This window comes from Eretmochelys imbricata, chromosome 3 (assembly GCF_965152235.1).
Source record: "Eretmochelys imbricata isolate rEreImb1 chromosome 3, rEreImb1.hap1, whole genome shotgun sequence".
NCBI classification, from domain to species: domain Eukaryota; kingdom Metazoa; phylum Chordata; order Testudines; family Cheloniidae; genus Eretmochelys; species Eretmochelys imbricata.
In genome coordinates this window covers 204286210-204430388 of record NC_135574.1, presented here as the reverse complement: position 1 = coordinate 204430388, position 144179 = coordinate 204286210, and the positions used below count along the sequence as shown (strand labels likewise).

The following is a 144179-nucleotide window of genomic DNA, read 5'->3' as shown; positions in this document are numbered from 1 at the left end:
TGTGAGTAAGGGATGTCCGCTTTTGGCCATCAGTGAAAACAACCTAAAAGCACTGTTGTTCTCCCAGTTAAGCCCCTGGTCTCTGCTCCATATCTCCCTGGTGCATAAGAAGGTGAATATCTGATTAAGGAAGCCATTTTAAACTTCAACAAGTTTCCCCAAAGGCCCAGAATCTGCCAGCCTTGCTTATGAGGAGTAGTATCTCACTGTGTGAGTTGTCCCGTTGATTTCAGTGGGACAGCCAGAGTAAAATACTACTTTGCATGAGTAAGGTTGGCAGAACTTGGCCCTAAGAACAATCCAAATAGATGATGGATACATTGTTTAAAACAATGTCAGGCCAGATTCTCATCTGATGTAAACTGGCATCGCTTCCTGGAGGTCAGTGGAGTTAGGCCAGTCTACCCCAGCTGAGGATTTGGTGTCTAACCCTTTAACTTGCCATCCAATCCTGCAAGACCGTCTCACACACAACTCCATTGAGTGTTCTGCGAGTGAAAGGGCTTTTCAGGACTGCCCTGCCTTACGAAACCTGCATATTGCTTTGCTTCATGGGGTCAGAGATTCCTCCCCACCAAGGCTTGCCTCAAGGACTTTGTGTCTCACTTGTACGTTGGAGAACTGTATTCTTTCCATGCACTGTATAGTGCTCAATGTACCTTAGTGAAACAGAAAGCAATGTATGGGTGAACGATGAAATTCGCCCACAGAACAAGTCATAGGTGAGTGCCCTCCTTGAGCTGGCATGTGGCATTACCGAAAGCCCTGAGTATGGGTTTGCACATAGATACATTACCCTGGGAGCAACACAGGGAAAGAACTGTGACAGTTCCCTTCCTGCTTCCTCACTGACCTTTCTTGGCTAGCCCAGCAGCAAATTATGACACTTCCCATCCAGACTCAGGTGTGCCGGCTGGCCAACTGGGAGGAAGATTCAGGGCTTTGCATCATCCCCACCCACTCCATCTGACTGGATAAGACTAATGGGCAGGCAGTGCCTGGTTATTCCTACACACAAGTAGTCCATGCAAGGGCATATGGAGGGGTGGGGGGCTTATTCCACATTCTCCTGCATGGTGCAGTCCAGGGTATAATCTAGCCTTTCATATTCACTGGTAGAAGTTTACAGCCCCTGGTGGGGAAAAGGCTTAAATTGCCATTTGGCTGGCTGGCTGGCTGCTCTCCACTGAACAGTGAAAAGCGCTCAGGAAGGATCTGACCCAAAAACCCACTGAAGTCAAGGAAAAGATTCCCACTGACTTTTTAATGGGTTCTGGATCAGGCCTGAATGGGTTTTGGTTGGCCTCTGTGCTGACCTTCCAAAAGTGAGAAATGGAAAATGAGGACTCGGGGATTTAGAACAAAGGGATCATATCTGTTTGAGTGCACTACTTGCTTGCTTCTCCCAGGGCAGACTCCTCTTCTATGCTATGATAGACATGTCTTGTAGGCATCCATTGTTTGATCCACTGACCGCGGGACTAGCTGACTACAGGATTCCTGAGCTGAGGTCAGTGGTATTTTCGCTCTGTTGAGACTATATCCTCAGAACTCTGGCACCAACTGACTAATATAAACACTGTCTGAAGAGGAACAAGTATGCTGTACTTGAGTAATGTTGTAGCTAGATTGTTTTGATTGTTTCTACTAAGTCACCTGTTTGTTGAACTTCTTCTTTTAAAGGATTCAGATGTTGTTTATAAGGGCCAGAATTACTTGACTACTATTTTGTCAATGGATCTGTTTATAGTCAGTCTCTTTTTATTTTTTAAATACATGGGGCAAATGCTCAGCAGGTTGATGTTAATGGAATGATGCATATTTATACCAAATGAGGTTCTAGCCCTAGATGGCTGAGTATGATATCATTGTCCAGCCATGTGTTTACTGCAGAGTACAGTAAGCTGTATTTAGCCAGAAACATTGCTCCTCAATTCCACTGGCTGCATCCACACAAAGTTCTGGTCTTATCCAGCTCCTGCAAACTGCCCTCTTCCTGGAGGAAAAGTTACAGATTGAGGGTCACCACTACAAAAGGTTTTTTTTTCTCTCCTACTGGTAATAGCTCACCTTAAGTGATCACTCTCGTTACAGTGTGTATGGTAAAACCCATTGTTTCATGTTCTCTGTGTATAGAAATCTCCCCACTGTATTTTCCACTGAATGCATCCGATGAAGTGAGCTGTAGCTCATGAAAGCTTATGTTCAAATAAATTGGTTAGTCTCTAAGGTGCCACAAGTACTCCTTTTCTTTTTGCAGATACAGACTAACACAGCTGCGACTCTGAAACCTTCTAAGGAAGGATGGCCCCAGTGCTTGGGCAAGTAGCTTCAGATTTGGGAGAGCCAGATTCAATTCCTTGCTCTGCCACAGATTTCTCATGTGGCACTGGGAAAATCACCTTGGGCTTGTCTACATCCAGGAAAATTAATCTGAATTAATTGAAGGGATAAATTTGAAGTGGATTATTTAATCCACATCGAATGGTGTTCACACAGTGATTTCCACCAGCTGGCCTTGAGAACTGGAATTGCACAAGGAACAAACTGGCCACAGTGACTGGGGTGGAGCAAGAGGAGTTGTGGGAGAAGCTCCTCACAACAGTATGGGCATGCTGTTGTCAGTGACTGGAAGCAAAGCCCCATCTTTGTGCACCACCCATCTAACTACTTAGCTGTCTTTGGAGACATGCTGATTCCCTTCACCTCTTCCCTCCAGCTGTGTGGGTTTCCCTACCCCACAGCTGCATTAGCGCTCAGGAGAGAACCAGGGCGGGAATGTCTGAGTCACATGACCTCCTGCAGCTACTCCTGGATTGGTGTCGTTTACACATTACCCTGTGCTCAAAGCTGTTCCTAAAAGACACACTCTAGCCCTAAATTTGTTGACTAACTGGTGTGCATTACTCACTCAGCCTGCCATTCTACTGCTGGACCTGAGCCTCCGATTGCCCTGAATCAGTGACGCCCTGCTCACAACCATGGGCAAATGCACTGATAGCTCGTGCCTTGTTTCCAGCCCTGCTCCTCCCTTGCCTCATTCCAGATCACCCAGTTCTGACCCGTGGCTCTGACTTTCTGGCTACCAGCTCCTGCTCTAACTACTAAGCCTGCCTCCTGCTCTAACCAGTAGGCCTGACCATCCACATCCCAGTCACAACACGCTGCTCTTCCCAGAAGTACAGGACAAGGAAGTCTCTGGAGCTTGGCCTCCTTCTGGTCTTCAAGCTTTTTCCATGTGACCACAGCAACCTGACCACCCTATCTGCAGGCCACTTCCTCTATTTGTCTCTCATTGGTGGAACAGCTCCTGGGGAGCAGAGCTTTGAGTGTGGTTTATCTGGTTATCTGTTGTCTTTGGCTTCTGGAATTCTCTCTCCCCCTGGTCTCTAATAGACTGAATTGTTAAACTTCAGGGTGCACTGCAAAGCCTACCTTTTCCTCCTTGCTGGAGGGAAGGTGGATGAGTAGGAGGGGAGAGGGAGGTGGTTTGCAAACATGGTACATATTTTGAGGGGGGTTGATTTGATCTTGGGGTCAATATCACATCTGTTTATTTAATGTACTTTTAAAACACTTCATGAGTTTGGAGGGAGCTCTCTTATTGGAGAGCACTAAATAAATAGGCTAGTTACAGTAAAGCCCTAGGGCCAGGTTCTCATTTATACTAAGACTCCCTTACACTTGGGGCCTTGCAGTGTGTGTCATATTCATATCTTCAAGCTCCATTATACTGCCAGAGGCACCTTGGGCCTGGTCTAGACGCAGTTTCGGTACTAATTTAGCTATTTCAACTAGAGATGTGACCATCTACCAAAAGTTAGATCAGTGCAACCTGTAATGTGAATGCAGTTATATTGGTATAAAGGGGTCTTATACTGACAGAATGTATTTCCCTTCACTTACCAGGTTAAGCTTGCCAGGTACAAGCAACAAATATACTGTTATAACTGAGTCCAAGCTAAGTGGATTGGGCTGATTTAGCTGTCTCATAAGTAAAGTGGTTCAAGTGTTGTGTGTAAACAAGCCATTAGTGTAAATGAGAATTAGGCCTCTGATGTTTATAATGGAGTCTTAAGCCCTTTGAAAACAGGTTTAAAGCAGAGATGCTGACAGATCCTTGAGACCTCAGTGGTGCTGAGTGCTGATGCCTTACAAAGGACCTGGATAGAAATCATATTTCAGGATGTCTCCAGTAACTCAGGGTTTTTCAAAAACAAAAACAAAAAACCCACCCTCAATAAGTGCACAGGATGCTTCTGAGAATCCAAATGGATTTAAATGACAATGGGGCACAGCAGGGACAAGGCAGCGACCCCTGCTAGCATGCTTCACAAGATGATTTCAAAGATATCAGGGCAGCTGCCAACCCTGGTTGCTGGAAGAACTCCCCAGATAAGCATCTGGATCCTGCAATTGTTATCCAAAGAGGAGAAACAGGAGGAGTAACATGGGGAAGAATAAAAGCCACTCCCATGACCGATTCTCCCAGAATAATGACACTAGAAAGGCTTTAAATTCATTTTAACAAACCATCTGACAGAGGGGGAAAAATACTTAGTACTGCTAATGCATTTGTTGTTATTGATCTTTTAGCAATCTCCTGACCACTTAACAGTACTGCCAACTCTTGTGATTTGATCATGCATTTTGTTATAATTGGTGGCTTTTTTTTTCTTAAAGCTGCAGAAGCTGAAAGCCAAGAGACTGCAGGAGAATCTCCACTTGTTTTTTGTTTTTGTTTGCTTGCTTTTTAAAAGTAAGGTTCTCTGCTTGTCCTTCCAGAGACACTTGAAAATGTGAAGTGAGTGTACCCTAAAGGCACAAAACCCTGAAGGCAAATAACAAGAACCCCAAGTTTATTACGTAAAAAAAAAACCCTCATGATTTTTGGAACCTGTCCCAAGATTGTTCGAATGTGTTGGGTTGGCCATGCTGTCACTAACAGCCTTCCATCATTATAATGATTAAAGATCAATCAAAAGTGTTGAGTGGGGGAGTGTAATGAGATCCTCTCTGAAGTTGGGAATGGGTGACAAGATGGATCACTTGATGATTACCTGTTCTGTTCATTCCCTCTGGGGCACCTGACATTGGCCACTGTCGGAAGACAGGGTACTGGGCTAGATGGACCTTTGGTCTGACCCAGTGTGGCCGTTCTTATGTTCTTAAGTGCACGGGGTTGCAGAGGTCACTGGCGTGGCAGCTGGGCCTAGGACATCCCACCTAAGCTCCTCCGCTAGAGTGGCCTTGCATGGGTCCTTTATATTGAGCATGGAATTCATCCCTGTTGAGAGAACCAGAGTACTGCCTAAGAATTGTTGAAGTCTTGCTTATGATCTCAGAAATAAGGCTTAAGTATGATGTCAGCCATGTATAAGCCTTGTTCTGGCTTTCTGCACAGGAATGAATTTCATTCATAGGGCCAGATTCTCATATGCCTACCCATGTCCAGGAGCACCTTACTCATGTCCAGGATCCAAGAATGGTCCCACTGACTTCACAGGGATGGCTTGGGTAGCAGGGACATGTTCAGTGAAGTTGGGTATCAGAATTTTGCCTTTTGTTAATTAAAGTTAGCTCTCTGAGGGTATGACTATGCTGCAGAGATGACCTAGGCCTGTCAATAGTGGGGGACAAGCAGCAGAGTGAGGGAAGCCAGCTTCAGAAGTTTCAGAGTAACAGCAGTGTTAGTCTGTATTCGCAAAAAGAAAAGGAGTACTTGTGGCACCTTAGAGACTAACCAATTTATTTGAGCATGAGCTTTCGTGAGCTACAGCTCACTTCATCAGCTGCATACCGTGGAAACTGCAGCAGACTTTATATATACACAGAGAATATGAAACAATACCTCCTCCCACCCCACTGTCCTGCTGGTAATAGCTTATCTAAAGTAATCATCAGGTTAGGCCATTTCCAGCACAAATCCAGGTTTTCTCACCCTCCACCCCCCCACACAAATTCAGAAGTGTTACTGAGCATGTTCAGTACAAGTCAAGCAGCAAATCTGGAGGGGCAAATGACCACACATGCCCCACCCATTGCCTCTGGCATGGCTTCTCATGGCCCAGCTCAATTGACTCGGGCTTGCAGAGCTCAGGCTGTGAGGCTAAATATTGCAGTGTAGCCAGTCTGTGGCAGAGACCTTTTAACATTGGTCTCCCAAGTCCTAGGTTAACATGCTAACCCTGCTGGGTCACACCTTCTCTAGCTAATTTAACCGGAGATGTAACAGAACGTGAATTTGAGAAGTACATAGCTGACTTTTTTTTTTTTTTTTCTTCCCAAATGTGCCACTAAAGACTCATTCTTCTTCTCTTAGGCCTGGTCTGTCGTTTTGTGTGCAAAACAGCGCTCCAGAGTGAAATGAAACTGCTAAGAATAGACAAAGCTGGCAGCACATTGAGTTAGGGTTTAACGCTGTGTTTTGACATCTCGCATTGTTCTGCAGCGAGGAAAATGTTGTACCTGCTAATGCGTTTTGCTCTTTTGTAGGGAGTAGCGGTGGCAACGTGTTTCCTTTTTGGATTCCAGAATGACCGTATCCTGCACATTCATGATGGTGCAACTTGTGATAGCAAGTCTGCCCCGGGATATTTCTTTAAAAGCCCAAGTGATTCACAGCCTTCTTGAGGACAAATGTTAGTGATAGCTCAACCCCACTAGCTCTTCCCAACTGCCCACTTTCTTCCTCCTGGCCCCCTTCACTAGCCAAAGCCCTTTGAAGGCAATTGGAGTCTCTGGGGACTTCAGCTGCTGAGTGTTATTTCCCCCCCATTTTATAGATTGAGGAATGGAGAGATTAAATAACTTGCCAAAAATTGTCACAAAGCAGGTGTTAGAACCAGAAATAGACACCAAGGATTATTAAGTACTGTAAATTCAATCAGAATCTAGGGGTGAATGGGTAGCATTCATTTTAGTGGGCTTAAGTTTTGCATGGGTCTGTATAACAAACTGTTGTTAGTTATCAGAGGGGTAGCCGTGTTAGTCTGGATTTGTAAAAGCGGCAAAGAGTCCCGTGGCACCTTATAGACTAACAGACGTATTGGAGCATGAGCTTTCGTGGGTGAATACCCACTTCGTCGGATGCATGTAGTGGAAGTTTCCAGAGGCAGGTGTAAATATGCAAGCAAGAATCAGGCTAGGGATAACGAGGTTAGTTCAATCAGGGAGGATGAGGCCCTCTTCTAGCAGCTGAGTTGTGAACACCAAGGGAGGAGAAACTGCTTTTGTAGTTGGCGAGCCACTCACAGTCTTTGTTTAATCCTGAGTTGTTAGTTGTATTACAGAGCTCCATCTTGATTGGCAGAGAGGGGGACCTATGACACACACTTCCCAGCAGGTTACATACTAAGACCATCCCAGCCCCAACGAGCTTCCGGTTTAAATAGACAACTCAAAGGAAGCATTATCCTGATTTTATAGATGGGGACCTGAGCCACCGAGCATTTAAGTGACTTACCCAAGGTAATACTGCAAGTCTGTGGCAGAGCTGGGAATGAAATCGCATCCCCCAAGTCTCAATCCAGTGCCTTCATTACAAGACAGCCTTTTTCTTCTCCATTTACAAAGAAGAATGCTGCTGTGTTTGCCAGCTACAGGACAGACACTAGATCAATCTTAAGCAGATAGCAGAGTCCCCTTCAGCAGGTAGCTGGGGATTTTTGGGATGAACTAAACCGTCCTGTGAATGGACACGCCTACAATGATTTTGGTGGTGTTAGTCCTCGTTATGGGCATGATTCAAAGCCCATTTAAGTCAATGGGTCTCTCTCCACTGATGTCAGTAGGCAGTGGATCTAGTCCTATGCCAGCAGTGGTTATTTTGCCCTGTGTTTGCCCTGTTCATTATCGCACCCCAGACCTGAGCCTTAGGGTCCTTGTGGTTATTAGGTAGCCAGATGAGCTGCACTTTAGCTGGAAGATATTGTTGGAGTAATTTAGAGCATCCAATGGGAGAGGTGCTGTTAGCACTAAGAAGAAATGCTACTTGATAACAGCAATGCTGACCCCAGTATAATAGCCGAATACTAATCCATGAGCCAAACAGCAAGAAAACGCTATTTTTTTATGATAATAAATTTAGTCAGATGAAACTATAACTCCTTTCGGGTGTGAGCCATGTGTTTAAAAATAAGAAGATTGATTGTATATCAGTATTTCTTTATTTATTCTCTGCAAATTCCTGTCTTGGCTCGGAGAAATGGATTCCCATCCTATTAAAAATGGATATTCCAGCTGTTTTACATACAAAAGGCCATAAATCATGTGGTTTGGCAATGTTATATTCTCCAAGTATTTATCTCCCCATGGAGCAGTGAGCTATATCATTGGATAGCTGGCATTCCTCAATTGCATCCTGCCCCTGTGTGTAGTGTATAGATAGAGAGAGATGAACCCTAACGTCTGGTGGTCGCTCATCTTCCTGGTCTGTGTATCTGTTCTTATTCACGCGTCCGTTGCTTGACTCAGTGGCGTTCCTTGACGCGAGCAAATTGGATGAAACCGCTCCATTTGAAGGCCACTTGGACGTCGCAGCTGGACTAGAGCTGCCTTTTAACGTGCTTTTGGGGCGCTCAGCAATGCAACTGCGCTTTCGCACATGTTCATGTGGACCCAAAGCCAGGGAAACCCTTAAGCACATGGGAACGTTTAAGCACACGAGCAGCCTCATTGCCTGTGGCCCAGGTATAGATTGTGAAAGCAAAAGAGGGTTGGTTTACTTCTTCCCCATACTGTGCAGCTGCCATCCAGCCCTACAACATACATTGCTCAGATACCCTCTATCCTCTGTACAGCCATGGGGAAACAGACTCCTAGTAGAGCAGTGTTAATGCACTGTACCCTGGCCAGGGCCAAGAACCATGAGAATTCAGAGCTCCGGGCCAGACGCTCAAGTGATCAGCACCCCCAAGGGCCAGATTTTCAAGCAAGCTTAGCAGCCAGCTTTGCTGGCTATGAACATCCCAAGGGGGGCTGCTAGGGGCTGAGCGCTTTTCAAAATCTAGCCCCTTGTTTAGGTGCCTGAATGGGAGCTGAGCTCTTCTGTAAACCTGGTTAAAGATTCTCCTTTTTTGGTGTACCTCTAACAATAGATCTGTGTTACATGGGGATGCATGGGTTGGCAAGTTCTAGCAAACTGGTATATTGATGGTGAGGAGGCTCTCTGGACCTAGATCAGATAAGAACCCAGTCTAGGATACAGCCAAATTTCATTTGGGAATTAAGCATTTTTATTCTTTACTGGTATTATGGTAGCTCCTACTGGTGCCTCTCAAGGATCAGGGCTCCATGGTGGTAGGTGGTAAACACACACAATGACAAGACACTTCTTATCCCAAATAATTTACGATCTAAACACCAAGCAGCTGCTAAAATCTGAAATCCTTATTCTTAGAAACAGTCCAGACTAGGTGGTCTCTACGCAAAGGTAACCTTCGGCCCCATCAGACAAGGTAGAAAGGTTGGTCACCACTTGTATGTTTCGTAGAAAGCAACTGTCGCACTTTCAACTGTTGTCTACTATCCAATCAGCAATAGCTATAGCCAGCAAAACATGACTGGGTTTTACTTCACTGGCTTTACAGTGCAGTAGTGTTCCTGGAAGATGCTAGATTGGCAGCCACGAAGCCAGAAGCCCTCTGCTAATCCACAGAACAGGTTCAGCACAGGTGGCAGGATACCAGACTTCCCCAAACTGCTTCACCGCAGTGTGCCTGAACCGTTTCCTAGTGGGAGCTCCTCCAGGACTGGGGGTGCAGGTCAGGCTCTACATTTTTCCTTACATTACCCATGAGCATCAGCAGTGTGGGGTAGCTTTTGTGAGCTGAACATCTGTTCACAAGCGATTGACGGGGACCATTGGCTCCTTTGCACAGAACACTCGAGAGCCATCCAACGGTAACAGCTTTTGATCACTGCTAATGCCAAAGGATAGTACGTCAACAACCCTCTGAGCCATTCAGGTCCACACTGGGTCAGCTTATTGCAGACTTCAGTACAAGAGGGCTTCCCCTCACCTGTAATGTCAGCTCTGTAGCTGAGGAAGCAGCCAACAAAAGTTCTGCAAAAATTGCCGTTTCGGAGCTATTCAAGTGCGATGGGAACGGAGAGTTTTCAAGAAGAACCCCAGCTCTTACATAGCAGCTTTTGTCCACTGGTCACAAAGCTCTTTGCAAAGGAGGCACAGGTGGTGGCATTCTCATTTCATGGGTGGGAAAACTGCAGTAAAGCAAGGTGAATGACTTGCCCAAGGTGTCCCAGCGGGCCACCGTAGGTCCAGTGTCCTAACCACTAAGCCCCACTGTCTCTCTCATCACCTGCACTCCTGTGGCCCAGTATTTGTGCCCATGACCAAAGAAGGCCCCTACACTCTTCCTATGAGAGTTCTTTTACTAATTAGGGTGAGTTTCACTATGAAAGGAGGGTGGCTTTGAGGGTCCTTGATAACTGGTTTGTTCGTCCAGCTGCAGTGCTGAAGCTGTTTTTGTTCTGAAGAGTTCAGTCACAAGCAGCATTGGGGGACCATATAATATATTCCCGGAAAAAGGAATTCTGGCAATTTCCCCTCTTTGTTGATGTTCAGGTTGTATACTCTCCTCATGAGCAGAACAGATGCAGTCACTGCGCAGGTTGTTTTGTTTTAAACACGTTAAAACTTGGGTCAGTAAACACTCTAGTTCAAACATTTTATTGGGCTGCCTGCAGGAATTAATGGGTGAAATCCCTGGCCTGTGTTATTCAGGAAGTCACATCAGAGCACACAGGCCAGGGATTTCACCCATTGATTCCTGCAGCCAGCCCAATAAAATGTTTGAACTAGAGGGTACCTTCTAGAAAGACATTCAGTCTTGACTTGAAGGTTTTAAGCAATCCTTGGTCAGCTGCTCCAACGACTAAACAACAATGGTTCCAATAAACAGGAGAAGAAGAAGGCTTATTTTGTTCGTGGACGGCGGATCCAGTGCACAGCGGATCCTCCCTCGGTCGCTGTTCCCAGGTGTTCCAGGTACAGCGCTGTATTCAGAACGCCAGCTCACACATCATGCTGGGATTTTCAGTGCTATGCAACAATCTGAATCCCACCCAAGTCTCTCATTACTGGCACAACACGCACTCTCATTTCACGGCGTGTGTCCAGCGGAAAGGGAGGAAGCGAAGTGGAAATAATTTTGTTATTCTGCACACATTACGTTTCTGGCCAAACAGAAAGGAACATGGACAATCCCTTGTGTTATTCCTGGAGAATCAAAACATTTCAGTGACTTTGAGACAATCAGTTTCCAGGAGAAAGACTGGAGGAAAGTACCCTATAGAGACATGGTCATGAGGAAACTGAGGCATCCTGATTCCTGGGGTCCAGTTCTCTGTTCCTGGTATTACACTACCGCAGGCTGGTTTGGAAGTAACACGCTTTTGTGATGTCTAGTTTAGATCTACATAGCTACAGATGGCAGGATTAGGCGTGCATTGTCAGTGCTAAATAACCACTCCTAATTGCCAGCCTCGTGTGCTGATTCCTGGGAGTGTGCTGTAGCACACAGCACCCTGGAGGTGAGAGCTGTTATTCAGGGAGCTCCAGTGACCCCTGAGCCTTTCCATTAATGGGAATGCAACTTTTGGGAGTTTCTCATTTTTTTCTTTTTCTGCTTTGCATTGTTCAGCAGAGGCACATCCTCCCCCACCGTCACTCGCTCCATCAAACAGAAACACGGCATCTGTCGGAGACTTCCACCTGGATTCGTCAGCAGTCTAGGCTTTCCCCCTGTGGCCTCCCAAGAGGAATGACCAGACCAAGACACTTTTGGAGAAAGCAGATTCCCTCTCCAAAGGTCCCACTAACGTTCTGTCTCCACTACAGAGTTAGTGCGAGTTACCCACACTTGAGTGAACTCCCCTCAGGTGAGCCTAACACGAGGGGGAGTGGTCACAGGGCGAAATGACACTGGAGATGTCCAGAGTGATTGGATGAGTAGCAGAGCGTGGCTGCATCCCCACTGAGTTCCTGACTTAAGGGGCAACAGCACTCAGGCTTCAACCCACCCCCCATTCAAAGCACCACGGAACTCGAGCTAGAGATTTTTGTGTATGGACAGGAATCAAGTTGTAGCTTGAACTAACACAGCAGTGAAGACAAGCCCTAAGCTCTAGATGCGGAGGGAAAAGGTAGCCTTCAAACTGCCCTATTCAGTTCCAAGGGACAGGTGCTGTCCCTTGCAGGATCAGCCATATGAAAAGACTACGGGCAGATCCCTTTGGGCTAGATTGTACATAGCTGCACCTCCCCCGGTGCGGCCCTGAGAATGTGAAGTCCCCATCCCTCTCCTGCTCCCCCTTGATCTGGGGGAGGAATAAGGTATTTCACCCCTTTCTATTTGTATACACCATGTACCTGAATAGCCTGGGCTTCTCCTGCTCCTCAACCCCTCCCTGCCCCTATTCCTCTCCCCTGGCAGGAGTCACAATCTGAGCAGGGGAGTGGGGACAGGGGTACTTCCCTGTAGTGCCTTGGGCTGTTAAAGGATTGTAACAATCTAGCCCTTAGAAGTCAAGGACCAGGCTATTTGTGTAATTGTAATGGCCATGGGTTTTCCTCCAATTTGTTTTGTTTCTGGAGAGGAATATTAGAAAACTAGAGCTAGAGAATGAGAAGGAATCCCAGGGAGAGAGAAGAGAAAGCTAGCTCTGTAATGATTTGGGAGACTATTTATGGTAAAAAGGTCTAGTAGTTGTTCACACAGGTTAAGCACATCACAGCCTTTGTTGGGGTACAGTGCAAGGATCAGCTGTACCACTTGGGAGCTGCATAATTGCTTTAAATGTTCTTTGGAGTCTAAAGTCTGCGCTTAATACCTTAACAGCAAGTGGGGGCGTAGGTCTTTCCCCAAGAATCTCTCCTTCCCTTTTTACTATAACTTTGGCATGACTGGCATGTCTCCTCTTATACAACACAAGGGAGGTGGAGGAAACATAGCTTTTCCCTGACAGAACTTTACTTTTGGAAATTTGTTTTTCATTGCTCAAAATTCTGCCAAACCAGACTGAAATAGTTCACAGAACTAATCCTGTGAATAGGGTTCTAGGGAAACTATGATAGCAGCTTATAAATTCATGTCAGGATAAAAAGTAGCATTTTTTAAAATAAATTTAGGGTCGTAAAAGAATTTCATAGCGATCTGTAACACATGCAGTAATTTAAATCTATACGTCTTTTATCTACAGTCCCCACGATGATCAATTGCATTTGTCAAATGCTGAGAGGCTGTATGTTCTCTTTCCCCATATAAATCATTCTGTATCTTTGTAAAATCAAATAGAATTAATATTTAAAGTTTCATTGCTTCATATTTCAAGTTGCAGATCATTTGTCTGAATCACAAAGGGCATACGTGGCATTAAGTAATCAGCATATGAACTTTTTAATGTTCAACAGAAAAGCAAATGTATCATTATTAGGAGTGATGTGGGAAAGTTATATTTTCTGTGTGCTTCTACTGCCCACCCCAGAGTGGGTCCTAGATCCATGAACAATTTCCATGGAATTTAGAGAGAGCAATCACTTGCTAAGGGCTTGTCCACGTAGGGAAATTAACCAGCATAGCTATTCTGGAATAAGTATTCCACTGTTGCTATTCCAGAATAACTTTCTCGAGATAAATGTCCAGAGTAACTAACCCAGAATAAAACTAGTTTAAGTCACTCCTGTATTTTTAGTGCACTACTCAGTGCTGTTCGTTGCCCTCGTTAGCAGTCATCATTCAGTTTAAGGGTGCTAGAAGGAGGGGGGCCAAAGTGCCCCCTCCCGCTATGTGGCTGGCTGCTCTGGCAGTGAGCCAGCTGCCCTCTCTTCTGGTGCCACAGCAGCCCCTGGTGGGCAAAAGGTGTAATTGCAATGCATCCCTGGCAGAATCTATTATTCTGAGGGGGGAGGAGGGTGTGTGGAATCTGCGGAGGACATGAATTCTGTGCTTATGTTTCTTTTGCTAAAAAGCGGGGGGAGGCATGGCCCCTGGCCCCCCCAGTTTTGGCATCGGTGCCATGAGTGCATCAGCAGGGTGCTCCTGGGCGAGCTTTAGAAACAGGGCCAGATCCTTGGATCTGTACTCAAAGGATCCTTGGGTCTCTACTGAGAAGGGAGCCCTGGGGAGAAGACGTGAGAGGAGGGGAGTCAGAATGTCACAGGAGTGGGGGAGGAGTAAGAAAAGAGGACATTGCAAAGGGACAGCAACACCCACAAGATACCAGAGCGGGAGCAGGCCTGCCATGCCAATCCACTCCCCCAAAGATGCTTGAGGGGAGAGCATGCCTGTCCCCTCGTTCCCTGCTGACAGATAACTGGCCACCACCAAAGCAATGATAGGGGGGATTAGTGTCTGTTGGAGGGAGGTGGAGGGGTTTGGTGGAGGCCTCTCTAGGGCAGGAGAAGATTCAGAGACACAGCCATGCCTCTGGATGCCAGGTCAACCCAGTGCTGAACTCCAGACCTTTTCAGTTGCCACCTTTGCTGGTTCGGGGACGTACCTTTGCTATGTCGAGGCCGGTTTTACGTAGGGTTAACATCCTGTACCCCCAGATTCCCCTTCCTCTCCCTTCCCCCCGGCAGTGTCCTCTTTTGGGGAACCTGAAATATGGTAAACCCTAGTTTTATGGAGGCTTCCATAACATTCCCTCATTGTGACGTAACATCCTCCCACACCAGCGCACTGGTACTGCACCCCACACATGCTGCTGACTTCTTCGTGTTTTAATATTAAATCATTCTCTCCTTGCCCCTCCCCCCCATCTAACAGCGAGGAGGAGGAGGGGAAGAACCCTTCACTTTTTTTTTTAAAGTGGAATGGGCAAGTGAAGGGTTAAAAGTTCTCCAAACCATGCTCAGCCTCAATCTTCAGCCCCTGACTGGAACTTGGCAGCTCTGCTTTGGAGCCACGAAGAAAGCAGCCATCTGCTCAAAAACACCATGGGGGTGAGGTGGGACTCTCAGCCCAATGCTATTTTATGTTCTGGGTTTCTCAATTTTTCTGCTAGGAAAAGTAAACTTAGAAACAGTGGGTGGTTTCCTCCTTCAAATCTGCACACATCATTAGCAGCTGTCAATCCACACCCTATATGTCCATCCAGCCTTACTCCAGATGTCATCTGTTCAAACGATTTAATTTTAAAGAGCCAAATTCCCAACTGGTGTGAATCGATTTTGCTGCATTGGAATCCAACTATTTTGATGCAGTCTTAGCTTCCTCTAAGAAGACAAAAGTACAATCGAATCATTTTGACTGAGGGTCTGATCCGGCTCCCACTAAACTCAGAGAGGGAGCCAAGGAAGGAGGATAGGAAGAAAGTTATACAACAGCGGATGTTTTGCTGCTTTGTGATATTTCACAATTGCAACACAGACAAGAAGCTTGTTGCAATGTTCAGTTGATAGCTCTGATCCAGGAAGGTGCTTAAGCATGTGCATAATTTTAAACACGTGATTAACCACTAATGTCTGCGGAACCACTTGCATGCTTAAATGTATGCATGTGCTTAGGTGCCTTGCTGGATATAGCAATAAACTATACAAACAGCTTTACCTTTAAACAGGGCCCGATCCAAACCACTGAACTCACTGGGAGTCTTCCACTGACTTCAGTGGGCTTTGAAGCACGTCCATCTAAGGAGCTTTACAAACCTAAGAGACAAGGTTGCCCCTTTCACGGGGAGGAGCATATCAAACCCACCTCGGAAGGAACATGCAAGCTGAACTATTGCTTTGGATGATGCAGACTGACCCTGCTGGCTGGGGCAGGCCAGTTCCATTGGCTGGGGCAGGGGCCTGGTTTCTGCATCTATTATTCTGTCCCTCCCAGCTTCTTTGGAGGTGGCTTGCCCCTTCTTTGGTGCCAGAAGGGATCAGTCCACGTTCACCACTGTGTGCAGGCATTGCAGCACAGGACTGGATTTGGAAGGGCTCCTTGGCCTTCCCCCACCACAAACCCATTTAGGGCCAGAGGAAGTCAAAAGTTAGGACATGGAGGATTTAAAGAGTCCCATGCAACCTTAACTCTGCCCCCTTGTGCAGATGCATGGTACAGTCTTTAATCGCATGGTAGCATACTCTCTCTGTCCCTCTGTGAGCAAAGATGGAAATGATATATAACAACTTAGGAAGAGGCTTAGCCTGGGAGAAGAGAAACATGCTATTTTCCAGAGTGATCACACTACTCATCTAGCAAGAATGGCTTTTGTCAGTTCATTTGGGTGAGCGCTCTTTTCTTTAAACATGATATTCTTGACTAGTTTAGGTAAGTGAGTGGCATTTTTACTCCTGCTGGAATTCTGCGCCAAAAAAAAAAAAATTCTGCCCACAATATTTTAAAATGCTGCATATTTTTTGTGAAAATAATGCAATATAATCAAGCTGCTTTCAATTATTTTGGTAATTTATTTAAACTACAATACAATGGATGGAGAACGGGAGTGGGGAGCATTGGAGGAATTCCCCTAACCCCCTCTGTCTAATGTAGCTAGTATTGACCTTTTACTTCTAGTTATTAGTCAACAAATATATGCAGCCATATGCTCAGTGCTACATCATAGGAAACTGAAGAGCAAGTGAGGGCTGTAGACTCAAACTCACAATTTGTACTGGCTACTGACCATCTCCAGAAAGGTCAGTAGCAAACAGTTCATGGAGCACATTTTGATAGGAAATTTTTTCAGTCCAAAAATGTATACTAGTTCTAATCACTAAAGCACCATGAGCATTTATAAGACTATATTATCCTTTACAATAAGGGTCCTTTACACCATTCTGGCAATGTAAAGGAGCCTTAAAAATTTTACACCTGTTTTATGCTCCTGGGGAATTCACTAAGAACAATGGGAACAATTCACTAAGCAGGCAGGCTACTACATTCTGCTCTGCCTGAGGGAACAAAGCTTGCCCCACACCTACCTCTTGAGAAACACCCCAAAGCCCTGCCCCTTCACGCTGAGCATGCTGCAAGGACCGAGTGTCTCTCTCTCTCTCTCTCACACACACTCATGACTGTCCAAACACACACACACACACCCTGCGGTGATTTATCTCTCTACCGGCTGCTCTGGGTGCCCAAATCAAACTGCCTGCACTGTTGGGGAGGGGGGTACATGACCACTCTTGTGGCTTCCCTTTGCTTCCCCACCAGAAGTCATTTTTGTGCAGGGAAGCAAATAAATCTGCGGGGGCCATGAATTCTGCACAAGCACAGTGACACAGAATTCCCGCAGGAGTAAATCACTTTACAGTGCAATTCTTCCAGGCAGTAACTTTTCACCAGAAAAGCATGAAAGAATAGTTTTTTCATGGTCACATTTTGGAAGAGCCAGGACGTAATTAACAACAACAAAAATCAGTGTCAATGATCTAAGTAATTTCTGTGGCATGGCCTTGTTTTTGTTGTATTTTCTGAGCAAAAGCCAAAAGCTCCACATTTGCATAGCTTTTACCGCAGTTAAAAAAAATGGATTTCTACGTGCTTATTGTATGCAGTGATGGCAATTAAACGTTATGGCTTGCTCTTGCACAAATACATGTCCTCTGCACGGTCTGTGGGAAGGAGCTAATGTGTATTGCATGCCTAGACCTTCATGTTTTAGTCGTTGCTGGAAATGCAAGTTTTCCAAGAACATTCCCTGTCGGATGACAGAACCCACACAGCAAATGATCTAACGCTTCATCTGCAGGAAGCACAATCACAAGATGTACGAGCAGGCTCCAGTTCAGTCTCAGAATTTGTGGCAGTGGGGTGAAATTTTGGAAAAGCTGTTGCCAAGGTTAGCATTGAACTGTTTGGTACACAGGGGCAGGGGCTTTTCCTGTCGTTTCAAAGGCAATGTCGACATCAAATAGCTGAGAATGGGGATGTGACTAAGAGGGTGACCACAGACAAGATCTTGAGGGTTTAAACACCAAGGAGAAAGGGACGGAACTAGGAACAGTCAGAGGAAACTGAGCAACCAAAAACTTAGACTGAATGTCTGGAAAAACGTGTGGCTTAAATCAGTCTATTAGTAGTAGCATGGTAATATTTCGACACCTCAGTTGAGCTCTGGGCCCTATTGTGCAAGGCGCTGCACAGACACAGTAACAGCCAGTCCCTGCCCTGAAGGGATTACAATCTAAATAGACAAAACAGGTGGAAGGGGAAACGAAGGCACCAAGAGGGAAGTGACTCGTCCAAGGCCATGTAGCAGAGCTGCAACTAGAACCCAGCTCTTCTGAGTCCTCGTTCAGTGCCTTATTTATTGGACCCTGTTGTCTCTACTGGTCCATGCTGATTTACACCAGCCGGGGATCTGGCCCTACAAGTGACTTTTAACACTGCCTGAGCCTCCCGAGTTTCATCTGGGGATGGTAATTGTGTTTCAGTCCCTTTCCCCAATTTCTGTATTGACTGTATTCTCCTATTTCTTTTTTGTGCTTGTGTCTCCCATTCTCTTGGTCTGTTCTTGTACCCTGCATTCTCCCATCTCTTGGACTCTCTCTGCGCCTTTCCCCACCTCCCCAGGCTTGTGTTTCCCCTTCCCATTTCTCTCCTCACTTCCAGCCCTAGTCCCCCCACTTGCCTTTGTGGGGCTAGCCTATGAATGGGACTGCAGGCCTTACAGGAGAGAAAGAGGACATAAGAACTATCCGCCTCCCACACAAGCATGACCTACCCCTGGTCTGGATATCCAGCGGCTCTCTGGACAGAGCAGGGAGGAATAGGAAACGGCCTGTGCTGGCCTGCACAGTTGGTGGAGGCTGGCAGCAAAGTACTACACCCACGGAGCAGGGGGAAACTGAAGGGCACTGTGCTTCAGAGGTGGGTCTCTGGGGCATAAGGCCTCCTGAGGCTATTTTTGCAACACTGCTGCCCTTATTCAGGGCTGTGCCCAGAGATGCAAACTAGTGCTTAGAGGAGAAGCGTGGTCCAGTGGTTAAAGCAGAGGATGAGGAATCATCATGGTTTCCCCATGATCCTGAGCATGTTTTCTGCTCTATGCCGTATTTGCCCCAGCTGTAAAATACTAAACACCTCCCAGGGGGGTTGTGAGGTTTACTTCATAAGCGTTTTGAGATCCCTGGGTAAGACGTGCAATAAAAATACAAAGTATTGTTATTCATCCTTTTCGGTTTTTTATTCCCACTATCCTGCACCCTGCATTTCACTGTGAATGACATGGCCACTGCCATCCCAGTGGCATTTGCATGGAGAGGCAGACTTCGACACCCAACTGGCATTCTGATCTGATCCACTTTAGCAGGATCTCTGATTTAAAAGCCTTGCTACTGAAGTGGGTCGTTTTCTGCCCCTCCTTAGACAGGAGCCAACACTTCAAAGATCACGCCACAGAAATAATGTTATTTTGCAGATTTTGGGGAGCTGTATAAACTGACAAACCAGCTAGAAAAATGATGACATGAGGGCCCGCTCCTGCATTGCTTCAGAGGGTCATAATCACAGCACTCGTCTAGGGAAGACACTTCAGTATCTTTACTACTGGTAAGAAAAATCAAATATGTCCACCATCATCTTTTGCCATGGATTTAAATATTCCAGGTCACCAGTCCGCAGCATGACTATTGATTAGTACAATTTCAAAAACAATAATAACTCTTGGCTTCTTGTTAACAAAAAGCAGAAGGCTGGTCCAGTGGTTAGGGTGCTAGCCAGAGATCTGGGTTCAAATCCTTGCTCTCCCACAGACTTTCCTGTGTGATCTTGGCCAAGTCACTTAGGCCCAGATTTAGGCTCCTAAATCAGTTAGGCATTGCTAAGCTGAAATATGTCCTAGTGACAGTGCTATGGATCCATTCACAGACCAGGTGTCAGTCTGTATCTCACAGGGGCCCATCCCTCGGTGTTAGCCAAAATGGAAGGGATTAAAAATGCAGCCAACATCCTTCAGGGAAAGCATATGAGCACATGAACTCAGAACTCCTGCGAACACTTCAAATTCGAGACAGCTTGAAAGGATTATAGAAAATCAGCATGACGTTGAATATGAGTCCTCCGTGAGAGCACTTGGAACAGCAGGATTTCCTTGTTCTGTCAGAATCCATACGGTATGTTGGTCCTCCCCACTGGATTGATTTGCAAGTTACTAATGGATTAAACATGGCATGCACACACACACACACGTTGTATGAGTCCACATTTGTCATTGAGATGAGCCACCCTGCATGAATCTGTCATAAAGCTGTTTCTAAGTTGCTTACTTGAGCTCCATGGCACATCAGCTTCTACTTTCAAGACCTGAAGAAGAGCTCTGTAGCTCGGAAGCTTGTCTCTCTCACCAACAGTAGCTGGTCCAATAAAAGACATCACTCCCCCCATCTTCTCTCTCTCTCTCTCTCTCTAATACCCTGGGGCCGACACAGCTACAGCAAACTGCAAAGATCTGTCAAGAGTGGCGCTTCAGAATGGCAAAAGAGATCTGGGATCAAATTGGAAATGGGCCCAATCCAGATTGTTCTGTTCCAGAGCCCAAGGTTCAAGGGTATTTGGCTCAAAAGTTCAGCTTCTGGCCCCTCTCTCTCGTTCGATAAAGAACATATCGACATGTATTTGACAACGGTGGCCTCAAGGGAATGAGGCCGACCATTTTCAAGATGACTTCCCAGAATCAGTGCTTGGCATGGTCTGAATTGCTGTATAGAATTAACGATTAGTAGAACGGTAGAGCAGAGCTCCGGGGCATCACAATTCTGGGCTCCCATAAGGTCCCTGAAGTCACTGCACAAGTCAGCCCCCAAAATGAGCATCAGCTATGTGCACCTCTGGCATCTCTTTCCAGTCTAAAGTGTAGATAGGCTAAATTAGCAGAGGACAAGATGGCCATTGGCTGTCGTTACGTTACAATAAGAGCAGCAGCCTGGAAACAGCTATCAGCCCTGCGTGCGGTGTCTCTGGATCTTCTTGTAGGTCTAAACATTCCAAATTCAGATGTTTAACATGGACCCTCTCACTGCGTCTTAATAAATCTTAGTGTAATTTGGCTGCACCCACAGGATGGAGCTGTGTTGCAATCAGACGACTCCTGAGACTCCTTATGAGCCTGATATTTCTGTCCAGAGATGAGGTACCAAGAAGCTAAACAGGGAGAATGACAGCACCAGAAAGCTGACAAAAGAGTCTATTGAACAGATTTTGTCCCCTGCATTGCTGTGCAAAGAGCCAGCCACAAGTAGATGCCCAGGAGGTCTTGGCTTCAAGAAGAAACATGTGTTGTCTGCTGATAAATTAGGTGCAAGTTATTATGGTTGTGATGACTGTTCATGAGAGTGGAAGCAGCAAGGTCCCGATTCAGCAATGCATTTAACTTGATTCCTGTGGCAGTTCCATTGAGAAGTTTCAGTTAATTATCTTGCTGAACCCAAGAAAGGGGTTCCCTGGTGCATGAGGCAGGGGGTTCCAGAGGTGTCCACATTGAGCTTTTCCTGAAAATCTCCCACTGTTGTAGCACCCATGGAGCAGAAACAGGGCTAGGAACCATTGGGAGTGCTTGCACAGACCGCGTGCCAGCATTTTTACCAGTGAGCTGCCTAGCCCTGATCTGAGCAGGGTGGTATAAACTCCCCTGTGAGCCTTAGCTAGCACCGATGGAGATGCAGTGGTGCCACGGGGGGGTGGGAGGTTTCCAGAAGCTCCGTGTAGAATCAGCCTTAATTGCTCAGGAGCAGGAGCTAAACTTTTCCAAGGTCTTGAGGGGCAGAATCAGGAAGCTAATGAATTTCTAAGGAAGAGACCATTTTTTTAAACAATCAAATATGAAGGAGGGGAAAAAATATGCAGCAAATGATACATGAGCAGAACTAATTTTGTATTTATGGTTACATTTTCAAACGAGAGAGGTACACAAGGATGTGTGCGATTGCACACCTAGGACATTCAGTGACTGCCATTGTGCATGCAAAATGGGCAAATGAAAGCACAAATAACCAGAATTGCATGTGAAGTTAGCCAATATGCGCAGTACTTGAGCCGGGGCGCTGTACCATGTTATGACTGCGGGGAATGTGTGCATGCTACACGTGCATTTGCACACCGAATTGGTTTGAAAATCAGGACCCTGGTTCCCTAAATGTTCAGTGAAGCAAGAGCAGTTCTCTAGAGCATGTTGTGACCTTACTCGTGATCTAAGCTATAGGGTGGAAGCGAACTTCCTTTTTAGGGTCACATGTATCCAAATGAAAAAGAGGAAATTCGGGTAGCGCTAAATGAAACTGTCTAGCAGATGTACTTATCTGGTCCCCATTGCCATAGTATCTAAGCACCTATCTATCTTTAATGCATTTACACTTGCACAGCCCTGTGAGGTGGCAAAGTGATATTATTCCCATTTTGCAGATAGGGAACTGAGACACAGAGATACTAAGTGATTTGCGCAAGGTAAGGGACTTGAAGGGTGGGGCATGGATCAGTGTCCACATCCCACTCCCCATCAGTACCCAGTCTGGCCCACGGAAGCTAATGATCCAACCAGTGGACCAAATTTGGTGATGAATCCTGGTCACGTACCACCTGAGGCACGTTGCACATATGCTGAGAAGGAGGAACTTGAAGCGGGATATCAGACTGGCACTTTAACCACAGCGTCACCCTTCCTCTCTCCAGTTTTGTCCAAAGTAATGCCATCATTTTTCCTCTGCATTGTTCTGGCCACCCTGAAATAACACTAGTGTCCCTGATCAAGCAAGACCATCTGATGTATGAACAAAACTCGCCGTGGCCAGTGAAACAATGGAGGAAGTTCAAAAGGAGAGTCATCCAGCAACATTCCTATTTCCTTCATTATACACCCTGCCTCACCTGTCTGGGCAGGAGAATCATCTCCACTCCCATTTCAATAAAGAAGTCCCCACAACTTATGATTTGCAGAGAACCTCTGCTGAATCAGCAGGAAGAGAGTGATAGGGAAAAGATTCTGGCTAGCTTTAATGTGTTTGTCTATGGTCATATCACCCTAACTAGCCCTAATTTTGGAAGCTAATCAGGGTCAGGTCTGATTAGTACCTGGATAGGAGACTACCTGCTGGCATACCAGGTGCGACCATCTGCCGAGGCTCTCCAACTTCTTCAGTGTTACTTTGCTTAAACCATGTATAAGAATTTGAAAAGTTCAGACATTGCACAGAGTTACATTAGTTCCCAAGACACTTCATCATAGACCATTTATTCCCAGTTAGTTTTGACATACTATTATTTTCTCGTGTGTAACACAATAACACTTAAAAAGAAAAGGAGGACTTGTGGCACCTTAGAGACTAACACATTTATTAGAGCATAAGTTTTCGTGGGCTACAGCATCGGATGAAGTGAGCTGTAGCTCACGAAAGCTTATGCTCTAATAAATGTGTTAGTCTCTAAGGTGCCACAAGTCCTCCTTTTCTTTTTACAGATACAGGCTAACACGGCTGCTACTCTGAAACAATAATACTTTCCACTGATGTAGTATCTTTCTTATGAGAACCCAGCAATTAATAATAACAGTACCTACCTCTTATGTAGTGCTTTTCATCTGGAGAGCTCAAAGGCACTTTACAAAGGAGGGAAATATCATTATCTCCATTGTACAAATGCAGGAACGGAGGCACAAGGAAGTGAAGTGGCTTCCCCAAGGTTATCCAGGAGCAGAGCTAGGCAGAGAAGCCATGTCTCCATGTCTCAGTTCAGTGCTTAATCCACTAGACCATAAGCACTTTGCAAATACTAATTAAACCTCCCACTGCTGTATGAATGCAGTATAATCCCACCCATTTCATGGATGGGTAAATGGATGTAATTTGCCCAAGAACACAGCACGTGAGAGCCAGAACTGAGAACAGAACCAGGTTTTGACTCCACCTCCCTTGTTTTATTATTAAACCACATGGCCTCCTGGCTATTCAGTAACTGGAAAAAGTCAGCAGCCTATTGGTTGTTTTGCCCCTCATGGTAGTAAATAAGAGTGATCCAGTTAGAGACACCAGGGTCTGAGTAGAAGCACTGTGATGTATTTAAATGGAAGATTGCCCGTTAAAAGCAGTGCCTTATCCTCAACAAGCAAAATGTGATCGGGCTTGTCATTATTAGTTATCTCATTTAAGCAAACGGAGAAAGAGAGAAAACATGGCAGCTAAACACACAGTGAAAGTGTAATCGGCTTACTCATCTCTCGGTAACTTACAAACCATACGACATCTGTCTTTGAGATAGTATAACTCACTGCTAAAGGGCGGTATGTGTTATTTCAACCGGTAACAGCCCATAATTGCTTTAGTTACATGGAAAACTAGTGCTACGACAGCATTTTTGCAATTCAGTCACACAGGAAGGTGACTAAACTTCCTTTCTGTTCCGAGCAGTCAGGATTTTGAAAGGAATATCCCAGTTTGCCAAGGGGTGGGTTCTCCCCACCCCTTCCAAAGAAGAAGCACTGCATCAGGCTGAAAAATTGTGGTTCAAAGCAGATACAGGTATCTTTCTGTCTGTAAAGGAGCGATTTTTCCTCTCTACTGCCTGAAAGAGTAATTGTTGCAAAACTGTATTTATAAATAAATTAGTCATGGATGTGAACATTGCTAAAACATGGTCTGTTATACTATATATACTTAGACACTTACATGGCCGCTGTCAGAGTCTTGGCTGAGTGAGCTCTGCTTTGTGTATGCTCACCAGGCAGCTGTGTTTCGACCCTCAAGCTGGATCCATGTGCTTCTAAGCTCCCTGGGTCTGTGCAGGCTCCAGACGCAGTCTCTGGTCTTGCAGATACACTTCCCAAGAACGGTGTGTTCGTCTGGTACCAATTCTAGGAAATAGGAGCCAGCAGCCCTGGGCCCCCAAGACATGTGCTGATTCCCCCTCCCCCCGACTCCCAGGTTGCTCAAGCACACCGTCCGGGGAGCTTCACCTTTGTGAGTACTCCAGTTTATAGTTTAACCCTTCAGGGCATGTGTGATAGTTGAAAAAAGTAACTCACAGACTTTGTAGAGGACTTTCTAAACCAATCACACTTTACTCATAGACAAAGCACAAGAAAGGCACAAATCTAGGCAAAATAACAAACACTTGTGTGCCATATTCTCCCTTAGAGTTCTCACCACTCTTGAGTGCTCTTTGGGTTTGGGACAGTGGCCTCAGGGTCTCAGGTCCCCCATTCTGCACCCCATTCCTCCATTTCAGTCTTCTCTTCCTGGTTATGGACTCTTCTCTCCTGCAACAATCTTCCCTCTGTTTGTTCAAGTCCAACAGTACAACGTTTCCCCCCCTTAGCGAGCATGTCCTTTCTTAACAGCAGCTTCTACCTTTTGTCTTTGTTCCTTCTTTTCTGATGGTGATTTTCCATTGCTCCAGTCCCACCCACTGCAGACAATCTGGGGACATCTTGTTTCCCCTAGATTGCAGCTTTCTTATTGTTCAGGTTAGGGACTCTTCATTGTTCCTGTCGCACCTCCCTAGCCCACATCTGCAAGGTACATGACACAAGCCCTGATAGCAAATGGCTGACTCGCTATACACTGAGGCATTCAAAGATACAGTAGTTGCATAAAATTAACCAGAATTCATAAGCTTTACATACGCACGTTCCCCAAACCATCACATCTCCCATTATAATAGTATCAAAGCACCACACAGTCTGTAATGTATTTGTCCAGCCAGCACCTCTATGAAGTATTATCATCACCCCCATTTTACAGGTGGAGAACTGAGACACAGACCATAAGTGACTCACCTGAGGTCTCACAAGAGGTGTGTGGCAGAGCAGGGAATTAATCCTAGACTAGCACCCAACCACTGGAGCACCCTTCCTCCAAAAGTAGCTCTAGCTCAATGATTCGCAACTCGTGGGCTCCTTGCAGCCCAATCAGCAGACAGCTGTGGCCCACGTGACATCCTCAGGGCCATACAGATAGTATATCTATCATGCGGGTGCATCCCACATAACACATAGAGAGATGCATATGCGGCCCACAATGTTAAATAGGTTGAGAACCACTGTTCTAGATTAACAAAGGTATCAGGTGTCGCACGTTGAGCTTCCCCTTTTTCATCAGGACGGAGCCTACGACAATGAGTACCAAGAAGGAATGCAAGGGATTGTTGGGTAACATGGAGCCTTTCAACGGTTTCAGTTTGGTTTGATGCTCAGGTCAGTAGAGGCTGCAAGCCATCGCCATCTGATGCCCGATGTGGCTGGACGTACGACTGACCCCAAATCTGGCAATCAGACCTTGAGCATGTGAGCAACACATACTAGCTAAGTATGTAGCTGGGGCTTCACAGTACTACTGTCATATAAATAAGCACCCTTATATCTTTCAGGCAGATTTTTGCTTACTCTTCTCATTTTCAGATTAGATTATTTGACTCATCTTTGGTCTCTTCTCCTATGGAAAGACTTGTACCGCCTGACAGCTCTTTGGGCAGTCAGCACAGTGGGACAAAGGGCTCCCTTGTACCATTACAATGTACAGCCACGGTGCTTCTGTCTGCCTGGGTGAGAAACGGAGAGCCCCCGTACTAGTCCCAAGAATTTCTGCAGGGACACTGCAGGAAGCCTGCGAGGCAATGGTACTTTCACCTTCCATTTTATCCTGATTTTGGATTTTCAGTAGCCCCTATTGCTGTTTTAGCTAAGACCAACATTTCCAGACTCAAGTTTGGGCACCTAAATCCACATTTAGGTACCTAAATAAAGGGGGCTGATTTTCAGAGGTGCTGAGCTCTGGGAGGTCCCACTGAGCACCTCTAAAAATCAGGCCCCTTTTCTTAGGGTGGGGGATTTAGGTGCCTCATTGAGGCACCAACACTGGAAGAGTTTAGTCTATGCATATACAGAGATCTGAAACCCAGTTAGGCCCATCCATCACTACGGACCAATGAAATGAAGCCTTCCCCCAGTGGGAGCTAAAGTGAGCCATAACCTAAAGGATGCCATGGTCTGACCACAATATAGGTGTTATCTTCACACACACACCCCCAGCCTTGTGTGTACAGCTAAAAATCTCCTGGCACAGGCCCATAGTTGGCATGGCAGACAAGAGATCTCAACCCATCATGCCAGAGCTTTGTCAGAGTGTGGATATGGAAGAGACTCAAGATGATTAGCCAACGTATGGAATCCACATGTTAGGGGTTGTCCCATGTAGTCTTCCAACACTCTTAGTGCAGCCAGCACTCTTGTGTTGCTGGAGAAACCCATAGGGGAACCCTACAAATATCAGATCTTTCACACCAGACCAGATGCCACAGCGATGGGCATCCTATATGACTGAAGGGACGAGAAGAGTGCAACTGCCTGCTGTAATTCGTTCCTGGTGTTGGCATCAGTCAGTCGGAAGAGAGGTTGATCCCAACACAGAGTGGAGAATAATAGAAAATCCTGTGTCAAAATGGAATGAGGGAGAAGAACTATTGTAAAACAAACAGGCATGCAAGCAAGAGCACCGGTCACCAAAGGCCGCGTGATATGTCAGTTTGGCAGAACAGCGGTTCTGGAACAATAGCCCTGTGTATCAGAAACTGCTGATCTGTGCCCTGAAACTGAGGCATAACCTGTTACCCTAACTCATGGCATGTGACTGGGCCCAGGCAACAAAGATGGGCCTCGTCCCAGCACCCACGAGTTTCACCCCTTTAAATAACAAATAATAACAGTACACAAAGGGGAGGGTTTTCAAAGGTACAATTGGGGAGTACATGCCCAACTTCCTTTGATTTTCCATGTGAGGTGGGGGCCTTTGACAATCTCCCCCTAAAGTCCTAAGCACAAGTGAATTTGGAAGGTTTCTCTCATTTGTAATAAATATAATCATAGTTACAATAAGCGGTGATGTTAGTGACATAAACTGCAACCACTGTTATATATTTGCCTCAAATGTTGTACATAGGGTGTCGTGTGAGGTGTCTATGGAAAGGTTATGATTTGCTGGTTATGATTATGCTATCTGTATGTGTGTATCATTTCTGTAGTTGAAGTTATGAATATTGGCTAGGTACTTGTGTCTCAATGTGTTTGATTCTAAGAAGCATTAGTGAAGCATTTGGTCAGCTTCTCGAGAAAGGAATTTGCAGATTAAGTGCCCAATCAAGAAACACTTAACTGACAATGGACTTTGGGAGACTCCAACCCACATGAGAAGTCTTCCTGGGAACGTTCAAGGTAGCATGTGAGCAATGGCTGCTCTCCCTGTAAAGAACGGAATCATGCATGCACATGTGACTTGCCCACGTGACTCCAAACTCCATCTTGCTGCTGTGATTTTCCACAGTAAGAACAAAGGGGCGTCCCTCCACATGGCAGAGAATATAAAAGGCCCCGGAAACCCCTCCATTTTGTCTTCAATCCTGCTTCTAACTTCTGGAGGAACTTTGCTACGCTGAAGCTCTGAACAAAGGACTGAATGACCCTTCAAGCTGTGGATGTACCCCAGAGACTTGATTTGAGCCTGCAGTTTATTCCTTTACTGCTACAAGCCTGAACCAAGAACTTTGCCATTACTGTATGTCATTGATTCCATTTAACCAGTTTTAGCTCTCATCTATATTTCTTCCTTTTTATGAATAAACCTTCAGATTTTAGATTCTAAAGGATTGGCAACAGCGTGATTTGTGGGTAAGATCTGACTTGTATATTGACCTGGGTCTGGGGCTTGGTACTTTGGGATCAGGAGAACCTTTTTTCTTTTACTGGGGTATTGGTTTTCATAACCAGTCGTCCGCATAAGAAGTGGCTGCTGGTGGTGATACTGGGAAACTGGAGTGTCTAAGGGAATTCCTTGTATGACTTCTGGTTAGCCAGTGGGGTAAAACTGAAATCCTCTCTGTTTGGCTGGTTTGGTGCCTTAATAGTAAAGGAACTCCAGCTTTGGGCTGTGACGGCCCTGCTCTAAGCAATTTGTCCTGAATTGATACTCTCAGTAGTGTCCCACCAAAGGCAGCATCGTTACATAAGCACTTACAAACATTATCTAATTAGTCCTTACTATGCCTCAGTGTGGCTGGGCAGAATTTTCCTACTCTTGGGTCCTCAACTTAAAAGTTTCTTGATCTGATTAAATATAGGCTATCCTAAAATAACAACCACTCAGCCACGAATGGAGGCTGATCTTCTGTTATATAAAGATGATGGCGGCATTGTTTTCTACCCCTCCATTTTCCTCATGACAGCAGCTTAACGTTTCAGGCATACAGAGCCAGATCCTCTGCTGCTCAGTGGAGCTATACCATTTTCTACCAGCTGAGGATATGGTCAACAATTTCTGGACAGGAAAAAATCTACATTTCAACCAACCTTCATCTCACCTTTTATCGCTGTTGTCCAAGGATTACTTTCCAGATGAAGAACTAACCTTTTGCCCCCCATTTACAAGTGTCTTCTATCAGACATGTGTTCTGCAGAAAGCCAGTGTAAAGCATCCTCCTTTTCTATCCGCAGCCATTTTACTATATCATCCAACTTCTTTAGCGGTTCAAATTCTTGCATTTCTTACCGCTATGAAACAGTGAGATATTTACCCGCCCTGAGGCTGTGTGACAATGAAAGAAGCAGCATTTTAAAAGATGACCGGATTGTTTACAAAGCCAACCATTAATGTCATCTTAATGGTTGATTGCTTATATGGCCATACCATTAGCTCAAGGTTAGTTGTTTTAAAAACAAACACCTTCTTCAGAATCATCTGTACTTTCCCCAGCACTAAATGAACTAACAGCAGGAAGCCTAAAGACTCCATGTGACTATGCACAGCTGGTTCTGTTCAGGTATAAACAGTATATCTCAAGAATGACATACCTGGTCAGTGGTAGAACCAGTGCTTAATTTGTAATGAAAGAGGTGCTGTCTTTCAAGCACTTTTTTTGCATTCATAACTGATGCAGCAAGACCAGAGGTGCCCGGGGCTATGAACTGCTAAGTGTAGAGTCAGGGCGGGGTCTGACTCTACAGACTGGGGGTCAGCCCTGGCAAGCCCTGGCGCAAATTAAGCACTGGGTGTAACATAAAGCGTGATTGCTGTATGGATTGGGTCAGATATACATGTTATAAATCCAAACATACTTTATGGGCTTGCTCCTCATCATGCTGAAGTCAATTGTTTTGCCATCGTTTTCAGTGGGAGCAGGACTGGCTCCTTTATGGGCACAGGATTGATCTGCTTTAAAAACCGGCTTCTCTACAACTTGACACCTAATCATACAGGGACCCTGAACATTTCAGGCCAGGTTCTCTGCTGCGGAGAAAATACAGACAGAGTGAAATACAAATTGAGAGGTGGCGTGGCACAAAGGAGCCAGTTGCAGCTCTTGAATTTGGGGCCCACTCTATTCTGCCCCAGTCCTCAGCATCTTTTAGAGCAGCATTGGGGAAGCAGACTATGGTAGGTAGTAGGGACCATTTGCCAGCTGGGAATTGCAAATTCTCAGTACAATTTGGCTCCATTCCCTCTCCTTCCTGCCACTCCCCTTGAGCCCTGGCTGGTTGAGGGGTGACGTAGAAGCTAGCTGCGATGGCTCCAGACCAGTTGGGGACTACTCCACACCTGGCTGAGGGGGAATACTCAGCTGGGGAGATCCATCCAGTCGACAGCCCATTTGCCTCAGCAGAGCAGCAGAAACGGGCCATGGTGCAAGGACAGAAACTGGTTCATTCATTTTCTTGTAGTATTTCATGCAGCTCTATGTATACACACATTCAGTGTAATTTCAGTGCCACCCGGCATCCCTTTGGTCAGCACTTTCCGTCCATGCAGAAGACTCAAGTTCAACATCCCTAGATCTGCTACTGAATGTGCAGCTCAGTGCAATCTTGAAAGCAAGGTCTTCTGACTTGCATAATCCCCTCCACTCTTCTCTGGTTTATATGGAATGATTTTTAAAGAAAAAAACTGAATTAAACGTATTTATATTTTTTCTAATGGAAGTGAAACCACCTGACACATAAAATAAATAAAATAGAAGGGAAGGCAATTGTAACATCCAAGATTTTTTCTCTTGTATATTAAGAAAATAAGCAGTGCCATGTGATCATGAACTGAGTGCAGAACACAGGGGAAATAAAAGAAATAGCTTGTTGAAGCATATTTTAATTATTGGTTGATTGCAGATCGGATACAGCTTTTCATTTTCATTGACTGAGCCAGATCCTCAGCTGGTGTGAATTGGTGTCGCTCCATTGGAGCTCAGAATTAGCCTAGATGAGCCAAATTCCTTGCTCATTTAGGCCTGTGTAAATCCAGAGTAATCCCCTTATAGTCCATCAATTTTCAGTGCTGTCAAATTGGTATGAGATCAGAATCAAGGGCCAGATTTTCAGCTGGTGTCAATCACTGAGGCTCCATAGGTTTGAATGGAGCTATGCCAGTCTATACAAGGTGAGGATCTGGCCTCAGGTCTTTGAATTTTCAAGCACTTTCTTAAGATTCCCTATGAGCATATGTAGCATGTTAGTTAAAGAAGGCAGATACCAAAATGAGAGGACAAATCCCCATGGTTTTAGATAGTAAATGAGGGTGTTAGATTCATTATATAGCTTAGTTTCTGGCAAGTTTTTTTCTTCTTCTTAATTTGTAGAAGCAATATAGAGAAATGGAGTAATACACAGCCACGAACATGCATAAAATGACTTTGCCTTTCAAAAAAGGGAATTCTTCCACCATGCCTGTTATTATATAAGGAATCTCCCCCAGTAAAATCCATCATCTTTGTGGGAATAGTTCCATTCCAATGTTTTCTGTGTATCTAACATGAACCACACATTCTCTCTCTGCCTTTACACTAATGTTTTGAAACAAGTTGTCCTGATGCATCAACACACCCAGAAAGTGTGATCTGTATTTTGGGTTGAAGTTACAGCATGTTTCCCCAGCACCATTTCCCAACATTTAGAATAGGCTGCAGTGCTAACAAGTATCCCTGGCTCATACACAGCCATCACATTCTGGTACCCGACAGGTAACCTCAGGCTGCTGCTGTCAATTTATTCTGAACGTGATCTTTTCATGTCATTCCAAGGAGAAGCTTCCACGGAAGGAGAAACATCCCTGGCTGTCATCATTCGCAGGGTTACAGGAACCCGGGCTTCTCATTCTTGCCCTGTTTACGAACATTTCCTCAAAGGTCAGCAGCTCAGTGCAAGCGAAACAAAACAGTCTTCCAAAGAATTGTTTGATATTTATTAGAGCAACTTGTTTGCCAGCCACAAACCGCAAGATGGAAACAACCCACCCGAAAACACTCGCATAAACTTACAGTTTCCTTCTAGAGTCTAGATCATTATTCAGATGAGGTCACTGACGAACGAATGCTGTGATCACAAATTATTTCATTTTGCATTAGTCATCTTGGGTTCTGTTCCATTTTCCAGCTTTATGGACAATAAATATGCTACTGGCTGGCTTTTAAAAAAAAATATAAATGAATGAGCTCTGGTACCTTACAGCGATCAGAGCCAGCTCCTCAACTGGTGTGCATCAGCTTAGCTCCATTGAGTTGATTTACACCAACTGAAGAGGTGGCCCACCAGTGTTTTGCTTTTAACTCTTGAAAAGCCATTGGATCCCAGTTCAGTGATGGGGGTAGGCACAGAGCATTTTTAGGCCTGAATGGGTGGCTGGGAGGTGTTCATACTCTCTGCGATGTGACCTCGTATTTTCAAATACATGTGGTTCTACCAGATGCAGCATGCACTGTAAGTGGGTGTGTGCACCATGCAGAATGCTAGCGGCAGAGACGGAGACAGATTGTGATCTAAAGGGCAAAGCCTGCCCAAATTGAGGGATTCTGTGATCTGGGGCTTTTGGCTCTGCCCCTTATAGGAATACAGGCCAACAGTAAAACTGAAGTGCAGATCGAGGTTCAGATTCCATCTCTCCCATCACTAAAGCTGTGAGGATTCAGTTCAGGCCCATCTTTGGCCAACAGAGTTTGCTAGTTGGCTGAGTCAAGGCAGGTAATACAACATGCAGTGCCAAAGGAATAGCAAGATGAAGAATGCATTATAAGGTATCAGAGTAGCAGCCGTGTTAGTCTGTATCCGCAAAAAGAAAAGGAGGACTTGTGGCACCTTAGAGACTAACCCATTTATTTGAGCATAAGCTTTGGTGAGCTACAGCTCACTTCATCGGATGCATTCAGCTGTAGCTCACAAAAGCTTATGCTCAAATAAATGGGTTAGTCTCTAAGTCCTCCTTTTCTTTTTATTATAAGGTACGCGTTATTAGTGGCATAATTACGCCATAAATATTGTCCTGGAACTATCTGTAGAGCAATTTGAAAGGTTTTCTATATTGAAAAGGTAAATGTTTCTTACAGGAATAACTGGTTTCCACTTATCACTGTGGCTGCTGCCCTTCTTTGATCAGTCAACAGCACGCATATACACACAAACACACACATGCACACACAGGAAAAAGTTATTAGCTTCATTCACTTAATAAAAATTCAACTGGCACTAGGGTGACCAGATGTCCTGATATTAGGGGCTTTGTCTTATATACACAACTATTAACCCCCACCCCACACACAGACACACACAAAAAAAAGTGTTGTAATTTTTCACACTTGCTATCTGGTCACCCTAACTATAGGGTTTTTAAGAGCCAACAACTGTTTTTGTTCTTCAGCTTTTTTCTTTTAAAGTGGTGGCAAAAGTAATTTTGTAGGCATTTATGTACTTGGGGATCTTGTAGGGAGACCCTCAATGGACCCAAACAATATAGAACGTGGGCAGGGCTGGTTGGTGAAGGAGGTGGCCAGGGCACCAAGGAGATGTGCCAATCTGGGGACAGAGTCCAATATACTTACTCACCTTGAACAGTCTCTTACTTAGTCAGGGGTACAAAGTCAATGGCACCATTTGTAGAGAAAGACGCTACTCTTTGGCAGATGTGGTATCAGATTCTGGCCAGGAGTCTATCTCCTGAGATTTGCCAGCAGTGCACATGTCCAGTCACAATTCAAGGGCCAGACTGTGACTTTACACAATGCCTTGAACAAAAGGTGGTGTACAAGCTGGCCTGTCCCAGCAGTAGCTCTGGGAGGTAATGTACTTCCAGGCCACCCTGATGAGTCACAATTCCTCCCTGCTCCCTCTTTGCTCCAAGGAAGTAGTCATTTGTTGCTACCCTATAATAGCAGCAAACTACAACGCTTCCCGTGCCAGCTCAGCTATTCTGCCCACCATGTAGGGGAATGGAGCCAAAGTTCTATCCATTCCCTACTCACTTCCCTACCACCTGCTCCAGGATCCAAAGCTCTCAGCCCCCTCTTACTCCTGCACATGCAGACCCAATGTCCAATGTCATTCTGGGGTTCAGAAGGTCTTGCATGGGTGTCTAGCCCAACACCCAATCTAGCGCTATGGTTGCTGTCTCCTGGTGAAACACGTAGGGAAGTCAAGTTGTGAGAATGCCATCCTCTCCAAGGCTAAATCCTCCCAACAGCAATGCTGTCTTGGGTAGGGTATGCAATCTTCACCTCTCCTTCAGCAGTGGAAATCAAACCCACAGCCTTCAGACTTGGCTTGATTTTTAAGTTTCAATGAGATTTAAATAACAAGCCAAGTTTGATGAAAATGGGTTCAAGAAAATACTCTTATGTTCAGAGTGTAGCTCTGAAGCACCTTAACATATTAGGCCTTCAGACTCATCTGCAGACCATTCGCTAATCCATTATCAACCAGAAACATCAACGTCTTCCTACTTACTCTCCTTATACATCAACTACCCACTATTGTCAAGAGGCCATATTATTCTTCATATGCAATCCAGAGACATCTTTTCTCCCAACTATTATTCAATCACAAGGCAGAAAACCCAATCCACCTCACCAGCCTACTTTATATAGACTGAAAACCCCACTACAGCTTCCCTACCCCTACTCACCCTCCCATGGTGGATCAGAAACCATAGCTTCTAGCTATAGACTCATATTGACCTTCATGCAATCCACTATACACCTATAGGCCAAGATTTCTGAAAGTCACTAGCAATTTTGGGTGCTTACACTGAGACACCTTAAAGTGGCCTGATTTTCAGAGAGTGCTGAACATCTGCCCTTTGAAAATCAGGTACTTTTAAGATGTCTCATGCTGCTGAGACACCCAAAATCACAAGTCACTTTTGAAGATCTTGGCTGTAGCCCTCAGAACTCAGAGAACCCAGTGCATCAAACCAAACTAGTACATAGTAGGCCAGATCCTCAGCATGAAGCGATATGGATTTACGCCAGCTAAGAATCTGGCTTCTACCTTTATTGTTGGGGAGTCTACACATCTGTTGAATGTTTTGTATTTTCCTTTTTCAATCCTTGATTTCAACATTTCTGAAGTTGTTGTTATGACATAAGCATATCCTTGTTAATGGATGATGGGCAGCTACACAAGGGCAAAGTTAATATAAAGCAAGTTCTTGGCAAAACTAGTGCCATTTGCCGAGTTGTAAGATAAGCTATTTTCCAGCCAAGGATACGAGCTGCAACAACAATGGGAAAAGTGGCAAAATAAAAGCAGAACTTTGGTAACATACTCTTTTAACCCTGGAGTGGACCTAATTTTTTCTGGGATACAAAGAGATGTATCATTTGCAAGTTACAGATGGAAAATGCTGGTCAAAATTGTTATTCTTACCTTGTTAACAGGTGTTTCAGTAGTATAACTGTATCAGAGTTCAGGCTCTGGCAACAAGTAGCTGCTTGACTGGTTACTGAAAAGTGCGTATAAGTGATGTGCTATCAAATTTGTAAAAAGGTCACCAGGCAGCTGGTTTTTGGCCAAAAATGCAGCTTGGTTTGGTTTTTTTAAAGTGTGTAAGATCTGTTGGTTGCAATTTTCAAAGCTGACACAGGGACTTACACCACTCCTATTAATTTCAGTGGTTTAGTGCTCAAATCTCCTAGCTGGCTTGGAATATCTCAACCAATATAAACAGAAATGTTCTCTTGATTATTGGTATTATTTTATATGAAAGTAGTTCTTTACTGGATCTAAACATTTTCCCACTCCTAGGAGGTGCTGAGCATTCTCAGTTCCTGCCCTGAGAATGGTCACACCTTGAAGGAACTGTCATGTTATTCGGAGTAGTCAGATAGGGTTGTTATAAAATGTTGCTTGTTCTGTGTATCCGAATGTACACGAGTTAGATCTTGGGGAAATGCATATTGACAGCTGCAGTATGATTCTTTTCAGTTGGTGATCATATCGTTGGTAAAGTCCATTCTGCCTCAACGTATGTTTGATTCATCTACTGGTTACACATAACACTGCTGCCCACATATTATATCCACAAAAGCAAACAAAAATGTTGTAGAGTGCCAAACCATTACAGAACTGAGCCCAGACACTGCAGCATTCGACTTAGGCAGAAAAGCTGGAAAATTAAACTGGCTAGAAAGAGACCATTCTATCATCACCATGTTGATGGGCTCCCTGCCTGAACTGCATTTCCCATGAGGCACTGTGGTCTCCTCTGTGGCTGAAGCAAAGCAGTGTGTCATGAGGTGCGGGTGTCATGTAACCATAGTGCATCATGGCTGGTCTGGTCTGTCTGGTGAGCCTGGCTGGGCGCATGGAGGCAAGAGGCACTCAAATGACAAATCCCATGAGGCACTGTGACATATCAGGGGGATACAGATTAATGTCTATCCAAGCTGAAACAATTTCCGAATGAAAAATTTTAAAAAACTTTCCATTCTGTGAAAGAATTCTAATACTTTCACTTTTTGTTCTGATTCAGAACAAAATCAAAATTCAAATGATTGGAATTTCCCATGAGAAGAAAATTCCAATTTGCAACCGTATCTAATACTTAACCACATCTGTAAAGGGTCTGATTTTCACTCTTAGCTCCCACAGGAGGGCAAGACTCAATCCACTTCAAAGTTATACCATTCATTGTGCAAACAGCGAAACTGAACATTTACTCTTACACAGAATAGCTAGATCTGCCTCACCCCGTGTGTGTGAGTATTCTAATGTTCTTGTTTATTTTCTTTATTTCTCTTTGACTTTACTAAGCAAGTTCATTCACTTAGTAAGAATTCATTATTTGCTATCCAAATGTGGAGTCTTGAGAGTACATTTTCTAAAAGAAAACGATAGAAACATCATTCCAAGAATACACAATTTGCTGATTTTTAGCAGAAAACTCATTTCCTTAATTTCTAGATTTAATACATGGGCACACTAGAAACAAATCTTGATTGTTAAAAAGGATGAATCCTGTCTTTAATGAGCTTGCACATTCCAAGTGCACAAGATCAAATGCAAGCTTTGCACTAAACAGAGATTAGACTGATCTTGCACATTGCCCCTTAGCTATTACAAATATACATTCCCCTGTAATGATTTGTGATAGTTGAACAGCACAGCTGGATTGGAGCGATTGCCAAGAGCAATTGAATTTCCGCTCACTCCTGAGGAAAGTTAGCAGAGCTCGATCAAATTCATAGAGTGGAATCAACTGGCGAAGAACCTAAATGTCACTGTATTTATGGTGGTGAAAGGAAAAATTAGTTTGAAACAGGAAAAATAAATAAAGCAAAGACCCATTTTTAAAAATTGCTGGAGAAAATAATCACAGAGAGGAAGAATTGTCTTGCAGTTAAGGTACCTCAGAAGACCTTGGTTCAGTTTTTGGCTCTCTCATGGACTCCCTGTTTGACTTGAGGTAACATCCCTCAAAAGGGAGTTGTACCATTGACTTCAGTGGGAGCAGAGTTAAGGTAACACTAAGCACTTCTGAAAGTCCCGCTGCTGTCAACTATTTTAAATGGGCCATCCTGATTATCACCACAAAAGTTTTTTTTCTCCTGCTGATAATAGTCCACCTTAATCGATTAGTCTCATTAGAGTTGGTATGGCAACCCCCATTTTTTCATGTTCTCCGTATATATATTTTCCTACTGTATTTTCCACTGCATGCATCTGATGAAGTGGGCTTTAGCCCATGAAAGCTTATGCTCAAATAAATTTGTTAGTCTCTAAGGTGCCACAAGGACTCCTCGTTCTTTTTGCTGATACAGACTAACACGGCTACCACTCTGAAATCCAAAAACAATGACACCTTTAGAAAGGTAATTTAAAGTTCAGTTCAAGAGCTGCATAAATTGTGGCTGAGGATCACACAGCACAACCAATCAACAGGGGCCGAGGCTTTGATATTTATCTCACGTTTGCTGGTGAAATTCCATTGACTTCAGAGATACACACTGAGTGGGGGATCCAGAATTCTGCATGACTGAAGTCAATGGGAGTTTTGCCATCAGCTTCAGTGGGAGCAGGTCCTGGCCTATAGCAGTTCCCTGATCTCTTCACAGCATGATTCAAATATTTGTCAGCCTTGAGGGCTCAGTCCTGCCCGGTGCTGGATGCCCTGGCTTGATTCAGCAAAGTGTTTAAGCATATGCTTAACTTTAAGCACATGAGAAGGCACATTGAAGCCAAAGGGACTAGTTACCTATTTAATATTAAGCACGTGCTTGAGTGCTTTGCTGGATCAAGCCAGTGTGCTCAGCACCTTACAGGATTGAGCCCTAAAGCGTTCAACAGCTGAGTGTGCTGCAAGCCATAGAAAACATTTTCATACGTGTGTGTTCAAACTGATGTAGTCATTCTATCAGATCTAACCAGGGTACATCCTATCCTGAGTTGTCCTCCGAGGCTTTGGCCACATGACACAACCAAGGGGTTTGATTAAGCCAAACTCCATACATGGGAAAAATAAAGGCACATTAGTAAATAAGAATTGTTGAATAAAGATATAGCTCCAGAAATATTCTCCATAATAATAATTAAGCAGCTGGGATGTGACTCTCACAAAACACACAGACCTTGATTGATTAATGTCCAAGTTCCGAAAATATTTTGCCAGGTGCTTACGTCTAGAGGCAGCTGCTTTTGTATATTTATTCATGTCACATACAAGACTGTCTCGTAATACATTAAATCTGTGCAAGTGCTGCTGGAGTCAAAGATGAGCCCAAGACACAAAGTTTGGATCCAGATCCCAATTTACCTACAGCTCAAGGGTTTTTGAATCCAGGATTTAGGGTCCACCCATTATATAGAGAGAGACTAGCTACAGATTCTGGATCCAGATCTGGATTCTGATCCATATTTCCCCAAACTCCATATATTCAGATCTAGTGGTTTGGAAAATTTTCCAGCCCAAAACTGAAAGATTTCAATTCTGAAAGGCCACTGTGGTGCCTTATGAGAGTTGTGTTTGGGTGCCTCATTCTCCCATTCTCTTCAATGGGGCAGGCTCACCTGTTGGACTTCAGCTCTCATGAAGCACCACCTCCCCTCATCAACAGTGAGGGGAGGCTGTGCATCATGGGAGATTGTAGCAGCCTGCATGGAATTTAGGCCTGGTCTACACTAGAAAATTAGGTCGGCTTAACTATGTTCTTCAGAGATATGAAAAATCCACACTCCTGTGCGGCATAGTAAAGCTGACCTCAGTCCCCATGTAGACAGCTCTACGTCAACAGAAGAATTCTTCCATTGACCTAGTTACCTGCCTCTTGGGGAGGTGGATTCCCTACACCCAAGGGAGAATCCCTTCTGTCAGCATAGGTAATGTTTACGCTACAGTCACTGTAGCATTTTAAGTGGAGACAAACCCTTAGAGGGAGGACCACTGGTTGCAGGAAGGAAGAGTTTGGAGGAGCACTATGAAGTCAGTCTGTTTGCACATGGCTGGAATGCTAACTGCAATTGCAGCATCAGATTAGGTTTAGAAACCTGGAGCAATCTCATGTTACTGTCCATGAAATAGAAATGAACTAGAATTTCCCTGAGACACTGTGGTGGCGTTTCTGAGTTGAACTATTTCGGTCCACAATATTTTGGCTTTTGTGCCAAAAACTTGAAAAAAACGTGTTTTCAGCTCTAGTTAACATGTTTACCAATACAAAGTGCTAGAGAGACAGCAGTTGGGAGAAACAAAGTGGCTCTTTTCAACCCAGATAATTTAAAGAAGAGATCTTCTACCACATTGCCCCGGCACTTATTCAGAGCTGCTGCAATGACCAAAGTCTCCCTAGCCAAGTCCTCAACATTATAATTTATTTAAGGGAGTGGTGTCTGTAGCTGGAATTAGGTTTAATGAACGGTGGGGAATAGCCAGGGCTTACAGTTTCCAGCTAAAGAATTCAGGTCCGGAGTATCCTTGTATCCCAATAGGAGGATCAGAAATACCAATGGTAATTAAAATCTTAATTAAAGTATATATTTCACCCTGTGCTGTTTCACCTGGGAACTTTCAGTTTGTTGGACTGATCCAGTTGGAGATGCAGCTGTCCTTTAATGTATATTATATATTGCCACCAAACAGCAAAGGAAGCAGCAGTGTCTCCTCACCCTGGAAATAGACATCCTCCTTTTGCTCTAGAGAGAAGCTACTACTAACCTTTGCCAAGTTACTGGGATCGCAGTAATGAGTTGTATACTCGGATCGGCTCTAAAGCCAAATCTTGGCCTGGATCATGGCTCTGAGATCTATGCATGGAGAGGTCCCTGTGGTTGTTTATTACCCCTCCTTATGTGTGGAAGGTGCTCCCCAGGCCAAGGGTCCATGAATGGAGAGAATGGTGAAGGCACGGTGGGACTGGGGAAAGCACACTGTCCCCCATACATCTGGCCCTGTGAAGATTCCCTAGAGTCGATTGTATAGCCCCAGACTGCATTAGCTTTTCCACAGTGCCTTCCACTAGAGGTTCTGGGAGCTGTTGCAGCCGTGAGAAGCCAATGGTAACAGGGGTCGTATGAAAGCACGCTGCCACAGCCCTGGGGATTTTGGCAGCGAGGTCTCTATGGAGGCACAGGGTCTTCGTGTGGTTGGTCTTGTCCTCCCACAAAGATCCACACAAATCCCTGGAGATGTGCATCTGTCTCCCCAGGAAAGCCAGCCCAGTCCCTGCAATGGGACTGTGGCAGAAGGATCTCCATGAGGAGACGGTACAGGCCCACTGTAAGTGCTGACTTCTCATTCAGTTTCCATCCAAAACCCACTGAACTCCACAGGAGATTTTCCTTGAATTTCAATGGGTTTTGAATTATGTAGTACAATGCCCCCTTCTGGGTATCCACAGAAAGTTCAGCCATCCCTGTAAACACAGTCTGCAATCTAATACATTTAGAGCTAGAGGGCATATCTGCACTGCAATTGGAAACCCGCAGCTGGCCCGTGCCAGCTGACTCAGGCTCACAGGGTTCAGCTAAGGGCCTGTTGAATTGCACTCGGACTTGGGCCGCAGCCAGGGCTCTGGTACCCTTTTACCTTGCAGGGTCCTCGAGCCCGGGCACCAGCCTGAGTCCTCATGTCTACACTGCAGTTAAGCAGTCTGTTAGCGCAAGCCCTGCAAGCCCAAGTCAGCTGGCACGGGCCAGCCAGTGGTGGTTTTTAGTTGCAGCGTAGACATAGCGAGAGACTCGTGCGAGCAATCCTTCCTCGTATGGGCAGTCCCAGTGAAGCCAATGGTACTCGTCCATTAAAGGGGTACCCAAGTGAGTAATGGTTTCCAGGGTCTGGGCCTAAATCACAAAATGCCCTAATGATTTAGCTTGTCTCTTTAAATCTGTTTCCTTTGGTCAACAGTTGGGCTCAGGTACAGCAGGTCTGGCACCACTGTCCCCAAATGATTGGTTGCTTTAACAAATCTCTTACCCAAAACTGAAGAATCCCTATCACTGGCGGTTCAGAACAGGTTAGACATCTACCTGTCAGGGATGGATTAGGTAGACTTGGTCTTGCCTCAGCACAGGGGAGATGGATTTAGACGACCTCTCAAGATCCCTTCCCGCCCTACGTAGCTGTGATTCTTAGTAGTAAAATAGGTCAGAGCTGTACGATTGGCAGGCTTTAGATTTCCACTTTCGTTAAGAATAGCTATGATTTTTGTCTTAATTCTTTTGGCTGAGATGATGTGCTAACGTTAATTTGCGCTTTTCATCTGATTTGGCTTTATATATACAAGAAAGGAGAAAAAACCCACCAACTTTTTCACTCCTGATTGCACTACATTTATTTTAGCAAGTGTAAATGAGCAGGAAAGGCATCACTTCCTACAAGGAACACGTGCCTGCCATGATGATAAATGGAGACCTTCGGTTTCAGTGCTATCCGGCTGTCAAACACTAAATAACCCTTCCCTCCCCGCAAAACGTGTAAAACAGAAACAAAGACCTCTCCATCCCTCACCAATGCCCTGATCCAGCAAAGCATGTAAGCATGGGCTTAAATGTAACCACCAGGTGCCCCAGGGCATTCTGTGGGTTTGCTCATATGCTTAAAGTTAAGAACATGTTCAAGTGCTTTGCTGGATCAAGGCCTAACTGAACATATAAATGACAAATAGCTTGCTCCATTATACTACATAAAGTGGGGACACCAACCCTTGAGGGAATGTAGAATTTAAAGCCGAGGCTGAGATTTTCAAAGGAACCTAGGGGAGTTAGGCACCCACATGCCTAATGAAACTCAACGGGATTTCAGTGCCAAACTGGCACAGGCTCCTTTGAAAATGCCAGGCGAGGCTTTCAGAAAGGGGAGCCTAAAGTGAGACTCCTAGAATCTTATTTAGATCCCTGAATAAGTGACTGGATTTTCGCCACCTTGCCCCGCATCTTTAATTAGGGCCTGGGTGCCCCAGTAAGAATGGGGCCCAAACTGCCTGAATGGTAGAAATCAGACTTGGAATGGCTTCTCCTAGCAGTTTGTAAGGAATGAATTCTGAAATTGCTATGTATGCAAAACTTCCATTAGTGGCAGTCTAACATGCACACCAAGAGGATATCACTATGTGCCAAGGTGCCCTATGACCTGAATTTCAATAATTATCATAGTTTGGCAATTTTCCTGAGTTATAGAATACAGTGTGTTCTTTCTGCTATCAGCTTCTATTCCTTACTCTGCCAGCACCCTGTAGAGTGACCTTCGGCAAGTCACTTCGCCCCCTCTGTGCCTCTATTTCCCCTTCTGTAAAATGGGGATAATGGTACTGTTCTTCTACGTAAAGTGCTGTGAGATCTACTGTGTAAGATCTAGGTATTAACAAATATACCTGCCCACGCAGCTCTGGAAGTTTTGAAATCAGCAGAATTCATGACTTCCTAATAACCCATTCAAATTAAAAGCCTAAGTGATTAGTCAAAGATACATCCGGCTGTGATCTGAGTCAGCCTCACTTTTCTTCACCCTGTAGCATCACGCAATTTAAAACAAAGCAACGTCCAAAGTGAACAACCCAGCCTGCCCCCTGAGATATCATTTATTATTGCAGTGGGTGAAGCTCTTTGGGGGGAAAAAAATTGCTGTCCTTTTTGGCAACCGTTCAGGAAACGATGCCTGTTCAAATATATTCAAAGGCTGCTTTAGGACCCAGGTGTCTCAACAAATGTTATGTTCTTGGCATATCTAAACCTGTTTACTTTTTTTGGTTAATACTTTCAGTTCTCTTCATGCCATTGTTCTCGGCAGCCTGGTGAGAAAAGAGACATTTGCACAGAAAGGGAAAATGTGCTTCACATATCTGAAAGAATGTCGTGACCTAAAGCACCTCACAGCATACGATAGAAGGGATTTAGGCCTCCATTTTCAAAGCTGACTAATGATTTTCATGCATGGCCTGGTAAAGGTTAAAAGATTTTGCTGCTGTAAAATACAGAGGGAAACAGAAGTTTACAACATGACAACAGTGTAATATGTACAGTAAACAAGGGCTTGCAGAAGCTGGGCTGTTCAGGGGATTTATTTGATCACAAAAGGAAATCACCCCCGATACATTTGTTACATTTCATTTTCCGTCCACGTTCCACCCCACCTATCAAACTGGTGTCAAGACTGTAGTGAATTAAGTCAGCGGAATGCGCTCTGCAGCCTTGGGGGTATTCAGTGTCAGAAAGGAATGATCTCAGAAGGAAAATGGTATGCGAAAATGCTGAATTGCTTCAGTAACTCACACGGGTTAGAGACGATGCTCCATGCCCTCTACCCCCACCAAGCCTATCAGGCAATGTCTGTATTTGATCCAAGTTCATTCTAAAAGAGCTTGTCCAAAAGGCCTGATCCAAAGCCCCTTAGAGTCAGTGGGAGCCTTTCTACTGACTTCAGTGGGCTTTGGATCAGACCCTAATTCAATATCCACACATAAATATCAAAATTATTATTTCAATAGAACAAGGGGAAAGTATTGAGCTTTCCTCACCACTTCTGCACAACCAGCCCTTCCTTTGCAGAATCACTGTCAGAAAGCTGTGTTAGCTGCTTTCATGCACCCAAATCTTCCTCCCTGCAATGCCACAGTGGCCCTGGCTGGCTGCTGTACAATCTATTCTATACTCCAAAAAGCTTGGTTCCAGACCCAGTTCAGTTTGCTAAGTGTTAACACGGCAGTTAACAAGCACATCATGTACAAAACCCAAACTCTTGGACCCAAGAACTGAATAGCTAAGGATATTACAAATCTTACACTGCCCACCTAGTTTATAGATTTGGGGGCCAGAATGGACCTCATGTATTACAGTGGCCATAAAGTTTCATCCAGTTACTCCTCTGTTGAGTCCAGTCACCCATGTGTGGCTAAAATATATCTGCCGAAAGGCCTCCAGTCTTGATCTGAAGGCTCCAAGAGATGGAGAACCCACCACTTCCCATGGTAGTTTGTTCCAATGGATAACCACTCTCACTGTTAAAAAAATCCTGTGCTTTATTTCTAATTTGAATTTGTCTGGCTTTAACTTCCAGCCCTTGGTGGTTGTTCTGCCTTCCTCTGCAAGATTAAAGAGCCCTTTAATACCTCCTGTTTTCTTCCCATTAAGGTATTTATACCCTTAAAAAAACATTAACAGATTGAGCCAGATCTTCAGCTGGCGTAAATCAGCAAAGGTCCAGTGAATTCAAGGGGGCAAAGCCAATTTACACCAGCTGATGATGTGGCTTATTATCAAGTATAAAGAAACAACCGTTTCATCCCAACATAACTGTAACCCTAACTTTGACACCTAGACTGATGAAGTCTGTTAACGTATATTTGTTGTCTTGATGTTGGTATCTTAGTATCTTCTTTTAAGGAATGCTGTTAACATTTCTCTTTTATCAGTTAATATATTTACCAAATGGCAGCTGACTTTTTTTATTTATTTTATTTTTTTGCCAAAATACATGTAACTGCTTTTTCCTGAGAATAATGTATATGTAGCATGATAGGAAAAGGGTAGAGCATTGTTGATGTATGGTAAAATGACACACACTTGTATGTATTATGTAGACTTGCATTTCAGGCAGATCAATATGCAGTTAAATAATTTTATGGGGTTTATTTCATTGGGGTTTTGTGTTGAATATATATTTTAAGACTGCTGCTGAAAGAGTAGTATTTATTTTGGGGTCAGAGTTAAGGTTGCTCTGTTGTCATTCCGGCCCTGGTTCTGGGAAGCATCCCTGTTCAGGAGAGCGTTTAAGCACATGCTTAAATCCCATCAATTCCAATTCTTTGAAAAATGCATTTTAAAGCCCTTTACTACTCAAAGGCACTACAAATGCATATGCTCACATTCCACCGTGGTGTAGTGTCAGAAGCTTCAGTGGAGTTATACCAGGAATAAATTTGGTCCATAAGGGTACTATTACAACTGACTCTCTATTTCCTTTCTGGGATATTTTCACCCTTGGCTGCTTTACCATTTAATTAATCTACTTCCTTAGCCACCCTTTCCTACTTGACTAGCCTCACACACTGCATTCCTTCTGAGAAGTGGTCAGTGGAGGATAAATTCTTACTGATCTCCTCCATTCTCCTCTCTACATTGTGAATTTGGCACTATCTCTTTCCTGCCTGTCTGGGGGTCTAGCAAGCTATGAGAGTACCTGCGTGTCAGCGAGCTGCCAGCGAAGATAAAACTCCCAACTCACTGGGAAATATATGATGCCTAAAAATTCTCTGTGAAACCGAAGAGAGACATCCCCTGCCATACAGCGCAGTCTAGAGCAAAAACAAGGAGTTCGGTGGCACCTTAAAGACTAACGGATTTATTTGAGCATAAGCTTTCGTGGGTAAAAACCCCACTTCTTCAGATGCATGGAGTGAAAGTTACGGATGCAGACATAAATACACTGACACATGAAGAGACGGGAGTTACCTCACAAGTGGAGAACCAGTGTTGACAGGGCCGATTCGATCAAGGTGGATGTAGTCCACTCCCAATAAGAGATGAGGAGGTGTCAATTCCAGGAGAGGCAAAGCTGCTTCTGTAATGAGCCAGCCACTCCCAGTCCCTACCCCCTGAGTCTAGAGCAAGTATCCTTTCATCTCTTATATATTTCAGTCTCACGTGTGAGGAATCTATGATTATACTGTGCAGTTGAGAAACCTGCTTATAACCCCAAAATGATTATATATAGGCCAGCATAACTATATTACACTGCTCTACTAGAGTAAAGATCATTGGCTGTTTCCAAAGTCTACAGCTCCCCCTTGTGGAGGATCAAGGAAGTGATTACTGATTAAAGAGAAGAGCTGCACAAATATTTACAGTGATTATTAGTGCAAGGTTTGGAAAGATTTAGAAAGGAGAGTGTGTTTGTCCAAAACTTGTCCAGACTTCACTGAGCTGGAACCTGAGCTGGAAGACTTTTGTGGGCAAAACTTACTTGTGAGATTTTCAGAATATCCTGGTTATTGCCCAGCAGGAAGTACATCAGAATAGCTCCTCCCATAGTATTTCAGTGCCCTATCGTCCTCTCAGAGGTGAAGGCCTGGATTCTGGAAAGATTAAAGAATGTGCTTAACTTAACAGGATTACTCACAGCGCATAGGCTTCAGAGAGGGAGCATGGTCTGACGGTTACGGTGCTAGTCTGAGATTTGGGAGGGTTCATTTCCCTGCTCTGCCCCAGACTTCCTTTGTGACCTTGGGCAACTCACTTGGCCTCTGTGTTCCTCCATTCCCCATTTGTAAAAAGGAGAGAATACCACTGCCCTACCCCACCAGAGTGTTATCAGGCTCTCACACGCAAAAGTGATGTACCCTTAGAGAGATAAAACAGGACTGCCCACAGTGAGTGAAGTGAAGCATGTGCTTAAGTCTTTGCCTGAATCAGAAAGTGAAAGTAACAAACAAAACTCTTCCAACTTCAGAAATGGCCAGATTCATTTTGAGGTTCAGACCAGTTCTAATATTATCCAAATCAGTTGTCAAACCCCTGGTAATTTCCTCTCTTATATAAACATTAGGGTTTTGGGGTGTTTTTTTGTCATCTTTTAAATGTTTACAGACTTTGTACTTAAACAGATAACGGAAATATATTTTGAGTATTGACTGTAAATAACATTTTATATAAACTGATTTATAAAAGTGATCAATGTTACTTATACTTTTTATAGGCTCTGCATGGTCTCTGCATTGAAACAGTATTGGGTGTGTGGTATTTCTAAATGCAATTTGATAAGCACCTACAGCATAAGATAGCAGCTCTATAACCCTAAATACATACATTTGGGCCAGTGTCACTTCACTGACGTCAGACTTCAGTGGAACCATGTTGATTTACAGCAGCTGAGGCACTGGCCCATTTTGGGCTAGCTGCTATTTAATTAATGAAGGGCCAGATTTGCATTTGGTGTAAATCTGTATTGTTCAACTGGAATCAGAACTAATCTCTGCATTGAAATCAAGGGTGCTTTAGCTGAGAACCTGACCTGCTGTCTTGAACCTGTACATCTCAAATCAGTTGAGTTCAGCTGAGGGGAAGGGAGGGGGGAATTGCGTGATAATTGTCTCTGGGATATATAGCATTGCTCAGACTTTTCTGGGACTAGCTTGGAGGCCTAATACTTTGCATTCCTATTCAGGACACATGGGTTTAGTTTTTAGCTCTTGCTTTAAGCTGGAGCTGACAGCACGCTGAGTCCCTGAAGAGAAATGAAGTGCTTTATGTTGCTCAACACAGATCATTTCAGCCAAGTGAGGAGAAGAGCTGCTGATCTACAAGCTCTTGTCTCAGCCTCCATCCTTGAGCAAGACAGAGGTGAACATTACCAGCGGTGGGGATGGACGATGGGGATGGGGAGAGAATGAAGGTAAGTAACCATTTCTGTCCCAGTGAGCAAAGCTGTCATTTAGACATTCACATTGTAAGCTGTCATTTATTATGGGAAGTGATTTTAAAAAGCGTATTGAGGCTATAATGTATTACATTGCTGTCAAATATACACATACTCAAGTTTATCCAGACTTACAGAAACAATCATCAGTAAATCCCTACTTTCCGTGCATAGTGAAAATCTCATTTTGCAATCAACCTCTATATAAAGCCAGGGGCTAGTGATACTCATTCATCGTTATTAATACCAGCAGGGTACATCACTTTTGCATGTGTGCCACTCTGCCATGTACATTTGCGAAACCGGACAGTCTCTACGTAAAAGAATAAATGGACACAAATGAGACATTAGGAATGGTAACATACGAAAGCCAGTAGGAGAACACTTCAATCTCCCTGGACATTCTATAACAGATTTAAAAGTAGCCATCCTGCAACAACAAAAACTTCAAAAACAGACTTCAAAGAGAAACTGCAGAGCTACAATTCATTTGCAAACTTAACACCATTAATTTGGGTTTGACTAGGGACTGGGAGTGGCTGGCTCACTACAAAAGCACTTTCCCTCTCTTGGTATTGACACCTCCTCATCAATTATTGGGAGTGGACCACATCCACCCTGACTTGGCCTTGTCATCACTGGTTCTCCACATGTAAGGTAACTCCCTTCTCTTCATGTGCCAGTATATTTATGCTTGTATCTGTAATTTTCACTCCATGCATCTGAAGAAGTGGGGTTTTTATCCACGAAAGCTGATGCCCAAATAAATGTTAGTCTTTTATGTGCCACCGGACTCCTTGTTGTTTTTTCTAATGTACAGTCACTGTCAAAACCCCTGCAGATGCACCACTTGTGCACATCAGAGTTTCTTCTGCTGTGGTGCTCTTAGACTCCTTTAGCCTCTGCACTGCTGGAGCGAGGGCTCTGCTGTGAGAGGTTGATGAAAAGCAAGAACTTCCTCCTGCTGCTTGTGGTTTTACTCCAGCTGGGTTACCTAGGGAGGTGGTGGACTCTCCACCCTTAGTGGTTTTTAAGGCCTGGCTTGACAAAGCCCTGGCTGGGATGATTTCGTTGGGGTTGGTCCTGCTTTGAGCAGGGGTTTGGATGACCTCCTGAGGTCTCTTCCAATCCTAATTTTCTATGATTCTAACTCAATAGCATTTTAAATACATGCAAGAAGTCACTATCTGCTGCTGCTATATGCCTCTAGCCCAGAAAAACAAAACAGCCTCCGTTAGGAGCTGAAAGCATGTGGGTTTCAATCAGGTGAGTTAGCAGAATAAAGATGCTTCTTTTTTGTAAGCAAGAAGCAAGTGCTTTCTGGACTCACTTGCACTATATGTAACTTCATCTAAGCTTCCCTAGAATTCACAGTCAGATATAGGGTTGCCAATTTTGGTTGGACATATTCCTGGAGGTTTCATCACATGACGTAATCTTTAATTACAGATTAATCTTTAATTCCTGGAGACTCCCGGGCAACCCTGGAGGGCTGGCAACCCTAGTCAGATACCCCCCTAGAGGCACAGAGAGACAAGGTGGGTGAGGTATTGCACAGCCAGGGGTGACACATTTTCATTTTGTAAAGGCGCAGTGTCAGGGATGATAGGCACGAAAGAATAATCCTTCCTAAGGACACAAGTAAGTTATCCTTCAGTGGGCAGAAAGTGATGATGCTACGAGGCCATTGGGTTGGACCCTGAGGTTCTTTGTAAAAATGTAAGGTCATGTATTCCTGTTGATCCCACTGATGCCAATAAAGGGCCTGTGGTCCCGTACCGCATTGCCACCCAAGCCTGCATGGGAGAGGGTGTAGAAGGCGGCTGGCTGGGCACCTCCCTGCCCAGGGGCTGTGAGGGGGAGCAGGTTTCTGGGGGCTGATGCTGAATGGGGCTCTCTGTACATCACCTAACACATGGGGGCGGGGGGAAGGGGAGGGTTTAATTCTGTTTGTTTCGGTGTCACCGGGGGCGGGCGGCGAACACCACCAAACTGTGGTGGCTAGTTTACAGCCAGCCCCACGACTATGCTGCCCCACGGGCTGCAGCCCCATAGACGGGACCTCCAGCCCGGAGCCTTGTGTGGGTGCTGGGGGGGGAGTTAAGCCAACCTCAGGCTGGGGGGCCTGACCCAATGCAGGAAGGGCAGTGCTGGGGGGCGGGGTCCCCAGGGCAGGGAGAGGTGGAGGGGCCCAGGCTCGGGGCGGGAGGGGCGCCTGGCAATTGCAGCCTTCAGTTCTGTGCCCTCATCCAAGATGGCCGACTCGTTGGGGTCCTTCTGAGGGAAAGCGGTCCCTCTGCCCATACTCAAGATGGCCGAGAGTAGCGACCGGGCAGCTCCCTGTGGGGAGAGCGGTGGGAGGGGGGGAGGGAGCTTTGCTGCCCACACCCAAGATGGCCGGGGAGGGCGGGGTGACGCTTCTGATGCGCACTGGGCGGCCATCTTGCGTTTGGGCAGCAGGCCCGCGGCAGCGTCGGTGGAGCGGCCCCCGCGGCGCAGCTATGGTGGCCGTGGCGGGAGGCGGAGCGCGGTTCCCCGGGCTGTACCATCGCGCGGACAGAGGGGGAGAGACCTGCGCTGCTGAGCCTGGCGGGGCGGTGCGGAGCGGAGCGGAGCGCGGGCAGGAGCCGAGCCCCATGAGACTGCGCGAGAGCAGCGCGCTCCGCCTGGCAGGGTAAGGCTGGGCTGCCCCATAGCTACGCCCCTGTAGCCTTCAGCCCCTATAGCTCCGTCCTGCCCTCCCCTATAGCTACACCCTCCTCGCCCCTATAGCACTACAGCCCCTATAGCTCCACCCTGCCCTCCCCTATAGCAGTGCAGCACCTATAGCTCCACCCTGCCCTCCCCATAGCTGTACAGCCCCTGTAGCTACGCCCTGCCCTCCCCTATAGCTGTACAGCCCCCTGTAGCTACGCCCTGCCCTCCCCTATAGCTGTACAGCCCCCTGTAGCTACGCCCTGCCCTCCCCTATGGCTGTACAGCCCCCCTCCCCTATGGCTGTACAGCCCCCTGTAGCTATGCCCTCCCTACCCCATAGCTCTGCAGCCCCTATAGTTATCCCTTGCTTGCCCCTATAGCCCCTATAGTTAAAATCTTGCCTATCCCATAGCTCGACAGCTCTCTGTAGCTATACACTGCCCAACTCCTGAAAGCAGAAACTGTGCTGATGAGTGGGGGCTGCCCTATAGCTATAACCTGGCTGCTCCCTATTGCTATCCCCTGCCCACCCCCATCTAGGCAGACACTGTGCTGATGGAGAAGGCTGGGGCTGCCCCTATAACTATACCCTGCCCAACCCCATAGCTATATCCTGACCAGCCCTGATAGGCAGCCACTGTGCCACTGGATAATATGGCTGGAGCTTCTCCTATAGCTATATATTCTGCCTGGCCCCTATAGACAGACACTGTGCTGATGAGTAATTTGGCTAGGGCTGCCCTTGTAGCTATACCTAGCCTGTCCCTTATCTGTGCCAAAGGGTAAGGTCGGGGGCTGCCCCTATAGCTTTATATTCTGCCTGCCCCTCCTATAGACAGACACTGGGCTGATGGCTAAGGCTGGGGGCTTTTTCAGGGACCCTGTCCCCTATAGCTAATCCTTGTGTGGAAGGGTAAGTCTTGGGTAACACTGACTGCTACCTTCCTGCCTGCCACAACTGAATCCTGTGCTGAAGGGTTTTTGCATGATAGTTGCCCGACTCCTGTTGGCTCCCTGGCCCCCTCTAACTAAGCCCTGCTCTGATGGCTGCATGACTACCCCCGCCATTGCAGCTCAAATTGCCGCTGTGCTAGCCACATGTCATCCCTGGCACCTGCCTTTGGCTCCATGTCTTTGCTCAGTTAAAACTGGTACAGGTGGCAACTTGAGGTAGAGCGCTCCATGGTGTTTAATAGCGTTTGTGTTGCTGTGCCAGCCCCTCCCATGCATGTTACTCCCCACACTGTACTGGCTTGTGCCCCGATCCTGCCAGCAAATGCTGAATGTGATGCATGTGAATAGTCCCTTTGACTTCAGTGGCACTGGTCACATACCTAAAATTAAGCACATGCTTAAGCATTTGCAGGATTGGGAACTAATTTTTAAAATTGCTGTCCGTGTTACACCAGCACCTTTAAACAAGGGAGAGTCAGAGTATTTCAATACCTTCTTTTTTAAAGCCTGAGATTGAGGGACTGCAGGGAAAACAGTGAAACGGACTATCTAAACTGCTGTAGTGTGCAAAGTAAGCGGACTGAGAAAAGGGAGGCAAATAACTTTTTTCTCTAATCTGTTTTGATTAGCCTTTTAGGATGTGACTCGTAACTAGAATGGGCACAAAACTTTCAGACAGAACTGTGATTTATTTGTTTTGCCAGAGGACAGTGTCCCTTTATAATGCTGCTGTGAGCAATTAGATGTGCAGACCTGCCACGTTTCAGACTTTTGGAGGGAGTCACCCCCATATGGGATAAATTTTAAAGCAGTTTAATTTTATTGTCTCTACTTTTGCTCTTGAAGTTATCTTTTAGCAAGACCCAGATAAATCAACCTTTTTTCAAAAATACAGTTTCCTTAAATGGTCCAAGTTTTACAGTCCAAAACTGTGATGGCCCGAAAATTATGGACGGGAGGTGCATTTATTTATCTATTTATTTTTTTTTTAAAAGTTTGTGTGACAGATCATGCATTTGTTTGTATCCTGCTAATCAGAGCCCCAGTTCTGCATGCACTTACGCATGTGCCCAATTTTACACATGTGAACTCAGTGGAACCCTTCAGGCACATAAACTTAATCAATTGCTTAAATGTCTGTAGGATCAAGGCTTTCTAGCTGTACTTTAATGGTCCTTTTCAGCATAGTGCTATACACTCCCACTTATGCAAATTCCCTTTATCCAAAAGTCCTAGTTATCCAAGTCCAGAGTGTGTCCCCCATGTTAGTTAATCATCTGCTTATAACTTCTCCATTAGCCTCTTAGTGCTAAGATAATTTACAGCAATGCATCTGTTTTACTGCCGTAGGGTAAATTAATGTATCAACGCACAATGTGGTTCTGTGGCTGCAACATTGTGTCCAGTTCAAAGTGTAGCATGTGTAACTATTGTGGTTGTTTCTACAGCAGCATCTCTGGTCAGCGCTCCCCTCCCATCTCGGAGCCCCGCAGATGAAACTTGGCCCCTCCCAGTGATCAATGGGGCAGTCATCACTGAGGGACTGTGGTCAGGCATAGCCCCGGGAAGGCAGCCTGAGCACTGGGACAGACACAAGGTAGGCAAGGTGTTCAGGGGAGAGGTTGGTACATACAGCATCACCATTCATTGGCTCACCATCTGGAATGGCAAGAGCAGCAGCCAGTCGAGTAAAGCAACATCCCTGAGTGACTCTTCAGTCTGTCACACCCAGCTGTTCCCGGACCTATGGGGTATGTCTGCACAGCAGCTGGGAGCAAGCCTCCCAGCCCAGGTAGCCACTAGCAGGGCTTGAGCGAAAGTGGATGTTGGGGCTCAGGCTGGAGGTTGGGCTGTCCAGCCTAGGGAGTCGGGTGGGTTTGAGAGCCCGAGCCACAGTGTCCACACGGCTATTTTTAGTGTGTTAGCTTGAGCCCCACAGGCTCGCTCCCCGCTGCATTGTAGACATACCCTTGCTGCTTCCCAGCCAGAATCCAGCTCAAAATAGCCCTTCTGTTTATGCAAACACTAGGTTATCCGAAAGTGTTGGATGGCTGCCAGGCCCTCTGGGTAAACAAGAGTGTACTGTATCTGGTCATGAATGGATTTTATCGTCACAGTACCCACGTGAGATAGGGAAATATCCTCGTTTTACCCATGAAGAATTGAAGTAGAGGATTGACTGTGACTTGCCCAAAGTCCCTGTGGGCAGAGCTGAGCTAAGAATTGAGCCCAGGTCTCCTGAGTCTCAGTTCAGTGCCCTAGCCAGTTCTTATCCATTCAGGAGAGTGGTGTGTATTCTTAAAAATGTATATCCTGTATAGTTCACTACAGCCTTCATCCTGCAATTGGATCCACCTCAGTGGTCCCGTGTGTCCGTGCAGAGCCCCAGTGAAGTCAGCTGGGTTCTACACAGATGTTATGGTCCACCTGTATCAATCCATCTGCAGGGTCAGGGCCCCTACATATTCATCCATGTATGTGACTAATATTAGGTTAAAAGGATCTTCACATAGGGAAATATGTCATGCAAAGGTCTTGGAGAAGTGAAGATGTAACAGAGAATGGGGGAAACTTGCAGTCAGAAAATTACATATATCTCACAGTAGGCAGAGCATATAGATTTCTGGAAAGTTTTATGTGAAGTAATTCCACCAAAGAATTCTGTTTTGAAAACAGTTCAGGGTCAGCTCCTCAGCTAGTGTAAATCTGCATAGCTGCACTGATTTCACTTCAGTGGAGGGAGCTATGCAAAATATATATTAGTTGAGTCTCTGGTCCATAGAGAATGACAGGCAGTGTGATCCAGAAATAGGCCGGAATGGTAAAAGTCCAGGGGGGAAAAAATGACCCTAGAAAAAAATGTTTGTCCAATTCTTGCAGACCACATTTTTCTTTTCTTTTCTTTTCTTTTCTTTTTTTTTTTTACCCCTTTCATTTATAATGTAAAATTACCCGGAAGACAAGCACACAGCTGTTGCTGACTGCTTTGTTGTGTACTAAAAACACCATAATATAGCATGGAGCAAACACAAATCACTTCTAATCATGGCTTCAAATTGCCTGTGTTTTATTTTTGAAAAACACTGGAGCTGTTCCTGGAGCTTTATAGGATTCCATAATAACAGAAGTGAGATATATATTGACATTTGCAGTGATTCAGTTATGCCACTTCCGTTTTCTGTAGCCTAGTTTTTCGATCTTGCACGTGAGATGATTCTGTAGAGTGGTTATTCCTTCCCCACTGGGAATTACAGGCAAAATATACACAAGCAAATGTTTAAATGCAATGTTTTGATGTAAATTTTGCTCTCATACACTTATGTCAGTAAGTCAGTGGAGTTGCCATGTGTCATGGAGACAAGAATCTGGCCCTTTATTACATAAATGATGTACTAATGTTACTGTATGACATTAACACATTGTTTTTGTTCTGTTTGTACAGCACCTAGAGCAGTGGTTCTCAACTTATTTACCATTGTGGGCCGTATATGCAGGTCTCTGTGTTATGTGGGCTGCATCCACACAATATATATACTACCTGTATGGCCCTGAGGATGTCACATGGGCCACAGCTGTGGGTTGAGAACCACTGGGTTAGCACAATGGGGTCTTGGTACATGACTAGGGCTCCTAAGCACTATAGTAATACAAATAATAGGTAATAAAATCATTTTTGTAATCAGTGGAGGATTTACTATAACATTGCAGCTTTGCTGTCCTCATTTTGATGGCTCTCAGTGGAATTTTTCATTACTCTTTGCTTGTCATTAGGATCTAATCCAGAGTAGAGCTTGGTAGGAACCAGATTTTCCATTTCAGGGGAAATTTTATGATTTTGAAATTCTTCTATTCCAAAACCAAATGAAAACAACAGCAACAAAAAATTCAAAATTTTCTGTGAAACAAAATTCTCAACAAATTTTGTTCCAGGTTGATCAAAATGTTTCATTTTGATAAAATTGAAACATTTCATTTAGATCACATTTTTGCTCTTAACTTCTAAAAATGTTTTAAATAAAAACAGTAAATTTTGTTTCAAAACAAGTTATCGAAATGAGAAATTGAAATGTTGCATTCTGAAAGTGTCAACACAGGTATTTTGATGAAAAATTTCCAACCATCTCTAATCCAGAGCCCATTGAAGTGAGTGGAAAGCCACTTCACCTCCACCACCATTCACTTTATTAGGCTTTGGACCAGACCCTGCGAGCATTCAGACATTTTAAAAAACCCTAATTTAGGCCTGGGTCCTGCAGTGAGCTCTCTTTAGTAGACCCCTCTACCCATTGGAAGCCCCTTTGAAGTCAATGGGTTTCACGTGTGCACAGGGGTCCCACTTGCATAGCTCGTTGCAGGATCAGGGCCTTAAAAGAGAGGAGTAAAGAGTTAATTTATAATCTGATAAGAGATTTCAGCAAGCCCTACTTGTTTTATAAGCGCCTTACCATTGTTTTTTAGAAATCTTATATTAGTTATACGGTATGTCATTTTGGGCTGTGTTCTGCAAGGGAATGAAGGGGTTGTGATGGTGGAAAATGTTAAAACAAGGGAAATCTAGACTCAGTCTGTGTGTCCATGTGTTGATCAAATAGTGAGCATGACTTGGCTGTCTGCACTTCTTTCAGCAGTTTGCAAGATCAATGCTTTGTAAGTATACTAGTTCCTAGCAGTCAGACTTGGCTATCCACGTTGATACCTGCAGCATACTTGTTTGCCTTCAGCAAATTCTAGCTCTTAAATGTTGTGAAGCCATTTTGTTTTATTGTTTTAATCGAAGACAGTGATTTGTGATCTGAGCTGTAGCTCACGAAAGCTTATGCTCAAATAAACTGGTTAGTCTCTAAAGTGCCACAAGTACTCCTTTACTTTTGTCTTGGTCGTTCATCCCTTAATCATAAACATACAGATTCTCATACTCCGGAGTAATACTGACCGTTTTTCTTTCAATGGACTGCAGCGGCGCTTAAATACTTTCCAGATGCCTTGGACAACTAGCTATAACTGCAGATCTTAATCTCTGTAATTAAAAGTATTTTCATGGTAAATGTAAGGAAAAAAATGGAATACAGTAAACAGTTCAGGAAGCAAATTTAATTGTCTTGGTTAAAATCAGGATGCTTTTCATTTCCTCTGCCACCACTCAGTGAAACAACTGAAGTGAGTTATTGTCATTGATCTATAAAACTGGTAGACAGGTTATAGGAGTATCACAGAAAAATGTTTACAAGATGTAGAAGTGCTGTATTTGGCATCAAGTGGGCTTAATTTCCTCTTGAGCTGTTTGTTTTGATCCTAATTCAACACAACATCTAAGCATGTGCTTAAGTCCCATTGAAGTCAATGGGACATAAGCACATGCTTAAATGCTCTGTTGAATTGGAGCCATAATGGGGGATGCAGCCATATACAACAATAATGAAGGAAAACTGAGTGTATGCTGTCAGACGTGGTAAGACCAAGATGCCTTTTTCATCAAACGAAAGTATAGTGAATGTACAGTGCAGTAGTCAGTGTCACAGAGTTTAAGGCCAAAGGGACCACAGATCATATGACATAAAAAGAGGCAATGCCATGAATTTAATTGTAACCCTTCTTTGCCCCCACGAATGCCCGGTACCTTTAAATCAGATCAATTACTTGACAATTTCCTTCCTTTTGTGAATTTAATAACAGGAAATAAAGTTGTGTTCATATATTGTCAAAACTGAGACTTCTGTAGAAGCCACTGGCATTTTTTAGTTTTACTCAAAGTTTGTTTTCATTGGCTGAAAATAGTTGCCGAATTTCAACCCAAAGCTCAATGCAGTGGCAGAGTTGTAGGCATCTTGAAACTACTTATTCTTTGCTAATGAATGTCCCTGCCTCAAAGAGTTATATGGGTGCACATATATAGCTCTAGGAGCTACTGCAATATACATGTTGAGTAATCATCAGTATTTATTGGGATTACCGTAGTGCCCAAAAGCCCCAGGAAGGATTGGGTCGCTGTACAAATGCATAGGAAGAGACTATCTTTGCTCAGAAGAATTTAAAATGTGCCTTTTGCTGTGTTGTTTACTGTATGTTTGTTGAAATCTGTGTATGAACAATCTTGTGCTGGTAAGAATAAGATTAAGCTGTCTAATGGGTCAATTTCTGCCTGCAGTGACATAGTCCAATATACACGCTCATCTTTTTACTCTTCTGAAAACTACTTTCCTTTAACAAAGGTATTTTGCTTCCCTCTTCTCTAAATAAACCCCTTTTTTAAATTCACTGGTATGGAGGAGCATATTTTTTTCTGTTCCAAATCAGATGGATGAATAAGGATCCAGTCCTACAAACACGCACAGCTTGTAGCTTTCCCAACATCTGTAATTCCACTGATTTCTATGGGACCGTTCACATGCGTAAAGTTACTCATACATAAGTGTTAGCCGGATTGAGCCCTAAATTAAATAAAAATTAATGGCATGGAGTGTTCGGAAGTATTCCAGGTTGCTTATTATCATTGTCTTTCTAACAGAAATCTCGAATAAAACCCTATTCCATCCCTAAAAATGTGTTCCCTGGAACAATATAGTTGGTCACAAGTTGCTAAGAAACCCTGGAATACAGAGCAGCCAGGAAATGTGTACGGTGCATTAAAGTTATTTTGTAAGTCACAAATCATGAATTATTTATGCCTTGCAGATTAAAATTTGCTTAACTATTGCTGTCTTTATTGCATTAGCTTTGAGAATATTGCAACTGCAACAACAGGATTTGTTGTTCAAAAGCATTCATTATGGTGTCTATCGATGTTTATGCATCACGGGATGGTATGTTGAAGGCATGTTTGACCTCTTATTTGCACATTTTACGTACACTAGTAATGTACTTCATGTCGTGTCAAACGTAATTCACATAAGGAACAAAAGTAAAACTTGATGTAATTTAATGCCAATTGTTACTACTGGGCTGAGAAGCAAACACTCCAACATCAAGGTGAAAGTAACTGCACCGCCTAGCTTTTGCATCCTGTAAAACGGAGCCAACAAGCAAGAGAAAGCCACTCCAGCTGTTTGCTTTGGCCTAGTGCTCCTCTTTAGGTTCTAAAATTTAGTTATAACTAAGTTATACGGTTTAAGTAAACACACATTAAATAATAATAATTTTTAAACTTCTACTAGACCAGGAGTGTCAAACTCATTTTTGGAGTGGGCCAAATGCCTTTTTTAATTGTTGTTTGGGCTTTCATGTAGGATTCCACACTCCCCTCAATCTACAGTGGATCTCCCAGTGCTGTCAGTGGAAGATCCCCACAAAGATCAAGGGTGGAATCTGGCCTTGATTTAGTAACTGCATATTTAGTTTATTGTTCTTATTAAAGCCACATTCATCAATCGCTCAGTGTGAAAACTAACTTACTCTTAGGACACCCACTATATCTGCCTTGTTTCTTTTCCTTCTCTTTCTGTTTCTCTCAACTGTTCTTTCTTGTTTTGTCTCCTCCTATCTTTTCTCTGCATATCCTTCCCTACAGCAAAGCCCAGTTCCTTCCCATTCACTTCCACCATTTTCCCCATGTCATACAATAAAATTGTCAGTGATTACGTACCATTAACTATTTCATGTGTCACTTATGCTCTTAAGTTAACATCACTATGAGATGAATTGGAGCAAAGGAGTTCACACCTCCAAGTTGTCGTTTCAGGCTGTCTGCAGACTAAGGAGGACAGCAGTGCATCATTGGTTTGTAATTGTTTTGCATTTGGGAGGTTAATTTTGCATCCGGGAGGGCTAGAAATTTACTCTAAAGCCACATAACTACATCTAATAGGTCAGATCAGGCCCTCTGGCTGGGTGTTTAACATCACCGTACTATATTATGCTACTAAGAGCCCCTGTAGTAACTAAAAGGTACCTGGGTAAAGAATTTGGAGTGTACCTACTCTGTATGGATAGGACTTGTAGCAAGGGAAGACCTATACCTGTCACAAGAGACACCAACCTAAAGCTATTGTTTTCCTAGCACTATAAGGGAACATATAGTGGTAGAACAGGTAACACATGCCAAACAAACTGGGGCAGTGTAATTTACTCCATGAATTATATTGAATCTCAGCATACCACAGTAGGCTAAAGGTTATGAGGAATAGTGGGTAACTACCCACTATATAGATATTTTGGCTCATACACAAAGGTTTGCCAGTTTAGGGGTAGATTCTGAAACCCTGACTTACACTGAACAGTTCCTTACTCCAAGAATAGTCTTAATGACTGCATTGGCTCTAGTAGTGGAGTACAGTACTGCTCAGTGTGAGTGAGAATATCAGAATTGGGGCATTACTGTGTGCTATCAGAGTTGTTCAAAGCTATGGGATGTATCTTGGAGATACTAAATGGATAACATAGTGATCAAAATCAGTTCCTAGCTACATATCCCTTACTAATGTCCTAGGTAATGTAGTGACTGTTTTAGCATTTTCATCACTTAGTTTTGAAATGAGTTGGCATGAACCATCTGGACCTATATCTAAATCCACCTCAAAGAGGGGAGAACCCCATCTTATACCTTTCAGATCGGGCACCGTGGGTATCATAACTTCCTATGAAGAAAACTCTTCAGGGTGAGGAGTACTAACCTGGGTCATATGGGGCTAGTGGAATTGACATAACCTATTAATCATAGAATATCAGGGTTGGAAGGGACCTCAGGAGGTCATCTAGTCCAACCCCCTGCTCAAAGCAGGACCAATCCCCAAGTAAATCATCCCAGCCAGGGCTTTGTCAAGCCTGACCTTAAAAATATCTAAGGAAGGAGATTCCACCACCTCCCTAGGTAATGCATTTCAGTGTTTCACCACCCTCCTATTGAAAAAGTTTTCCTAATATCCAATCTAAAGCTCCCGCACTGCAACTTGAGACCATTACTCCTTGTTCTATCATCAGCTACCACTGAGAACAGTCTAGATCCGTCCTCTTTGGAACCCCCTTTCAGGTAGTTGAAAGCAGCTATCAAATCCCCCCTCATTCTTCTCTTCTGCAGACTAAACAATCCCAGTTCCCTCAGCCTCTCCTCATAAGTCATGTGTTCCAGTCCCCTAATCATTTTTGTTGCCCTCCACTGGACTCTTTCCAATTTTTTCACATCCTTCTTGTAGTGTGGGGCCCAAAACTGGACACAGTAGTCTAGATGAGGCCTCACCAATGTCGAATAGAGGGGAACGATCACATCCCTCGATCTGCTGGCAATGCCCCTACGTATACATCCCAAAATGCCATTGGCCTTCTTGGCAACAAGGGCACATTGTTGACTCATATCCAGCTTCTCGTCCACTGTAACCCCTAGGTTCTTTTCTGCAGAACTGCTGCCGAGCCATTCGGTCCCTAGTCTGTAGCGGTGCGTGGGATTCTTCCGTCCTAAGTGCAGGACTCTGCACTTGTCCTTGTTGAACCTCATCAGATTTCTTTTGGCCCAGTCCTCTAAGGTCCCTCTGTATCCTATCCCTACCCTCCAGTGTATCTACCTCTCCTCCCAGTTTAGTGTCATCTGCAAACTTGCTGAGGGTGCAATCCACACCATCCTCCAGATCATTTATGAAGATATTGAACAAAACCGGCCCGAGCACCGACCCTTGGGGCACTCCACTTGATACCGGCTGCCAACTAGACATGGAGCCATTGATCACTACCTGTTGAGCCCGGCAATCTAGCCAACTTTCTATCCACCTTATAGTCCATTCATCCAGCCCATACTTCTTTAACTTGCTGGCAAGAATACTGTGGGAAACCGTGTCAAAAGCTTTGCTAAAGTCAAGGAACAACATGTCCACCGCTTTGCCCGCATCCACAGAGCCAATTAGCTCGTCATAGAAGGCAATTAGATTAGTCAGGTATGACTTGCCCTTGGTGAATCCATGCTGACTCTTCCCGATCACTTTCCTCTCCTCTAAGTGCTTCAGAATTGATTCCTTGATCAATAACTTATTCCTCATTAATAATGATATCCAGTACTATAATTGATGCATTTATATGGTATTAGGAAACATTTATGGTGTCTTTCAAAGGCCCGAGTCAGTATTATGGCACCATTGTGCTGGGACCTGTACAAACACACACAAAAAGACTATCTTTGCTCCTCAGGGTTTATAGTTTAAGACACAGTGTTAGTGTCTTGTGCGTCTAGAGGCAGAAAAGCACAGAACCGTCAAGCTTCTTTCTTACTGCCATAATATTTAGAGGATGTGTCGAGATAGTTGGAAAAATGCAGAATTTTTGTGTGAAAAACGATTGACATTTTTAATCACAAAATTTCAATCCCTCTAGGCTGAATGAAAACCAGCAAGAATTTCTCAGTTTTTTTTGCCAAAATATTGTCAACATTTTTAAAATTTTAAACCAGATCTGTGTCTTTATTTCCTTGCATGTTCTATATATTTCTGTACGTAATAGTCATACAATTTAAGTATTGCAAACAGTAGAACCTCACAAACTCGCACCATTAATCTCCTAGCCTGGGTATGCTCATTAAAAACCCGCTAGACTCTCTGCTCAACAAAGATTTAACCGCCTGTTGCTGTCATGCAGGTAGTGTGGCCTACTGGGTAGAATACTGGATTGGGACTCAGTTTGCAACCTGCCACTGGCCTGCAAGGTGACCTTTGGCAAATTACTTCCCCTCTCTGTGCCTCAGTTTGTCCCTCTGTAAAATGGAGGGAATGATATGTAACCTCCTTTGTAAAGTGTTTTGGGATCTACAGATGAAAAGCACTGTATAAGAGTTTTACAATTTAGTTCCTTGGTCTCATTTTACTAATACTTAATTATTTTGCCAAACATGCTACAGAACATTTACAGTGAAGGATTATCCTAAATAATTAAAGTTAAGCCTGTCACGATAAATTAACAAAGTACATTTGGTGACAGCAGTCACCTCAATAGACTTATAGTCTTTGTCAAGCTTTGTGAATTAGAAGATAAGAGAGCAAGCGTCAATGAGTCTCTCAATCTCTAGTGTGAGTGATTGTGATGGTCTGCTTTGCAGTTAAGATGAATATGAAAATGATTGGTGCAGGTGGATGAGATGTGCTCTAATGGACTCTTGCTTTTGTTTTCTGGCAGGATGGAGAAGAAGAAAATTCTAATGAAATCCAAAGTTGCTGCTTCAAACCTTCTGAGTGCACTGCATTCGCTTTATCAGTTTGGCCACCTCTGTGATGTGACGGTCCATACTGAACACCTAGGGATCCAGGAGGAGTTTCTGGTTCACAAGGCTGTCTTGGCTGCTTCCAGCAATTACTTTAAGGGGCTTTTTCTTCACGGTGAGATGTTGGATGCTAAGAATTGCACCGTGACTCTACAGGACATATACACAGAAGAATTCACCTCCTTTCTGGAATTCGTCTACACTGCAGAAGTAGAGATTGACGCAGAAAAGTTGCATCGGATGAAGGAGGTAGCCGAGAGACTCGAGTGCAAGGATTTGCTTGACATTTGTGAAGAAATGAAGGCGGAGGGTAGAAAAGCCTTAGATTTGAGTGTCCATTTGAAAGGTCAGATATGTGAAAATGGTGGGTCCCAGTGGGTTCGTGTCCAGCAAGCAGAAGACAATGAAGTGAATGATTCTTCCCAAATTGGGGCGACACCCATGAAGAGAAAATTTTGGGACAGCCAGAAATGCAGAAAATTGCAACCAGACTATGAGATTGTTGATGGACAACCTGCAAATCCCAATAAAGGCGGGACAGATCTTCTGGAGTCGAAAGCTGGGATGGCAAAGTCAGACAAACAGAACAAAATAGAGACAGGTGAGATGATTAGCATGGATACAGTCAACCCAGAGGAAAATAAGACAAGCCATTGTGCCCTAAACCGGTCAGACTCAAAGGAAACCTGCATAGTGATCAAAAATGTGCTCCCTGGCCAGGAGGAGGATGAAAATAGTTTAATTTCTGAGCGCCCCAGTAAAACTGAACGCAGGAAATCACCTCGCAACGTATCAAAAGTCTTGCCACAAATGTACACGTGTGAGAAGTGTAACCAGTCATTCCATTTCATCAAACACTATCAGTCGCACATGGAGCTGGAACACGACATCAACATAGTCCTCAAACACAGCTGCAATATGTGCGACCAGCTCTTCTCAAATCGCCAGAACCTCAGGCAGCACCGCCTCACAGTTCACAATGATGAGCGACGCTTCCCTTGCGTGTTTTGTGACAAGAGGTTCAAGCGCCGGAAGGATATAAATGACCATATCCGGAGGGTGCATGAAAAGAAAAGGAATCCCCAGGCATGTCCATACTGCAACAAGGTTATCAGCTCCAAATGTGGCCTGACAGTTCACATTCGAACCCACACTGGAGAGAAACCTTATAAATGTGAACGCTGCCCAGCCAGTTTTGCTCAGAGGTCTGCTTACAATACCCATGTAAGGTACAGCATTTTGTGTGTGTGTGTGGACATTAAGAGAGGAGTATTTTCAAGATCCTGATTGCTTCAGAGCTAGGTTCTTTGGGCACTTGGAAGGCAATAGGAGTCTTTCCAGTGACTACAGTGGGCTTTGGGTCAGGATATTATCAGTTTGCAACAGCTCTGGGGTGATGTTTTCAAAGCCATGCAGGGGATTTAAATGCATTGAAATTATTGGGAGTTGTGCAGCTAAATCCCCTTTAGTGGCTTTGCATGTCTCAGCCTTTGGGTTTTAAACATGAGCCCGGGAGAACTGAGATGTGCTAAAAATGAGCAAGACCTGGCTAACGATGATCACAAATCTATTTTTATTTGATCCTATGCACTGCAGGCTGTGTCGAGGTAGTGTGGGCTTTCACACAGGCCTTTTCTGCACTTGACTGACCAGAAACGAATCAGTAACATTTCACAGCAGTCTCCAGATCTGCAAACAGACAGAATTTGATTTTTATGAGAGCATAAATATAGAATTGCCATTGGCCCAGGACAGAATTCCTGACTTTCAGCTGTTACAGCCCTCCTGAGTCCTGAAGTGATTCCAGGACCCTCTTCAGACTTTTTCAGAGATTCAGTCCTCCTATTATGACCCTCATACTCATACCTCTGTCCTCTTTTCTGTGTCCCTCTGGAGTCCTCTGCTTCCCCAGCCGTGGAAAAGGCCAAGTCAAATAAGTGATGTACATGTTTTGGGAGGTCCTGAGGTATTGGCACTATTAAATATGGAAAAGAAATGTTAGGTTATATGACAGGTATTTAAATATATACGTTTTTATTGTTCTCTTCTCCGGAGTCTTGTACAGTTGAAATCCTGGGCCCAGATCTGCTGTGTTGGAGTCAACTCAAAGCAGCCCTAAAACTGTAATAGTTGCCAATAAGAGGATGGCTCCAGTATGGAGGAATCCTTTGTTGAGACCATGCCACCATAATGCTCCTACTTCACCGCGCCCCCTGTGGATGTATAGGGGGTATATCCCTATACTCTCATTATCTGACTGCCATAACCCATGTTGGAGCCATAGGCAGCTGGCATAAATTAGAGCAGCCACCAGGTAGGAAACTGGTCTGATGATTAGCCTGTTGAATTGGAGATAGTTCACCTCCCAATGACTTCATAAATATCTGCTTCAGTTACCTTTGGTAAATGAAATAACCAAACAGTCATTCATTTTCTGATATAGCTGTAAAACTAATCTGACATTTTTTTGAAATAAATCACTTTAAAAATGTATAGTGCGTACCTTCTAAAAATGAAACCTACATCTATTTCTGAGTTGTGAAGAATATGTATTAAGGTTATAACAACCAACAAGAATGCACTTTTATGTAAAAAACCATGATTAAATCAAGTCTTCCTGACTAGTGATTTAAATCAAATCCACCCTGCTGTATTATTTTCCCAGCAGGGAACTAGGACACAGAAAAATTGCTCATGATGACATAGGAAGCCTGTAGCAGATCTAGGAATTGAACCCAGATCTTCTGAGTCCAGTCCCGCACCTTCACCATGAGACCATACTTCCACTCAAGCATGAGGATTATTTGCCCCTGTAGCTTTATCCTAGCTAATGCAACTACAGAGAATAATTTTATCCCTATATATATATAATTCTTTCTTAAATTTTATTAATGCATGTAATAAATCAATAACGTTGACACTTTAAAGAATCCCCTCATGAGATTGCATATGTAAAAAGATACCATCCGTCTGTTTCTGAAGAAAATCTGCATGCAGAGACTTTTGTGTGACAATGATGTGTGTAGTGAGAAAGAAACAAGGATACTAAGGGAGAGAAGTGTGATTGACAGAAAGAATTAGGTTCTATATAGTATAAACAGTGAGCTCAAAAAAGAGGGTTCAGTGAGGCTAAATTGTAGGAAAATGCAGACTGAACACATAGGAGTAGAAAAATAAATGAAGTAGTAGAGTAGGAGTGAAATCCACAATAGCAGGATGAGCAGATAATTCCAGACTTTTAAAGCAGTTGCAGTTACACAGTATCAGTCTTTGGTGTGCCCAGCACACAAACTGTAATCTTTCAAAAGAATGCAGTGTGGCACTCTGTCTCATGTTCTGTGTTATCTTATCACCTGCAGAGGGAAAGCAGATCGAACTCATGCAGAAATCTCCCAAATAATTTGTTTTAAATTTGTGGTTGTTAAGAGTTCAAATTTAGACTATGCAGGATTACCAATTTCTTTGAGACAGGTTTTGATACCCTTATCTCAGTGTTCATAAGGGTTTCTGTTTCTGGTCCTAAATTAATAAGAAACCTGTTGGTGCTGCAATTTACACAAATAGAGATGTTGCCACCTGCCAGTATTTTTATAAGAAAATGTTTGTGTTATGTTCTTGTTTATTGGTATTATGATGGTGCCTAAGGGTTCTAGTTAAGTATTGGGATTCTGTTGCACTAAGTACTGTAGTAACACTGTTAGAAAGACAGATTACCATAATTGACTATCTGCACAAACAGTACGCAGATTTGCTTTGTATAATTGCATGCACAAAGTAGGCATGTCATTGCATGAAGTTTACACCTTCAATGACATTTCTAATTTGTTTAAAAACCAAACACTGCATATCTTTCCATAGTCACTGTATTGTAACCGTGAACTCAAGATTATGCTGAAGTGATGAATCCCAGTTCTGTGTTCTTATCCACCTTCCCATGCACACGTCCTGTGTGAAAACAATGGGAATTTTTTCCATGTATCTTAGAGCTGAATAGTGCCTTTGCATTGTGGAGAAATCACAAATGGCCTACAATGAAATTCTTAACCTTTCAATTAGAGTGAAACATCGGTTTTGTTGTTTGAGAATCACACACAAAGTGTTTCAGGGTCAAATGTGGCAAATATAATGTGCTTCTTTAAGGAGGTACTAAGGGTCAAATGCAGTAGATATTTAAAAGTATGCCATTTAGTATTTAATTGCTCTTAATTTAATTAAAAGTAAAGCAAGAGGATGTCAAGTTGTATTTGTAAGAACCCATTTGTTAGACTGAATTTATAGTCATGATATTAATCATGAAAATCATGATATTAATCAGGTAACACACAAATTTGCTTTAGAGAGAGTCTTTTCCTGATGACCTTCTGGTTTTAAACTTCTGCCAGTCCCTCAGTGTAGTATACATTGCTAACTGTGAAAGCAAGGATACCCAATGGTTTCAGTAATGCTTTCACAGAATAACTTGCATAAGACACTTCAGTTATCGTTAATTATCTGGTCTCACCTTTCTACAATATTTCCTTGCTCTCTTGTTCTAGATGTTCTACTAGTTTGTGAAAGGCAACATTAAAATGAATATGAGAAACCCGATTCCTTTGGTGTGCATGCATATAAAACCAGGTGTTTAACCTACTATGGTTGTGTTCTGTTTTTAACAGAAAAATACATGAATCTGGGCAAGACAGGAAGCTTATGCCAGTCTACTGGATGGTAGTTCCACCTGCAGATAGACCAGATGCAACATACTGTGAAACCAATATTAGCAAAGAAAGATGGGTTGGAGCATCAGATACTGGGTTGCGAAAAGCTACCAGGAGCAAAGAAGCCATGGACTACGAGGAAGAACCAGAGAGCTCATCTAATGCACAAGTGGATTGCAGCAATGAAGGGGAAGAAAGGAAGGGGCAATATGATGAAGCTGAAGCTAACAGAGAAGATGAAAATGAAGATGGGGATGAGGATGAAGAAGGAACTAATGTGAAGGGGGAAGAGGAGGGAGATTACGATGCAGTTTATTCTGAAGCAGATGGTGGTAAAGATAACGAGGATGTTAGTACAGATGATGACGATGACTCCTCTAATGATAAAGATGCTGAAGAAAATGAATCGGGTGAAAACTTTAAAATAAAGAAGGTAACTAAGGCCCGGGTAACTAAGAAGTCTGCCTATGTTATAACATGTGATAAATGTGATGAGCAGTTTGTCTCTCGGAAAAAATATGTGGATCACTGCAAAGATGTCCATCAGTCCTTGCCCGGTAAAGTCTATCAGTGTGATATCTGTAGCAAGTCATTTGCTAGCTACAATAGCTGGAAAGAGCACAGAGCGTGTGTCCATACTGAAGAAAGGCAATTTGCCTGCACTCTCTGCAATGCTACATTTAAAAGAAAGAGAGACGTGAGGACACATTATATGCGGAAGCACGAAGGGAGAGTGAAGCGCCCACTGTGTTCGGTCTGTGGGAAGATTCTGAGCTCTCGAACTGCATTGGTGTTTCACATGCGGACACATACAGGGGAAAAACCCTACGAATGTAGCATTTGTCATTCCAAATTTGCACAGCCATCACAGCTTAAGATCCACACCAGGTCAGCCTACAGTACCGCTTCTCCCATTACTGAACCCTGCATGCACCCTGTTTCAGCACACCTTCCCTTGGGCGACCCACTGTCCCCCAGTCATTTTTCTGCAGGATCCGTGTAATAGAGGAATGCTGGGATTTATGTTGGCCTGTAATATCAATGATTAACAAAGTATAGTTCTTTTATTTATGTAAAGTTGTTTGTCTACTCCAAGGTCATTACCTCACCCTTGGGAAAGACTTAAAACATAGCAGTACCATTCACACATGGGCAAACATATAGGGATTACTTCTAAATAAGATTGAGCCAGATCCTCAGCTAGTGTAAAAAATGGCAAGAGGGGAAGGATTGCCAAGTGGTTAGGGCACTAGTCTCAGATTTAGGAGGCCCAGGTTCAATCCCGTTGTCTGTCACAGACTTTGTATGTGACCTTGGGCATGTCATGTAGTCTCTCCGTGCCTCAGTTCCCCACCTGTAAAATGGGGACAATAGCACTGCCCTACCTCACAGGAGTGTTGAGTAGAAATACATTAAAAAGATTGTGGAGGTGCTTAGATACTTCAGTGTTAAGTGCCTAAGATATATACATAGAAAATGCCATGAAAGTCCTGTTGAGCTCTGCTGATTTACATTGGTATAAGATCTAACCCAGAAAGTCAGAATTACACCAAGAAATCAAGGAAGTTCAGGGTTTGTTTGCATGCCACCTCTTGTACAATGTGCAGCATTTTGACTGACGTCTCAAAACCATGCATGATCTTGCATATTATATAGTATGAGCTGGAATGTGAAAACAGAACAGAAAGTTGCAGATGCGGGACGTTTGACTTCAGAATGTCCTTGTTTTAGCTCATTTAAAATCAGATTCCATGTGGATAGTCTTAAACATAACGTGCAAGATTTTCCTTAGCAACCTTGCTCTTTAAAAGTGGGACTGTCCTCCTGAGTTAAAGACCAAGGGCCTGACTCTCAGCTGGTGCAAATCAGTTTGTGTGATTTACACATGTTGAGAATAATAGCCCAGAACGCACTGTAGGTGCCTGGAGAGATCTGCTGCTAGCGTAAGGAAAGAAAACATCCACATTGCTGTCACCACTACCAAAGCAGCAGCCGCCAGTCTTTTGTAAGTTCTGGCTCTTCTCTGCTGTTTGTGTCATAAGAAATAACCTTCAGAGGCTAGTCTTTCTGGAGCCAGAGGGGAAAAAGCAGACCCATCAATGAGGCCCAAGATAACTAAAACTAAAGTAGAATTTTTGAAAAGCCAGTATTTAAATTGAGATCAATGGGACTAAATCTTTCTGCTGTGCCAATTTACACCAGCGGAGTATCTGCCCCAGTACGTTCATCACACTTATAAATAGTGAGGTCATTGATATCTGCTATATGTGAGGTTTATTTTTCTTCCAAAGACAAATACAGTCTTGATGATAAACTAAAGTAATATACTTGTGTGTAAATGTCTAGGAACCACATGTTGTATGTAGTGCAGTTGTAGCCAGGTTGGCCCCAGGATATTAGAGAGTCAGGTGGATGAGACCATATTTTATTGGACCAACTTCTGTGGGGGTGAGAGACAAACTTTCAAGCCACACAGAGCTCTTCTTCAGGTCACCTGGTCTTGTCTGTCTGCACTCACTGTTGTTTTCTCTCCTTTGCCTCATTCACCTGCTAAGATAGGCAAGCAGCCCTTTTATTTGAAATAACCCCTGGCTTTATCAGTTCCTGGCTGATCACAGCAAGAGCATACATATACTCTCACAAGGAGTTTATCAGTATCGGGAGCTTCTCAGAGGAGTAGGATATTCGCTTCATCACTCTGGTACATAGGTGCCAACTCTGTGGGTGCTCCAGGGGTGGAGCACCCACGGGGAAAAATGAGTGGGTGCTCTGCATCCACCAGCAGCCAAGCTCCCCCCTCCTCGCAGGGTGGGGCGGGGACTTTTGGGAAGGGGTGGAATGGGGGTGGGATGAGGGTGGTGCAGGGGCGGGGCCAGGGGTGGGGGGGGGTCAAGCACCCATCCGGCAGAGAGGAAGTCGGCGCCTATGCTCTGCTGTATCGTCTAGCAGCCAGTATAGGACAATAGTATAGTTGGGCTGTCCGTGCTTTAGGCCACAGAGTCTTAGGGCTGATGCTGCTTTTGAGGCACGAAGGAAGAAAAAGAAAGGAACAGCCAGAGGAAAATCTTGCATGCTCCCCTGTAAGGCATTGTAAGGGAATGATCCTGAGCTGGTGTGAGTCAGCCGAGCTCCTTCAGATTAATGAAGCTACACCGACTTACTCGATCTGAGGAGTATAAATGTCTTTACCAAGGATTTTCTAGGCTCCCCCTTCCCCCCCTGCACAATATTCATGCAAAATCCCAAGCATCAGATAGGGTCATTCATTGCAACAGTACACCTTAGGGGCTGCATGCATCTTTGATGTAATATGCATGCAAACCTTCAATTTCCTTGCTGAGCTGAACACATTTATGCCAACTCCCGCATAGAAAATCTAGGCAAACTCTCCGGGACCGTAACGTCCACAGAACAGGAAATTAATTTCAAGAGGAAATGCTATTTAAAATCCCCCCTGTCTACTGTGCTTAATTTGTGCTTGGGCTTGCCAGGGCTGAGCCCTGGAATGTCTAAGCTTGGCAGTTCATAGCCCCGGCACCTCCGGGCTTGCCGCCTCAGTTATGAAAGGAAAAAAATTGCTTGAGCCCTGGCACTTCTTTCATTACAAATTAAGCACTGCCTATGTAGCTGTGTTTTCTCAATATCTCTCTGTGTTTCACTGCCTGTAGGTCTCATACAGGAGAAAAGCCATATATTTGTGAGGACTGCGGAGCTTGCTTTGCTGACAAAGGCAAACTAAATGGTCACAAGAGGACACATACAGGTAGGAATTAAACACTCTGGGCCCCTCCCTCTACCATTCTTAGCCCTTTATTTGGTCAGGTTGAATACAAGTTGTCTGCAGGACATCCCGGTAGCACAGAAATGATCCAAATTCCTAAGCCTCTTGACAGCAGGGAATAGGTAGGGGCAGGGAAGTGCACTTTCTATTTTTAACTCACAGGAGGTACCTAGATGATGAGGGCCATGTGGGTACCTGGATAGGTAGACATCAGAAAGCCTGTCTGAGATGCAAGACTGAAGAAAGAGATTGGGATAGAGAGAGGGATTTTGGGAGTCATCTGCATAGAAACGGCAGCTGAGGCCGAGTGAGTAAATAGTTAAGTCCACATTGCGAAGAGTTGCAAAGGGACCTCACAAAACTGGGTGACTGGGCAACAAAATTGCATTTATCAACATTGAATTTCTTCTTCCAAATAATGCACACTAGAAAACATAATGCCAACTATACAGTAGAGCCTCAGAGTTATGAACACCAGAGTTACAAACTGACCAGTCAACCACCGCCCTCATTTGGAACCAGAAGTATACAGTCAGCAGCAGCAGACGCAGATTAAAAAAACAAATACAATATAGTACTATGATAAATGTAAACTACTAATAAAAAGGGAAAGTTTAAAAAAAAAGATTTGGCAAAATAAGGAAACTTTCTGTGCTTTTTTCATTTAAATTAAGATGGTTAAAAGCATTTTTCTTCTGCATAACAAAGTCTCAAAGCTGCATTACGTCAATGTTCAGTTGTAAACTTTTGAAAGAACCATAACGTTTTGTTCAGCGTTACAAACAAACTCCATTCCTGAGGTGTTCGTAACTCTGAGGTTCTACTGTACATACAAAATTATGGGATCTAAATTAGCTGGTACCATTCAAGAAAGAGACCTTGGAGTCATTGTGGATAGTTCTCTGAAAATATTCGCACAGTGTGCAATAGCAGCCAAAAAAGCTAACAGAATGTTAGGAACCATTAGGAAAGCGATAGATAACAAGACAGAAAATATCATAATGCCTCTATATAAATCCATGGTACGCCCACTTCTTGAATACTGTGTGCAGATCTGGTCACCTCATCTCAAAAAATATATATTAGAATTGGAAAGGGTACAGAGAAGGACAGCAAAAATGACTGGGGTATGGAACAGCTTCCATATGAGGAGAGATTAAAAATACTGAGATTTTTCAGCTTGGAAAAGAGATGACTAAGGGGGATGTGGTAGAGGCCTATGAAATCTTGACTGGTGTGGAGAAAGTGAATAAGGAAGTGTTACTTTCTCCTTTGCATAACACAAGAACTAGGGGTCACCCAATGAAATTAATAGGCAGCAGGTTTAAAACAAAAGGAAGTATTTCTTCACACAGTGCTCAGTCAACCTGTGGAACTTGTTGCCAAGGGATGTTATGAAGGCCAAAATGATAACAGGGTTCAAAAAAGAACTAGATAAATTCATGGAAGATAGGTCCATCAAGGGCTATTAGACAGAATGGTCAGGGATGGTGTCCCTATCCTCTGTTTGCCAGAAGCTGGGCATGGATGACAGGGGATGGACCACTCGATGATGACCTGTTCTGTTCATTCCCTCTGAAGCACCTGGCATTGGCCACTGTTGGAAGACAGGATGCTGAGCTAGACGGATGTTGGTCTGACCCAGTATGGCTGTTGTTCTGTTCTTAATGAGGTCACGCAGGGATACGGTGAAGAGGGGAAAAAGGGGTCAGACTCCTGAGAGTTGCCAACAAAGCATGGTGGAGGGGAAGCCAGTTGAAGACCAAGAGAGCAGAGACTCATGGAAATCGAAAGGTTACTGATCGTCCAGGAGAAAGGACTGATCAAATGTGTCAAAGAGAGCAGGAGGATTAGCACGGGCAAAATACAACAGAACATCAGACTTGGTCAGGAAGAGGTTACGGAGGTAACTGGTAAGAGAATTCAGATTGTCTTTTGTTCTTCTTACAGGAGAGCGTCTCTTTAAATGTGATGTGTGTGGAAAACATTTTGCCACCAATGAGTACTTAAAATGCCATAAGCGATGCCACATGGGAGCTAAGCCCTATAAATGTGGTGTTTGTGGGAAAACGTTTGGACTGAGAGCCTCGCTAGCCCAACACAGTAACGTTCATGCAGGTAACAAAGCAAACAGATGTTGTTTTTGGCAATAAATGAGTAGATACTGGTGGAAGTTTGAATCTGAAATTGTTTGCAAAAGGAGCGTTAGCCTTTAACTCAACAATCTTTTTGATGGGCTACATAAGTATAGTGTGGGGGGGGAGTGATTTGGAGCCAGAGTTCACACTTACTCATATTTTTTGTAAAGGAAAAAAAATTCATACACTATTTAAAAAATAACTAATATACCCTGCATTGCCTCCGAGATACAGTGTACGGTAGTTGGTTACCTTGGGCCAAGTGCAGTTTGACTCTTTGTTCGGAAATTCTTTCTCCGAGACCTTTATCCTGCAAACGCTTACGCACATCCCTAACTTTAATTATTTGCAGAGCTTGATTAAAGCAATCCAGAGCCCTGTACGCTCCCCCAAATGCCCATCCTCCATGGCCATCACCCTAGCAGAGGGTGGACTGGTGGCAGGAGCCAGTAGCAGGGTAGCATTCACCAGAAGAGGGGCCTGATCTGCTTTAGTAGAGAGGATGGGGCCAGGTAGCTACATCCCTGGTTCTATTGGCTGTTGCACCTCTGTTTGGAAACTCAGGCAGGCCCTGCTGGATCAGTTTCACTTGGGTCACATTTTCAAGCTTTTCTTTACAACCAGGGGGGCTAGAAATATTCATCACATGATTGTGGGAGCCAGGGGTGTTGTGCAAGTGCTTTAATCCAGCATTGCTCACATAAATAGTCCTGTTACTCACATAAGTAAACTTAAGCATGTACCGAAGCATCTGCAGGATCAGGCCCAAAGGGACTGATCTTCAGCGGTTGTGGGTTTTGTTCATTTGCAGAGACACGTCCATATTTCTGTGAACAGTGTGGAAAAACATTTACTCAGCAAGGAGCTCTCAGGCGTCACCAGCGTATTCACACCGGTGAAAAACCATACAAGTGCAGGGCTTGTGAGAGAACCTTCACAGACATGTCCACCTTACGGAGACACGTATCGGTACGTTGCCTCTCTGCTGCCTTTGTAGCAGTTAAACTGCAGTACAGAAGTTTAATTAGGGATGAAAGGGACAGGGAGCTACATTTCTGCAGCTGTTTTTTTTTTATTTTATTTTTTTTAATTTACTAGGGATTAGAGTTGATGCTTCAGTTTTGATTCCTTATGAAAAATAAATCCTGTTAGGATGAGGGGGAGGATTAGGGTGCTAATTTACAATTACATCAGGTTTTTAATATTATTTATTAGGGTTGTCAAATGATTACAAGAAATAATCACAATTAATGGTGAGATTTTCAAAAATAGTGGCGATTAATCACAGGTTTAATCACATTGTTAAACAATAATTGAATACCAATTTAAATGTGTTATAAATATTTTTGGATGTTCTACATTTTCAAATATATTGATTTCAACTACAACATGGAATATAATGTGCACAGTGCTCAGTTTATATTATTATTTTTTATTACAAATATTTGCACTGTAAAAAAGATAAAAGAAATTGTATTTCTTGTAATTTACAAATGTAGAAAATTTTTTTGTTACATAGCTGCACTCAGAAACAAAACAATGTAAAGTTTTAGCGCCTACAAGTCCACTCAGTCCTACTTCTTGTTCAGCCAGTTGCTAAGACAAACAAGTTTGTTTACGTTTATGGGAGATAATGCTGCCTGCTTCTTATTTACAATGGCATCTGAAAGTGAGAACAGATGTTTGCATGGCACTGCTGCAGCTGGCATTGCAAGGTAATTACGTGCCAGATATGCTAAACATTTGTATGCCCCTCAATGCTTCAACCACCATTCCAGAGGACATGATTTGCGTTAATTGCTTGAGTTAACTGCTATTAATTGACAGACCTATTATTTATACCGTTGTAGCACCTAGGTGCCCCAGTCATGGACCAGATGACGTACCAATTCTCAGGCCTGACAGCCAAACTGGTCTTAAAATCCAGTTATTTTTAAACAGCAAAATCTGATCATACAGGAAATGAAACATGAGGAAAGACAAGAACCTAGCTAATGTAAAGCGGATGCTGCTATAGCTGGGTTTTTTTAAAATCACAATTAGAGGTCTCCTCGAGCCTAATTTTTAGGCCCAACCTGGACCTGAACCAGACCTAAGCCCACCCAACCTGAGCCTGAGACCCAAACTGATCCAATCCTTCCTGCGAACCTGAGTCAGCATCACTGTCACCTCCTGCCTGTGGGGCTGGCATGGTGGCAGATGAATGTGCTGACTGCTGCATAGCCTGCTGGCTGCTGCTCCCCACTGTGCTGTGTGCACTATGGAATGAGAGTCACGGCCACTTTTTGGCACACTCCGTGATTGCAACACATGCAGAGCAGCGAGGTGGCAGTGGCTGGCAGGAGCAGGGCACGCTCCTGCCACAGGCAGGAGTAGGAGAACCCACCCCAGCCACAGACAGTCCGGTTGTTTTCCCACCTGATCCAGATGCAGCCCTTGTAATCAGGTTCTGCTGGGATTGGGTCAGGTTGCAGGGCTCTGATCACAAATGCTGTGGAAAGTGGTTTCACCCTCATACTGTAGATACGAGATACAGTGTCTTACCATTTCTTGAAACTTCAGATGCATTCTCAGAGTTCTGACAGGACACACAGCTCCAGGTGATAAACTGGACTGCGAGCAAGATCGCTAGGACGCCATTTGGGTCCTTGAAGTGACCTCTTTGGGGAGGAAAATCAGGACTGTCCCAATTTCCATTGGTCAAGTCTAGCATTCACCTGTGTGCTCAGAGTCACATTTCTGCCAAAACTGTGTCATGGCAGTGGACCTGGAACAGTAAATAGGTCAGAATTAGTAATGTCGAATCATTCTCACATTTTAGAGCCCAGCTAACCCCTTCACCCATCCCAGTGCAGCATTGGAATGTTAAAATCAACCCTATTCCATTTTGAACATGGTTAATGAAAGTAAAATCTTCAATTGTTTTAAATTACTATTCAGAAACATTTCTTTCCTCTACAATCTTCGTTTTTTCCCCCCCTAGATCCATGACCGGAATGCTCACTGGAGAAGTTTCTTAATAGATCTTACTACCAAAAAAGACCATAATTGGTCCAAAATAGAAACCTTATCAGATGTCTGTATGGGTGAGGACTCGGCACCTGAAATTTGGTCCGTTGACCAAGGTAAACTTTATAAACCAGAAAGCATTAGCATAAAAAAAGCAGAACAGAGGCAATCTAGTGTTAACATGCGAGACGCTGATCACTCCCTTTTATACTTGTAACTCTTATTGCTCTAACCAGAAAACTATAAAATCTCTTGATACACTATGAATGAAAACATTTCAAATCTTTTTTCAATATAGCTGCTTCATTTTTAAGCTATGTGAGATACTCTTATCTTTTTGCAGTTGATACGAGATGTTACATTGCGGTTTTTTATCTTGTTATGGTAAACTATTTATGCCAATTAGGTGTTAGACCTATGTACAGAATTTTATTTTTAAAAAGTATCTTGAATATATCACACAGTAAAATACCCATTTAATTAAAGTATATATGTTTGTTTTTGAGTGTGTATCTATATATACATGCACATGCATAATAGTGTTATTGTAAATTGTCTTTATAATAAAGATATTATGTTTAGAACAATCCACATAAAATGATAACCTATGCTGTATCTAATTTATTTGTACATATTTTATTGTAAAATATTTTTAACTTTCTTGATCAATACAAAAATGTTCAAATATTTGCTGTGTAATGTTATAAACCAACTAGAATGTAGCTGTTTAATGATACAAGTCGGTGGTATATGCTGTTTCCCAGCTTTCGATGGTTCATTTTGTCTTGACACTGTGATATTTGCTTTTAACTCTTAAATATAATTTCTTTGTATACTGTAAAATAAACTTCAAAATTATTTCTTAAAAGGTGATGGGACATCTCTTAGGTCCATATGTATAATAAATAATAAGAAGCTGTGAATTATGGGCTCAGTTTTATAATTCAAAGGTTGACTGAACAACCTCAGATTAAAAGAAATGGTCTTTTGCATGGGATGTAGTTTTATTGGCCTTCTGAGAGGTTGAGCATTCAAATCCCCGATGGTTTTCATAAGAGTTGTAGATTCTAAACACCTCTGAAGATTACAATCCTTTTATTATTCAAAAAACTGCATATAATATTATTGAGATCTTAAATGCGCCAAAGTCGGGACATTCAGAGCTTTGTTTCTGAGACCAGTTGTAACACAGAGCACCATTGCACATCTTTAGTATTTTGTATTATTGAGAATGGTGTTAAATGCGTGTCTTACTACACGGTGTGTTCAGTGTGGGGGATTGAAACAATTGTGCTGGAAACAATACTTTTGAATTGCCTGATTATGGGCCAGATTTATTGTTGATGTAATTCCAAAACCAATGGAATTGCACCAGGGATTAAATTGGTCATATGTTCTAAAATCTCATGTTGCATTAATATGATTTTTTAGAAAATGTTTGTATAGTTGGGGGCAGGGGATTATTGAATTTTCTTGATTTTGGGATAGGAGCAACTTGATTGGTCAAACTGGGTAAATAATGACTGACAGCCCTGATTCAGCAAAGCACTTATGCACAAACTTAGGTCTCATTAATGTCAGTAGCTAATGCCTTACAGGGCTTGGTTATCATTCCGTCTGGGGCCTTGGTTGGGAACATCAGAGTCAGTGTCCTCACGGAGGTCAACATCTTCAGTGATTGTCCAGCACCAGCTGAGGTGGAGCGGGCACTGTGTGTGCATGCCTGATGTACGCGTACCAAAACAATTGCTGTACGCCCAACTCACCAAAGGACGGGGAGGCCAAAAAAACGCTTTAAAGATACCCTCAAGATAAACATCAAGAGATGTGGCATTGACACCACGCACTGGGAGATAGCAGCCCAGGCTAGGGATAACTGGCAAAGACTTGTCAGAGAAGGAATGTCCACTTTTGAGGAAAATCGCTTTGCCTTGGTCACAGAAAAATGCCAGAAAAGAAAGGTTTCAGAGTAACAGCCGTGTTAGTCTGTATTCGCAAAAAGAAAAGGAGTCCTTGTGGCACCTTAGAGACTAACCAATTTATTTGAGCATGAGCTTTCGTGAGCTACAGCTCACTTCATCAGATGCATACCGTGGAAACTGCAGCAGACTTTATATATACACAGAGAATATGAAACAATACCTCCTCCCACCCCACTGTCCTGCATGACGGTCATGCAGCAGTTGTGGCCCAACCCTGACTTCCAACACCACATGCAACATCTGCCAATGAGCCTGCAGCTCCAGGATTGGATTCCTCAGTCACCAAAGAACCCATAAAAAATAAAACCTGTGAAAGAGATCATCCTTGACCTCGAGGGATCACCAATGACGACGATAGGTTAGGAAACTTTGCAGGAGCATCTTGCCTCTTTAATGTAGAGAACACTATTCAGAACATCGTATGTGGAAAAAAATCACAGCATCCGAATCTATTTAGAATGAGTGCTCTGCTCCATGGAAAATTCCATGCTTTTAATCAGTGAGGGGAGCTCTCATACTTGTGAAACGAGGGTTGTTTGTGTGGCGTGTTTTGTGCAGTTTAAACTAGGCGACAAAGCAATTGTGTTAGTACTCAGAGGTTTTGAAAGCTTCTGAGAATACAGATCTGTGTTGCCTACATAAAAAAAGACAAAAAAATAGAAATACTTTTAGGCTCCAGGGAAGATGAAAATAGCAATGCTCCTTTGATTGTTCCTGCCCCCTGAAAATACTGCACAAGAGGTGAGCAATGGTGTGAGAAAATACCCAGTAAAGAACTTAAAATGTGAGCCTTCCAGCTCCTGTGCTGCAGAACAGCCCTATCCCTGCTTCTCTGCCTTCTGTTTCCTGACTCACACATACATTGTCTTCTGAGGAGAGATGTACCCCCTTTCTCTTGGTCTAAGATGAGCTGCAGAAAGTGTAATGGTACAGCTCTCTCTGTGCCCTAGGATAGCTCCTGGATCTACCATGATCTTCCCCAAGAGCCCACTGAATAAATAGGATGGACTGATATGACCCTCTCAACTCCTGCTGTTCAGTGGAGTCATCTACCTGGTAAGTGAGGGGACTTCCTGGGGGAGGTATCAGCCTGCTCCTGTTAGGGTGACCAGATGTCCCGATTTTATAGAGACAGTCCTGATATTCAGGGCTTTTTCTTATATAGGTGCCTATTACCCCCCACCCCCATCCCGATTTTTCACATTTGCTATCTGGTCACCCTAGCTCCTGTGATCTTTTTGTTCTGTATCTGCAGCTCTGACATGAGCAAGTACCCGTTGTGTGAATGCAGGGAGCACCCACCTCTTCTGCAGATGGGAGTCTCTTCCCCATGCTCTTGCAGAGAGTGCTCCGTTGTCTGAATGGCAGCATAGCAATAAGTGCTGGTCTCAGTGTACTCTGATGATTAAACGTTTTCTGCTAGCTGAGGCATGAATAACTTAATTTGTGGGTGAGTTGGCAGCTGTGTTCTTAAATTTGAGAGAAATGCTATGCAAAGTCCTGGTCATGACTGATGGTTGCCTACAAAACGGCTAATGTTTTGTGAAGTAAGGCTCCTAAATAAAAGTAGCCTGAGAATCAGGGGTACTGAGTACCCATAACTTCCACTGGAGTTAATGGGGGCTTTAAGCACTTATTAGCTCTGGAAAAAATGAGGCCAATTTTATTTAGATCCCTAAATTATAGGTGATACACGTAGCAATCCCTACACTTAAGATACTGTTTTCAGTTGTGTATAATAATTTGAGCTGAAATTTTCCTTGATGAATGTCTGCCTCTCGCATGATTTTTTGGTAAACTTCAGCAAAAACGGTTCAGCCATTTCTCAGAACGAGATTAGGGGAAAATGTTACTTTTGCCCATGTTAAAAAAGATCTTGTAACCATTGTGTTGAGAAGCTCTAGCATCTTTATGCTTTGGAGCAGGGACTTGACAAGATCTTTCTTGAGTGGTAACAGCTAATTTAGACCTTGTCATTTTGTATGTATAGTTGAGTTTGTTTTCCAGTGTGCATTACTGTACATTTACCAACATTGAATTTTCAGTTTGTTCCAAAACCCCCTCTATTGACATCTCAATCTGGGAAAGTTCCTCAGATTTGTCACCCAAAAAGAACGGCTCAGGTGTGGGAATCTCCGTCACATCCTCTGCGGTGAAGACTGATGCAAAGAATTCATTTAGTTTCTCTGCAACAGCCTTGTCTTCCTTGAGTGTTCCGTTAGCACCTCGATTTCCCAGTGGTCCTACTGATTGTTTGGCAGGCTGCCTGTTTCTGATGTACTATTTTTTTTAATCGCTGTCGGTTTTTGTGTCTATTGCTAGTTGCTCTTCACATTTGTTTTTGTCCTGCCTAATTCTACTTTTACATGCGACTTGCCAGAGTTTATGCTCCTTTCTATTTTCCTCAGTATGGTTAGACTTCTGGGTTTTAAAAATTGCCTTTTTTTCTCTAACCCCTTCTTTTACTCTGTTATTTAGTTAGCCACAGTAGATTTGTTATCCTTTGGGAGGGGGGAGTTGTGGGGGTGTAATACATATAGTTTGAGCCTCTATGATGGTGTTTTTAAAAAGTTTCCCTGCAGCTTACAGGCATTTCACTCTTGTGACTCTGTCTTTTAATTTCCCTTGAATTAGCTTCCTCAGATCCCTTGTTACTGGGGGGGAGGAGGGGTCCTGTGGGGTTTCTACCCCCCATGTTAAATGGAATGACAAGATAGGGCCATCTGGAAAGGGGACGAAGCCCGTTTGAAGGCCTGGTGGGAGGAGGCGCAGGGTGAGCCCAGACTGAGGCGCGTGGGGGGCACAGGACTGGTAGGGATGGGACGCGGCCCGGGGGGGGGTCTCACTCCCAGCCAGCGGCCCCATCCCCGAAAGGGGGAAACGTTGCTAGGCAACCCCGCGACGCGAGGAGGAGGAGTCTGACGCTACTTCCGCCCGGCTCTCTGTCCGTTTGCGTCATATCTCTGCGCCGCCGCCCTGTGGCTCGAGCCGGGAGGGCGGCGACGCTTGGTCTAGTGACGCCCATGGCGGCGGCAGCGCTGCGGCTCCGCCCGTGGCAGTTGCCGGAACTGGCTGGGTGGGGGGAGCGCTCGTGAGCGCCCAGCGCTTCCGGCCGCCGCGCGGAGCCCGGGGCTGCCCGGTGAGTGAGCGCGGCCCGGCTGGGGTGTGAGCCCTGCAGACCGCCCCCCCTCCCGGGGCGGGGGAAGCCCCCGGACATGTGCCCCGGGTGTGGGGATGAGGGACCGCCCCACAGACCCCTCTGCCCCCTGGGCGCCCACAGAGCCCCTCCCCCCACAGACCCTTCCGCCCCCTGGGCACAGGGGGAGCCCCACAGACCCTCTTCCCCATAGATCCCCACCCCCTGGGCACAGGGGGAGCCCCACACACCCCCTTCCCCCATAGATCCCCACCCCCTGGGCACAGGGGGAGCCCCACACACCCCCTTCCCCCATAGATCCCCACCCCCTGGGCACAGGGGGAGCCCCACACACCCCCTTCCCCCATAGAACCTCCCCCCCCCGTGGCCCTCCCAAGCGTTTCCTTCCCCAGGGGTGTGGGGATGAGGTGTTTACCTATGGACAACTCCCCCTGAGATTGTGAGACCCACAGACATTTCCTCCCAAGGGAGTGGGGCTGAGGGTTAACCCCACAGACACTCTGAACACAGTGTGAGGGTAGAGGCGTTGGATCCCAGACACACCCCTTTACAGAGGGGCAAAGTACTCCACTCAGGAAGGAACATTCAGTTGCACACGTACGAAATGGGAAATGACTGCCCAGGAAAGAGTACTGCGGAAAGGGATCTGGGGGTCATAGTAGATCACAAGCTAAATATGCATCAACGGTGTAACGCTGTTGGGGAAAAAAAGCAAACCTCATTCTGGGATGTATGAGCAGGAGTGCTGTAAGCAAGACACGAGAAGTAATTCTTCTGCTCTACTCTGCGCTGATTAGGCCTCATTTGGAGTATTGTGTCCAGTTCTGGGCGCCACATTTCAGGAAAGATGTGGACAAACTGGAGAAAGTCCAGAGAAGAGCAACAAAAATGATTAAAGGTCTAGAAAACATGAGCTATGAGGGAAGATTGAAAAAATTGGGTTTGTTTAGTCTGGAGAAGACTAAGAGGGGACATAACAGTTTTCAAGTACATAAAAGGTTGTTACAAGGAGGAGGGAGAAAAATTGTTGTTCTTGACCTCTGAGAATAGGACAAGAAGCAATGGGCTTAAATTGCAGCAAGGGCAGTTTAGGTTGGACATTAGGAAAAACTTCTTGTCAGAGTGGTTAAATACTTGAATAAATTGCCTAGGGAGGTTGTGGAATCGGCATCATTGGGGATTTTTAAGAGCAGGTTGGACAAACACCTGTCAGGGGTGGTCTAGATAATACTTAGTCCTGCCTTGAGTGCAGGGGACTGGACTAGATGATCTCTCAAGGTCCCTTCTAGTTCTGTGATTCTATAAGAGGTGTGATGATGGGGGTGAGTGGAATCTCTCCAACTGTTGTGACGGGGACGTTGCCCTGCACATCCCCTCATGCCCAGTATCTCTTGGGGTTGTTGGTGTCACCGTGTTTAACGTGGTTATTGTACCACAGATGCTGCAGGTGGAGTGTAAGGGGAATTGCTAGGTGTTGTGTGGTGCATGGGATGAGATTAGTGTAAATACCCGGCTAGGAAAGGGTGTGAAGTCCATTGTGATGTTTTGATCCAGTTTGATGAGGTCCTGTGGCAACACACCATCACAATGTCATGCAGGAGTCTGCCCTGTTGGCCAAACTTCCATGAGTGTTAGCCTGATAACTTCCGTGTTTTCCTGACCCCATCCCTACAGCACTGTTAGCTGGGCTTCACATGCTCACTTTATCTGTCATCTAAACTTGGTGCCACTCTTCTGTTCCAGTGGCCATTCTGCTGTGCTTCACAGATTATAATTGTCACTTTAGCCATACTGGATTATGCCTGACAAAACTGGCTTTCTGTCTTTTGTTTTGTCAGGCAGTTCTGCCTCTAGACCAGAGGTTCTCAAACTGGGGAGTGTGGAATGTATTTGGGGGTGGGGCCTGAGAAGCTTTTTTTTGTGGGGGGGAGGAACTTGTTGCGCACATTTTACCCACAGCAATGCCTAACTAGCAAAACGGATTCCTCCAGACATATCAGGTCCTCAGATGGCGCTGTCCTTTTTGTCGGATTTCTGTTTAAGCTTGCATAGCATTCTGCATAGTCGTTGCCATCTGTATGTTAATCTGTTTGCTACGACACTGTGTGCACATTTAATTGTACACATGGACCACAATCACAATTTTGCTTTTATTACAATGGATCGTTGGCTCAAAAAATAACCAACGCAAGTGAAAAACAGAAGCCGAACCTGATTGAAGTGAAGCACCGCCACTGCGTATATTGGTATATGTACTTGTGTGACGGGGCAGGGCGTAAACTACTACAGACACAAAGGAGGAGAGCGCGATCAAATAAGTTTGAAAACCACTACTCTAGACGGTGGCACTTTAGTATGGCATGTGACTTGGATAACAGAGAGCTGGCCATACATGAACACATGGTCCCCAGGTCTACAAGCTGCTCCCTGTGGGCAGACTCCCTGTGCCCACACAGCAGTTTGCAGGCTTCAGTGACAGAGCATCTCTTTTAGGAGAAATGGATATGGATGTTTCTCTTGGCACAGATACGTGCTTGAAGCAGAGAATGCTGTTAGCAGTTTGAACGGGAGTTTGTCACCCACTGGAAGTGAAAGCCTTCCATTGCACTATATACCTTATTGAATATATTAAATTAGTGTTTCCTGTTTGAACAAATTCCAATAGAATGGAAGACCAATGTTAAGGACGAGTGCATTCTGCACCTTGATGGTAGTTCTTAGTTCTATTATCACAGCTTTATGGAGAGTGTGGGTTATTAATGTTCATATAATACACTGGTTTAATGATTCGGATAGTCTCTCTTGGGCCTGACTCTTAGAAACTAATAGATAGGGTATACAGTTTAAGGAATTCTCTAGCTCAAGTGGAAGAGGCTGGTGACTTTGAAGCTGAAGATTCTGTGCTCACTCTCTGGTGATGACCATTGGTGTCTGTACTCGGGACAGTTCGTAATAATAGCTTTTTCAACTTTTGGTAATTTGTTCAATCAGTAAACAAGTAGCTAATTACAAAGTGATACAGGAAGTATTGTAACATGTAAAGTAGTTAAAGGCTTGTACCTCTACTGAAAAACTCACTTCCAAACTGTGCTGATATCAAATGCTTTATCAATTAACGGATCTTTGCTTAGTTAACCCCAAAATATATAGTCTGAGATGAGAGGGAAGAGAAAATGTGTCTGGGATAAATTAAAAGAAATGGAAGTTGTGTTTAGCCATCCAAGCTCCATCGTCCATGCTTGGTAAAAGATGTCAATCTACAGTAGGCCTTGCAAGGGGCAGACCAATCATAAGAACGTAAGAGCTGTCATACTGGGTCAGACCATGGTCCATAACCCTGTTATTTTAGAACAGTTTTCCCAACTTGTGGAGATAAATAATTAGCCCCACTGTTTTATAGTCTCCTTGACTTCTGTGTTTTGAGAACTCATATTTTCACTTCATCCAACTTTTGTTTAAAATATCTTTTTGTTTACCCCCAAAAGCCTATTCTCAGGAATTATTCTATTTGGGATTGTAAGTATGCTTTTATTATGCACCTTAATGAAAGCATTTCTTTTGATCCTTCTTTTGTTCGCTTAGTCTTTATTACATTTTAGAATCCTATTAGATTGAACTCTGCACTTTTTTAGCATCTTACTTCTGATTTCTTAAGGAGTGAATCTGCCATAATGATGACTGTGACTTGAAATAGAAGTTAACTTTTGAAAAATCTAATTACTTTCTATGAATGGCTGCTAGCTTATTTCTAATAGAAATGAGACACATCTAATCTAGTCTGTGCTTCGGGCCAGATTTTTCAAAAGTGCTTTTCTGAAAATCTGGCCACTTTGTTAAGGTGTCGGAATGGGAGTTGGGCTTTTAAGTTTTGGTTTCTTCATGATAGGCAACTAACATGTGATGTTGTTAACAGCAGTTTGCAGAAAGAAGAAAGATGGAAAGTAATGCAGTGTTGCTAGAATCAAAGTCCTCGCCGATAAACCTTCTTAACGAAATGCATCAGCTGCGTCTTCTGGGCCATCTTTGTGATGTGACCGTTAGTGTGGAGTATCAAGGTGTCAGGGGAGAGTTTGTTGCTCACAAAGCTGTATTGGCAGCAACAAGCAAGTTCTTCAAGGAGGTGTTTCTTAATGAGAAGAGCATGGATAGCCCAAGGTCAAACGTGTTCTTGAATGAGGTCCAGGTAGCTGATTTTGCTTCATTTCTTGAGTTTGTGTATACTGCGAAGGTAGAAGTGGAGGAAGACCGTGTGCAACGTATGCTGGAAATAGCTGAAAAGCTTAAGTGTTTGGACCTGTCTGAAACCTGTTTTCAGCTGAAGAAGCAAATGCTTGAATCAGTGTTGCTGGAGTTGCAAAATTTCTCTGAATCACAGGATGCTGAGGAGAACAGTGGTATCCAATCAAATGCTTTACTTGAATTGAAGACAACTGTTGTGTCAGAAGGTGACCATGCAGACTGTCCTCCTGATTCTCCCAGTTCCCGCATGGAAAGACCCAGCAATGGAGTTTCTCCCGAGAGGCCAACTGCCAAATCAAAGGAGAAGGTTGACAAGAAAAAAGAAACCATGAAGCCTCCCTATGCCAAAATAAGAAGAGCCAGTGGGAGACTGGCTGGGAGGAAAGTATTTGTAGAAATCCCCAAGAAGAAGTACACAAGGCGGTTGAGAGAGCAACAGAAGAATGCAGAGGATGCTACTGAAGAGAACAAGTTCCCGAAAGACCAAATCATGCATGATGTGGAGAAGGAAGAGGGGCAAGTGGAGAACAGCATGAAGCCTGAGAATGAAGAGTGCAATGGCAACTTTGAATTAGAAGACAACTTTAAAAAATCAGAGGAGGATAAGAAGAAACGAGGCAGCAACTTCAAATGCAGCACCTGCAAGAAGGAATTCCTGTATGAGAAGAGCTTCCTCAAGCACATAAAGCACAGTCACGGCATTGCAGCTGAAATCATTTACCGGTGTGAAACCTGCAGTCAGACCTTTGCCAACCGGTGCAATTTAAAAAGCCACCAGCGCCATGTCCACACCAGTGAGCGCCACTTCCCTTGTGAACTCTGTGGTAAGAAGTTCAAGAGGAAGAAGGACGTCAAGAGGCACATTCTTCAGGTTCATGAGGGTGGTGGGGAGCGTCATCAGTGCCAACAGTGTGGAAAGGGTTTGAGCTCCAAAACTGCCTTGAGGCTTCATGAAAGGACGCATACAGGCGACAAGCCTTATGGGTGCACAGAGTGTGAGGCTAAATTTTCTCAGCCTTCTGCACTTAAAACACACATGAGGTACGAACAGACTTAACTGGCCTTGTTAGATTCTGGTGGGAAAGGTAAAATCCACTGAAAGACATCCTGAACCTCAAGTAGAGTGAGGATTTAAAAGGAGACTGACTGGAGGGTTTCAATATATCCCTTTTCAGAGTGTTTTCTTTCTAATTAGGGGAGCACTGTCATTTAATCTAAGCCCAAAGTATAGGTTTAGGCCCCAATCCAGCAAGCACTTAAGCACATAAATTTATTCATGTGAGTAGTTCCATTGAAATCAGTGGGACTGCTCTCATAAGTAAAACTACACATATGCTAGAATGTTTGAAGGTTTGGGGCCTTAGGTTTTTTTTTAACTGATTTAAGAAACACTAAAATTAATAGTAAAATGTTATGCAGTGGGAATGAAAAATGTTTTTAAAAATGTAAAAATCCTCAGTGGTGTGTGTAACCCAAATAAAACAGCACCAGGATGCTGCAAAAAAACCCCAAGAAGTGAAATTGACTAGAAACAGACCAATCTGGTGTCACTGTCAGCGAATTAAGTGCAGAAAGTAGACAGACAGCAGGAATGATGAGGACTGTAGCAGGGCAATAAAGCTTAATATTTATATAGCACTTAGAAAATGAGAATATTGTGCCTTTGCACATGGAACTCATGAAGTCCATGTGAGCTGCGTGTCTGTGAGGGCAAATTTGGCTCACTTGGGGCTTGAGACTGCAAGGTGATGAGCTACTCTGGCCCTGACGCTGCAAAAGCACTTAAGCATGTGTTTAAAGTAAAGGGAATTACTTGTTCTTAAAGTTGAATACATGTGTAAGTGTTTTGTAGGATTGGGGCCAATGCCTTGCAGAGTCAACCCCTCGCTAACCCACAGAGCACACTCTGAGACAGGGTAAGTGTGGGAAAAGTGAGGTAGATGGTGCATTCCCCAAAATGTCACTTTCCGAGCTGGAACTAGAATTCTGGAAGGTTCTGACATCACTAGGCCACTCTCTCCTCTGAGGTATGAAGTTCATTCGATTTTAGTCTCTTAATCTAAACGTACTACATACAGACAGGATGCTTTCTGTCATTATAGTTCCATTGAAATCAATGAGATTTCACATGATAGTAAACACTATGCCCCGTAGTAAGCATTTGCAGGATTAGGTCCTAAAATGTTGTTACCAACACAGATAGCGAATTTTTTCAGCATCACCCTCTAAAGTGTTGGGACCATTTGACACTGAAAATCATTCACTGGTCAGGAAAATGAATGAGATTCCCCCTCTAACTGGTACCAATATGAATGGACAATGCTATCTATGATGATTTTATTGTTTAAGTATTGAGAAGGTGCTCAGCATTGTATGTGTCATGCATATCAAGACAGTCCCTGTCCCGAGAGCTTATACTCTAGAAGACAGACCTAGAAAGACAAGATGCTTGGGAGACCCAGAGGAAGAACCCACTTCAGATAATTACCTAATTTTTTCATTTTAATTTTTACATATAATCTCCCCTGCTAATATTTAACTGTGAGAACTGATCATCTGGTATTTTTGTTCCTGCAGAACTATTCAAAGGAGACAAGTAAATCAAGTGTGAAGTTCATGTGTAGGCAGGAAGTTAAAGGTAGATGCAACTGAAGTGCAGTTATAGACCCTGATCCTGCAAGCTGCTCTGCATGGACCCTGGACTTCACCCATGCAGATCTCATTGCAGGACTGAAGCTATAATAAGGAAAATGACTGTATAAAAATGCAGTGTAGTTGTAGCCGTGTTGGTTCCAGGATATAGAGAGACAAGGTGGGTGAGGTAATATCCTTTATTGGACCAACTTCTGTTGGTGAGAGAGTTAAGCTTATATAAAAATGGCATTTTCCTGTTCTGCTCTCTCTGTGTCTTCAGTCTGAGCCATAGCCACTTACTTTACTTTGTAGGTCTGACAACTCTGCAGAGCCAGCACAGCTAGGGAATAGCGAACCAAACTATGTTCTGGCTCAGTAATCATTTAAAAAGAATTGTTAGCCAAATTCTGATTGCAGAAAATGTTATTGATGATATCCGAGCCATAAAGATTACTGCTTGACTTTCAGATTCCAGGTGCAATTTAAAAGAACAGTTTATATTTTTATTACAATTAAATATAATTTAACCCTCTATATCTTTCCCTCTCCATTTTTGTATTTGAAGTGTGTAAAAATTCAGTATAGATTTTTAAGCTTACCAAAAACTTCTTTGGCTCAAATATTTCTGGATCCTGATTCCAAATCATGGAATGTGATAGTCAGGCACAGCACTCTGCTTGTGTGGATCACAGCTCAGAATCTCGGCTTGATTAGGAAATCTTAGAAAGACAATTAGCACTGAACTCCACAATGCCAAATTTTTTTAGTCACATTTCAGAGGATAGCCATACAGTAACAGTGACTAGTAATGTACTGTAGAGGAGAGAGAACCTTTTAGCTTAATGGTATTTTTTCATTTCAGAATCCACACTGGTGAAAAACCATTTGTCTGTGATGAATGTGGTGCAAGATTCACACAGAATCACATGCTTATATATCATAAAAGGTGTCACACAGGCAAGTTTCTTCTTTTGTCACCCTCGCCATGTAAAGGGATGTTAGGTGCAAAACTTATGTTATTTAGAACCTAACTGCTGTTGCAGCTTGTGTTTGTGACATTATGTGACATATGTTTGTGACATTTATAATGTGTGTGTGTGGGTGGGGGGGAGATCATGATTTTGTGAATAGGTGTCTTTACCCAGGTTGCTAGGTTTAAGGAAATGTACAAAAAAGGGTTAAGTTTAATTAGCATTTCCTAAAGAAAAAAACACAGCACAAGACTTCAGTAAAACACCAGCTGTATAAATAATTGCAGCCATCTGGATCCTGAGTCGATCAGGAGCTCCAGTATGAAGCACAAGTAAATTTTTGTTGCATATTCTGCTTTTCTCTATTGGAGTTAGAGCATTTTTGAGAGAGACGGGGGGGATCTTCAAAGCTTCACCCTTAACATTTTTGGAATTTACTACCGTAAAAACAAGTTTTTAAATGTGCCCTTATCAAAAATATTGCAGCATCCCACACCTTTCCTTCATACAGGTTTAGTGTCATTTAGTTCAATAAACTAATACTGGTCTGCAAAATTGTTTAAAAAGGAATTCTGATAAACCCAGCTATTTGACTGTGAGTGTCAGTAAAAAGGTCTTTTTTGTTTTTGTTTACAAAGGGCTCATTCATGAGACACCTTTACTCGGTCTGCGTTTTGCTCCCTTACTTCCCTGCATGGGCTACCCACATCAGTGGTCTTTGCTTGTGGGCGGGAAGTGGGTAGAAGTGGGCGAAGCCTATTAAAGGGAATGGAAGTTTCCCATTGGCTTCAATGGACTTTGGAATACGGGTAGCTGGAGACTGCTTTGGAAATTCAGTCCCATTGTTAGTAAGGCTTTATCCTAATTATTAAAGCTAACTATGAACTCATGTCCTGGGCAGACATGCAGCAATTAACCTAAGAAACATAATTTTAAAAGTGGCTTATTTTAACCTGTAATTATCTACTTCATACACTTGTGATTTAAATCTCATGTGCTGGATTGACATTCTACCACCAGACTTAAGTCATGTGTGGGGAATTTCTTCTTTTCCTTTTGCATTTCTTACCCACACGTGTCAGAAATCTCTCCATCCCCCCTGCTCGTGGACTCTTCTGCCTTGAACAAATGTGAGCTGGCAGAAAATGTAAAACCAGTGACATGTTAACACAGGGAAACTTGCCTTAAGCAACAACCGAATGTCAGCTACTTAATGGAGTGGCCTTCTAATAAAGGTGAGCAGGACTGTGTTCAGTATGGGCCCAAGCCAAAGGCTGCTAAGTTAGTGGAACGACTCCAACTAACTGACGACTTCAGTGGGCTTTTGTTCAGGTACTACATTTGGGGATATTTTGGTGCCTTCTGAGAGTGGTGCCTTGTACAGCTTCTCAAACAGGCATATTCCGTACCTGATAAGGCAGCGCTGACTCCCCTGAGCTAGGCCCATTGAAATCCCTTTTGACATTGACCTGTGTTTAGTTTGTATATAATAGCTCTGTGTTTGCATGGTTCTAAAACACTCCTTTGTTTTTTCCTTCTCTGATTCACCCTGGCTGTAGGGGAAAGGCCTTTTATGTGTGAAACATGTGGGAAGAGCTTTGCCTCGAAGGAGTACTTGAAACACCATAATAGAATACATACCGGATCCAAGCCGTTTAAATGTGAAGTTTGCTTCAGAACATTTGCACAGAGGAATTCGCTTTACCAGCATATTAAAGTTCACACAGGTAGGAAACATTTGTTTGGAAAGTAAAGTGTCAAGATCTATAGGTCTAAATCTTAAGACTATTTAATGTTGAGGGACTCCTTTAACCAAGAACTTTTATTACTTTTAAACGTACTAATCCTTTGTGGAACTCTTAAAACTATTTTCAACCAATGGTGGTGTTTCCTCCATTCCTTTCCTCTTACCCCATCCTCCAAAAATGTGTTCTCCCTGCTGGTTATATAACAGCAGTTAACTATCAAGCACTTCACAGAGCTGTGCTGATGCCCCATGAGACACGCAGAGAAGTTTATAGTAAATAAAGTTTATAGTAAATAAAGAGCCGTATCTGGCTTGACAAAGCCCTGGCGGGGATGATTTAGTTGGGGATTGGTCCTACTTTGAGCAGGGGGTTGGACTAGATGACCTCCAGAGGTCCCTTCCAACCCTGATATTCTATGATTCTATGATCCATTTTAGCTCCATTCAAAATACTGCAAAGATCAATTTTGTCTTTGCAGACCTGTCCTCCCACCCACCTTTCTTGCTTGCTTCCTCTTCCCAATTTGTGTTTGTCTCTGCCTGTACCCTGTTCTCTGACATGAGAAGCAAAATGGCCATGGGCACAACTGCATCTCTGCTCAGACGCAGCCTTGCTTCCCTAGTGGTTCCATCTGAACCATGCAACCCTAGTCAGTGTCAGGTTGCTGCTGCCAGCATCTCTGAGCAAACACTACCTACTGCCTTTGCTGATTGGGTCCTTGACATTGTCTTTGACTCTACGCTCTCCTTCACCCATAGCTATATGGCTTCCTCCATAACTTCATCTGTATCTTATCAGCCTCAGTTCTACCCCTGCTGAAATCTTCATCCATGTCTTTATCTCCTCTTTTGTCTGTTGGAGTGCTCCTTAGTTTCCAACACTGCAGCACGGTGCGAATGTTTCTGTCTAGCTTTGCTCATGTACAAAGTGAAGCCTGCGCTATAACCATCTAGTTGCTCTCCACTGCAAGAGCCAGCTTAATATTGTCCACAGTTATGAAATTCTCCCTAGACACTCTCTCTACTTTCCTCCCCTCAGCTTGTCTAGCACTGGTCTCTTCTCTGTCCCTGCACACAATCCTGCCACTGATGCTAAAGCCTTCTCCCCTATATTGCCTGCCATCTGCAATACCAACCTTGTATTGCTCTGCCTCATCACATTTGCATCTATTTTCAAATAATCTGAAACCCCTGCTGTCTTTCCCTGTGCTATTATTTAACCCTGTGGCTGTATCACAAAATGCTTTACTAGGGTAAATAATAAATCACGGGTGAAAGATGCTTTAGACTAAAATGCATTTTACCTGCTGAATGGTATTGTGATCTGCTTTGGTAGATGGTGTGATAAACCCCAGAATTCCTGCCCTAGTAAAATACTGATATAGGTAAATATGAAAACTCATGTATTTCAGGCCAGAAGCTCAGTTGATGCAAGTGCTCTGTTGACTTCAATAGCGCTAAACCGATTTACACTAGCAGAGGATCTGCCTTTAAACTATAGCAATGGTCTGTTTACCTTGGATGTGTCAGTATAATTTTCTGCAAATCTGAAATTCCCGCAAATGTATTTGCAGGCTTTCTGAACATGCCTGTACGTGCCTAGTCAAATATATGTGATATGAGGGCACGTATGAGATTACCAAAGGAGCAGCACTCTGGGTACGGCTAAGAGGTCAGTCTAACCCTGTGCTCTGATTTCAGGTGAACGGCCCTATTGTTGTGATCAGTGTGGTAAGCAGTTCACGCAGCTCAACGCATTGCAGCGCCATCATCGAATACACACGGGGGAGAAACCGTTCATGTGCAATGCGTGTGGGCGAACGTTCACGGATAAATCGACCTTGCGGCGGCACACTTCAGTAAGGACGGAGTCTTGCTACAGACTCCACTGCTAGTTCCCGTCGGCCTGATCTCGCATTTCAGACACGCCTGTGTAAAATGGGCCCGTTCTAGAAAAGGGCCTGTTGGCTTTAGAACACCTAAGTAAATGCATTGTCCCATTGAGGCCGACAGCTTTCCTGGGTTACAGTCAAACTAATCTGACTACTGGCAGCATAGCAAACACACATAGCAGGAAGGAGAGTTATTTTTCTCACTCTTTCACTGACCCAGCATATGACCTTGGGTCTGCCATTTCCCTGCGAAATGGAAGTGATAATACAGGGGGGCTGTGTGAGACTTCACTTATTTGGAGAGAGACACTGCTTTGCCAAGTTTACACTTGATGAAATGGAGCAACGGGGCCCATCAGGGACCTGACTGGAGCAGCACTGGGGCTGCTGTTTTCAGCGTCAACTTATAATAGCTCAGGCCTCTTCTCCCTGTCTCCAGAGGGCTGCCATAGGAGTCCATTTTGGTGACTGTGTGCCTGCTTGAGAATCCCCATGTAGGAAGATGTAGCAAGTCCCCCTCCTTTTGACACTGTCTGAGCAGTATAAAAGCTGAGGAGCAGGGCACAGAATCTGCCCCATTATTTGTAAACAGATTTTAGATCCTTGGCTGGCAGATTCTGTAGAAAGGCAAAGTGTTGTCATTCTAAACAGCAAGTGCTGAAACGGTGTTGTGTTTGGTTTTAGATACATGATAAGAATACACCCTGGAAGTCTTTCCTGGTTATTGTTGAAGGAGTGTCTAAGAACGATGAAGGTCACAAGACAGAGCTTCCTGATGAAGAGTATCACATGTCACCTAAAATAACAGAGAAGTTGCTGTCTTTTTCTGAAAATGGCCACTATCAAAACTTGACTGCTGTCCCAGGGAGTGTGACTGCACTGCATGACAACAGTTCTACCATAGTGACAGACTGCAAATCGGATGGGACTGTGGGACCCCAAGAAGCCCTCATAGCTACCACCTTAAGTGAGCTTACAGTACTACATACACAGACAGATGCTCTTCAGCCGCAGCTCCATGCTCTGGTGAATATGGAATAATTTGGTATTGTTCACCAACCCAGCCTAACTTCTGACTTTGCCAGTAACCTAGTGATGTAATTAGGAGAAAGCATAGACCCAAAAGGAAGAGGGACTAGTCGTGGATGACATTCACGGCATTTATCTCCTCCTCACCCTTAAAACACCAATCAGTAATCTTCAATTTGCATAGTCTAGCTGTAGCTCCTTTTCCCAGCTGATAGCTATTATTCTACTTCATTCGTTTCTTGATTTTTCTGTACCCTTTGTTATGAAAGTGTGAAATAGTACAATCACTTCAGAGAGCAGTTAACCTCAAGCAGAGCATATGAAGACCTGCCATTGTTTTAATCTCTGGAAATTGGTCCACGCAGTCTTCTCTTCGCTACCCTTCCTGCAAAGGTGTGGTAAGCCCTTCTTCCTTTTGTTTGGATGGCTTGAGTGCAGCTCCCTTAGAAAGGAGGGTGCGGGTTTTTTTGTTTTGTTTCCAATTCAGTTCCACAACACGTGTGAACAAAACAGAAATATTGTGGTGTTTCTGGCCTAACGGTCAATGGAATTAAATATACTTTCCTAGTAAAAGTTCATATGTAGAAAATAAAATTCTGTTAAATTTCATTTCAGAAAGTGTTTTAATCTTGGCTTTGCCAAAGCTTCAAGCAGAATTATTTTAGTGTTTGGAAAAACTAATGGGAGCAAGCTTGGGAAATGTATGGAGTTACATTCCAATAGTTCCTATTTTTCCATAGCAAAAATATGGAACTTGTAGCCTGCGGGTTTGGGTGTTGGAAGCAGATTGCGCTGTTCTAAAATAGCTCATACACTGTTACGGAACTCGCTCCAATAAGAAGTGTCAATTGTGAATTAGCAGGATCACTAATCTAGTGATTAAAATAACTCACTAAATTTGCACTCTTAAACTCTGATCTTGCAACTGGCTCTAGTGGTGCAGATCCCTATTGACTAATGTGAGCACAGGGGTTTCTCCTGATGGATTCATTTGTGGAATAGGGGCCTTGGGGTACAGGTGATAAGTGGGATACATTAAGGCCATTCAAGTCGTTTCAGGCCCCAAATTTTACTTTAGAAAAGGCTTATTGAAATAACCACATAAATGTTTTTCTTTACAAGTTCTGTAAAAACTTTTTGAAGAGTCATTGTTGGAAATGCAACCACTGCAGCTTTGGGCTAGTGCCTGGAAGTGCCCAAGCTGAGGCAAATGCCAAAAATAAATGACATCAGTGCTGACATTTATATTTTTAAAGCTTTTGTTTTCCTGGTTAGAATGGTATTTAGTATCTGAGCTGAGAAATTTAACAGGAAGATATTGACAATGTGCCTTTTTTAAGTGTCAAGGAAGGTAGTGCTTGCTCCAAAATCCATTAAGGCAGTAGGAGTCTTCCCTTTGCTCCAAAAGCCCACTGAAATCAGGCTTTATGGGTTGAATTCTGCAAGCTATGCTCCCAATAATCTGATTGTCAGTGGCACTCCTCAAGGGTGGTGAGGGTTAACCTGGTAAGAGATTGCAGGATCAGACCTTTCTGTGGAACCCACCATCTACAAAAATCTTGTCAAATTCAGGGTGTTAGTTTTCGTTCTAATCCTTTGTTTTACAGTGAGACTATCTTACAGGTAGTAAAGGGAACACAAGTGAGATGGCTCAGTACAACCAGTTTCTTTCCATTGCAAGGGGTTTCACTTTCCAAGTTAGTTTATTCTTAGTGAGAGAAAATGTATACGTTAATGTTCAGTTTTTTCTTTATTTTGTGAGGAAATGACATGTGTTTGGTGTGTTTAACTGAGCAGAGGCTGATTAGGTCCGTGAAGAAGGCCTGAGCCTGTTCCCACGGATTTTAAGTGGAGCAGAATTAGCCCTATGGTTAACAGCATTTTAAGATGAAGCTTTCAACAATTAAACATCTTAATCCCACTTGCCTTTTTTACAACTCAAAGAGGCAAACCAGTGGGCTAGAAAAGGCACAAACCATTTTAGATCAGTACAATTTTGTGCTTTTGTGAGCATTTTAGGAGCAATATACTTGTTAATCAACTTGACCAAGCAATTAACTGTTCCAAATCGGGCCAGATCTTCAGCTATGTCAGTTTATAGCAGCTGAGGACCTGCCCTTCTGATTTTTGCAGATATTAAATTTTTTGGTGAAGGTTCCTTAAAGTAGATTTTTTTTTTTAAGAACCAGTTTGAGAAAAGCTTGCTGAAAGTTAAGCACAATCCATCATTATGGCCCACTCCTGAAAGACTTACTGGTAGGCAAAGCAATAAAAATAACCAAACTGTGGACCAGAGTTTTGGGGTATTTTTGAACCTTAAAGGAGCTTCTGATGTTACCTTTGAACCCTAGCTTAATCCAGAAAAAGGGTTTAAAAAAATAGCTTTCCAGAAGGTTATATTTGACATATTTATTCAAACATTGTGTTCCCTTTGAGTGTTGAAGTTCAAATGATTCCTAATGACCCATGTACAGTGTTTGTAGATATATTTAAATCCTGAGTATTAGTACCTGTAGACAGAGGAAATTTTTGTATTCCATGAATGTATGGAAGTGAGTAACCTGTACGAACTATTAAATCCTATTAAAATATTGAACTAGTTACTGCCCTTTTTGTAAGTGACTTGCTTGGAGTACCATACATTCCTCTTCCCTGAGAACAATGCATTGTATATTGCAGAGAGCTTATGATTTTAGATAATTACGGTAACTCTACATAAATTGCTACTGATCACCTGGTGACTTAGGCCCTAATAATTCCAATTGTTCAGTACTCCGTTTTGCTTCCATAGTGCTGATTATTTCTGCAATAATTTTAATGTTATAACATGCATCAGAAAATTCTACAAGACATCACTTATAGTAAGCCCTACAAGAACTTCAGTTGTACAGACTATTTGTATTTAGTATACTTGTTATGCGCAAGGTGAAATTCAATGCACAGCATTCCAAAGAGTTACACACTAAATATGCAGAATCTGGAACCACTTGCTGCAGAGCACTCTTTGAAGAAAAGGGGCTTTACTGTTAAATACAGCTAAAACCGCTAGTGGTCACTGCTATCCCAAAGCTGTAAAAAGTACCTCTGATCAAACCAGGGAGTTTAAGTGCATAGCACAAGCCATTCACCAGAAAAGAATGCTCCTCAAAATTACTTAATTTTTATTTTATTACTGTACCGCTTCACACAAAACAATCTGTTCCTGCTCAGGCCATTTCATTATTAGTTTTCATAATACAGATTCTTGACCCGGGGGGAGGAAAAATAACACCCTGACAGCTTTGCTCTATGTTTTACATGATTTGAAAACTGGTATATCACGGCTTACAACAAATAATTACGTTACAGATGACATGCTGCTATACAAAATCACCAAGGTTTGCATTTAGACAGGACTACTACGTTATAGAGTGCATTAACAACAGATAACAGACTGGTACATCAGCAGCAATTTATGTACACTATTGTAATTGTGCAAAAATACTGCTTAGGTCCTGGAAAATAAATTAACCACAAAAAATAAATTCGTAACCAGTGCCAAGTTGTAAAAAAAAAAAAAAAGCTTTCCCACAATTTCTGTATTAACAAAACATGCCTGTGTAGGATTTTCGCTAAACTGTGTTTTATCTGATCTTCAATTATATGTACGATGGTAAAACTATATTCCTTTTTGAATCAGGAAAGTTATGAAACTGAAAAAAACTAATGCTCCTCTACAAACAAAGCTTGACATCTCTTTTCTTTTTCTAAACATAAGCATGCATGTATTTTCCTCTCTGGGGTGCCTGTGTAGAGAGACAGCTGAGTCAACACAGATACAGCACTCAGGTGTGAAAAGTCCACCCCCGGTGCAACAGCTATGCTGACCTAACTCCAGTGTAGATGCAGTTAGATCAACAGGAGAATGCTTTTACCAGCTTAGGTGCTAGTGCTCAGGGCCATGCTTTTCCTACAGACCCAGAAAAACCCCTTCCATAGCTGTAAGCTGCATCCACACGGTAGGATTATGTTGGCATATATCTGTTTAAAGGAAAGTTGGACTTGTTCAGGAATAGTTCCCTGGAGGGAGACCCAAGTCAGCCATTTCTAATGTGACTAGCCCTTGTAAGCAAGCGTTAATCACACAAGTTGCAACTTTTTAATGTTTCCCAGCATATCTGAGTCTGTTGCTCATCAGCACCAGCTCCTCCCATTTTTAAAAATTTCCTCTGTGGCCCCCTGTCGGCCGCACATCTCCATCGGACAAACCGAGCACATCTTCTCTAAGAAGCTTTTCAAATTCTAGAAAACGATTTTGTACAATTTCAATGATAACTCACTAGTGTTCATTCCAGTTACAAGAAAAGCCACACTCAGTACATAACACTAAGCCCTTCCTGATTTAGAAAACAATCAAGTAGAAGAAAGTTTAAATTGATTGTTGATAGGAGTCAATAAAAACCATCTTCTCTCCTGGAATTTTTTATATCATTTGGTCTCCTATCTGATATTTTCTGTAAACAAATGCCATAAGGGTGCTGGCTTTCTAGGGTTACTATATACCCGGCAATCCCATTTTATTAAGGAAAGCTAGAAGCACAAACAAAAAAAAAATAGATATTCTTAAAAGCCAGCTAGTACCCTGTCTGGAATGTGGGTAGGTCCGTGCATATTTGTGGCAGGTCTTTCCTCCAAAAGAGATTGCCAACTATGGAATACTAGTGTTTTCCTACTTTACAGTATCCAATATTTAAAAAGGTCAAATGACAAGCAGCATTTATGCAAAATAAAGCTAGTAGTCTTTCATTGTGTAAGCAGCACTGGTGATCTAAGAATGGAATAATTTCTACAGCTTATTGGAACTGTATTGAAATATTAAGCCGTAACACTGAAACTGCATATGGTCATGAGTCTATCTCACTGTCATACATATATTTAATATAGGTAGCTTGTCTACTTATCTCCACTGAAACTAGGATCTGCACACACAAACACAAACTGGGATTCTTCAAGATCATTTTCAATTTCTACAGTTTTAAAACAAGCCTGGGCAAGCTGTTGTCCAACAGTGCTGAAGGAGGGTATCTTAGCTAAGATCAAGCCTAATACAATAACTAGGCAGCATACCTTTGACACAGCTTTGCCAACAGCACAAAGGGAAGGAAATAGCGTTCTGGCACATACAAAAAACCTGCAGCAAAGACAATAGCAGGAACTTAGGTAAATGAAAAGTTAGAAAAATATATTATTACCTGTTAAAGTCATCTTAGGGCAGGAGAGATGGTATGCACCAAAAAATAATGTAAGTGGAAAAATATATCCAACAAAAAAAATAGAAGAAACTTACATTTCATATATAGTCCTTAAATAGAAAATACATGATAAGCTAGGTCCTACTTAAAGAATGTTTTGGAGAGAAGGTAATTGATTTAATATATTATACGCAGACCCCTCACCTATGAAGATGAATGTTTTTAGACCCAGGTCATTATGTATTTGTTCATGCACACATGTATCTGTATAGTATATACACATACACACATGCATACTGTATATAAAAATCACAAGCATTTCACTAGCATCATTAAAATAGCTCTATCATTTTAAAAACAAAAATCTAATGTCTGACTAAGGTCCATTAAAAACACAGAACTTTAGCAATATGTTAGCATTAGATCAGAAAATATTGTGTGTACTGTATGTCATGGATATTTACAAGCATGGATCAAAAGTGTTGAAGACGATGAGCTAGTAGAGAAATGACGGCAGAAATAAGTTAAAAATGAAAGACTTTTGGCTCATCAGCTACCAAAAATAAAGATTTTTGCCACAAGCATTTCTTTCACTGATCTCAAAAGTCTTGTGAATCCCTCTATTGCTCTCACATATGGAAGATCTGTCAGCAACACCTAGGAGTATCATTTCTTATCCATCCATGTCATCAAAAAGACACCAGGATACTAACAATACAGGTAATTTGGTTCATAAACAACAAAATTAAGCTAGGTGTAGTGTCAAGTATCCCATAATGGTCCATGGCCATTACACAAAAACAGATTATTTAGGAGTTAGGCAACATGCTACATATACCACAAATAATTCACTTTAGGTCTCCATCACCATCTCCTTGAAGTGACTTTTTGATGCGAAGCAACATAGTCGTAAGCCACTGATCCAAGCGAGATATGGAATCAAATTCCTTAACCTAATGGGAAGGAAGTTTAAAACAGTTTAACAGAGGGCAAATGGGAATATTGCTATCACTACTCCTAGCAGTAAATGGTGTGCTCCATTTCATTTGCTAGTCATTTATTTAAATTTCTGTTAGTTAAATATTCCTTAAACCACCGATACATGTAGTAAAGGGCTGATCCAAAGCTCATTAAAGTCAGTGGGAATTTCAAAGATCAAGCACAAAGAGGCCAGGATTGTTGGGAAAAGAAGGGAAGAGGAAGGAACTAGAGTGGAGAGTAAAGAGTCCTCGAAATGGAGTGATGACCAGTAGGTGAGCACTGGTAATTCAGAAGAACCTCACCCAAGTTTTGGGGTTTTTTTTACACATTATACTTCACAGGGACTTAAGCCTATGCTTCAGTGCTTTGCTGAGGAGGGATGGTTTGCTGAATAGGGACCTTTAGACATTTTCAGCCACTCAGTACTGCTGCAACAGCCCGAGGCACCCCATGCCCACTGGCGAATATGGCCTAGAGATGTTTAAAAACTTTTGGAACCTGATCTGCTACTGCACTGATTTCAGCGACGTTACACTGTAAAACTGGAGTTACACAGTCGTGAATCAGGCCCTTAGATTGTAAACTCTTTCCATTAGTTTCTCAGGACAGAGACTTTAGACTGAATTTTCATTTACACTAAGGCCTCTACACTGCTTTGTTTACCCTTCCAAAGTGGTGTGAAGTGGTTTCAGTGTACATGGCAATCAGACCCCTTTGCCTGTGTGTTTTGTACAGCACAGAGGATGCTGCCAGTGCTCAAAGAATAACAGTGCCCAGGAACACTTGTGCAAGTAATTGAGCATGCAAAATTAGCGTGCAGAAATGAAGACTTAGAGGGGGGCTCCTTTGAACTTTGGTCCCAGAATAGTCTGCCGCAAATGTATCCGTGTACAGCTTGACTACTTACTGCCTCAGTGTACGCTTCACAGTTTTGGTCCTCATGAGCTTCCAGCAGTTTCTAACAGAATTACAGTCAAGGGTAATACATTAGTATTGAAAATTTATCACTTCAATTTACAGCAGACTGAGCACACACTGCCTGGGTATTCTGTTACCCTGTGGTCTACAGATTACATCTAACGCTTTTCTCCATTAAGAAACCAAAAGAGATAAATATCTAATGCTTGCGCATCGCTCAGAACGATGAACTCCTGAACCTGTTCAACCCAACAATATACAGACAGTGTCTGATACTCTCCAACAGGCCCTTTGGATCTACTGTTATAATATTTGCTTACACATAAATATCTACTTTCATTTCATTATAATTTGTCTCTATTTTAATTGTCTCCCCAGTTACACAAGTTCTGTACAATTCATGGGGTGTCCTCTAATATATACAAATCATATGAACAGCTCAACATAGTATATGGTAAGGGAAAGACAGTACAAGTGCAATTTTTTTACTTTCCAACCAACAACAACTTTCAGGGCAACTGTATTTAACATCAGTTCTACTTACTTTCACTAGCTTGCACTCTCTCGAATCTGTGAATGCTGGGAACATTTCTTCATACTTCTCAAGAGCAAGCTGAAACAGAGAAGCGAGCCCTTCAGTTGAAATTACTAGAAAAAGCAACCATTAGGTTTCATCTAAATACAAGAGTTATTCTCATAGTTATTGTCTTTATGTAACCTAACCCTAATACACTGCAACAAACAGCGTAACATAACAGATTCCAATAAAATCCCAAGAACACAAGGAAATTCAGATTTAAGATCCAGACTTGGTCTTTGCCTAACTGGGAATGTGTCTAAGGTGTTGTAAGGGTGGAGGGAAAATAATGTGCTAGAAGGCTTATTTAAGTTTCAAACCCTGTCATTGTGACAGGTGATGCTCCTAACCCCAGCTAGTTCCCCTTCCACCTAAACTAACACACATTTCTACTGGGGGAAAAAAACTGTCCGCTGTTTGAAGGAGGATGCAGGAAAGGAGAGTTTGGATCTACCTTGAGAGAACTCCAAAAAAGAGGTCATTTGCCTTTCTTCCCTGCAGATTTTAGGAGAAACTAGACACAACGGAGACTGCAGAGCTAAGGGAATGACTTCTGCAGTCCACAGGAGAAAGTACATGCTGCCTCTTAAGCAGAAGCCAGTCACGCTGTGGTCTGTTATTTTTTTCAGCTTGAGCTGTGACTTTAAAGGGCCCTGTTGATTACAATGTGTGTTGGATCAGGCCATCAAGGTGCAAGTCAGGTCATACATCCCTGGCCTGATCCAACACACACTGGAATCAACAGAACTATCCCGCCTGACTTCAACAGGTGCTGCACCAGAACGTTAATTACTGACTGAGCCTGCAAGTCAGGGGCAGTACTTAGGTGCCTACAAAACAAAAAAAGCAACTCGATTACAGGCAGGATGAAAGTCAGCCCCTGAAAGGACTCCTATATATTTGAAAATCCTGATCAAAAGGAGTAACAGAAACAGCTTCCTTTTGGAGACACTTAAATCGTGGCCTTTTTATGGGACTGCGCCCACATAAAAATTGTTTTGTTTTGAACAATATGGCGCTAGACAGAGAGTGCCTCCCTTTCTTTTGCAAATAATTGCTGGCACTATTTTGTGGATATGAATGTGGTCATCTGTGCTTCCGCTCGACTCGTGGTAGTTATCTCTCTACATGCCTTTGTCTGCACCCAAAACTAAGGGCGCCTCCTATTGTTGGCAAGCATAAAAAGGAAATCTGGCTTTGAAAAACAGGCCCCGCCTCAGCAATGATTCCCATGCAAAAATAAAAGTCAACTGTTCTTTTCGAAAACGAACGCACTGCCATAGCTCAGATCCTACGGTGAATGTTTAATAGTAATCACCGCATATCAAGAGAGAATGTATATTTCACACCCATACTGTGGAAATGCGAGATAGTTCGGACACATTTGCATTACTTAATGTTGCAAAATTTCATTTACGTGATACTGTACATCCTAGGAGAACACACTAGAGGTCACTAACCTTAGCATTCAACTCATCCACAATGAAGTGGCAGAGAGCAGCTTTAAAGAAATACTCTTTTGCACTATACTTGAGCAACGGATTATCCATAGTATTTGTTCCAACCTAGATATAAAAAGTTATAGTGACAGTCAGGTTGTATACTATCTTTTCTTTGTAAGACAAGAACTAAAAACCCCCAAGGTGATCAAAATTACATGTAAGAGATCACACTTGTTTAAGAGACTGGATTCAAAACATGCAACAAATACCACATCCTAAGAAAAAACAACAGCTCAAGAGGTTTCATCTAGTACAACAAAATTCCAAAGTGAAACAAATCAGTCACAAATATTCTTATATATAAAATAATAAAGTGACATAGGCATTAAAGTCCCCACCTACTGTGGTTGTAAAGATGTACGTGCGTGCACACACCCATCTACCCTCTTTAAGGGTTTATCCAGCACATGTCAATGCAGCACTTAAAGGCTGTACAATATTTTTTAGGAGAACCACCACCCAGAACAGAAAGGTGGTTCTCTCTGTTCCTCCAGTGATCACTCCTGCATGTTGCTGAGCGCTCTCTCCCTGATCCAGTGAAGCACTTAAGCACGTACTTAGCTGTAAGCACAAACAGTCCCCCTAAAGCCAATGGGACTCCTCATGTACTGAAGGAAGCTGGTGGACTGGGGACAAAGTGCTCAGCACCTTGCAGGACTGAGCCCTCACGGAAGAGGAGTGAGACTGCACGTGTGTGTGCATGTGTAGGATTTTAAAAGAGCACTGATTCTGGGGAAAACCGCACACTCTCCCTCTAACTAAGTGGTGTTTTGTACTCTGTTTTGTACACTCCAGTCATCAGGGATGCACTCCGTCTCAGCTTTTCTGGCAAGCAATCGGAAACTAGCACCTCTTATAAAGCAGAATGTTGCAGGCAAAGGGAATCCACTCTAGCACCTCCACCAGGTTTGTCTGGCATTACAAACTGACGTTCTGGAGCATGTTACATAGCACTATACAGACACATAGAGGCCAAGTCATGGCTGCCCTGCACAAGATCAGTAGAAGAGGAAGGAGAGTAAAAGGAATTGGTTTCCCAGCACTGCACACCCATACAGGAGGCAGACACCATTTGGATGGCTGCCGTCCTAGAATGCAGGAGGTCCTGTGCTGCCAGCAATATTCCAGACCCCAAAAGGGCCATGTATGGAATGGGAAGAGCATGGCTGTGGCTTCATGTCCCCTGCGCACTAGCTCTCGGCTGCTGAGTACTGGCGAGAGCAAAACTGTAGAGCAGATGCAGTAACCGTCACCAGTCAGCATCCCTGGAGGCATTATGTCCACTCCTCCATGGTGCAAGCATAAGACTCCAGCTACCCCTACACTACAATAGTTTGTTTCCCCACATCTTAATGTTTTAGGCCTGATTCGGCCAGGTGCAGGGAGCCCTCAACTCCTATGGAAGTCAGCAGGAGGGGAGGATGCTCAGTAATTCCAGGTCAGATGCCCACAGAGCTCTATTTATTGTGCACTGCTTCACAAGTACAGCCTCTCTCGAAGTGCCTTCTATTTGCCATTTGATGCAGACTAGGGAACAGTGATTTGATTCTGTGATATCCTGTACAAGGACTGGGCCCCTAAACGGTTCACAGGCAAAGAGCTGATTTAAAATACTCCCAGCCAAAAAAAATCTTCATTATGACACAATAGCTAAGTTTGCAAACACCGTAGGTGTCAATGAAGACAAAACAGTACAGTCTTACAAAAGGTAAAAAAAATATATAAAAATAAAAATTTGAAAGCCAGGAAGTTCACAGATTAGGTTCCACAAACAACCCTAGCTGACCTTACACCAATGGTCATCCTCTAGTTACTTACCAACCCTCATATCTGGAAATTCTGAGCACAAAGGGTAATATAGTGGCAGCAGAATCTCTATTAAAATGATCCACTTAAATGCATCGGCTGCCAGCCAGTCTGCTAGGGATTAGCTCTAGCCATGGATTCCTAATTATTTCACAGTTTCTCTTGATTATTAGTGCTATGCACTAGATCTCAATTAGGACTCAAGCATTAACAACATTTGAGATTCCAGCCATAAGACTATTTTGCGGGTGGGAGAGGTGGGAGGAAGAAAGAAGAGACTTGGAAACACAAGGCACAAATAGCTTTTGGAAAAGTTTTCTAACTCTGCAATCACATGTCCAATCACCCTCAAAGTTTTCCCCAAAATTATACCAGATAGGGAATCCCCACCCCCAACCCAAGTTATAGGCCTTCAAAACTAAGCTTAGAAAGTAAGTTAGAATTTCATCCTGGAACAACTCACAGAAGCAGTATCTACCTTTTTAAGAAAAAAAGCTCTACACTAGATCTCAAAAGAGTCTGGAACAGACTAAATCGGCCAAGCCAATTTCTAGATACTGTGACCAAAAAAAAAAAAAATCACTCACTTTTTCAAAAAGTAAAATATATTTTTGATAAATTACATCTCAGAAATTTGAGAGACAAGGTGGGTGAAGTAATGTCTTTTATTGGACCAACTTCTGGTTGGTGAGAGAGACAAGTTGTCGAGCTAACACAGAGTTCTTCTTTAGGGAAGAAGAACAGATGCAGTAACTATCACCAGGAAGAAATGCTCTGTGTAAACTCAAAAGCTTGTCTCTCTCTCTCTCACCTACAGAAGCTGGTCCAATAAACGTTATTGCCTCCCCGACCTTGTCTCTCAAATACCCTGGGACCAACACGGCTACACACCACTGCATATATCTCCCAGTAATGGCTCATCTGATTCATGGCATAGTTTGACAAAAGGAATTCTACTCTTGACAAAGTCCACATGTGAAATTTCACATCCAGTTCAGTTGTACGGAATGGGCAAAATCTATCTTACAACGGGAAGCTAGTTGCAGCCTCGACTACTGAGAGAATGCTGATTCTTTCCACCATTAGGGCAGGAAATGATCTCTTTAGTCCACCTTCCTAAGACCAATGCAAGATTTAGGGCTTGTCTACGTTGTCCCGCAGTTTGGACTACAGGATTGGCAATAACAGTGCACTAATGCATTAATGCAGTCCTGTTTGAAGAGAACTATGTTAACATGAACTAGGAACCCTTTAGTTCATGCCTGCAGTGTCCATGAGGGAGAGTTACAGTGCAGCATTTTAGTGCTCACTGTTATTCACAACCCCACAGTCCAAACTGCGGGGCAGTGTAGACAAGCCCATAGAGTTCCAGATTTAGTGACCACAGGCCCTGACCCAGACATCAGGAGCAGCATATAATATGCAGTTATGTGTCTTCAACTATACTGTCCATTTTATAAAAAGAGTATATATACACTAACCTGCTCGTAGATTTCAATTGCCTTCTGGTACTGCTCTAATTGAGCAGCATATGCAGCCACCTTCAGCAGACACCTGTTAGCTGAACTAGAATCAAGAACTTCAGTTAAAATAAGTAACGGTACAGTACCTAGTGGTAAATATGTCCATTTCCCTGCTTCTCTAATAGATACATTAACTAGTGGATGTATGTAAAAACATTGCCCAGTAGTTACCTGTTAGAAAAATGAGTATATTAAAAATACCAAAACTATTAAACCACTAAGGTCAAATGTTGAATCTGAAAGCTTTCTGCAAATCTACAGAAAATTCTCTTCCCAATGACCGATGGTATGATATTCAGCCCCAAAGAGACTAGAAAGTGTGTGCATTAAACATCCCACAGTGGATGGAAGTCAAATATTAAAATCTAAACAAAGGCAGAAATCAGTTTTCACATGCAAGCACCTTAATAGGTCTCCAAAGATCTCCATTTGAATACTCAGACTGACAGGTAGGTAAGTGAATGCCAATTTCATGTACCTAAGTGACAATCTCAGCATCTTAATGCAGGATTTGGACATCTTATTAAAGAATTCACAAATTAGGAGAGGCAAATAATACTTGCACATCTTATTATAGGAAAGAAAAAAGAAGGATAAATCCAGACTGTAAATCTTCATTGTTTCAAATAACTATTCTATGAAGAAGACTTGCCTGTTGGATTCTTCTCCTTTGTAGTAATCTGCAGCTTGTTCATAATGTGCAATTGCCTAAAAGACAGACACAACATTTTTTTCTCTCAGCATGTTACTTTTGAGATGAGATTTTGGGGGGAAGACTGTATTTACAAAGATTAGAATTTTTCAAAATTCCTCAGGTGGTTTTAGAGGGATAACATGACATTCCACTGTTATTGTCCCACAAGATTATACCAATATTGACACACTGCAACCCATCCCGAATGAACTCCGATTAAGAGCTCAATCCTGCAAAACTGGACTACTGACTATAACTCTTACTACTGCATGTAATCCCATTGAAATCAAATGGCAAGCTTTGCAGACAGCCTGGAGAAGGAAAGAACAGAGAGGAGAAAGACCCAGGAGTCCCAGCAGGAAAAGGATAGGGAGATGCCCCAGGACATAATGAGGCTTCTCCAACAGTAAACACAGATGCTGCAGACTCTTGTGGACCTACATGTTCAACAATCCCGGGCTTACCTCCCTTTGCAGTCTATGCAGAACTCCATTGCAGCATCCACCCTCAACATTCCACATGGCATCAAGGGCCACCGCCCTACCCCTCTACCGCTCCATCCCAGGAGACATTACGGAAAACCACAGCTTCACATACGCTGACCTGGGACAGCCACAGTAGCTGTATGTGTAGCTAAAATGGACATGAATGTTCTTTCCTCTTGAAAAGTTCCGTTCTATTAATTCATGAAATTTTGAATGTCTTTGCTTTTAAATTGCTCAGATCTTTCTTTTCACTGATTTTGTTACTGAATAAAATTCTATTATTTGGAAAATAATCCATCTTTATTAGTTCACAGCATATGCTGCAGTGCACCCAGCAGTTCTGAAATCACCTACTTACCTGTTACTGCACAGCATGACAACTCACAGGATCAGTGACCTACAGGATCTAATAATGATAAATGTACAGCGAGCTCTACGAAATTAATAGGTGCACTGACAATGTTATAGTCAACCATGTACCCCCAGCACCACACAATTCCTGATAGGCCACAAAACAGCAGGGCCACACAGAGCACAGTACACCACAATGCGTTACTGACGCTCACTGTAAAAGTGCTTCTTCAAAGCCTCCCTGAGTCATACAGCTGCGATAAGCTCTTCTGTGATAAGCCCTTGTGTCTGGCTGTTTGAACTCAGCAGACAGCCTCTCCACCTCTGCCCTCCATCCCAGCAGCAAGCTTCCCCCCTTTGCTTCAAAGATATTATGCAGGACACAGCAGGCAGCTATAACCATTGAGATATTTTTCTTACTGAGCTCCCATCTCGTGAATAAACAATGCCAGATCTGCCAAAAGCACATTCAACTTCATTTTGCACCTGCTGAGCTGGTAGTTGAATCTTTCCTTGCTGCTCTCGAGGTTGCTGGGGTATGGCTTCATGAGTAAGGCTCAGATTTTGTCAGATATTTTTAGTAAAAATCACGGATGGGTCATGGGCAAAAAATCTCGTGACCTGTCCATGACTTTTACTAAAAATATCCCTGACAAAATGTGGAAAGAGGAGGGTCCAGCACCCCCAGCGGCTGGAGGCTCTGGGGTCCCCTTGCCCTCAGCCATGGCTGGGAGCTATGGGGTCCCTGCTCGGCCTGCCGTGGCTGGGCAGAGGCAGGGGGGCTCCTGCGGCCTGCAGGAGTTCCAGGGAACCCCCACAGTCCATGGGGGCTGGGAGCTCAGGGGTCCCCTTAATGCCCAGTGCTAGGAGCTGCTGAGGGCCTGCCGCCAGCAGCGGCTGAGAGCTGCAGGGCTGCCTGCTGACAGCTCCAGCCCTGGGGCACAAAATGTCACAGAGGTCTCTGGAAGTCATGGATTCCGTGACTTCCATGACCTCTGTGACATAATTGTAGCCTTATTCATGAGCAAGGGGTAGGCTAGGTCCCCCAGGATCACTATTGGCATTTCAACATTGCCAGTGGTTATCCGCCGGTCATGAAAAAAAGTCCCTCCTTATAGCTTTCTAAAAAGTCCTGTGTTCTTAAAGATGTGAGTGTCATGCACCTTCCCTGACCAGCTCACACTGATGTCAGTGAAGTGTTCCCACTGATCCACCAATGTTTGCATAACCACACAAAAGCAGCTCTTCTGTTGATGCACTCTATGGCAAGGTGCCAAAATAGGGATATGAGTGCTGTTTATTGCTCCACCACAGTTCAGGAACCCCATTGTTGCAAATCCATCCACTATGTCCTGCACATTACCAAGAGTCACAGTCCTGCGCAGCAGGAGGAGATTAATGGACCTGCACTGAGGCTTGCATTTGCATGACAATGGCCCCTGCATTGGATTTTCCCACTCCACACTGATTTCCCACTGACCGGTGTCAATCCAGCATTGCAAGTTTCCACTCACTTCCCCACAGTCAGTGCAGCTCTCGTTTTGGTCTCCCTGCACTGGAGGTCTGGGGCGAGCTCAGCACACAGATCTGGGATTGTGGCCTTCGCATTCAAAAGTTCTGCAGCCCCTGTTTGTCATTCTAAGCCTGCATTACAGTGCAATCCCACCAGTAAGTACTCGTGTCCAGAAGCAGCACGCCACCATCTCCAGCTGCTCCATGAAAGCCAACAACCTTGAATTGGTGCTCGTTATGTCCCACAGCAGTCTGTCCTCCAAGGAATCGTCATGTTCCCCATTGATTTGGTTATTCTTGTAGCTCTGGATTGTGTGTCCTGTGCTTGCAATGCTTACAACAAAGTGCAGAGCTGTGCAGGCTTCCATGCTTCAGTCAGAGAAGGTGGATAGCGAGGAGAGTCATGTAGGTTTGTGGGATTTTGATAAAAGGAGTAAAAATTATGGGATATAAATGACATTACGGGATGGAGACAGCTGCATGCTGGGATGTTGACCCCTTGCTCCCAGTCACCCCTGCGTGACTCGTTTAGGCCCCATCATGCATTGCCAAAAGACTTCCCAAAAGACAGTGCGTTTGACAGTGGCGGGTCGCACACTGGGACTCCTACCCATGTTGCACAACATTGTGCATTGACAAAAGCACTCCTGGTGAGTACATGCACCGCAGACACAAGGAGCCAAGTATGCACGCACAATATACTAACAATGGCAGCTTAATGCCAACATAACTTGGGTCGACCAAAGTTTGTAGTGTACACATGGCCTTAGAGGAAAGAGAGATATCGACTGGATTCACTAAAAATACCACTTCCCATGGCAAACCGGACTTTCCTTGTAGGGTAAAGGGAAAGAGTTTCATCCAAGTCTGTTAGCTCTGACATGCTTAGCATCCAAGGCTGCAGGCACTGCAGACATCCCATCACACTTCTGCAATGATCTGTCAAATCGTACTAAATAGGTGTAGCTTGATTGTCTCCTTCCCCCGCCCCCCAAAGAGCTGTACCATATAAACAACTTCTGTGCAATTCACACTTTCCTGTCAGTCTTTCACAAACACTTTTAAACTGACCAACACAGCATCATCCTCATCAGGTCTGAAATGGGATCTGGGGTATTTCAAGAGCACTCGCGTAAATCTAAAGTGACTTGCTCAGTCCATCTGCTTCAGGCCCCCATATGAGAGTCAAGCTTGCACTGATGATCATAAGGAAAGGAAGAGGTAACTTAAAAACATGGAAGAGAGGGGGAAAAGAGGCACATAAAAGGCAAAGACCAAACAACTCATCTCTGAGGCTTGATCCTGGTATCACTCACACCAAGTTTAACCACACTAACTACAAGTTTAACTACACTAACTTCACACAAGTTACTCCTGACATATACCCACACAGCAGTATCGGAAACAAGCCTAGAGACTTTAGGTTCCTGGTAGAGCCTGATTCATGAAGTTCCCTAGGCCAGCAGAGTGAAGTTTCATAGTCATACGCAGTTCTGATAGCACATTCAAATATAGTTTCAATGAAAAATTCTAACAGTTTAATCAGCTTACCTTTTCAATATCTACCAGCTCCGTCTCATAAATCTCTGCAATGGTGATGTGATGCTTGGCAGCAATAGTAAATCGGCCCTAGGATGGACAATTTAAAAAAAAAAAAAAAAAGGAAAACAGAGTTTTTTTCCCCTCTCTCCTTCAAATACATGCAGCATTTATTACTTTTAATAGAACAATGATTTAATCTAACTAGTTTAAATAAAGAGGCATCAATCTAAGTTGCCAGACATTGGGATACCAACCCCAACTCCTCAAGGCAATGCAATTTCTTACCAGGTCTGTGTAAATATCGATGGCTGCATTTAAGCAGTTCATAGCCTCTGTAGCGTAAGCATTCAGGAAAAACAATTAAAAATAAAATCAGCTGAGACATCCAGACATTGTTCAACAGTTCAGCTTTCACCAAGGCAAGGCAATATTTCTGCTGTGTGTCTGTTCTGACCAGAAACCTATATGGCCAGCTTCTCAAACAACCAGCTACCCAGGCTCTGAAACTGCAGACGTTCATTTTAATGCCCCAAATGTAACACATACAAAAACCTCTGAGATGTGTGAACTAAAAGTACATTTAAGTGCATTTGTATTGGCAAATCTAGTAACCATATAATGTCGAATTCCATGGAGACATGCACATCCTATGAACAAACTGATTTTTCCCAGACCAAATTTTTGACTTTGAAAAGTTACACATTCAAACAGTAGCGTATGCAAAAAACTGTATCTCCAGTCTCTTAGTTTGCTTTTGAAAATTTTGTCCAGAAGAAGCAAGCTTTTAGTGTACTCAAATACCTAGTGAATACACAGGAAATCTATCAATATTCATAAGAACATAAGCATGGCCATACTGGATCAGACCAACAGTCAATCTAGACCTGTATCCAGTCTTCCGACAGTGGCCAGATGCTTCTGAGGGAATGAAAAGAACAGGGCAATTAGCAAGTGATCCATCCCATTGTCCACTCCCAGCTTCTGGCAGTCAGAGCCATTGATGGACCTATCCTCCATGAATTTTTCTAATTCTTTTATGAACCCATTATAGTTTTGGCCTTCACAACATCCCCTAGCAATGAGTTCCGCAGGTTGACTGCACATTGTGTGAAGAAGTTCTTCCTTATGTTTGTTTTAAACCTGCTGCCCATTAATTATATTGGGGGACCCTGGTACTTGTGTTGTGTGAGGGGGTAAATAACAGTTTTATATTCACGATCGTCACACCCTTCATAATTTTATAGACCTCTGACATATCCCCCCCTTTCTTGACTCTTTTTTTTTTTTTTTTTAAGATGAATAGTCCCAGTCTTGTTAATGTCTTATCAGATGGAAGCTGTTCCATCCCCCTATTCATTTTTGTTGCCCTTTTCTGGACTTTTTCCAATTCTAGTATATCTTTTTAGAGATGGGGTGACCAGAACTGCATGCAGTATTCAAGGTGTGGGCGTGCTATGGATTTATATAGTGGCATTATGACATTTATTGTCTTATTATTTATCCCTCTCCTGATGGTTCCCAACATTCTGTTAGCTTTTTTGACTGTGGCTGCACATTGAACGGATGTTTTCAGAGAACTATCCACAATGGCTCCAAGATCTTTCTTGAGCGATAACACCTATTTTAGATCCCATCATTTTGTATGTATAGTTGGGATTATTTTTTCCAATGTATATTACTTTGAATTTATCAACATTGAATTTCATCTGCCATTTTGTCACTCAGACACTCAGTTTTGCAAGATCCCTTTGTAACTCTTCACAGTCTCCTTTGGAGTTAACTGTCTTGAGTAATTTTATATCGTCTGCAAACTTCGCCACCTCACTGTTTGCCCTCTTTTCCAGATCATTTATGAATATTTTGAACAACATTAATCCCAGTTTTCTTTTTTTTGTAGCCTTTCTGATCTCCTTGAGCATTTCACAGTCAACGTGACCATCTTGGTCAGCTGGTTGGCAGTATATTCTTTCTGCTATACTCTTATTCAAGCAAGGAATTTCTATCCATAGAGATTCTATGGTACTGTTTGATTCATTTAAGATATTTTTTTACTGTATTTCACTCTATGCTCTCTTACACATATAGTCCCATTCCCCCACCAGCATGTACTACTTTGTCATTCCTATATATTTTGTGCCCTGGTATTGCCATGTCCCACTGATTATCATCATTCCACCACGTTTCTGTGATGCCTATTACATTAATAGCCTCATTACATTAATAGCCTCAACCAAGCACTCAAGTTCATCCATCTTAGTATTGAGACTTCTAGCATTTGTACTCAACCACTTACAAAATCTGTCAATATTTAGTTGTCTGCCTTCATGTGATGGCTGTCTCACTGGCCCTGTGTGTAGAACTGGAAGCATTTCAGAGAATGCCACCATGGAGGTCCAGGACTTTAATTTCTTAACTAGCAGCCTAAATTTGGTCTCCAGGAACTCTCGCCTACCTTTCTTTATGTTGTTGGTACCTACATGTACCACAACCACCAACTCCTCTTCAGCTCTGCACACAGGTCTGTCTGTATGCCTCCAGAGGTCTGCAACCTTCACACCTGGCAGGCAATTCACCATGCGGGTCTCCCAATCATCACAAACCCAACTGTTCATATTTCTAATAATTGAATCCACCATTACTATTACCTGTCTCTTCCTAATAACAGGGATCTCATATTCCAGAATGGTATTCTCACTGCAAGAGGACACCATAACATCATCTGGAAGGAGGCTCCAACTATGGGATAGTTTCCCTCTGCTCCAGCTTCATGTTCTCCTTCCCCAAGACTTTCTTCCTCCTCAACAGCATAGAAGCTGTCAGACTGGGGGCACAGACATCTATTATATCAGTAGTTGCTCTTAAAATATCCAGTGTTGTGTGTAGTACCTGAGTAATATCCCTTTAAAAAGAAGTCCGGAGCCCTTTAGGGGAGCTCCATGTCTTCTATTTCAGTACAGCAGCAGTGTATGTAGGTAGCTAGGTCTTATATATTTGTACATAGTTAATAAATACAGTTATTTGGAATCCAATTGTGTCCATGTGGTTTCCCCATAGTCTTAAGGCTGAGAGAGACAAAGGACACAACATACAGGTTGTTTGAACACAGCTTCGCCAATGAGCAGGTGTCTTTTCTATCCCTAAGAGAGTTTTGCGATCTTTCCCTTTTCATTTACCCTCCCTCCCCTGAAAAGTCCAGACATCTCAGTGGGAAAGCTGAACAAGTCTCCTTACTTGAATCTGTCAATGATGTTTCCATAGGAAGTCAGAGGGGTCACTGTTACTTAATATAAAGCATCCTTCATGTTGTCTACCAGAATTCTAAATCCTACTGGCTGAGAAACAGACAAGGGTCCAAATTCTGCTCTCAGTTACACTAGGGTAAATCCAGAGTAATTCTGTTGAAGCTACTGGATTCACTCCAGATGTATACAGGTACAAACAGAACACAATCTGGTTCACAACTGACATCGACAGAAACAAAGAACTACTTCTTTAGACCTGTAAATCTCAAAACACACAAATGGGTAAAACCAGACCTATTATGACCAATCTTATTTCAAAAGGCTCATGAAAAAATGTAATCAGATTGCTTCAACCCAGAACAGACATGATAAATTTAGCATTAGTTGCAGAACATGAATGAGGAAATAGGCCTTAAGCAAACTATTTCTTGCCTCTCTATGAAATGCTCACACTCCAAGACCATACTTAAAGTGCTTTATAGAACACTAACTGAAGATCTTAAATCAAATACCTGTCTTACAAAAGGAAGCCAGTCTGCCAGTTACTACACAACTAACAGGATTTGTATATTCTTGTACAGTATTTCATTTGCCTTACCTTGTGGATCTGCCTTTTTGTAAGCATTCCCAGCATCCACAAAACCGATGGCTGCATCATGTTTACTCTGTAGTTGCATATGGAGCTTGGCTGCCTGACAAAATGCATTTCCTGCAGCTAGGAAAGAAATACAACAAAAAAGATTAATATTTCCAGTCTCATTTAATAAGCATGAATTTATGGACATGCCTCCAGTAAAAAGATGAGCACGTACTGCTTTCCACTACCTGAAGAACTTTAATAGATATGGCAACTATGCAAGTGGAAGAAAAGGCACATGAATTCCAGTGACCAAATCATGCTCTTAGATACATGTGCTTGTGATTTGTGGAGAACTGCTATCCTTAAGTGTGCAAAATCATGGTGTTAAGAACACATATGGCCAAATTTCAATGGACCTACAAAATTATAATTTTTTGACTGTGCACCCTGATGCACAAACAAAACTCTGTATTTGTATGCAAAAATCAGGTCATCATCCATAAAACTACCCCATTTGCTCAACAAATGTTTTCTTCCAGGCACAGAAAGAGGAACATGCAGCGTAGGAGGCCCACTGAAAATTTAAGGTCACATTTTCAAAGAGACAGCTTTCCTTTTGCAGGTTCAATTTGCATATGCAAAATCTGCACCCTCACTTTTATGTCTGAAATTGGATGGTGGGTTCAACTCTGAATACTGCACCTCTACCAGATTTGTAGGTGCAATCAGGTAGTCAGAGGTGGATCATATAGATGTACTTTGACTTGTTATGCAATTAATTCTGTAGGTGTCAAACTGCAGCTGGAAACTGCACCTGAGAAAAGGGAGGCTGAGACCTCTCTCTTTTTGAAATTTTTAGTTCCTGCAACTTGATGGCAAATGAAGCAATAATATCACTTTCTTACTCCTGAAGGCATTCTGTGCCAAAAACGTTAAAAATTCTGCACCACAAATATAAAAATTCTGCACGCAATATTTTAAAATTCTGCAAATTTTCTTTGTCAAATAAATGTGGAGGCTCCAGCATGGCATTGGGGAACACAGGTCACTGGCTGCACAGATGTGGGAGATCACTATGCAGCTCCTCCCTTAGGACACGGCCTCAGCGGTGAGGCTGCACCCAATGCTGACATAGTGCAAGGACTGGGCCTGCCCCAGAAACACCCCAGGGCCCTGTCCCTCCGTGCCAGGTGCACCAGGTGTGGGCAGGCAGGCTCAGCAAGGCAGGATCCAAGTGTGGAGGGGCTCAGTGTGGGAGGATCGAGGTGTGGTTTGAGAGGGTTCTGTGTGGGGCAATCTGGGTGCGGGTGGCTCAGTGGGGGATCCGGGTGCAGGGGGGATCTGGATGCCCAGGAGCTTGTTGGGGGTTTCTGGATGCAATGGTAATGGGACTCTAGAGGGGGGTCAGGTGAAGGTGGTTGGAGCTTAGCAGGGGGGTCTGGGTGTGGTGGGGGAATAAAGCTGGGCAGGGGGTCTAGGTATGGGGGGCTCAGTGGGGGGTCCAGATGCTGGGGGAGTGGGGCTCAGTGGGGTGGGGATCCAGGTGCGGGTGGCTTGTCAGGGTGGTCCAGGTGCAGGGGGAGTGTGACTCATTGGGGGGGTTCTGAGTGTGAGGGGGTGAGGCTTGGAGTGGGGCTCTGGATGCACGGGGGTTGGGCAGATGGAGGGAGCAGCTCCCTGTACAGGGATCCCTCCCCCTGAAGCTGAGGAGCAATGGGTGCAGGAAGCGGCAGTGGGCTGGGGGGTGGGGTTGGAGTTCGCAGAGCTTCCTGCAGCTGGTGGAGAAATCTGGGGGTGGGTCTGACTGGGCCCTGGATGCCATCCAAAGGAAGAGGAAGTCCTGTCCTTCCCAACCCAGCCGGGACTAGCAGCTGAGCCCAGCACAGGGTAGGAGTCACCAGCTGGGTCTTCCCCAGTCCCACCTCCTGCCTCACAGTGATTTTCCTCTCTGCCAGCTGCCCTGGGCATCCGAAACATGCAGCTGGGGAGGGTCGCATGACCGCTCTTGTGGCTTCCCTTTGCCTCCCCATCAGAAAGTCATTTTTCTGTGGGGAAGCAAACAAATCTGTGGGGGACATAAATTCTTCGCGTGTACAGTGGCACAAAATTCTCCCAGGACTATGTTTCTGTAACTATTTCTACCCTATCCTAATACTGACCAATTCACACATTCAGAGTGTGCTACTCAGTAGTGTATGTGCATTTAGCAGGAGATTGACAAAAACACAAGTGACAGCTAGGCGCACTACTCCCACTGACTTTCACTGGGAATTGGGCACCTCATTTTTGTTTTGAAAGTCTCCCCCTTAACCTGTATGTTGATGGCACATCCAAGCATGATTTAGAGAGACGCAGATAAAAAGTTCGGGAAGAAGTAAACATTTTTTTCAGTTCCTCATCTCCCATTTGTTAAAGAAAAACTGGTGATATTTTGTCCCTTGTGAACAGAGTTTTCATTCCTTTTTTGTGAAAGGCTGAAGAGATACCAGTGTCTCAAATCCCAAGATTATTCCGTGCATAGGATGTTCACGTTTATCTTGGGAAATTTATATTTGCATCAATGTTTCCCACAGCCACCAAATATGGCACAGCATTTCAAACACAGAGCTAGCAATAACTATTCCACTTTTACAGTGCTACCACTTCCCCACAGCATAGCAGGGAACAGCTATTCTCCTTGTGTACCTCTGATTTATAGCTCATCCAGAATATTAGATAACTTTCAAGTTTCTGGCCTCAGGAAGAGTGTGTTTTACAAGCCTTAAAAGCAAATCAAATAGCCCAGGGAAGCGCCTCTTGAGCAACTTCTTTGTAGGCAACTAGCTTTAATTATTTTAAAATCATAATGTGAACATGGTCACAGGCTAGTTAACAAAACATTGTAAGTATTTCGGTCACCTCCCTTTCCCCACTCCCAACATTTAATTCATTCCAGAGAAAACTATGGGGGTTTGATGGTGTACAGAAATTATATTGCCATAGTCACTATTCCCATGGAAACACCCTACCAAGTGGAACTGTACATTGATAATTTGCAACAGGACGCTTGGGCATTCACAGGTCACTAAGCTGTTGGAAATGTTCTTAACCAATTATGCAAGCATGCAGCTGGGTATAAAGGTTTCCTTTCTTAAATTTTTCTGGCTCTAGGTAACTTATGACATTTCTCTCTCCCCACCCAAAATATGCAAGATAAAAAGCACAAGTGGAGGTGTAAAAAACAAAGGTTGCCCCTCGCTTGCCGTGATACACAGATTTTTTTCCCCCTACCAAGGCTTTAATTTGTTTGCTTGCATGTAGAATCATAGAACCACTGGGTTAAAAGGGACCACAAGGGTTATCTAAACTAACCCTCAGTCAAGATGCAGGATTTGTAGCATCTAAATCATCCAAGACAGATGGCCATCCGGCCTCCTTTTGAAAACCTCCAGTGAAGGGCCTTTCACAACCTCCCAAGGCAGCCTGTTCCATTGTCCTACTGTTCTTACAGTTAGGAATGTATCTGTATAGCTGGTGTGTGGTCTTTATCTCCAAGACGAAGCTCAAGCTTTAAGCCTTTCCTACAATTAACCTTACAGATGAAACAAACTACTTACCATTCCAGTTTTTGGCGATCTTGAACAAGTTTGCAGCCCTGGTGTACATTTCACAGGCTTCTTCTACCTTTGAATTTCCTCTAGAGAAAAAAAAAGTGCAAGTCACTCAATTACTATTTGCACTGCAATGAAATATAGTCATTTGGGGGTGGGCTAAAACCCAAGAACAGAGTTTTGAATTTTATGTTCTGATTTGTTCCGATGACCTGGTCCTTCCAAACTTTGTTACCTAAATGGGCAGCTCATCCCATCGGTTATACGCACAGTCTAGTCAGATCCTTGTTTTGTTCAATTAATTGCCACTGTGTTAGGGTTTTGGGAAGCCTGTTCCCCTGTTGTGTCATGCAAAGTTCCAACCCCTATAAAAAGTACCATTTCCAACACAAACACTCAAGTGTAAGAGCTTCCGATTTTCCTTCCTCAAGGACTGGTGTGAATAAAATCTGGATTACTAGGATGTTGCTGGCAAGGGAACATGAAGCAGTACCAGAAAGGTCCAAAACAGGCCCAGGTTCTCAGAAAGTATTTAGGCACCTAACTCCCATTCCTGGGCCTTAGTCTGTTTAAATTCAAGCAAATGCTTGCAGATTTTTTTCCTCACCAGCATTGGCCTAGTTGTAATCAACGACAACAACATACTGAAAGTTTTCACTCCAAAGAGAAAACAGCATGAGGTCAAAGTCACTACTGTTTGTCAATCTTGTTTAACAATAATATACAGTAGAACCTCAGACTTATAAACACCTCAGAAAAGGAGGTTGGTTGTAACTCTGAAATGTTCGTAACTCGGAACAAAACGTTCTGGTGGTTCTTTCAAAAGTTTACACCTGAACATTGACTTAATACAACTTTGAATCTTTACGATGCAGAACAAAAATTCTGCTTTCTCTTTTTTTTTTAGTAGTTTACATTTAACACTGTACTGTATTTGCTTTTGAGGTGTCTGCTGCTGCCTGATTACATACTTCCGGTTCCAAATGCGGTATGTGGTTGACCGATCAGTTCGTAACTCTGAGGTTCTACTTTACAAGGAATAAGGACAACAATTAAAAGCCGCAGGGACTGGTTGAAGAGGTGACCCTGGGCCCAGAGTGTGTGGCCAAGGCTGCAGGGATTGCTGGAACAAGTGGTAAAGGCCTGGCTGGAGGCTGGAACCAGCCTCTGGGCCCTGCTGGAGTCTCACACTGGAACTGAATTCTGCCTACTCCCCTCTGGAGCTGCTCTGTTAGGAACACAGGGGAAGCTGTGCTGTTTGTAGCTGTTATGTTACTGCCAGAGGAGTTGAAGTAGCCAAGTGGATGGATGCCTTTGTCCAGGGGGAGAGAGACTATCCTTAGAACAGAAGCTGCGAAATTTCCTCTCTAAGCAGGACTGGGGAGAAATTGAACAGAGGAAGCATCTTCTGGTTTTAACCTTCCTTTAGGGCTCTCTGCCATCTTGGGGCTTTGGCTAGGAAGGGAGCTGCTGCACGTGGTGAAGCCAGGAACCCTTCAAAGGCCTGATGTTTCTAAGATAAAGGCCTTAAAACAAGGGAGAAAGGAAAAGATAAAAGAATTTTGGAGTGAACCCCCAAAATATAAAGATTTGCCTATGCTCTGTAATTCAGGACAGCAGGGACAGCGCAAGAGGCGTGGCGTGTGTGGGAGAGAGGAGGGACGGCATCAGATCAAAATGAAAATATTTTAATACCTACTTTGCACAGATGAAAGTGACTTCCCAACCTTGCCCGTTAGGTAGATTCACAGGCTGAAACTGGCATGAGGCAAACTAACCCAGGTTTTCCTAGAAGAGGGGAAATAAATCTCATCTGGTCAGGGGCGCTGGAACAATTTTTATAGTGGGGGTGCTGAGAGCCATTGAACCAAACTATAAACCCTGTATATAATGGAAACCACCTTAAGTCAGGGGCTGCTGCAGCACCCCCCACACCTCTAATTCCAGCACTAATGCATCTGGTCCTGCTTCGTGGCGCTAGAGAGTAGATGAAAACACATTTCTGAAAAGGCAAGCCAAGATGTGTTGTTCTTGCACCCTTACCTGAAAAACTCATGCAGCCTTGAGCAAGCCATTTAATCGAGTCTGCCCCTCCATTCCCTCATCTGTAAAAACTGAATAATGCTGTCCCTACCTCACAGGGGAGTTGTGAGAATAAAATCCAGATATGATAATGATAGGGACCACAAAATTAGGTAGAGAGATAGATTGTGCTATAATGACCAGAGGACCACTTAAATGGAGTAATTTTGATGTCCATTCATTGAGAATCAACTTAAGACACTAATAAATAGAAAACACAACACAATGAGTAGAAATCTACCTTTGCAAGATGCCAGAATCTCAAAGAGTACTGCATGCCTAAGGCATTTAATATTAGGAAATTCACACCCTTTCATAAAAAAACAGCTACAGTTACTTATCTGCATACTAGTCCAATTCATCTGCTCTCCTGCTGTAAAATCCTAGGTGAATGACTGGCTGGGGAGCTGCAGGACTGTAATTTAGGGAATAGCTACACTGCAGCTAGGAGCGAGCTCCCCAGGCCAGGCAGACAGACTTGAACTAGTGGGGCTCAAGCTAGTACACTAAAAGTCATAGAACGGCTGTTACAGCTCAAAGAAAAGGAGGACTTGTGGCACCTTAGAGACTAACCAATTTATCTGAGCATGAGCTTTCGTGAGCTACAGCTCACTTCATCAGATGCATACCGTGGAAACTGCAGTAGACATTATATACACACAGAGACCATGAAACAATACCCCCTCCCACCCCACTGTCCTGCTGGTAATAGCTTATCTAAAGTGATCATCAAGTTGGGCCATTTCCAGCACAAATCCAGGTTTTCTCACCCTCCGCCCCCCCCCCACACAAACTCACTCTCCTGCTGGTAACAGCCCATCCAAAGTGACCACTCTCTTCACAATGTGTATGATAATCAAGGTGGGTCATTTCCAGCACAAATCCAGGTTCTCTCACTCCCTCACCCCCCTCCAAAAACCACACACACAAACTCACTCTCCTGCTGGTAATAGCTCATCCAAAGTGACCACTCTCCCTACAATGTGCATGATAATCAAGGTGGGCCATTTCCAGCACAAATCCGGGTTTTCTCACCCCCCCACCCCCATACACACACAAACTCACTCTCCTGCTGGTAATAGCTTATCTAAAGTGATCATTAAGTTGGGCCATTTCCAGCACAAATCCAGGTTTTCTCACCCTCCGCCCCCCCGCCACACAAACTCACTCTCCTGCCGGTAACAGCCCATCCAAAGAGACCACTCTCTTCACAGCTCAGGGTCTCAAGCCCAGCCAACCCTGTCAGCTTGAGAGCCCAAGCTCCAGCTCTGTGCCACAACATCCACACTCCTACTTTAAGCATGCTAACTCGAGCCCTGCAAATGCAAGTCTGTCTACCTGGGCTGGACAGACACAACTTTAGTGGCCTTTCCGAGGTTGATCCTGCAGGCTGATGAGCACTGCAGGAAGCGCAGAAAACCAGAAGTGTTAATGCCCAGCACTCACCATCTGCACAGGACCTGTGCAGAAAGGCTGCTTTCAGTATGCCTTGCACTGCACACAGCCCTGCTGAATAGGAGAAGAGAGGACGTAGGCGTGATTGGATGGGGATTGGGAGGGTGGGAAGAAAGGTCAGAGGTAAAGCCAGGATTCGGTGTTTAAAGCACAATCCAGTGACTGCAAACGTTCTTGTAGGCTCACCAGACTGCAGATCCCCCTCAGCTACTTTCTCTCACTGGAGAGCGATTAACAAAGCACTCTGATCAGCAGCACTACCTACAGCTCAGCACCACTCTCTCACAACCCTCTTCTATACCCCTACAAGACTGAGTCCGTAATTACTTATAACCACTAAAGTTACAAAGAGCTTCCCAAAGCATCCAAGAACTGCTACAACCTCATTTAGAATCATGTTTTATAACTGACTGGTCATGGTGCACTACATTTTATAGAGAATCTTGTCAGACACATTGTATGGAGGAGAATTCTAGTCTTTTTCTCAGCGTGTTGAGGACATTCGCCTGTTCTAACTTTAGGTGTGGAATAAGAGGGAAAGAAAAAAATCCCAAACTGAAGAAGAAGTTCTGCACCCGCACAGAAGACCAAGCACTGAAATATAAACCCCAAAAGTGAAACTCAGTCTAACTCCCACTCAAATTGGCAACTGTGAAACACACAAGATACTCCCCAAGGAAAGAATCCAAGCAAGCCAAAGTACAAATTGACATTCCAAACCGTGGAATCAATGTTCTAGTAGTGTTTATCACGGTAAGTGTTTTATGCTGTGAAGCTTGCTAATTATTAATGTAGATCTGGTTCTGAAACCTACATGCAGCTATCTGACATTGAATGCTTAAGATGCCCCTTTAACCTGGTCTCCTGTGAACTCAAAAATTCTGAATAAGCAAACAGAAAATAAACAGAGGTCTGAAGTACACTTCACTGGTGTAGCTATTGTAGCACAAGCTATAATTAAATAAAGTGTTAGTTTTTCCAGTATCATTACACCAATTGTTTTCAATATTATCTTTTACTTTGCTAACACTAACGGCCAGACCCATCAAACACCAATGTGAGCTTTGTGTAAAGACTGGAAGTAGATTATGGTTCTCTAAACTCTAAGGACAATTTAAGGGACATTGGTTTAGAGGACTGTGAGCCAAGACTTCAGGTCCCAAATTAAGTTTCAACAGGGCAACTCACATGCTTTAAGTTAGGTATGGTCTTATGTACCTTGTGGAATCGTGACCTCTATCTCCAGCTATGTCATTGACCCAGTGTCACCTCCTGGATGAAGTCATGCAAGTGACTTTGTTTCAGTTTACCCATTTGTAAAATGCGTATGTTACTTAAGTAGAGGAAGACGTACATATGCTTACCCTTAAACCATACACTGAAGAAAAATATCTTCAAGGTGGCCCTCTGGTTCTCCATGCATTCCCTCACAGGATACTTCTGAAATTACGTGCAAGCCTCTTTGGGCACTGTTTCAGGAGGATAACTTTGCAAGCTACAGTGACTTACTAAATCAGAAAGTAGTCTATATGTATAACCATTTCAATCTCAGTTATATGTTAAACTAAATCGTTTTCACTCCCTACCTATCTACAGGACTTTACTATGCTGGAGAAAAGGAAAAAATTGTGTCTGAATTCTTCCCCCAAAGCTACAGGAAGGCTGAAGCCTCATTAGCAGATATATGAACCTTACTATCTCAAAGAATAAAAGCTCTTTGTAAGTGCATACTATTATTAAACAGACCTGTCCAACTAGTTAACAAACACTCAATTTCTGATAAGCCATATCTTTGGCATTCTCTTTTCTACCCCATGATTAATTTGCGGCATTTTTATTACAATGGCAGCATCTAAACATAAATTGTCATCTCTGTGTAGATAACACTGATATGTTGAAAAGGCTTAACACAAAGGCTCATATTCTTTTCTCAACTGCACCAGTGCAAATCCTGAAAACCTAAATATAGAGGTGGCTACCCATTCCCTCTATAATAAGTCCTGTGAAGTCAATGGCAATTGTGTGAATACAACACATGTAAATCCGGAATAAAGAAAATAATTTGGACCAAAACATCTATTGCAGGAGAACTTTTCCTATTTAATATGAGCCAAGTTCTTCCTTAACTAAATGGGGTTGCAGGAGAAGAGTGATGGAAAAAAATTAGCCTTGCTTGGACAAATACCTGTAGGCATTGAGCAACATGAGCAGAAAGGTTTCAGAGTGGTAGCTGTGTTAGTCTGTACCAGCAAAAACAACGAGGAGCCCTTGTGGCACCTTGGAGACTAACAAATTTATTTGGGCATAAGCTTTCAAGGGCTAAAACCCAGATGCACGGAGTGGAAAATACAGTAGAAAGGTATAAATACACAGCATATGAAAAGATGGGAGTTGCCTTACCAAGTGGGGGGTCTGTGCTAACAAGCCAATTCAATTAAGGTGGAAGTGGGCTATTCTCAACAGTTGACAAGAAGGGGTAGAAATGATGCAGGAAAATAATTACCAAAACTTAAAAATAAATAAATAAATAAACAAACACCATTTAAGTTCCTAAGTGACAACACCGTAATTACCTACTACATTATTTATGAAACTTAAGGACTTAAAAACAAGGAAATGAATAAAGATATCATAATTCTTACACTGCCCACATAATACACACATGCATATTATTCTCATCAAGTATAAATAATGCATATTTCATCACAACAATATTCACTCTGACTCATGGACTTTTTTAATCTTAATTTCTGAATCTCAATATTTTCTTTCAGGGATATCATCAGAAAATCCATGTTTTTAATTGGCAGTACAAGTTTCATGTAAAATACATATAACTGCGCTTTTTAAAGAATAACTGTTTAATAGAAAAAGAGTTTTATATTGATTTATGCTAACTTTATGTATAAATGTGTACATAGCGCCAATTTACTCAGATCCCAGGGGGTGCTCGACCCCCGCTCTGCCCCAGGCCCCGCCCCACTCCACCCCCACACCCTCCCCCAATCCCCATCCCCACCCTGCCTCTCCTCGCCCCCACTCTGCCCCAGGCCCTGTCCACACCCCTTCCACTTTCCCTTCCCCCTCCACCAAGCCACCACCCTGCCTCTTTCCAGCCCCACCCCACCTCTTTCCGCCTCCTCCCCTTGCCTCTTCCTGCCCCTGCTCCGCCCCCTCCTCCCAGTGCCTCCTGCATGCTGTGGAACAGCTGATTGTGGCAGGCAAGAGGCTCTGGGCTGGGGGGAAGAGCCGATCAGCAGGGCCGCGGCGGGCGGGAGGCGCTGGGGGAGGGGGGCGATGCTGACCCGCAGGGCTGCCAGTGGGTACCGAGCACCCACTATTTTTTTCCCCGTGGGTGCTCCAGGGCCGGAGCCCCCGTGGAGTCGACACCTCTGTATGTGTAGCGAGCTGTGTCATCTTCACTCGTATAGGACTGTAACTATGGCTACATCTGCACTTGGAACCGGAGATGTGGTTCCCAGCTCGAGTTGACATGCTCACACTAGCTCACACTAAACAGTATTGTAGCTGCAGTAGGACAGGCAGCAGCAAGCGGTAGCCCAGACTAGCTGACATGATTACAAACCCGCCCAGGCTCCATGGGCTTTTAATCGGGGCAGCTAGGCCAGGCCACCACTTGCCGTTGCCCGTGTTACAGTTACACTGTTGTTTTTAGCATGCTAGCTCGATAAGGAAAAAGTTGATGAAAGGCAACCATCTTGAATGAAAATGTCATGCCACTAGTTAATACTAATTCCTGTTTCTACTCTTTGTTGACTCTGGCTAGATTCTCGACTTGAATAATACAAATATAAATTAGTGCTTTTATGGCCCCATAAGCTACTGTGGAGTATTTTCCTCTTTATAAACCTTAAACACACTGGGCTTAAAACTGTCATTGACTTCAGTGGGGCCAGGATTTCACCATCAAGTCTTTTGCTTCTTAAACACTTACTGTAGAAGGATTAAAAGTGAAAATTAAACAACACGGAAAGCGGTTGTGGTTCACTAGAGACACGTAATGAAGCAAGATCCAGTCATTCAGATTTTTCTTATGACTAGTAATGCTCTTCAGAAAGGCCTTTGTTTAACTGTCACCAGTGACATACCACCAAAGAAATGGGTTCAGACCCTGAAACTGAATCCACACAGGGAGACCTTTAACCCCTCAAGGATCCAATTACAGGGCCGGGGCCCCTCAACTGGAAAAGAAGATTTTTCAGCACAATTTGTATCTTGAATGAATAAGACCCTCTTATATTATCTCTTGCTGAAAAAAATTGATCCTTTCACAGAACAAGGCTTCATACAAAAATGTTGCTATTTTGACCGTCTGTTCTTGGTACATTAAAATGTTTTCCGGACTCTGGGCCTGACCCAAACCTTACTGAACTCAACCCCACACCCCACCCCACTGACTTCAATGGGCTTTGGATTAGGCCCTACAGTTTAGTTTTGAGAAAAGACAACTGAAGGGGGAGTTGATAAATCTTCAAATATGTTAAGGGCTGTAATAAAGAGGATGGTGGATCAACTGTTCTCCAAGTCCACTGAAGGTAGGATGAGAAGTAATGTGCTTAATCTAAAGCAAGGGAGATTTAGATCAGATATGAGCAAGAACTTTCAAACTATGCAGGCTGTTACGTTTTGGAATAGGTTTCCAAGGCAGGTTGTGGAATTTCCATCATTGGAAATTTTTAAGATCGGGCTGAACAGACATCTGTCAGGCATGGTTCAGGACTATGCTTACTTTATCCTACCTCAGCACAAAGGGCTGGACTTGATGACTTCTCAATGTCCCTTCCAGCTCTAAATTTCCATGATTCCCTTACTTATACATGTAGTTCCCATTAAGCAGGCGTACTTGTGTGCATAAGGGAAGGCAGGATCAGGCCCTAAAAAGGTAACTGCACTGGAGAAAGAATAGTACTCCACAAAGACTTCCAATTTTCCTTTAAATTTTCCGGGCTACCCCTTAAATAACTTTTATTTTTTTAGAAACCCTTTCTTGCAGTTTATAAACAACTGAAATGTAATTAAAACAATTGGGGCAGCGGGGAGAAGAGTGAGAGGAAAGGAGGAAGAAAGGGTAGAAAAACAGGGATATTGCTGCAGACAGTATAAGGGACAGGTAAAAATGCTTTCTTCTCAAGGAGCCCAAAAGTTAAAAAAAAAAAAAAAAAAAAACTTACTTGCGGATGCACGCAGTATACAGAGTCATTTAAAAAAAATTAAAATATAGACGAAGTTTTAAGCCAAAGTATCTGGTAAGATCAACAAACACAGATTCAACAAGGCCAGAAGGGACCAATGTGATCATCTAGTCTGGTCTCCTGTATAACACAGGCCATCGAACTTCCCCAGAATAATTCCTAGAGAAGATCTTTTAGGAAAAAAAAAAATCCAGTCTCGATTTAAAAATTGTTCATGATAGAGAATCCACCATGACCCTTGCTCAGTTGTCCCAATGGTTAATTCCTCTCACTGTTAAAAATGTATGCCTTATTTCTATTCTGCATTTGTCTAGTTTCAACTTCCCACCATTGGATCATGTTGTACCTTTCTCGGCTAGACTGAAGAGCCAATGTCAAATATCTGTTCCGCATATAGGTATTTATAGATTGGGATCAAGTCATCCCTTAACCTTCTCTTTCTTAAGCTAAACAGATTGAGCTCCTTAAGTCTATCACTATAAGGCATGTTTTCTAATCTTTTAATCATTTCTCGTGGCTCTTCTCTGAATCCTCTCCAATTTATTAACTTTCTACTTGAACTGTGGCACCAGAACTGGACACAGTATTCCAGCAGCAGCCACATCAGTGCCAAATGCAGAGGCAAAATAGCTTCTTTACGACACTCAAGATTTGCTGTTTGTGCACCGAACAATCACATTAGCCCTTTTGGCCACAGCATTGCACTGGGAGCTCATGGTCAGCGGTTTATCCACCATGACCCCAAAATCTTTTTCAGAATCACTGCTTCCACGGATTACTCCGGGCCGATTTCTGCACCAAAAAATTAAAAATATTCTGCAAAAATCTGCTATTTTATTTCTCAAAATAACACAATATAGTCACACCAGTTTCAATTATTCTGGTAATTTATTTAAAAATATCTGTCAGCAAGTATGTCTGTAACAATACAGACAACAAAAAAGATTCAGGAAATGTTTTTTGACAGATTCCTTACTAGGCATATTAATATAGAACTCTGAGTAATAATTCATTTAAACTATGATACAGAAAAAGTACTTTCCGCACCCCCTCAGAAGAAGTACAAAGGCTTGGGGGAGTCAGGAGTAAAGGAGGAGCTAAGGGAGAGGGAAGTAATTACTAGGAAGGAGCCTGGGTATGAACTTGGAGGGTTTTGGGTGTGGGTGGGAAAAGTATGGAACAGGTTTTTTGGGTGGGTGGGGAGGGATTGTTAGGGAGCCTCCCCCATCCAGACCCTGACTGACCCCTAGCCTCTCCCATTCAGTCAGGCATATCTACCCCAGTCCCCATGTGTCCCTGTAACCCCATGTGTCCTTGCACCCCCTCACCCCATGTGTCCCTCCTTCCCCACTCATACACCCACTCCCCTCATCCCCATGTGGCCCTACACCCCCACTCAGCCACCCCCATGTGGCCCTGCACCCCCTCCTCCTGTCCCCATGAGTCCCTGCACCCTTTCAGGAAGCCCCCTCCCCCATCCACCTCTGCACCTCCTCCCCCTGCCCCCATATGTCTCTGTGCCCCGACTCAGCAACCCCCTTCCATCATATGTCCCAGCACCCCCTCTCCCACCCCGATGTCGCCCTGCGCCTCCACTCCCATTCAGCCCCTGCCCATCTGTCCTCCCCACTAGCCCTTATGAACCCCAGCCTGTGACCCCCTAGCAGCCCCATATGCCCCACGCTGTCCGTCTCCCCATATCTTCTGTCTCCTGACCTGGCCCCACCGGCGCTGTGAAGAAGGTAACCGCAGCTGGGGCTCGCCCTGGAGCCACCGCTCTGCTCTAGCGCCACAGCAGCCCCTGGTGGCCAAAAAGCATAACTGTAGCAACTTTCCCACAGAAGTTATTTTCTGCAGGGAAAATAATTATGCGTGGCACATTAATTATGCATACACAGTGGTGCGGAATTCCCCCAGGAATAAAGGATAGAATCCCCATCCTCTATGTATGGCCTATAGTCTTTGTTCCTAGATGTATACATTTACATGTAGTTGTATTAAAATGCATATTGTTTGCTTGCACCCAGTTTAGCAAGTAACCCAGATTGCTCTGTATCAGTGACCTGGCCCCTTCACTATTTACCACTCCCCCAATTTGTGTATCATCTGCAAACGTTATCAATGATGATTTTATGTTTTCTTCTAGGTCACTGATAAAAAGGTTAAATAGCATAAGGCCAAGTACCGATCCCGGCAGGACCCTCCTAGAAACTGACCCTCTCAATGATTCCCCACTTATAATTAAATTTTGAGATTTATCAGTTAGCCAGCTTTTAATCCCTTTAATGTGTGTCATGTTAATTTTATATCATTCTAGTTTATTTTTTAATCAAAATGTCATTTGATATCAAGTCAAACATCTTACAGAAGCCTAAGTACATTACATCAACGCTATTACATTTATTAACCAAATTTTTAATCTCATCAAAAAATATATCAAGTTAGCATGACAGGATCTATTTTCCATACATCAGTGTCTATTGGCATTAATTATATCACTTCATTTAATTTTTTATTAGTTGAATCCCATATCAGCCACTCTATTATCTTCCCCAGCATCGGTGTCCGACTAATAGGCCTATAATTACCTGTCACCCCACTCACCCTTTTAAAATATCAGCGCAGTATTAGTTTTCTTTCGGTCTTGTAGAACTTCCTTAGTGTTTCAAAACATATTGAAAAATCAACATTAATGGTCCAGCAAGATCTTTTAAAACTCTTGGATGCAAGTTATCTGGACCTGCTGATTTTAAAATGTCGGAGTTTAGAAGTTGCTGTTTAACACCCGCCTGAGATACTAGAGGAATGGAAAAAGTGTTATCAACATCATATAATAGGACTTCATTATTTGTTTTACTCCCCAAATACAGAACAGAAATATTTATTGAAAACTTCTACCATTTCTGCTTTAATTACTTATATTTCTACCATTTCCAACTAGCAATGGACCAATACCACTGTTAGAATTTGTTTTGTTCCTAACAGACTTAGAAAAACCTCCTCCTTATTGTCCTTAAGTCTGATGCCACAGATTTCTTCCCGAATCCCTTTGCTTCCTTTACCAATATTCTACAATTCCTAGGTTCAGATTTATATTCATTATTATCAACTTCCCCTTCCTTCCACTTGCTATATACTGTGGCGTTCACTTACCCTCTAAACCAGGTCAGTTTTTTAACCAATACAACCTTCTTCCTCAATTGTGGCTTTTGGGGCATCTAGTTGAACAATTCCCAATTATCATTCACATTTTTCTGATTAAATTCTTCCTCCCAGCTGATTTGGCTCATAACTATTGTAAGCTTTGTGAGACTGGCCCTTTTAAAGCACCAAGTATATATGTTACTGGTCTGGACTATACTCTGTTAGTCTGATGAAATATAGACATACGCAATATTTAAACTTCAAATCTTGAATAAAATTCCTCACATGAAATTTGTTTGATTGAGAGGCCAAACGAACAAATACTTAGGCCTTGTCTACATACAAACTTTCAGCAGTTTAGTTAAGCTGATTTAGTAAAAATGGTGCAAACCCCTGTTTGGACATTCTTATTTTGGTTTAAGAGCTACTCATTTCAGTTTAGCTTCAACCTGTTAATAACGGAATTAAGCTAAATCAAAATAAGCTCTTTTTGCACCAGGTTAATAAAAATCAGTATAGAAATCACACCTTAAGTTTAACTCTGCATATAAACTAGCCCTTACAAAGGCAAGATTCAAGCTGTTGGAATCAATGTACATGTTAATTTAAAAGTAGGTTACTGCCTTTGACTAATGCTACCCATAAAATAATTCATTAAAGCAAACAGGAAAAAACTCACTAAAGGCCTTGCCTTGTACCATGATCTCAGAGTAAACACATTAAGAGTTAAATCTTGCTCAGCGCAGAAGAAATTATATTTAATTTAGGGGATTAACATTTTCGTATGGATATAATCAAGTGAAACATTATTTTTGTTCCAACAGACTAGCAGGCCTTCCCCACTGCTCACAGCAGAGAACATTTTTCCTCTGTGAAAGAGGGAAATTAACTTTCAATTCCTTGTTTCCTAAATAACAGACTCACTTCATAACATTAAAGAAACCTCCGTCATAGCAGTAGCAGCAATGTGGTTCCAATCCCCTTAGCCTTCTGTAGGAAGGATACCAGAATCATTCATATTTGAACTAACAGCCTAATGGGATTAGATACACGCTAGGTAATTAACTGATCTTCTGATCAATGCTGTTTACAAACCTTACCAACCTTTATTCTAGAAATATGACAATTTCAGCATCAGATTATGTCTCTCCAGAAAGGAGAGAGATTCGAAAATTGACAGACACACATAAAATACCTTTAAAGTACTGGTTAAAAGTCAGGAGTTATTATTATGACTGTAATGATGCATTAGCTGCTGTGTGGCATATCAGATGATGATATTAGAGGGGCAGAAGAGGAGAAATCATCATTCTCCATTGTAAAGCTCCAATAACGCAGAGCAGCCACCTCCACTGCCACTAGAGAATTATCAAAAGCAAGTCTCCTCACTGTAAAGAAACCTGGATTATGGGCTAAAAATGCTACTTCCTTCCGAAGCAACTAATCACTATGGTGATTTCTTAACATAAATGATGTCTGCTAAGCAACAACTTTGAAAGAAAGAGAAAGAGGGGTAAATGCAGGATGTTTCCCCACAACCCCATCTCACCCATCAAAAGCTTTCATCACTGCAGAGGGCTCAGTGATCCCACTCCACACCCGGCTTTGACACGTACCGTCATCATGTACAAAGCACTGGAACTTTTGCATCCGTACAAGGCATGACGACATATAAGAGACGGGGGGGGGGGGGGGGGGGAATTATACAGATACAGCCAGGGAACAAGGAGCTAAAGGCAACGTTTTGTTCTCGTCCCCTTCCCTCCTAGTAGCAACACAGCAGAGGGAAGGAAGCTTTTTCCCCCATGGCAGGCCTGGGAGGGAAGTAGAGGGATTTTCCTGCGTACCGTCTGTGTAAGGACACCATGGGCAATCCTTAGGTTATCGATCAATACCTGTAGGGTGGCAGGAATAAAGCCGCCTGTGAATTACCAGGGTGCACGCAGGAACAGGGCACAATTAAGAGAGGCACCTCTAGGGTGGCACCAATACCGCCGCGTGTGACTCACCAGGGTGCACACTTACTGGAGAGGCAGCTCCAGGAGGGCACCAAGGCAGCCGATTGTGAAGGAGGCGTGTGGGTGTGCACGTAAATATTCGCAAAAAGAAAAGGAGGACTTGTGGCACCTTAGAGACTAACCCATTTATTTGAGCACGAGCTTTCCTGAGCTACAGCTCACTTCGTGGGATGCATCACGAAAGCTCATGCTCAAATAAATGGGTTAGTCTCTAAGGTGCCACAAGTCCTCCTGTTCTTTTTGCCAATACAGACTGACAGGGCTGCTCCTCTGAAACACGTAAATATTGTACATCTCTCTCTCACACACACACACACGCGAGTCATATGCCTCGCTAATGTCTGCGCACGAGCCTAGTGCTCACACCTGTCACCACACGTCCCCGCCGCGCACGTCCAAGCGCCCCCCCCCGAGACACAGACAGACAGACAGAGAGCGACCCCCCCCCCCGCCCCGCCCCGCCCCGCGCTCACCCGAAGAGCCCCCTGAGGAAGGAGTGCGAGGACTTGACCCGCTTCTCGGCCTCGGCCATGAGCTGCACGGCCTCGCGCTCCTTGCCGCTGCTGTCCATGGCGCCGGCTCTGAGGGGATGCGCGGGCCCGGCCCGGCCCTGCCGCCGCTCGCCCGCCCCGCGCCGCCCCGCGCCGCCTCACGCCGGGGGAGAGCCGAGCCGAGCCGAGCTGAGCGGCGTCGGGAGATGTAGGCGGGGGGGAGCGCAGGCTGCGGCGGGGGCTGGGCTGCGTGTGCGAGAGAGAGAGAGAGGTGCCGTCACTGAGCATGTGACTGTGGGTGTGACGGTGTCAGTGTGTGAGGACGGTGTGAGTGTGCGTGCGCGTGTAACAACCAGCGTGTGTGTATGACTGCGTGCATATGTGACGGTCTCTGGGTGGTGGTGGTGTTAGGGGGAGGGGTGTATAATGGTGTCAGTGTGTGACTGTCTCCGTGTGTGCGTGTGTGTGATTATATCTCTGTGTGATACTGTCAGTGTGCGATTGTGTCAAAGTGTCTGATTATGTCCCTGTGTGATACTGTCAGTGTGTGATTGTGTCAATGTGTCTGATTATATCCCTGTGTGATACTGTCAGAGTGTGTGTGTGTGTGTGTGATGGTGTCAGTGTGTGATTGTGTCAATGTGTCTGATTATATCCTTGTGTGATACTGTCAGAGTGTGTGTGTGTGTGTGTGATGGTGTCAGTGTGTGATTGTGTCAATGTGTCTGATTATATCCCTGTGTGATACTGTCAGTGTGTGTGTGTGTGTGATTATATCCCTGTGTGATACTGTCAGAGTGTGTATGTGTGTGTGTGTGATGGTGTCAGTGTGTGATTGTGTCTGATTATGTCCCTGTGTGATACTGTCAGTGTGTATGTGTGTGATTGTCTCAGTGTGTGTGTGTGATTATATCCCTGTGTGATACTGTCAGTGTGTGTGTGTGTGATTATATCCCTGTGTGATACTGTCAGTGTGTGTGTGTGTGTGATTATATCCCTGTGTGATACTGTCAGAGTGTGTGTGTGTGTGTGTGTGTGTGATGGTGTCAGTGTGTGATTGTGTGTGATTATATCCCTGTGTGATACTGTCAGTGTGTGTGTGTGTGTGATTATATCCCTGTGTGATACTGTCAGTGTGTGTGTGTGTGTGATTATATCCCTGTGTGATACTGTCAGAGTGTGTGTGTGTGTGTGTGTGTGTGATGGTGTCAGTGTGTGATTGTGTCTGATTATGTCCCTGTGTGATACTGTCAGTGTGTATGTGTGTGATTGTCTCAGTGTGTGTGTGTGATTATATCCCTGTGTGATACTGTCAGTGTGTGTGTGTGTGTGTGTGTGTGATGGTGTCAGTGTGTGATTGTGTCAATGTGTCTGATTATGTCCCTGTATGATACTGTCAGTGTGTGTGTGTGTAATTGTGTCTGTATGTGATGGTGTCAGAGTGAGTGTGTGTGATGATGTCAGTGTGTGTGTGCACGCACAATGGTGTCAGTGTGTGATTTTTGTCAGTGTGACACTGTCACTGTGTGTCTGATATTTAATATTATAATTTAATATAATGTTTTGACACTATCAGAATGAAATGTTTTTATCTTATCAAAGTGAAACAATTTGACAGTACTGAAACAAAGCTTTTCAGTGTTTTCAAATCGACATTTTTTGGAATTTACATTTTGTGGAAAATTTTGACATTTTGAACAAAAACAAACTTCAAAATGTCAGAATTTCCCACAGAACTGAAATTCCATTTTCCAACCAGATCTAGTTTTAGGCTTTCACCCTAGAATGTCCTAGTGTCCTGCAATACCTGCAATCAACACTTAGTAAAGTTATACAGTGAAGGTATTAAGAGACATATCTATGAAAGAACATGGTTTTACAAGAAAAATAAATTGGGATTAGCTGGATGTACTGTATTTTTCCATAACCATTTTCAAATGTCTTCACATGTGAAACAAGCAATTTTGCATTTGGAAGAGGACTTTCACTTGCCTACTTTCTATAATTTATGATAATGCTAAATGCAACTGAATACACATCTCTAATGAATGAAATCATTCTGAATGACATAGTTCATGGCAATACATAGCATGGGACCTAACCCTTAATTGTTGCATTAAGGGTATATCTGAACTGAAATTAGATATCGGTGTTTGGCCCGTTCCAGCTGACTTGGGCTCAAAGGACTCAGGGGCTGTTTAATTGCAGTGTAAAGTTCCTGACTGCAGCCTTAGCTCTGGGACTCACCCACCTCTCAGGGTCCTAGAGCCAAGGGTCCAGCCTGAGCTCAAACATCCACATCGCAATTAAACAGCCCCTTAGCCCAAGCCCTGCAAGACCAAGTCACCTGGCATGGGCCAGTTGCAGGTTTTTAATTGCAGTGTAGACATACCCTGTGTGTACAACTAGGATGATGAGTAAAATATCATGCACAAGGGGGCAGTATTCACAAAACTTCCATGAAACTGGAGGTTTATTATTTTGCTCAACATGCAATGTACAGTACCGGTAGATTACAGTCAAAAGGCAAGCTTACGGAGGCAGCATCCCACAAGCAAAAAGCAGAGGTTTTGAAATGTGAAAAGGGAAGAGAACAAAAAGTGCAGAAAACTCTGTTGGAAAAGCTTGAAGTGACAACAGATGAGCAACTTCAGAGATGGACGGAGCTTTTTAAGCTTACTGAGGCTTTCTGTGCAGCAAATCTTCCTCTAAAATCCCTTGACAATGTAACCCTGAAGGATTATTTAGAATGTGACCTGAAAAATGTTGGAATCTTACCAAGTTCGAGACATTTACAGCAATGCTCCTTGCCAACAGTAGTTGAAAATCATGTAAATTAAATTAAAGAAAAGCTGAAGACTTGTGATGGATGGAATATTTGAACTCCACTGGGCTCATTCGGCTATGTCCTATAGCTAGCTGAACAATTAGTTAAAATAAAATGCTTTCTAATACAGCCACATACAAGTTCAGACATTTAAGTAAGGAGAATAGATGTCATACAACAGAATGAGGGCCTATATCCTGGAAAGAAGTGACTCTGAAAAGGATTTAGGAGTCAGCGTGGACCACCAATGAAACAGGAGCTCCCTCTCATGTATTTCTTGTACACAGGAGGTTGCAGGGCTCCTACTAGCAGATCAAGCTTTTGTATAGATATGAACTGGCTAGAAAGCCTCCTTCTCAGAAAAATACACACCAGATGTGTTCAAAATAAGATCCTTTCATGTTCTGCCAGGTGTGGTTAAGGTTTGCTTAAATAAGGTGTGTTAAACACAGTGCCACCTAATGGCTGAACTGTATAATACAGTTTAGCATTCCATTACATCTCCCCTTTTAAGTTCTACATTCCTCCCATATGCAAAATTTACACTGTCATATCATCTTTGAAGTTCAGCAGGCATCAGTCTGTTAAGTGTCTCTGAATCATACTGGCTTTCTAATTACATGACCTGAATGCATAAAAACTTGGGCATCTGGCTGTCCATTAGTTGCAATGACCGGCTGTGGCTGATTTGGAATCTTTGAGTCTCCTTTTTGTTCTGCATCTGTCATCTGTAGAGTTTGCTCTGTAAATTGTTCTTTTGAGGAACAAACTGTAGATATTGATGGTTTCTGTTGAACTCTCCACTGTCTGTCTCGATCACACGTGATGTGGGCAATGAATTCTTTTTTTCTTTACGACAGCTGGACCTGTTCATCCTTTTTCTCCATCCAGCTTGACACAAAGAAGGTAATCAGGTTCTAGACTTGACAGTTCTCTGAGTGTTGTCTGTTGTAAATGTGTTTGTAAGCTTTTTTGCCTTTTGATTTAATATGGCTACACTCTTCATGTCTGGCCACTTTGGATTTTTTTCTAAAGTCAGAACAGCAGTCCTGAGTTATCTTCCCATGAGGAGTTGTGCTGGACTATATCCAGTAGAAAGAAAAGGAGTACTTGTGGCACCTTAGAGACTAACCAATTTATTTGAGCATGAGCTTTCATGAGCTACAGCTCACTTCATCGGATCCGATGAAGTGAGCTGTAGCTCACGAAAGCTCATGCTCAAATAAATTGGTTAGTCTCTAAGGTGCCACAAGTACTCCTTTTCTTTTTGCGAATACAGACTAACACGGCTGTTACTCTGAAATATATCCAGTAGGTGCTGTTGGTGTTGATCTGTAACTCAGATGAGCAAGGAATGGATCTTCCTGCTGCAGGATTTTCTTGGCTATCTGTTCAACTCTCTCAGCTTCTCCATTCACTTGTGAGTAATATGGGCTGCTAGTAATACGATCAAATTCATAGTTCATTCAGAATTACTTAAATTCTGCTGCAGTAAACTGTGGTCTGTTGTCTGTCACTAGTTGTGCTAGAACAGGGGTTCTCAAACTTCATTGAATCCTGACCCTCTTCTGACAACAAAAATTACAACATGACCCCAGGAGTAGGGACCGAAGCCTGAGCCAACCTGATTCCCACTGCCTTGGGGTGGGGGAGCCAAAGCCCCACTGCCCTGGGCGGGGAAGGGGTCAAAGTCAAAGCCCAAATGCTTCAGCCCCAGCCAGGGGACCTGTAACCTAAGCCCTGCTGCCCAGGGCTGAATCCCTCAGGCTTCGGCTTCTTCCCTGGGTGGTGGGGCTCGGGCTTCAGCTGCGAGCCCCAGCAAGTCGAAGCCAGCCCTGGCAACCCCATTAAAATGGGGTCGCGACCCACTTTGGTGTCTCGACCCACAGTTTGAGAACCGCTGTTCTAGAACACTGAAACGAGCAAAAGCGCACTTCAGTTTCTCAATAACACTGCACCATGTTATGTCTTTCAAGTACATTTTTTCTATATAACTGGGAAAATAATCCACTACAACCAGGTAATGATGTCCTCTGAACTCGCATATATCTGCAGCTAGTCTCTTCCAAGGTGTCTGGTAGAGGTGTTGTTATTAAAGGTTCCCTGTGTTGGTCTGTTAGTTCTGTAATGTTCATATGCAGATACTTTATTATTTATGTCTTTGCTGATACCCAGCTACCACACTACCTGGTTGACCAATTCATGGCATTTAGTTACTCCCTGATGTCCTTCATGGATGAGGTTTTGTATTTCTCCTTTCATTTCATTTGGAATTACGATACAATTGACTTTAATCATGAGGTCATTTGACTCATTTAATTGTCCATATACCACAAAATAGTCTCTTGTCACTTGTTTAGTGTCTTTTAGATACTTGGGCCAGCAGCCCTAATGTAGCTTAGAACTTCTTGAAGTTGCGTATCTGTCGAAGCTATTTTTATAGCTGGTGTAGTCTCTTTTCTGACACATTCTGTATGTGTCCACAGCATCCCACATATGCCTTTACGTCATATTTGAGCTCATGGGTAGTTGAATGTGCTGCAGAACTCCATGACAGTGTCTTTCTACTACCATATTTTTCCCAGAAACCTTGAATGTATAAACAGAGGAATAGTGAGTAGGAGTAGAGAGGTGATTTGACCTCTCTATATGGTATTGGCATCTGTTACCCACACAATTTAGGGTTCTCCCCCCTGTACCCTCTCTTTTGGGTAATCAGGATGTAAGGAACCCAACTTTAGCCCTCCATGGGCTCCGGACTAACACCCATTCCTGGTTGACTCAGGACCAACACTCATTCACAGTGGATTCAGGCCTCTACGGGTATGCGGGGCCTTTTACCAGTGAAAGAGCCTTACACAATAATATACTTGACCTCTGTTTATTAACAGTTACCAAACAGAATACATATACTAAGCATACAATACTCATCCCTACCAGTAGGGCAGACAAACTTTTCCTGGAGGCCAGTCAGGATCAGGTAGCCCGGGGCTCCAGCTTCTGCACAGTATGGTCAGCAGAGTGTTGAGGGCTGGCTGCTCTGATCTTGGGCTGTGTCCTGGAGTTAGGTTCCAAAGAACTTCCTTTTGGACCCCAGTTTATACAGTTAAAAGTAGACTGTACCTTAACCAATCATTTTCAAATAAAGTCTTACAAAACAGCATTTTTCACCCATCTTAGACCATTACGAAACAAATCTTTAACCAATCATACCCACCACAGTATTTCGTAAGCAACCCTATTTTATTCTTGAGGTAAAAAGCATTACAGAAAAAACATATGAAAAGCAATAAAAGAACCTACACGCATGCTAAGACGTTTACCACAGTCCCCCCACCTCTCCCCTCCTAACATGGATTCCAGCAGGACAAGTCCTTCAAATCCCCTTGTGGTTTCAAGTTTATCACAGCTTCCTCTCTGAACAAGCACATTCATATCAAGTTTAGTCCACTTTGTAGACAGGTCAGGGGTCTTTGTTCTAGAGTTTCCAGGAGCAGGTAATTAGCAGACAATGGGTTTTCCTCCCCAAGGGATAACTTCAAAAGAGTGGATTCAAAGTGAGTCATTTGTATTCCCCTCACCCCCAGGTATTTCCTAGGAAATCCACTTTACACGCATTGTCCCCTAAAGTTCTTTACTTCCTAACATGTACATTAGTCAAGCCCTTAGAAAAAAGTTACATACAATCCTACAACAACACATAGACAATTATGTTTTTAATACAATGAACTCTAAAGATGTAAAACTTAATACAATAAAGTTCAACTTCATTCACTGAAGTTCATTCAGAATATTGCCGGATATGCTCAGTCTGTCACAGACTGGCATTAATCATATTTTTAGCCTTCAATTCTTTGCTGATACACTCAACATCAGTCTGTAGTTCCTTGGCTCATCCTGTTATAAATATTGGAACTAGATTGGCAGTCCTCCAATCCTTTTGAATATCCCCAGTTTGCCAACATTTGTTAAAAATTAACATTGGTGAGTCAGAGATTTCCTTAGCTAGTTCCTTTAAGAACCCTGGGAATAAGTTATCTGGCCTGTTCATTTGAAAATGTTTAATTTTAGTAGACATTGCCTTACATCCTTGCAACAACCGGTGGCTGGAAGTTAAAGCCCAACAAAATCAAATTAGAAATAAGGCACACATTTTCAACAGGGAGGGCAATTAACCATTGGAAAGAACAACCAAGGAAATGGGTAGACTCTCCATGTCTTGAAGTCCTCATATCAAGACAAGATGACTTTCTGGAAGATCTCCTTTACTCAAACACACTTTACTGGGCTCAATGCTGAAGTAACTGGATGAAATTCTAAGCCCACAGCAAAAAGTTATGATTGAATGGACCCTTCTGGCCTAAAAAGCTATGTAACAGGCATTTTATCTGCAAAGGACTACAGGAACTGGGTCATAACATAGGGAACTGGGACCTGGCAAGTTCCTATTGACAGGAGAAGAGGAGGGTTATGGAGGAAAGGCATGTCTTTGAGAGCACACTTTTCTTCATGGGAAAACCCTTTTTTGTACTCTGTGTCTTATGTGCTATGGGGAGTCAAAGGTTACTAGATCAGACTGAAGTTGTAGGTTGGACCACAGAGGTGGCTGTGATGAGCTGATGACATCACAGAGGTGGGTGATTGGGCTGAGCTCATAATGGCAAAAACATTCCCTGCCCCTGAGGCCAGTTACTATGAAGGAGTTGGAGGGTGACAGTGACTTGCTGCCGGGAGTGAAGGCGCGAGCAGAAAGGAATAAAGGGGCTCCAATAGAGATGTTCCATCTTCTGGGGAAATGTCCTGGGGTCTCAAACAGAAGATCTAGAAGGTGAAGAGCCCCAGTCAGGACGTGCAGTGACTGCTCAAGGTGGGATTAGCTGAGATTTCCTCATTATAATCCTTAGAGTGTTTATATCTCCATTTGGAAACTGGAGATGGGGAAGCCCTGTTGGGTCCCATTAACAAGCTGCTCTCCCCACAATAAACCAGCAAAATATGTTTCCCTAAAGTGTATTAGCCAAGACTTTGTTCTACTTTAGATTTAAATGTTTCAGTCAATGGGGCAGCCACCTCTTCATGTGGAAGATTCCCCACACCCGAGGGGCTGTTGCTGAGGTCTTCTCCCACATGCAGGGCAGCGCTGGGCTTCTTCACAAACTCCCCATAGTCTTTGCTTCTTTTTTTTAATTTCTTCTGTAGGGGCCTGGTCCAAGGCCCAGGGAGGTGAAAGAATGAAATTACAGACAGGCTGGCAGTGAGCTCAGCTCCTGCAGGTAAGTGGACGTTGACCTGAAATGTTACTGACAATATAATCCTCTCCCACAAGTAAATACACGATTGACAAGATAGTTACAGTGCAATCAGCTCTTACAGGTAAGTGGACAATGACTCCCACTCATACAGACAGGCTGCCAGGGAGCTCAGCTCCCATGGCACATAGATCAGATCTCCCATTTTAATGGACACGCTGCCCCGTGAGCTCAGCTCCCGCGGGCAAGTGGACGATGATCCCTGCTGTTATGGTCAAGCGGCCAAGAAACCCGGCTAAAACTGGCTGGTTGACGGCGAGCCCCCTGCCTGGAGCCAGCAGCCAGTGATGTTTCTGCCAACCAGACTTCTCTTCAGATACTGCTTTGAGCCCCTGAGAGGAGATGGGCCAGCCTGGTCAGCACAGGAGGGAGCCTGCCTTTATCTCTTTGAGCCACAGGACAATTGGAGATGGACTGTGCTCCAAGCTCAAATTGGCAGAGCGGTCGAGCACTGCTGTGGTGGGCAGGTTCCATCTGGACCAGCTGTGACAGTCAGGAGCCCCCGATACACACTCCACTGGGCAGGGGGGCTGCCCGGTTCCAACAAGCAAAGGGCCCTGACAAATTGCTTAATCCCCATCCCAACAATCGCATCTTTTCCCTAAAAATCAATTCCTCCCATAAATCAGTTAACGCTGCTCCCTCCCCAAAACCAGTTGTCATCTCACCCAGATAAATTGTCAATTTCTCCCATTGATACTGACGGGCTGCTAATGAGCTCAGCTCCCATAAATAGGTGGGCAATGACTCTAACCTTTATAGACAGGCTGGCAGTGAGTTCAGAGATCACAGGGAAGTTGACTTAAAATGTTACTGACAATATTACCCTTGCCCATAGGTGAAGAGACAATGATTGAAATCACCCTGGGGCATAGTCTATCAGCCCAGTTCTGACAGGCAGGTGGCCTCTGTTATCAGGGTTTTCAGAACCCCTAACAGGGGCAACTTAACAATTTCACTTTAGGCGGTGTTAGGAATAAATCAACAGGAACACATTAACCTCTGGCTGAGCATTGAGAGATGTAGATTCAATTCCCTGCTCTGAAACAGACTTTGTGTGAGACATTGGGCAAGTCACTTAGCCTCTCTATGCCTCAGCTCCCCACCTGTGGCACAGGAACAGTAGCCCTTCCCTGCCTCCAGAGTTGTGAGAATAAATATATTAGTGATGGGAAGCCCATTGAGCTCTGCTGATGCAAAGTGCTATATTAGAGATAGGTTTTATTAGTAAGCTGCAAATCTCCAAGTACTTCAGCAGCCCACTTGTTCCCCAATAAAAAATGGCACCCCATTTCCAAAACTGCCAGTCTTCAAACCACATAAGCTGAAAACATCATATCATGTAAATTTCAAACACCACACCATTTAACTACAAAAGAATGATGCATGTCAGACCAAATGTCTCTGTGTAAGTGAATTGACTTAAATCGATTTTACACCAAGATTGGTTTTGGCCTAATCTGTATTTTTGATCATCAGTGTTTAAAAAGCATAATCAAACATACTGGTATTACTGTAATATATATTCCCATTAGGAAGTTGTTATAATTGTGTTCAAATAGTTGGGGATAACTCCTCACAACCCCCTGTAAGGTAAGTAAGATTCTTTACCCCATTTTGCGTCTGTAGCAAGGCAGAGGCATTTAGGGCCCAATTCAGTGTTGCCAGGTCTTACAATTTTATCACAAGCCTTACAGTATTTGAAGATTCATATTAATAAAGTGCTCTGAAGATGAAAACTCTCAGAATAATTAATGCGTGTAATCTGCTCTTCTGGTCACGTCATGTCAAAGTTCCATTGATTTCAAGGGGAACAGATCCAAGCCCATTGTTACTCCAGTGAATTTTCTGTGTCTGCTTTGTGCTGTGTTTATTGATTCCTAATTTTTGTTTTACAACTTTTTTTAAAAAAAATTGCTACGTGGAAATTCTGTAAGAGTTAAAATTTATTGAAAGCCAAAAATAAGAGATTTGTAAAAACACCATTACAGGATGCAAAGGGATTTGTGTCCTTCACTTTAATTAAATATAGGGCATAAGGGAAGATTAGGAGAAATACTGCAGTAGAAGAATAAGAGAGAGAGCTATTATTTTTAGCAATGGTTCCCTCAACCCAGCTAGCAATATTGTTAACCTATCCAACTATACTCTCAGCCCAGCAGAAGCAGCTGTTCTATCTCGGGGCCTCTCCTTCTGCCCCTCCACCCCCACGAACATGATACAGTTCTGTGGTGACCTAGAATCCTATTTTCGACGTCTCCGACTCAAGGAATATTTCCAAAATACCTCTGAACAACATACTAATCCACAGAGGTCTCCCTACCAACACTACAGAAAGAAGGATTCTAGGTGGACTCCTCCTGAAGGTCGAAACAGCAGACTGGACTTCTACATAGAGTGCTTCCGCCGACGTGCACGGGCTGAAATTGTGGAAAAGTAGCATCACTTGCCCCATAACCTCAGCCATGCGAAACGCAATGCCATCCACAGCCTCAGAAACAACTCTGACATCATAATCAAAAAGGCTGACAAAGGAGGTGCTGTTGTCATCATGAATAGGTCGGAATATGAACAAGAGGCTGCTCGGCAGCTCTCCAACACGAGTTTCTACAAGCCATTACCCTATGATCCCACTGAGAGTTACCAAAAGCAACTACAGCATTTGCTCAAGAAACTTCCTGAAAAAGCACAAGATCAAATCCGCACAGACACACCCCTGGAACCCCGACCTGGGATATTCTATCTACTACCCAAGATCCATAAACCTGGAACTCCTGGGCGCCCCATCATTTCAGGCATTGGCACCCTGACAGCAGGATTGTCTGGCTATGTAGACTCCCTCCTCAGGCCCTACACTACCAGCACTCCCAGCTACCTTCGAGACACCACTGACTTCCTGAGGAAACTTCAATCCATCGGTG

The 144179-nt window shown here is 43.5% G+C and overlaps 3 protein-coding genes across 7 annotated transcripts; 2 read left to right on the top strand and 1 right to left on the bottom strand.

Annotated features, from left to right (window-relative positions):
• Window positions 1-50563: 50563 nt before the first annotated feature.
• On the top strand, window positions 50564-77435 carry LOC144263257 (uncharacterized). 4 transcript variants are annotated; one of them, XM_077814124.1, is made up of 8 exons: window positions 50567-50762; window positions 53188-53336; window positions 62825-64114; window positions 67565-68494; window positions 71275-71369; window positions 73338-73505; window positions 74337-74494; window positions 76509-77435. In XM_077814124.1, the coding sequence occupies exons 3-8, from the start codon at window positions 62826-62828 to the stop codon at window positions 76749-76751; spliced, it is 2883 nt and encodes a 960-aa protein (XP_077670250.1). In that variant the 5' UTR covers window positions 50567-50762; window positions 53188-53336; window position 62825; the 3' UTR covers window positions 76752-77435. The 4 variants fall into 4 exon arrangements, with proteins under 4 accessions (XP_077670251.1, XP_077670250.1, XP_077670249.1 ...); XM_077814123.1 differs by having other exon boundaries at window positions 50569-50762; window positions 53191-53336; window positions 62825-64138; XM_077814121.1 differs by having other exon boundaries at window positions 50569-50762; window positions 62825-64138.
• Window positions 77436-81506: 4071 nt separating this feature from the next.
• GZF1 (GDNF inducible zinc finger protein 1) lies at window positions 81507-96785 on the top strand. 2 transcript variants are annotated; one of them, XM_077814119.1, is made up of 6 exons: window positions 81507-81655; window positions 85590-86953; window positions 89409-89503; window positions 91077-91244; window positions 92966-93123; window positions 93841-96785. In XM_077814119.1, exons 2-6 carry the CDS (start codon window positions 85608-85610, stop codon window positions 94195-94197), a joined length of 2124 nt encoding a protein of 707 aa, XP_077670245.1. In that variant the 5' UTR covers window positions 81507-81655; window positions 85590-85607; the 3' UTR covers window positions 94198-96785. The 2 variants fall into 2 exon arrangements, with proteins under 2 accessions (XP_077670245.1, XP_077670244.1); XM_077814118.1 differs by having other exon boundaries at window positions 85587-86953.
• A 272-nt stretch (window positions 96786-97057) lies between these two features.
• On the bottom strand, window positions 97058-133202 carry NAPB (NSF attachment protein beta). The gene is made up of 11 exons (XM_077814120.1): window positions 133105-133202; window positions 118726-118805; window positions 115148-115264; window positions 111593-111639; window positions 111317-111394; window positions 107376-107431; window positions 106682-106766; window positions 103353-103457; window positions 101860-101928; window positions 101305-101355; window positions 97058-100369 (listed from the first exon to the last, which is right to left on the bottom strand). Exons 1-11 carry the CDS (start codon window positions 133200-133202, stop codon window positions 100265-100267), a joined length of 891 nt encoding a protein of 296 aa, XP_077670246.1. The 3' UTR covers window positions 97058-100264.
• Window positions 133203-144179: the final 10977 nt, after the last annotated feature.

What these genes read in the sequence shown, in the direction of transcription:
- LOC144263257 (XM_077814123.1), top strand. Translation starts at nt 62,826, where the DNA reads ATGGAGAAGAAGAAAATTCTAATGAAATCCAAAGTTGCTGCTTCAAAC. An exon ending in CAGCTTAAGATCCACACCAG is followed by an intron (nt 68,495 to 71,274) that starts GTCAGCCTACAG and finishes CACTGCCTGTAG; the next exon opens with GTCTCATACAGGAGAAAAGC. An exon ending in CCTTACGGAGACACGTATCG is followed by an intron (nt 74,495 to 76,508) that starts GTACGTTGCCTC and finishes TTCCCCCCCTAG; the next exon opens with ATCCATGACCGGAATGCTCA.
- GZF1 (XM_077814119.1), top strand. Translation starts at nt 85,608, where the DNA reads ATGGAAAGTAATGCAGTGTTGCTAGAATCAAAGTCCTCGCCGATAAAC. An exon ending in TCATAAAAGGTGTCACACAG is followed by an intron (nt 89,504 to 91,076) that starts GCAAGTTTCTTC and finishes CCCTGGCTGTAG; the next exon opens with GGGAAAGGCCTTTTATGTGT. An exon ending in GCATATTAAAGTTCACACAG is followed by an intron (nt 91,245 to 92,965) that starts GTAGGAAACATT and finishes CTCTGATTTCAG; the next exon opens with GTGAACGGCCCTATTGTTGT.
- NAPB (XM_077814120.1), bottom strand. Translation starts at nt 133,202, where the DNA reads ATGGACAGCAGCGGCAAGGAGCGCGAGGCCGTGCAGCTCATGGCCGAG. An exon ending in TCGATATTTACACAGACCTG is followed by an intron (nt 111,395 to 111,592) that starts GTAAGAAATTGC and finishes TGTCCATCCTAG; the next exon opens with GGCCGATTTACTATTGCTGC. An exon ending in AGCTGGTAGATATTGAAAAG is followed by an intron (nt 107,432 to 111,316) that starts GTAAGCTGATTA and finishes TCTGTCTTTTAG; the next exon opens with GCAATTGCACATTATGAACA.